General features: G+C 44.3%; 7 protein-coding genes across 12 annotated transcripts in view; 2 read left to right on the plus strand and 5 right to left on the minus strand.

Annotated features, from left to right (window-relative positions):
* Positions 1-39858: 39858 nt before the first annotated feature.
* On the minus strand, positions 39859-45119 carry LOC140349471 (uncharacterized). The gene is made up of 8 exons (XM_072435817.1): positions 44956-45119; positions 44679-44870; positions 44176-44399; positions 44006-44107; positions 43819-43920; positions 43025-43138; positions 42126-42234; positions 39859-41303 (listed from the first exon to the last, which is right to left on the minus strand). Exons 2-8 carry the CDS (start codon positions 44752-44754, stop codon positions 40030-40032), a joined length of 2001 nt encoding a protein of 666 aa, XP_072291918.1. The 5' UTR covers positions 44755-44870; positions 44956-45119; the 3' UTR covers positions 39859-40029.
* A 168-nt stretch (positions 45120-45287) lies between these two features.
* On the plus strand, positions 45288-64283 carry pdf (peptide deformylase, mitochondrial). Its single transcript, XM_072435687.1, has 3 exons — positions 45288-45470; positions 62875-63484; positions 64106-64283. The coding sequence occupies exons 2-3, from the start codon at positions 62917-62919 to the stop codon at positions 64261-64263; spliced, it is 726 nt and encodes a 241-aa protein (XP_072291788.1). The 5' UTR covers positions 45288-45470; positions 62875-62916; the 3' UTR covers positions 64264-64283.
* Positions 64284-64827: 544 nt separating this feature from the next.
* spata2l (spermatogenesis associated 2-like) lies at positions 64828-67605 on the minus strand. Its single transcript, XM_072435384.1, has 4 exons — positions 67484-67605; positions 66386-66727; positions 65850-66143; positions 64828-65767 (listed from the first exon to the last, which is right to left on the minus strand). The coding sequence occupies exons 2-4, from the start codon at positions 66725-66727 to the stop codon at positions 64874-64876; spliced, it is 1530 nt and encodes a 509-aa protein (XP_072291485.1). The 5' UTR covers positions 67484-67605; the 3' UTR covers positions 64828-64873.
* Positions 67606-67890: 285 nt separating this feature from the next.
* LOC140349483 (uncharacterized) lies at positions 67891-72025 on the plus strand. Its single transcript, XM_072435834.1, has 6 exons — positions 67891-68057; positions 68831-68938; positions 69159-69298; positions 69924-70020; positions 71151-71275; positions 71771-72025. Exons 1-6 carry the CDS (start codon positions 67907-67909, stop codon positions 71945-71947), a joined length of 798 nt encoding a protein of 265 aa, XP_072291935.1. The 5' UTR covers positions 67891-67906; the 3' UTR covers positions 71948-72025.
* A 2583-nt stretch (positions 72026-74608) lies between these two features.
* On the minus strand, positions 74609-90038 carry vps9d1 (VPS9 domain containing 1). 3 transcript variants are annotated; one of them, XM_072435009.1, is made up of 17 exons: positions 89898-90038; positions 89454-89526; positions 88830-89021; positions 88526-88688; positions 87755-87866; positions 85847-85909; positions 85672-85724; positions 85495-85582; positions 85323-85408; positions 84413-84561; positions 83975-84319; positions 83485-83614; positions 80729-80934; positions 80573-80657; positions 78147-78251; positions 76535-76647; positions 74609-75977 (listed from the first exon to the last, which is right to left on the minus strand). In XM_072435009.1, exons 1-16 carry the CDS (start codon positions 89988-89990, stop codon positions 76539-76541), a joined length of 2052 nt encoding a protein of 683 aa, XP_072291110.1. In that variant the 5' UTR covers positions 89991-90038; the 3' UTR covers positions 74609-75977; positions 76535-76538. The 3 variants fall into 3 exon arrangements, with proteins under 3 accessions (XP_072291110.1, XP_072291109.1, XP_072291111.1); XM_072435010.1 differs by lacking the exon at positions 74609-75977 and adding an exon at positions 76069-76451; XM_072435008.1 differs by lacking the exon at positions 74609-75977 and having other exon boundaries at positions 76068-76647.
* A 14054-nt stretch (positions 90039-104092) lies between these two features.
* On the minus strand, positions 104093-120849 carry saxo4 (stabilizer of axonemal microtubules 4). Its single transcript, XM_072434427.1, has 11 exons — positions 120506-120849; positions 120338-120437; positions 116504-116666; positions 116386-116431; positions 116204-116313; positions 116061-116126; positions 115126-115212; positions 114992-115057; positions 114827-114921; positions 113774-113842; positions 104093-104906 (listed from the first exon to the last, which is right to left on the minus strand). Exons 1-11 carry the CDS (start codon positions 120744-120746, stop codon positions 104093-104095), a joined length of 1857 nt encoding a protein of 618 aa, XP_072290528.1. The 5' UTR covers positions 120747-120849.
* A 12181-nt stretch (positions 120850-133030) lies between these two features.
* Positions 133031-140961, minus strand: part of syt7a (synaptotagmin VIIa) — a 100762-nt gene continuing 92831 nt past the window's right edge. For all 4 annotated transcript variants that reach the window (XM_072435439.1, XM_072435438.1, XM_072435437.1 and 1 more), the window contains 5 exons: positions 139124-139391; positions 137426-137595; positions 136621-136735; positions 135574-135773; positions 133031-135491 (listed from right to left, as the gene is read on the minus strand). In XM_072435439.1, coding sequence (XP_072291540.1) covers positions 135387-135491; positions 135574-135773; positions 136621-136735; positions 137426-137595; positions 139124-139391 — 858 coding nt within the window. In that variant the 3' untranslated portion in view covers positions 133031-135386. The remainder of the gene's footprint in view (positions 135492-135573; positions 135774-136620; positions 136736-137425; positions 137596-139123; positions 139392-140961) is intronic.

The raw sequence follows: 140961 nt of genomic DNA on the forward strand, positions 1-140961 counted from the left end.
TGAAGAGCAGAGGTGAAGAGCAGAGATGAAGAGCAGAGGTGAAGAGCAGAGGTGAAGAGCAGAGATGAAGAGCAGAGGTGAAGAGCAGAGGTGATGAGCAGAGATGAAGAGCAGAGGTGATGAGCAGAGATGAAGAGCAGAGATGAAGAGCAGAGGTGAAGAGCAGAGATGAACAGCAGAGGTGAAGAGCAGAGGTGATGAGCAGAGATGAAGAGCAGAGGTGATGAGCAGAGATGAAGAGAAGGGGTGAAGAGCAGAGGTGAAGAGAATAGGTGAAGAGCAGAGGTGAAGAGCAGAGGTGAAGAGCAGAGATGAAGAGCAGAGGTGAAGAGCAGAGATGAAGAGCAGAGATGAAGAGCAGAGGTAATGAGCAGAGATGAAGGGCAGAGGTGAAGAGAATAGGTGAAGAGTAGAGGTGAAGAGCAGAGGTGATGAGCAGAGATGAAGAGCAGAGGTGATGAGCAGAGATGAAGAGAAGGGGTGAAGAGCAGAGGTGAAGAGAAGAGGTTAAGAGCAGAGGTGAAGGGCAGAGATGAAGAGCAGAGGTGAAGAGCAGAGGTGATGAGCAGAGATGAATAGAAGGGGTGAAGAGCAGAGGTGAAAAGCAGAGATGAAGAGCAGAGGTGAAGAGCAGAGGTTTAAAGCAGAGATGAAGAGCAGTGGTGAAGAGCAGAGGTGAAGAGCAGATGAAGAGCAGAGGTGAAGAGCAGAGGTGAAAAGCAGAGATGAAGAGCAGAGGTGAAGAGCAGAGATGATGAGCAAAGATGAAGAGCAGTGGTGAAGAGAAGAGGTGAAGAGCAGAGGTGAAGAGCAGAGATGAAGAGCAGAGATGAAGAGCAGAGGTGAAGAGAAGAGGTGAAGAGCAGAGATGAAGAGCAGAGATGAAGAGCAGAGGTGAAGAGAAGAGGTGAATAGCAGAGATGATGAGCAGAGATGAAGAGCAAAGATGAAGAGCAGAGGTGAAGGGCAGAGATGAAGAGCAGAGGTGATGAGCAGAGATGAAGAGAAGGGGTAAAGAGCAGAGGTGAAGAGAAGAGGTGAAGAGCAGAGATAATGAGCAGAGATGCAGAGCAGGGGTGAAGAGAAGGGGTGAAGGGCAGAGGTGAAGAGCAGAGGTGAAGAGCAGAGATGAAGGGCAGAGATGAAGGGCAGAGGTGAAGAGCAGAGATGAAGAGCAGAGATTAAGAGCAGAGATGAAGAGCAGAGATGTTGAACAGAGATGAAGAGCAGAGGTGAAGAGTAGAGGTGAAGAGCAGAGGTGAAGAGAATAGGTGAAGAGCAGAGGTGAAGAGCAGAGGTGAAGAGCAGAGATGAAGAGCAGAGGTGAAGAGCAGAGATGAAGAGCAGAGATGAAGAGCAGAGGTAATGAGCAGAGATGAAGGGCAGAGGTGAAGAGAATAGGTGAAGAGTAGAGGTGAAGAGCAGAGGTGATGAGCAGAGATGAAGAGCAGAGGTGATGAGCAGAGATGAAGAGAAGGGGTGAAGAGCAGAGGTGAAGAGAAGAGGTTAAGAGCAGAGGTGAAGGGCAGAGATGAAGAGCAGAGGTGAAGAGCAGAGGTGATGAGCAGAGATGAATAGAAGGGGTGAAGAGCAGAGGTGAAAAGCAGAGATGAAGAGCAGAGGTGAAGAGCAGAGGTTTAAAGCAGAGATGAAGAGCAGTGGTGAAGAGCAGAGGTGAAGAGCAGATGAAGAGCAGAGGTGAAGAGCAGAGGTGAAAAGCAGAGATGAAGAGCAGAGGTGAAGAGCAGAGATGATGAGCAGAGATGAAGAGCAGTGGTGAAGAGAAGAGGTGAAGAGCAGAGGTGAAGAGCAGAGATGAAGAGCAGAGATGAAGAGCAGAGGTGAAGAGAAGAGGTGAAGAGCAGAGATGAAGAGCAGAGATGAAGAGCAGAGGTGAAGAGAAGAGGTGAATAGCAGAGATGATGAGCAGAGATGAAGAGCAAAGATGAAGAGCAGAGGTGAAGGGCAGAGATGAAGAGCAGAGGTGATGAGCAGAGATGAAGAGAAGGGGTAAAGAGCAGAGGTGAAGAGAAGAGGTGAAGAGCAGAGATAATGAGCAGAGATGCAGAGCAGGGGTGAAGAGAAGGGGTGAAGGGCAGAGGTGAAGAGCAGAGGTGAAGAGCAGAGATGAAGGGCAGAGATGAAGGGCAGAGGTGAAGAGCAGAGATGAAGAGCAGAGATTAAGAGCAGAGATGAAGAGCAGAGATGTTGAACAGAGATGAAGAGCAGAGGTGAAGAGTAGAGGTGAAGAGCAGAGATGAAGAGCAGAGGTGAAGAGCAGAGATTAAGAGAAGAGGTGAAGAGCAGAGATGAAGAGCAGAGATGAAGAGCAGAGGTGAAGAGAAGAAGTGAAGAGCAGAGATGATGAGGAGAGATGAAGAGCAGAGGTGATGAGCAGAGATGAAGAGCAGACGTGAAGAGCAGAGATGAAGAGCAGAGGTGATGAGCAGAGATGAAGGGCAGACATGAAGGGCAGAGATGAAGAACGGAGATGAAGAGCGGAGATGAGGGGCAGAGATGAAGAGCAGAGATGAAGAGCAGAGATAAAGGGCAGAGGTGAAGAGAAGAGGTGAAGAGCAGAGATGAAGAGCAGAGATGAAGAGCAGAGGTGAAGAGAAGAGGTGAATAGCAGAGATGATGAGCAGAGATGAAGAACAAAGGTGAAGAGCAGAGGTGAAGGGCAGAGGTGAAGAGCAGAGATGAAGAGCAGGGGTGAAGAGAAGAGGTGAAGAGCAGAGATGAAGAGCAGAGGTGAAGAGCAGAGGTGAAGAGCAGAGGTGATGAGCAGAGATGAAGAGCAGAGGTGATGGGCAGAGATGAAGAGAAGGGGTGAAGAGCAGAGGTGATGAGCAGAGATGAAGAGCAGAGGTGATGAGCAGAGATGAAGAGAAGGGGTGAAGAGTAGAGGTGAAGAGAATAGGTGAAGAGCAGAGGTGAAGAGCAGAGGTGAAGAGCAGAGATGAAGAGCAGAGGTGAAGAGCAGAGATGAAGAGCAGAGGTGAAGAGCAGAGGTGAAGAGCAGAGATGAAGATCAGAGGTGAAGAGCAAAGGTGATGAGCAGAGATGAAGAGCAGAGGTGATGAGCAGAGATGAAGGGCAGAGGTGAAGAGAATAGGTGAAGAGCAGAGGTGAAGAGCAGAGGTGAAGAGCAGAGATGAAGAGCAGAGGTGATGAGCAGAGATGAAGAGCAGAGGTGATGAGCAGAGATGAAGAGCAGAGGTGATGAGCAGAGATGAAGAGAAGGGGTGAAGAGCAGAGGTGAAGAGAAGAGGTGAGAGCAGAGGTGAAGAGCAGAGATGAAGAGCAGAGGTGAAGAGCAGAGGTGATGAGCAGAGATGAATAGAAGGGGTGAAGAGCAGAGGTGAAAAGCAGAGATGAAGAGCAGAGGTGAAGAGCAGAGGTGAAAAGCAGAGATGAAGAGCAGAGATGAAGAGCAGAGATGAAGAGCAGAGGTGAAGAGAAGAGGTGAAGAGCAGAGATGAAGAGCAGAGATGAAGAGCAGAGGTGAAGAGAAGAGGTGAATAGCAGAGCTGATGAGCAGAGATGAAGAGCAAAGGTGAAGAGCAGAGGTGAAGGGCAGAGATGAAGAACAGAGGTGATGAGCAGAGATGAAGAGAAGGGGTGAAGAGCAGAGGTGAAGAGAAGTGGTGAAGAGTAGAGGTGAAGAGTAGAGGTGATGAGCAGAGATGAAGAGAAGGGGTAAAGAGCAGAGGTGAAGAGAAGAGGTGAAGAGCAGAGATGATGAGCAGAGATGCAGAGCAGAGGTGAAGAGAAGGGGTGAAGGGCAGAGGTGAGGAGCAGAGATGAAGAGCAGAGATGAAGGGCAGAGATGAAGGGCAGAGGTGAAGAGCAGAGATGAAGAGCAGAGATTAAGAGCAGAGATGAAGAGCAGAGATGTTGAACAGAGATGAAGAGCAGAGGTGAAGAGTAGAGGTGAAGAGCAGAGATGAAGAGCAGAGGTGAAGAGCAGAGATGAAGAGAAGAGGTGAAGAGCAGAGATGAAGAGTAGAGATGAAGAGCAGAGATGTTGAGCAGAGATGAAGAGCAGAGGTGAAGAGTAGAGGTGAAGAGCAGAGATGAAGGGCAGAGGTGAAGAGCAGAGATGAAAAGAAGAGGTGAAGAGCAGAGATGAAGAGCAGAGATGAAGAGCAGAGGTGAAGAGAAGAAGTGAAGAGCAGAGATGATGTGGAGAGATGAAGAGCAGAGGTGATGAGCAGAGATGAAGAGCAGAGGTGAAGAGCAGAGATGAAGAGCAGAGGTGATGAGCAGAGATGAAGGGCAGAGATGAAGGGCAGAGATGAAGAACGGAGATGAAGTGCGGAGATTAGGGGCAGAGATGAAGAGCAGAGATGAAGAGCAGAGATGAAGAACAGAGATGAAGAGCAGAGATGAAGGGCAGAGATGAAGGGCAGAGATGAGGGGCAGAGATGAAGAGCAGAGATGAAGAGCAGAGATGAGGGGCAGAGATGAAGAGCAGAGATGAAGAGCAGAGATGAAGAGCGGAGATGAAGAGCAGAGATGAGGGGCAGAGATGAAGAGCAGAGATGAAGAGAAGGGGTGAAGAGCAGAGGTGAAGAGAATAGGTGAAGAGCAGAGATGAAGAGCAGAGGTGAAGAGCAGAGATGAAGAGCAGAGGTGAAGAGCAGAGATGAAGAGCAGAGGTGAAGAGCAGAGGTGAAGAGCAGAGATGAAGAGCAGAGGTGAAGAGCAGAGGTGATGAGGAGAGATGAAGGGCAGAGGTGAAGAGAATAGGTGAAAAGCAGAGGTGAAGAGCAGAGGTGAAGAGCAGAGATGAAGAGCAGAGGTGATGAGCAGAGATGAAGAGCAGAGGTGATGAGCAGAGATGAAGAGAAGGGGTGAAGAGCAGAGGTGAAGAGAAGAGGTGAAGAGCAGAGGTGAAGAGCAGAGATGAAGAGCAGAGGTGAAGAGCAGAGGTGATGAGCAGAGATGAATAGAAGGGGTGAAGAGCAGAGGTGAAAAGCAGAGATGAAGGGCAGAGGTGAAGAGCAGAGGTGAAAAGCAGAGATGAAGCGCAGAGGTGAAGAGCAGAGGTGAAGAGCAGATGAAGGGCAGAGGTGAAGAGAAGGGGTGAAAAGCAGAGATGAAGAGCAGAGGTAAAGAGCAGAGATGATGAGCAGAGATGAAGAGCAGAGGTGAAGAGAAGAGGTGAAGAGCAGAGATGAAGAGCAGAGATGAAGAGAAGAGGTGAAGAGCAGAGATGAAGAGCAGAGGTGAAGAGAAGAGGTGAAGAGCAGAGATAATGAGCAAAGGTGAAGAGCAGAGGTGAAGGGCAGAGATGAAGAGCAGAGGTGATGAGCAGAGATGAAGAGAAGGGGTGAAGAGCAGAGGTGAAAAGGAGAGATTAAGAGCAGAGGTGATGAGCAGAGATGAAGAGAAGGGGTGAAGAGCAGAGGTGAAGAGAAGAGGTGAAGAGTAGAGGTGATGAGCAGAGATGAAGAGAAGGGGTAAAGAGCAGAGGTGAAGAGAAGAGGTGAAGAGCAGAGATGATGAGCAGAGATGAAGGGCAGAGATGAAGTGCAGAGATGAAGAGCAGATATGTTGAGCAGAGATGAAGAGCAGAGGTGAAGAGTAGAGGTGAAGAGCAGAGATGAAGAGCAGAGGTGAAGAGCAGAGATGAAGAGAAGAGGTGAAGAGCAGAGATGAAGAGCAGAGGTGAAGAGCAGGGATGAAGAGCAGAGATGAAGAGCAGAGATGTTGAGCAGAGATGAAGAGCAGAGGTGAAGAGTAGAGGTGAAGAGCAGAGATGAAGAGCAGAGATGAAGAGCAGAGGTGAAGAGCAGAGATGAAGAGAAGAGGTGATGAGCAGAGATGAAGAGAAGGGGTGAAGAGTAGAGGTGAAGAGAATAGGTGAAGAGCAGAGGTGAAGAGCAGAGGTGAAGAGCAGAGATGAAGAGCAGAGGTGAAGAGCAGAGATGAAGAGCAGAGGTGAAGAGCAGAGGTGAAGAGCAGAGATGAAGATCAGAGGTGAAGAGCAAAGGTGATGAGCAGAGATGAAGAGGAGAGGTGATGAGCAGAGATGAAGGGCAGAGGTGAAGAGAATAGGTGAAGAGCAGAGGTGAAGAGCAGAGGTGAAGAGCAGAGATGAAGAGCAGAGGTGATGAGCAGAGATGAAGAGCAGAGGTGATGAGCAGAGATGAAGAGCAGAGGTGATGAGCAGAGATGAAGAGAAGGGGTGAAGAGCAGAGGTGAAGAGAAGAGGTGAGAGCAGAGGTGAAGAGCAGAGATGAAGAGCAGAGGTGAAGAGCAGAGGTGATGAGCAGAGATGAATAGAAGGGGTGAAGAGCAGAGGTGAAAAGCAGAGATGAAGAGCAGAGGTGAAGAGCAGAGGTGAAAAGCAGAGGTGAAGAGAAGAAGTGAAGAGCAGAGATGATGAGGAGAGATGAAGAGCAGAGGTGATGAGCAGAGATGAAGAGCAGAGGTGAAGAGCAGAGATGAAGAGCAGAGGTGATGAGCAGAGATGAAGGGCAGACATGAAGGGCAGAGATGAAGAACGGAGATGAAGAGCGGAGATGAGGGGCAGAGATGAAGAGCAGAGATGAAGAGCAGAGATAAAGGGCAGAGGTGAAGAGAAGAGGTGAAGAGCAGAGATGAAGAGCAGAGATGAAGAGCAGAGGTGAAGAGAAGAGGTGAATAGCAGAGATGATGAGCAGAGATGAAGAACAAAGGTGAAGAGCAGAGGTGAAGGGCAGAGGTGAAGAGCAGAGATGAAGAGCAGGGGTGAAGAGAAGAGGTGAAGAGCAGAGATGAAGAGCAGAGGTGAAGAGCAGAGGTGAAGAGCAGAGGTGAAGAGCAGAGGTGATGAGCAGAGATGAAGAGCAGAGGTGATGGGCAGAGATGAAGAGAAGGGGTGAAGAGCAGAGGTGATGAGCAGAGATGAAGAGCAGAGGTGATGAGCAGAGATGAAGAGAAGGGGTGAAGAGTAGAGGTGAAGAGAATAGGTGAAGAGCAGAGGTGAAGAGCAGAGGTGAAGAGCAGAGATGAAGAGCAGAGGTGAAGAGCAGAGATGAAGAGCAGAGGTGAAGAGCAGAGGTGAAGAGCAGAGATGAAGATCAGAGGTGAAGAGCAAAGGTGATGAGCAGAGATGAAGAGCAGAGGTGATGAGCAGAGATGAAGGGCAGAGGTGAAGAGAATAGGTGAAGAGCAGAGGTGAAGAGCAGAGGTGAAGAGCAGAGATGAAGAGCAGAGGTGATGAGCAGAGATGAAGAGCAGAGGTGATGAGCAGAGATGAAGAGCAGAGGTGATGAGCAGAGATGAAGAGAAGGGGTGAAGAGCAGAGGTGAAGAGAAGAGGTGAGAGCAGAGGTGAAGAGCAGAGATGAAGAGCAGAGGTGAAGAGCAGAGGTGATGAGCAGAGATGAATAGAAGGGGTGAAGAGCAGAGGTGAAAAGCAGAGATGAAGAGCAGAGGTGAAGAGCAGAGGTGAAAAGCAGAGATGAAGAGCAGAGATGAAGAGCAGAGATGAAGAGCAGAGGTGAAGAGAAGAGGTGAAGAGCAGAGATGAAGAGCAGAGATGAAGAGCAGAGGTGAAGAGAAGAGGTGAATAGCAGAGCTGATGAGCAGAGATGAAGAGCAAAGGTGAAGAGCAGAGGTGAAGGGCAGAGATGAAGAACAGAGGTGATGAGCAGAGATGAAGAGAAGGGGTGAAGAGCAGAGGTGAAGAGAAGTGGTGAAGAGTAGAGGTGAAGAGTAGAGGTGATGAGCAGAGATGAAGAGAAGGGGTAAAGAGCAGAGGTGAAGAGAAGAGGTGAAGAGCAGAGATGATGAGCAGAGATGCAGAGCAGAGGTGAAGAGAAGGGGTGAAGGGCAGAGGTGAGGAGCAGAGATGAAGAGCAGAGATGAAGGGCAGAGATGAAGGGCAGAGGTGAAGAGCAGAGATGAAGAGCAGAGATTAAGAGCAGAGATGAAGAGCAGAGATGTTGAACAGAGATGAAGAGCAGAGGTGAAGAGTAGAGGTGAAGAGCAGAGATGAAGAGCAGAGGTGAAGAGCAGAGATGAAGAGAAGAGGTGAAGAGCAGAGATGAAGAGTAGAGATGAAGAGCAGAGATGTTGAGCAGAGATGAAGAGCAGAGGTGAAGAGTAGAGGTGAAGAGCAGAGATGAAGGGCAGAGGTGAAGAGCAGAGATGAAAAGAAGAGGTGAAGAGCAGAGATGAAGAGCAGAGATGAAGAGCAGAGGTGAAGAGAAGAAGTGAAGAGCAGAGATGATGAGGAGAGATGAAGAGCAGAGGTGATGAGCAGAGATGAAGAGCAGAGGTGAAGAGCAGAGATGAAGAGCAGAGGTGATGAGCAGAGATGAAGGGCAGAGATGAAGGGCAGAGATGAAGAACGGAGATGAAGTGCGGAGATTAGGGGCAGAGATGAAGAGCAGAGATGAAGAGCAGAGGTGAAGAGCAGAGGTGAAGAGCAGAGGTGATGAGCAGAGATGAAGAGCAGAGGTGATGGGCAGAGATGAAGAGAAGGGGTGAAGAGCAGAGGTGATGAGCAGAGATGAAGAGCAGAGGTGATGAGCAGAGATGAAGAGAAGGGGTGAAGAGTAGAGGTGAAGAGAATAGGTGAAGAGCAGAGGTGAAGAGCAGAGGTGAAGAGCAGAGATGAAGAGCAGAGGTGAAGAGCAGAGATGAAGAGCAGAGGTGAAGAGCAGAGGTGAAGAGCAGAGATGAAGATCAGAGGTGAAGAGCAAAGGTGATGAGCAGAGATGAAGAGCAGAGGTGATGAGCAGAGATGAAGGGCAGAGGTGAAGAGAATAGGTGAAGAGCAGAGGTGAAGAGCAGAGGTGAAGAGCAGAGATGAAGAGCAGAGGTGATGAGCAGAGATGAAGAGCAGAGGTGATGAGCAGAGATGAAGAGCAGAGGTGATGAGCAGAGATGAAGAGAAGGGGTGAAGAGCAGAGGTGAAGAGCAGAGGTGAAGAGCAGAGGTGAAAAGCAGAGGTGAAGAGAAGAAGTGAAGAGCAGAGATGATGAGGAGAGATGAAGAGCAGAGGTGATGAGCAGAGATGAAGAGCAGAGGTGAAGAGCAGAGATGAAGAGCAGAGGTGATGAGCAGAGATGAAGGGCAGACATGAAGGGCAGAGATGAAGAACGGAGATGAAGAGCGGAGATGAGGGGCAGAGATGAAGAGCAGAGATGAAGAGCAGAGATAAAGGGCAGAGGTGAAGAGAAGAGGTGAAGAGCAGAGATGAAGAGCAGAGATGAAGAGCAGAGGTGAAGAGAAGAGGTGAATAGCAGAGATGATGAGCAGAGATGAAGAACAAAGGTGAAGAGCAGAGGTGAAGGGCAGAGGTGAAGAGCAGAGATGAAGAGCAGGGGTGAAGAGAAGAGGTGAAGAGCAGAGATGAAGAGCAGAGGTGAAGAGCAGAGGTGAAGAGCAGAGGTGAAGAGCAGAGGTGATGAGCAGAGATGAAGAGCAGAGGTGATGGGCAGAGATGAAGAGAAGGGGTGAAGAGCAGAGGTGATGAGCAGAGATGAAGAGCAGAGGTGATGAGCAGAGATGAAGAGAAGGGGTGAAGAGTAGAGGTGAAGAGAATAGGTGAAGAGCAGAGGTGAAGAGCAGAGGTGAAGAGCAGAGATGAAGAGCAGAGGTGAAGAGCAGAGATGAAGAGCAGAGGTGAAGAGCAGAGGTGAAGAGCAGAGATGAAGATCAGAGGTGAAGAGCAAAGGTGATGAGCAGAGATGAAGAGCAGAGGTGATGAGCAGAGATGAAGGGCAGAGGTGAAGAGAATAGGTGAAGAGCAGAGGTGAAGAGCAGAGGTGAAGAGCAGAGATGAAGAGCAGAGGTGATGAGCAGAGATGAAGAGCAGAGGTGATGAGCAGAGATGAAGAGCAGAGGTGATGAGCAGAGATGAAGAGAAGGGGTGAAGAGCAGAGGTGAAGAGAAGAGGTGAGAGCAGAGGTGAAGAGCAGAGATGAAGAGCAGAGGTGAAGAGCAGAGGTGATGAGCAGAGATGAATAGAAGGGGTGAAGAGCAGAGGTGAAAAGCAGAGATGAAGAGCAGAGGTGAAGAGCAGAGGTGAAAAGCAGAGATGAAGAGCAGAGATGAAGAGCAGAGATGAAGAGCAGAGGTGAAGAGAAGAGGTGAAGAGCAGAGATGAAGAGCAGAGATGAAGAGCAGAGGTGAAGAGAAGAGGTGAATAGCAGAGCTGATGAGCAGAGATGAAGAGCAAAGGTGAAGAGCAGAGGTGAAGGGCAGAGATGAAGAACAGAGGTGATGAGCAGAGATGAAGAGAAGGGGTGAAGAGCAGAGGTGAAGAGAAGTGGTGAAGAGTAGAGGTGAAGAGTAGAGGTGATGAGCAGAGATGAAGAGAAGGGGTAAAGAGCAGAGGTGAAGAGAAGAGGTGAAGAGCAGAGATGATGAGCAGAGATGCAGAGCAGAGGTGAAGAGAAGGGGTGAAGGGCAGAGGTGAGGAGCAGAGATGAAGAGCAGAGATGAAGGGCAGAGATGAAGGGCAGAGGTGAAGAGCAGAGATGAAGAGCAGAGATTAAGAGCAGAGATGAAGAGCAGAGATGTTGAACAGAGATGAAGAGCAGAGGTGAAGAGTAGAGGTGAAGAGCAGAGATGAAGAGCAGAGGTGAAGAGCAGAGATGAAGAGAAGAGGTGAAGAGCAGAGATGAAGAGTAGAGATGAAGAGCAGAGATGTTGAGCAGAGATGAAGAGCAGAGGTGAAGAGTAGAGGTGAAGAGCAGAGATGAAGGGCAGAGGTGAAGAGCAGAGATGAAAAGAAGAGGTGAAGAGCAGAGATGAAGAGCAGAGATGAAGAGCAGAGGTGAAGAGAAGAAGTGAAGAGCAGAGATGATGAGGAGAGATGAAGAGCAGAGGTGATGAGCAGAGATGAAGAGCAGAGGTGAAGAGCAGAGATGAAGAGCAGAGGTGATGAGCAGAGATGAAGGGCAGAGATGAAGGGCAGAGATGAAGAACGGAGATGAAGTGCGGAGATTAGGGGCAGAGATGAAGAGCAGAGGTGATGGGCAGAGATGAAGAGAAGGGGTGAAGAGCAGAGGTGATGAGCAGAGATGAAGAGCAGAGGTGATGAGCAGAGATGAAGAGAAGGGGTGAAGAGTAGAGGTGAAGAGAATAGGTGAAGAGCAGAGGTGAAGAGCAGAGGTGAAGAGCAGAGATGAAGAGCAGAGGTGAAGAGCAGAGATGAAGAGCAGAGGTGAAGAGCAGAGGTGAAGAGCAGAGATGAAGATCAGAGGTGAAGAGCAAAGGTGATGAGCAGAGATGAAGAGCAGAGGTGATGAGCAGAGATGAAGGGCAGAGGTGAAGAGAATAGGTGAAGAGCAGAGGTGAAGAGCAGAGGTGAAGAGCAGAGATGAAGAGCAGAGGTGATGAGCAGAGATGAAGAGCAGAGGTGATGAGCAGAGATGAAGAGCAGAGGTGATGAGCAGAGATGAAGAGAAGGGGTGAAGAGCAGAGGTGAAGAGAAGAGGTGAGAGCAGAGGTGAAGAGCAGAGATGAAGAGCAGAGGTGAAGAGCAGAGGTGATGAGCAGAGATGAATAGAAGGGGTGAAGAGCAGAGGTGAAAAGCAGAGATGAAGAGCAGAGGTGAAGAGCAGAGGTGAAAAGCAGAGATGAAGAGCAGAGATGAAGAGCAGAGATGAAGAGCAGAGGTGAAGAGAAGAGGTGAAGAGCAGAGATGAAGAGCAGAGATGAAGAGCAGAGGTGAAGAGAAGAGGTGAATAGCAGAGCTGATGAGCAGAGATGAAGAGCAAAGGTGAAGAGCAGAGGTGAAGGGCAGAGATGAAGAACAGAGGTGATTAGCAGAGATGAAGAGAAGGGGTGAAGAGCAGAGGTGAAGAGAAGTGGTGAAGAGTAGAGGTGAAGAGTAGAGGTGATGAGCAGAGATGAAGAGAAGGGGTAAAGAGCAGAGGTGAAGAGTAGAGGTGAAGAGCAGAGATGATGAGCAGAGATGCAGAGCAGAGGTGAAGAGAAGGGGTGAAGGGCAGAGGTGAGGAGCAGAGATGAAGAGCAGAGATGAAGGGCAGAGATGAAGGGCAGAGGTGAAGAGCAGAGATGAAGAGCAGAGATTAAGAGCAGAGATGAAGAGCAGAGATGTTGAACAGAGATGAAGAGCAGAGGTGAAGAGTAGAGGTGAAGAGCAGAGATGAAGAGCAGAGGTGAAGAGCAGAGATGAAGAGAAGAGGTGAAGAGCAGAGATGAAGAGTAGAGATGAAGAGCAGAGATGTTGAGCAGAGATGAAGAGCAGAGGTGAAGAGTAGAGGTGAAGAGCAGAGATGAAGGGCAGAGGTGAAGAGCAGAGATGAAAAGAAGAGGTGAAGAGCAGAGATGAAGAGCAGAGATGAAGAGCAGAGGTGAAGAGAAGAAGTGAAGAGCAGAGATGATGAGGAGAGATGAAGAGCAGAGGTGATGAGCAGAGATGAAGAGCAGAGGTGAAGAGCAGAGATGAAGAGCAGAGGTGATGAGCAGAGATGAAGGGCAGAGATGAAGGGCAGAGATGAAGAACGGAGATGAAGTGCGGAGATTAGGGGCAGAGATGAAGAGCAGAGATGAAGAGCAGAGATGAAGAACAGAGATGAAGAGCAGAGATGAAGGGCAGAGATGAAGGGCAGAGATGAGGGGCAGAGATGAAGAGCAGAGATGAAGAGCAGAGATGAGGGGCAGAGATGAAGAGCAGAGATGAAGAGCAGAGATGAAGAGCGGAGATGAAGAGCAGAGATGAGGGGCAGAGATGAAGAGCAGAGATGAAGAGAAGGGGTGAAGAGCAGAGGTGAAGAGAATAGGTGAAGAGCAGAGATGAAGAGCAGAGGTGAAGAGCAGAGATGAAGAGCAGAGGTGAGGAGCAGAGATGAAGAGCAGAGGTGAAGAGCAGAGGTGAAGAGCAGAGATGAAGAGCAGAGGTGAAGAGCAGAGGTGATGAGCAGAGATGAAGGGCAGAGGTGAAGAGAATAGGTGAAAAGCAGAGGTGAAGAGCAGAGGTGAAGAGCAGAGATGAAGAGCAGAGGTGATGAGCAGAGATGAAGAGCAGAGGTGATGAGCAGAGATGAAGAGAAGGGGTGAAGAGCAGAGGTGAAGAGAAGAGGTGAAGAGCAGAGGTGAAGAGCAGAGATGAAGAGCAGAGGTGAAGAGCAGAGGTGATGAGCAGAGATGAATAGAAGGGGTGAAGAGCAGAGGTGAAAAGCAGAGATGAAGGGCAGAGGTGAAGAGCAGAGGTGAAAAGCAGAGATGAAGCGCAGAGGTGAAGAGCAGAGGTGAAGAGCAGATGAAGGGCAGAGGTGAAGAGAAGGGGTGAAAAGCAGAGATGAAGAGCAGAGGTAAAGAGCAGAGATGATGAGCAGAGATGAAGAGCAGAGGTGAAGAGAAGAGGTGAAGAGCAGAGATGAAGAGCAGAGATGAAGAGAAGAGGTGAAGAGCAGAGATGAAGAGCAGAGGTGAAGAGAAGAGGTGAAGAGCAGAGATAATGAGCAAAGGTGAAGAGCAGAGGTGAAGGGCAGAGATGAAGAGCAGAGGTGATGAGCAGAGATGAAGAGAAGGGGTGAAGAGCAGAGGTGAAAAGGAGAGATTAAGAGCAGAGGTGATGAGCAGAGATGAAGAGAAGGGGTGAAGAGCAGAGGTGAAGAGAAGAGGTGAAGAGTAGAGGTGATGAGCAGAGATGAAGAGAAGGGGTAAAGAGCAGAGGTGAAGAGAAGAGGTGAAGAGCAGAGATGATGAGCAGAGATGAAGGGCAGAGATGAAGTGCAGAGATGAAGAGCAGATATGTTGAGCAGAGATGAAGGGCAGAGATGTTGAACAGAGATGAAGAGCAGAGGTGAAGAGTAGAGGTGAAGAGCAGAGATGAAGAGCAGAGGTGAAGAGCAGAGATGAAGAGAAGAGGTGAAGAGCAGAGATGAAGAGCAGAGGTGAAGAGCAGGGATGAAGAGCAGAGATGAAGAGCAGAGATGTTGAGCAGAGATGAAGAGCAGAGGTGAAGAGTAGAGGTGAAGAGCAGAGATGAAGAGCAGAGATGAAGAGCAGAGGTGAAGAGCAGAGATGAAGAGAAGAGGTGAAGAGCAGAGATGAAGAGCAGAGGTGAAGTGAAGAAGTGAAGAGCAGAGATGATGAGGAGAGATGAAGAGCAGAGGTGATGAGCAGAGATGAAGAGCAGAGGTGAAGAGCAGAGATGAAGAGCAGAGGTGATGAGCAGAGATGAAGGGCAGAGATGAAGGGCAGAGATGATGAACGGAGATGAAGAGCGGAGATGAGGGGCAGAGATGAAGAGCAGAGATGAAGAGCAGAGATCAAGAGCAGAGGTGAAGAGAAGAGGTGAAGAGCAGAGATGAAGAGCAGAGGTGAAGAGAAGAGGTGAATAGCAGAGATGATGAGCAGAGATGAAGAGCAAAGGTGAGGAGCAGAGGTGAAGATAATAGGTGAAGAGCAGAGGTGAAGAGCAGAGCTGAAGAGCAGAGGTGAAGAGCAGAGATGAAGAGAAGGGGTGAAGAGCAGAGATGAAGAGAATAGGTGAGGAGCAGAGGTGAAGAGCAGAGGTGAAGAGCAGAGGTGAAGAGCAGAGGTGAAGAGCAGAGATGAAGAGCAGAGGTGAAGAGCAGAGATGAAGAGCAGAGATGAAGAGCAGAGGTGAAGAGCAGAGGTGAAGAGCAGAGATGAAGAGCAGAGGTGAAGAGCAGAGATGAAGAGCAGGGGTGAAGAAAAGAGGTGAAGAGCAGAGATGAAGAGCAGAGGTGAAGAGCAGAGGTGAAGAGCAAAGGTGAAGAGAAGAGGTGAAGAGCAGAGATGAAGAGAAGAGGTGAAGAGCAGAGATGAAGAGCAGAGGTGAAGAGCAGAGGTGAAGAGCAGAGATGAAGAGCAGAGGTGAAGAGCAGAGGTGATGAGCAGAGATGAAGAGCAGAGGTGATGAGCAGAGATGAAGAGAAGGGGTGAAGAGCAGAGGTGATGAGCAGAGATGAAGAGCAGAGGTGATGAGCAGAGATGAAGAGAAGGGGTGAAGAGTAGAGGTGAAGAGAATAGGTGAAGAGCAGAGGTGAAGAGCAGAGGTGAAGAGCAGAGATGAAGAGCAGAGGTGAAGAGCAGAGATGAAGAGCAGAGGTGAAGAGCAGAGATGTTGAGCAGAGATGAAGAGCAGAGGTGAAGAGTAGAGGTGTTGAACAGAGATGAAGAGCAGAGGTGATGAGCAGAGATGAAGAGAAGGGGTGAAGAGTAGAGGTGAAGAGAATAGGTGAAGACCAGAGGTGAAGAGCAGAGGTGAAGAGCAGAGATGAAGAGCAGAGGTGAAGAGCAGAGATGAAGAGCAGAGGTGAAGAGCAGAGATGATGAGCAGAGATGAAGAGCAGAGGTGAAGAGCAGAGATGTTGAACAGAGATGAAGAGCAGAGGTGAAGAGTAGAGGTGAAGAGCAGAGATGAAGAGCAGAGGTGAAGAGCAGAGATGAAGAGAAGAGGTGAAGAGCAGAGATGAAGAGCAGAGGTGAAGAGCAGAGATGAAGAGCAGAGATGAAGAGCAGAGATGTTGAGCAGAGATGAAGAGCAGAGGTGAAGAGTAGAGGTGAAGAGCAGAGATGAAGAGCAGAGATGAAGAGCAGAGGTGAAGAGCAGAGATGAAGAGAAGAGGTGAAGAGCAGAGATGAAGAGCAGAGGTGAAGAGAAGAAGTGAAGAGCAGAGATGATGAGGAGAGATGAAGAGCAGAGGTGATGAGCAGAGATGAAGAGTAGGGGTGAAGAGCAGAGATGAAGAGCAGAGGTGATGAGCAGAGATCAAGGGCAGAGATGAAGGGCAGAGATGAAGAACGGAGATGAAGAGCGGAGATGAGGGGCAGAGATGAAGAGCAGAGATGAAGAGCAGAGATAAAGGGCAGAGGTGAAGAGAAGAGGTGAAGAGCAGAGATGAAGAGCAGAGATGAAGAGCAGAGGTGAAGAGAAGAGGTGAATAGCAGAGATGATGAGCAGAGATGAAGAACAAAGGTGAAGAGCAGAGGTGAAGGGCAGAGATGAAGAGTAGAGGTGATGAGCAGAGATGAAGAGAAGGGGTGAAGAGCAGAGGTGAAGATAATAGGTGAAGAGCAGAGGTGAAGAGCAGAGGTGAAGAGCAGAGATGAAGAGAAGGGGTGAAGAGCAGGGTAAAGAGAATAGGTGAAGAGCAGGGGTGAAGAGCAGAGGTGAAGAGCAGAGATGAAGAGCAGAGGTGAAGAGCAGAGGTGAAGAGCAGAGATGAAGAGCAGAGGTGAAGAGCAGAGGTGATGAGCAGAGATGAAGAGCAGAGGTGATGAGCAGAGATGAAGAGCAGAGATGAAGAGCAGAGGTGAAGAGCAGAGATGAACAGCAGAGGTGAAGAGCAGAGGTGATGAGCAGAGATGAAGAGCAGAGGTGATGAGCAGAGATGAAGAGAAGGGGTGAAGAGCAGAGGTGAAGAGAATAGGTGAGGAGCAGAGGTGAAGAGCAGAGGTGAAGAGCAGAGATGAAGAGCAGAGGTGAAGAGCAGAGATGAAGAGCAGAGATGAAGAGCAGAGGTGATGAGCAGAGATGAAGGGCAGAGGTGAAGAGGATAGGTGAAGAGTAGAGGTGAAGAGCAGAGGTGATGAGCAGAGATGAAGAGCAGAGGTGATGAGCAGAGATGAAGAGAAGGGGTGAAGAGCAGAGGTGAAGAGAAGAGGTTAAGAGCAGAGGTGAAGGGCAGAGATGAAGAGCAGAGGTGAAGAGCAGAGGTGATGAGCAGAGATGAATAGAAGGGGTGAAGAGCAGAGGTGAAAAGCAGAGATGAAGAGCAGAGGTGAAGAGCAGAGGTTTAAAGCAGAGATGAAGAGCAGTGGTGAAGAGCAGAGGTGAAGAGCAGATGAAGAGCAGAGGTGAAGAGCAGAGGTGAAAAGCAGAGATGAAGAGCAGAGGTGAAGAGCAGAGATGATGAGCAGAGATGAAGAGCAGTGGTGAAGAGAAGAGGTGAAGAGCAGAGGTGAAGAGCAGAGATGAAGAGCAGAGATGAAGAGCAGAGGTGAAGAGAAGAGGTGAAGAGCAGAGATGAAGAGCAGAGATGAAGAGCAGAGGTGAAGAGAAGAGGTGAATAGCAGAGATGATGAGCAGAGATGAAGAGCAAAGATGAAGAGCAGAGGTGAAGGGCAGAGATGAAGAGCAGAGGTGATGAGCAGAGATGAAGAGAAGGGGTAAAGAGCAGAGGTGAAGAGAAGAGGTGAAGAGCAGAGATAATGAGCAGAGATGCAGAGCAGGGGTGAAGAGAAGGGGTGAAGGGCAGAGGTGAAGAGCAGAGGTGAAGAGCAGAGATGAAGGGCAGAGATGAAGGGCAGAGGTGAAGAGCAGAGATGAAGAGCAGAGATTAAGAGCAGAGATGAAGAGCAGAGATGTTGAACAGAGATGAAGAGCAGAGGTGAAGAGTAGAGGTGAAGAGCAGAGATGAAGAGCAGAGGTGAAGAGCAGAGATGAAGAGAAGAAGTGAAGAGCAGAGATGATGAGGAGAGATGAAGAGCAGAGGTGATGAGCAGAGATGAAGAGCAGAGGTGAAGAGCAGAGATGAAGAGCAGAGGTGATGAGCAGAGATGAAGGGCAGACATGAAGGGCAGAGATGAAGAACGGAGATGAAGAGCGGAGATGAGGGGCAGAGATGAAGAGCAGAGATGAAGAGCAGAGATAAAGGGCAGAGGTGAAGAGAAGAGGTGAAGAGCAGAGATGAAGAGCAGAGATGAAGAGCAGAGGTGAAGAGAAGAGGTGAATAGCAGAGATGATGAGCAGAGATGAAGAACAAAGGTGAAGAGCAGAGGTGAAGGGCAGAGGTGAAGAGCAGAGATGAAGAGCAGGGGTGAAGAGAAGAGGTGAAGAGCAGAGATGAAGAGCAGAGGTGAAGAGCAGAGGTGAAGAGCAGAGGTGAAGAGCAGAGGTGAAGAGCAGAGGTGATGAGCAGAGATGAAGAGCAGAGGTGATGGGCAGAGATGAAGAGAAGGGGTGAAGAGCAGAGGTGATGAGCAGAGATGAAGAGCAGAGGTGATGAGCAGAGATGAAGAGAAGGGGTGAAGAGTAGAGGTGAAGAGAATAGGTGAAGAGCAGAGGTGAAGAGCAGAGGTGAAGAGCAGAGATGAAGAGCAGAGGTGAAGAGCAGAGATGAAGAGCAGAGGTGAAGAGCAGAGGTGAAGAGCAGAGATGAAGATCAGAGGTGAAGAGCAAAGGTGATGAGCAGAGATGAAGAGCAGAGGTGATGAGCAGAGATGAAGGGCAGAGGTGAAGAGAATAGGTGAAGAGCAGAGGTGAAGAGCAGAGGTGAAGAGCAGAGATGAAGAGCAGAGGTGATGAGCAGAGATGAAGAGCAGAGGTGATGAGCAGAGATGAAGAGCAGAGGTGATGAGCAGAGATGAAGAGAAGGGGTGAAGAGCAGAGGTGAAGAGAAGAGGTGAGAGCAGAGGTGAAGAGCAGAGATGAAGAGCAGAGGTGAAGAGCAGGGGTGATGAGCAGAGATGAATAGAAGGGGTGAAGAGCAGAGGTGAAAAGCAGAGATGAAGAGCAGAGGTGAAGAGCAGAGGTGAAAAGCAGAGATGAAGAGCAGAGATGAAGAGCAGAGATGAAGAGCAGAGGTGAAGAGAAGAGGTGAAGAGCAGAGATGAAGAGCAGAGATGAAGAGCAGAGGTGAAGAGAAGAGGTGAATAGCAGAGCTGATGAGCAGAGATGAAGAGCAAAGGTGAAGAGCAGAGGTGAAGGGCAGAGATGAAGAACAGAGGTGATGAGCAGAGATGAAGAGAAGGGGTGAAGAGCAGAGGTGAAGAGAAGTGGTGAAGAGTAGAGGTGAAGAGTAGAGGTGATGAGCAGAGATGAAGAGAAGGGGTAAAGAGCAGAGGTGAAGAGAAGAGGTGAAGAGCAGAGATGATGAGCAGAGATGCAGAGCAGAGGTGAAGAGAAGGGGTGAAGGGCAGAGGTGAGGAGCAGAGATGAAGAGCAGAGATGAAGGGCAGAGATGAAGGGCAGAGGTGAAGAGCAGAGATGAAGAGCAGAGATTAAGAGCAGAGATGAAGAGCAGAGATGTTGAACAGAGATGAAGAGCAGAGGTGAAGAGTAGAGGTGAAGAGCAGAGATGAAGAGCAGAGGTGAAGAGCAGAGATGAAGAGAAGAGGTGAAGAGCAGAGATGTTGAGCAGAGATGAAGAGCAGAGGTGAAGAGTAGAGGTGAAGAGCAGAGATGAAGGGCAGAGGTGAAGAGCAGAGATGAAAAGAAGAGGTGAAGAGCAGAGATGAAGAGCAGAGATGAAGAGCAGAGGTGAAGAGAAGAAGTGAAGAGCAGAGATGATGAGGAGAGATGAAGAGCAGAGGTGATGAGCAGAGATGAAGAGCAGAGGTGAAGAGCAGAGATGAAGAGCAGAGGTGATGAGCAGAGATGAAGGGCAGAGATGAAGGGCAGAGATGAAGAACGGAGATGAAGTGCGGAGATTAGGGGCAGAGATGAAGAGCAGAGATGAAGAGCAGAGATGAAGAACAGAGATGAAGAGCAGAGATGAAGGGCAGAGATGAAGGGCAGAGATGAGGGGCAGAGATGAAGGGCAGAGATGAAGAGCAGAGATGAGGGGCAGAGATGAAGAGCAGAGATGAAGAGCAGAGATGAAGAGCGGAGATGAAGAGCAGAGGTGAAGAGCAGAGGTGAAGAGCAGAGATGAAGAACGGAGATGAAGAGCGGAGATGAGGGGCAGAGATTAAGAGCAGAGATTAAGAGCAGAGATGAAGAGCAGAGGTGAAGAACGTAGATGAAGAGCGGAGATGAGGGGCAGAGATTAAGAGCAGAGATTAAGAGCAGAGATGAAGAGCAGAGGTGAAGAGAAGGGGTGAAGGGCAGAGATGAAGAGCGGAGATGAAGAGCGGAGATGAAGAGCAGAGATGAAGGGCAGAGATGAAGAGCAGAGATGAAGGGCGGAGATGAAGAGCAGAGATGAGGGGCAGAGATGAAGAGCAGAGATGAGGGGCAGAGATGAAGAGCAGAGATGAAGAGCAGAGATGAAGAGCGGAGATGAAGAGCAGAGATGAGGGGCAGAGATGAAGAGCAGAGATGAAGAGCAGAGGTGAAGAGCAGAGGTGATGAGCAGAGATGAAGAGAAGGGGTGAAGAGCAGAGGTGAAGAGCAGAGGTGAAGAGCAGAGATGAAGAGCAGAGGTGAAGAGCAGAGATGAAGAGCAGAGATGAAGAGCAGAGGTGATGAGCAGAGATGAAGAGCAGAGGTGAAGAGCAGAGGTGAAGAGCAGAGATGAAGAGCAGAGGTGATGAGCAGAGATGAAGAGAAGGGGTGAAGAGCAGAGGTGAAGAGAATAGGTGAAGAGCAGAGATGAAGAGCAGAGGTGAAGAGCAGAGATGAAGAGCAGAGGTGAAGAGCAGAGATGAAGAGCAGAGGTGAAGAGCAGAGGTGAAGAGCAGAGATGAAGAGCAGAGGTGAAGAGCAGAGGTGATGAGCAGAGATGAAGGGCAGAGGTGAAGAGAATAGGTGAAAAGCAGAGGTGAAGAGCAGAGGTGAAGAGCAGAGATGAAGAGCAGAGGTGATGAGCAGAGATGAAGAGCAGAGGTGATGAGCAGAGATGAAGAGAAGGGGTGAAGAGCAGAGGTGAAGAGAAGAGGTGAAGAGCAGAGGTGAAGAGCAGAGATGAAGAGCAGAGGTGAAGAGCAGAGGTGATGAGCAGAGATGAATAGAAGGGGTGAAGAGCAGAGGTGAAAAGCAGAGATGAAGGGCAGAGGTGAAGAGCAGAGGTGAAAAGCAGAGATGAAGCGCAGAGGTGAAGAGCAGAGGTGAAGAGCAGATGAAGGGCAGAGGTGAAGAGAAGGGGTGAAAAGCAGAGATGAAGAGCAGAGGTAAAGAGCAGAGATGATGAGCAGAGATGAAGAGCAGAGGTGAAGAGATGAGGTGAAGAGCAGAGATGAAGAGCAGAGATGAAGAGAAGAGGTGAAGAGCAGAGATGAAGAGCAGAGGTGAAGAGAAGAGGTGAAGAGCAGAGATAATGAGCAAAGGTGAAGAGCAGAGGTGAAGGGCAGAGATGAAGAGCAGAGGTGATGAGCAGAGATGAAGAGAAGGGGTGAAGAGCAGAGGTGAAAAGGAGAGATTAAGAGCAGAGGTGATGAGCAGAGATGAAGAGAAGGGGTGAAGAGCAGAGGTGAAGAGAAGAGGTGAAGAGTAGAGGTGATGAGCAGAGATGAAGAGAAGGGGTAAAGAGCAGAGGTGAAGAGAAGAGGTGAAGAGCAGAGATGATGAGCAGAGATGAAGGGCAGAGATGAAGTGCAGAGATGAAGAGCAGATATGTTGAGCAGAGATGAAGGGCAGAGATGTTGAACAGAGATGAAGAGCAGAGGTGAAGAGTGGAGGTGAAGAGCAGAGATGAAGAGCAGAGGTGAAGAGCAGAGATGAAGAGAAGAGGTGAAGAGCAGAGATGAAGAGCAGAGGTGAAGAGCAGGGATGAAGAGCAGAGATGAAGAGCAGAGATGTTGAGCAGAGATGAAGAGCAGAGGTGAAGAGTAGAGGTGAAGAGCAGAGATGAAGAGCAGAGATGAAGAGCAGAGGTGAAGAGCAGAGATGAAGAGAAGAGGTGAAGAGCAGAGATGAAGAGCAGAGGTGAAGTGAAGAAGTGAAGAGCAGAGATGATGAGGAGAGATGAAGAGCAGAGATGAAGAGCAGAGGTGAAGAGCAGAGATGAAGAGCAGAGGTGATGAGCAGAGATGAAGGGCAGAGATGAAGGGCAGAGATGAAGAACGGAGATGAAGAGCGGAGATGAGGGGCAGACATGAAGAGCAGAGATGAAGAGCAGAGATCAAGAGCAGAGGTGAAGAGAAGAGGTGAAGAGCAGAGATGAAGAGCAGAGGTGAAGAGAAGAGGTGAATAGCAGAGATGATGAGCAGAGATGAAGAGCAAAGGTGAGGAGCAGAGGTGAAGATAATAGGTGAAGAGCAGAGGTGAAGAGCAGAGATGAAGAGCAGAGGTGAAGAGCAGAGATGAAGAGAAGGGGTGAAGAGCAGAGATGAAGAGAATAGGTGAGGAGCAGAGGTGAAGAGCAGAGGTGAAGAGCAGAGGTGAAGAGCAGAGGTGAAGAGCAGAGATGAAGAGCAGAGGTGAAGAGCAGAGATGAAGAGCAGAGATGAAGAGCAGAGGTGAAGAGCAGAGGTGAAGAGCAGAGATGAAGAGCAGAGGTGAAGAGCAGAGATGAAGAGCAGGGGTGAAGAGAAGAGGTGAAGAGCAGAGATGAAGAGCAGAGGTGAAGAGCAGAGGTGAAGAGCAAAGATGAAGAGAAGAGGTGAAGAGCAGAGATGAAGAGAAGAGGTGAAGAGCAGAGATGAAGAGCAGAGGTGAAGAGCAGAGGTGAAGAGCAGTGATGAAGAGCAGAGGTGAAGAGCAGAGGTGATGAGCAGAGATGAAGAGCAGAGGTGATGAGCAGAGATGAAGAGAAGGGGTGAAGAGCAGAGGTGATGAGCAGAGATGAAGAGCAGAGGTGATGAGCAGAGATGAAGAGAAGGGGTGAAGAGTAGAGGTGAAGAGAATAGGTGAAGAGCAGAGGTGAAGAGCAGAGGTGAAGAGCAGAGATGAAGAGCAGAGGTGAAGAGCAGAGATGAAGAGCAGAGGTGAAGAGCAGAGGTGAAGAGCAGAGATGAAGAGCAGAGGTGAAGAGCAAAGGTGATGAGCAGAGATGAAGAGCAGAGGTGATGAGCAGAGATGAAGGGCAGAGGTGAAGAGAATAGGTGAAGAGCAGAGGTGAAGAGCAGAGGTGAAGAGCAGAGATGAAGAGCAGAGGTGATGAGCAGAGATGAAGAGCAGAGGTGATGAGCAGAGATGAAGAGAAGGGGTGAAGAGCAGAGATGAAGAGAAGAGGTGAAGAGCAGAGATGAAGAGCAGAGGTGAAGTGAAGAAGTGAAGAGCAGAGATGATGAGGAGAGATGAAGAGCAGAGGTGATGAGCAGAGATGAAGAGCAGAGGTGAAGAGCAGAGATGAAGAGCAGAGGTGATGAGCAGAGATGAAGGGCAGAGATGAAGGGCAGAGATGAAGAACGGAGATGAAGAGCGGAGATGAGGGGCAGAGATGAAGAGCAGAGATGAAGAGCAGAGATCAAGAGCAGAGGTGAAGAGAAGAGGTGAAGAGCAGAGATGAAGAGCAGAGGTGAAGAGAAGAGGTGAATAGCAGAGATGATGAGCAGAGACGAAGAGCAAAGGTGAAGAGCAGAGGTGAAGATAATAGGTGAAGAGCAGAGGTGAAGAGCAGAGATGAAGAGCAGAGGTGAAGAGCAGAGATGAAGAGAAGGGGTGAAGAGCAGAGATGAAGAGAATAGGTGAGGAGCAGAGGTGAAGAGCAGAGGTGAAGAGCAGAGGTGAAGAGCAGAGGTGAAGAGCAGAGATGAAGAGCAGAGGTGAAGAGCAGAGATGAAGAGCAGAGATGAAGAGCAGAGGTGAAGAGCAGAGATGAAGAGCAGAGGTGAAGAGCAGAGATGAAGAGCAGGGGTGAAGAGAAGAGGTGAAGAGCAGAGATGAAGAGCAGAGGTGAAGAGCAGAGGTGAAGAGCAAAGATGAAGAGAAGAGGTGAAGAGCAGAGATGAAGAGAAGAGGTGAAGAGCAGAGATGAAGAGCAGAGGTGAAGAGCAGAGGTGAAGAGCAGAGATGAAGAGCAGAGGTGAAGAGCAGAGGTGATGAGCAGAGATGAAGAGCAGAGGTGATGAGCAGAGATGAAGAGAAGGGGTGAAGAGCAGAGGTGATGAGCAGAGATGAAGAGCAGAGGTGATGAGCAGAGATGAAGAAAAGGGGTGAAGAGTAGAAGTGAAGAGAATAGGTGAAGAGCAGAGGTGAAGAGCAGAGGTGAAGAGCAGAGATGAAGAGCAGAGGTGATGAGCAGAGATGAAGAGCAGAGGTGATGAGCAGAGATGAAGAGAAGGGGTGAAGAGCAGAGGTGAAGAGAAGAGGTGAAGAGCAGAGGTGAAGAGCAGAGGTGATGAGCAGAGATGAATAGAAGGGGTGAAGAGCAGAGGTGAAAAGCAGAGATGAAGAGCAGAGATGAAGAGCAGAGGTGAAGAGCAGAGGTGAAGAGCAGAGATGAAGAACGGAGATGAAGAGCGGAGATGAGGGGCAGAGATTAAGAGCAGAGATTAAGAGCAGAGATGAAGAGCAGAGGTGAAGAACGTAGATGAAGAGCGGAGATGAGGGGCAGAGATTAAGAGCAGAGATTAAGAGCAGAGATGAAGAGCAGAGGTGAAGAGAAGGGGTGAAGGGCAGAGATGAAGAGCGGAGATGAAGAGCGGAGATGAAGAGCAGAGATGAAGGGCAGAGATGAAGAGCAGAGATGAAGGGCGGAGATGAAGAGCAGAGATGAGGGGCAGAGATGAAGAGCAGAGATGAGGGGCAGAGATGAAGAGCAGAGATGAAGAGCAGAGATGAAGAGCGGAGATGAAGAGCAGAGATGAGGGGCAGAGATGAAGAGCAGAGATGAAGAGCAGAGGTGAAGAGCAGAGGTGATGAGCAGAGATGAAGAGAAGGGGTGAAGAGCAGAGGTGAAGAGCAGAGGTGAAGAGCAGAGATGAAGAGCAGAGGTGAAGAGCAGAGATGAAGAGCAGAGATGAAGAGCAGAGGTGATGAGCAGAGATGAAGAGCAGAGGTGAAGAGCAGAGGTGAAGAGCAGAGATGAAGAGCAGAGGTGATGAGCAGAGATGAAGAGAAGGGGTGAAGAGCAGAGGTGAAGAGAATAGGTGAAGAGCAGAGATGAAGAGCAGAGGTGAAGAGCAGAGATGAAGAGCAGAGGTGAAGAGCAGAGATGAAGAGCAGAGGTGAAGAGCAGAGGTGAAGAGCAGAGATGAAGAGCAGAGGTGAAGAGCAGAGGTGATGAGCAGAGATGAAGGGCAGAGGTGAAGAGAATAGGTGAAAAGCAGAGGTGAAGAGCAGAGGTGAAGAGCAGAGATGAAGAGCAGAGGTGATGAGCAGAGATGAAGAGCAGAGGTGATGAGCAGAGATGAAGAGAAGGGGTGAAGAGCAGAGGTGAAGAGAAGAGGTGAAGAGCAGAGGTGAAGAGCAGAGATGAAGAGCAGAGGTGAAGAGCAGAGGTGATGAGCAGAGATGAATAGAAGGGGTGAAGAGCAGAGGTGAAAAGCAGAGATGAAGGGCAGAGGTGAAGAGCAGAGGTGAAAAGCAGAGATGAAGCGCAGAGGTGAAGAGCAGAGGTGAAGAGCAGATGAAGGGCAGAGGTGAAGAGAAGGGGTGAAAAGCAGAGATGAAGAGCAGAGGTAAAGAGCAGAGATGATGAGCAGAGATGAAGAGCAGAGGTGAAGAGAAGAGGTGAAGAGCAGAGATGAAGAGCAGAGATGAAGAGAAGAGGTGAAGAGCAGAGATGAAGAGCAGAGGTGAAGAGAAGAGGTGAAGAGCAGAGATAATGAGCAAAGGTGAAGAGCAGAGGTGAAGGGCAGAGATGAAGAGCAGAGGTGATGAGCAGAGATGAAGAGAAGGGGTGAAGAGCAGAGGTGAAAAGGAGAGATTAAGAGCAGAGGTGATGAGCAGAGATGAAGAGAAGGGGTGAAGAGCAGAGGTGAAGAGAAGAGGTGAAGAGTAGAGGTGATGAGCAGAGATGAAGAGAAGGGGTAAAGAGCAGAGGTGAAGAGAAGAGGTGAAGAGCAGAGATGATGAGCAGAGATGAAGGGCAGAGATGAAGTGCAGAGATGAAGAGCAGATATGTTGAGCAGAGATGAAGGGCAGAGATGTTGAACAGAGATGAAGAGCAGAGGTGAAGAGTGGAGGTGAAGAGCAGAGATGAAGAGCAGAGGTGAAGAGCAGAGATGAAGAGAAGAGGTGAAGAGCAGAGATGAAGAGCAGAGGTGAAGAGCAGGGATGAAGAGCAGAGATGAAGAGCAGAGATGTTGAGCAGAGATGAAGAGCAGAGGTGAAGAGTAGAGGTGAAGAGCAGAGATGAAGAGCAGAGATGAAGAGCAGAGGTGAAGAGCAGAGATGAAGAGAAGAGGTGAAGAGCAGAGATGAAGAGCAGAGGTGAAGTGAAGAAGTGAAGAGCAGAGATGATGAGGAGAGATGAAGAGCAGAGATGAAGAGCAGAGGTGAAGAGCAGAGATGAAGAGCAGAGGTGATGAGCAGAGATGAAGGGCAGAGATGAAGGGCAGAGATGAAGAACGGAGATGAAGAGCGGAGATGAGGGGCAGACATGAAGAGCAGAGATGAAGAGCAGAGATCAAGAGCAGAGGTGAAGAGAAGAGGTGAAGAGCAGAGATGAAGAGCAGAGGTGAAGAGAAGAGGTGAATAGCAGAGATGATGAGCAGAGATGAAGAGCAAAGGTGAGGAGCAGAGGTGAAGATAATAGGTGAAGAGCAGAGGTGAAGAGCAGAGATGAAGAGCAGAGGTGAAGAGCAGAGATGAAGAGAAGGGGTGAAGAGCAGAGATGAAGAGAATAGGTGAGGAGCAGAGGTGAAGAGCAGAGGTGAAGAGCAGAGGTGAAGAGCAGAGGTGAAGAGCAGAGATGAAGAGCAGAGGTGAAGAGCAGAGATGAAGAGCAGAGATGAAGAGCAGAGGTGAAGAGCAGAGGTGAAGAGCAGAGATGAAGAGCAGAGGTGAAGAGCAGAGATGAAGAGCAGGGGTGAAGAGAAGAGGTGAAGAGCAGAGATGAAGAGCAGAGGTGAAGAGCAGAGGTGAAGAGCAAAGATGAAGAGAAGAGGTGAAGAGCAGAGATGAAGAGAAGAGGTGAAGAGCAGAGATGAAGAGCAGAGGTGAAGAGCAGAGGTGAAGAGCAGTGATGAAGAGCAGAGGTGAAGAGCAGAGGTGATGAGCAGAGATGAAGAGCAGAGGTGATGAGCAGAGATGAAGAGAAGGGGTGAAGAGCAGAGGTGATGAGCAGAGATGAAGAGCAGAGGTGATGAGCAGAGATGAAGAGAAGGGGTGAAGAGTAGAGGTGAAGAGAATAGGTGAAGAGCAGAGGTGAAGAGCAGAGGTGAAGAGCAGAGATGAAGAGCAGAGGTGAAGAGCAGAGATGAAGAGCAGAGGTGAAGAGCAGAGGTGAAGAGCAGAGATGAAGAGCAGAGGTGAAGAGCAAAGGTGATGAGCAGAGATGAAGAGCAGAGGTGATGAGCAGAGATGAAGGGCAGAGGTGAAGAGAATAGGTGAAGAGCAGAGGTGAAGAGCAGAGGTGAAGAGCAGAGATGAAGAGCAGAGGTGATGAGCAGAGATGAAGAGCAGAGGTGATGAGCAGAGATGAAGAGAAGGGGTGAAGAGCAGAGATGAAGAGAAGAGGTGAAGAGCAGAGATGAAGAGCAGAGGTGAAGTGAAGAAGTGAAGAGCAGAGATGATGAGGAGAGATGAAGAGCAGAGGTGATGAGCAGAGATGAAGAGCAGAGGTGAAGAGCAGAGATGAAGAGCAGAGGTGATGAGCAGAGATGAAGGGCAGAGATGAAGGGCAGAGATGAAGAACGGAGATGAAGAGCGGAGATGAGGGGCAGAGATGAAGAGCAGAGATGAAGAGCAGAGATCAAGAGCAGAGGTGAAGAGAAGAGGTGAAGAGCAGAGATGAAGAGCAGAGGTGAAGAGAAGAGGTGAATAGCAGAGATGATGAGCAGAGACGAAGAGCAAAGGTGAAGAGCAGAGGTGAAGATAATAGGTGAAGAGCAGAGGTGAAGAGCAGAGATGAAGAGCAGAGGTGAAGAGCAGAGATGAAGAGAAGGGGTGAAGAGCAGAGATGAAGAGAATAGGTGAGGAGCAGAGGTGAAGAGCAGAGGTGAAGAGCAGAGGTGAAGAGCAGAGGTGAAGAGCAGAGATGAAGAGCAGAGGTGAAGAGCAGAGATGAAGAGCAGAGATGAAGAGCAGAGGTGAAGAGCAGAGATGAAGAGCAGAGGTGAAGAGCAGAGATGAAGAGCAGGGGTGAAGAGAAGAGGTGAAGAGCAGAGATGAAGAGCAGAGGTGAAGAGCAGAGGTGAAGAGCAAAGATGAAGAGAAGAGGTGAAGAGCAGAGATGAAGAGAAGAGGTGAAGAGCAGAGATGAAGAGCAGAGGTGAAGAGCAGAGGTGAAGAGCAGAGATGAAGAGCAGAGGTGAAGAGCAGAGGTGATGAGCAGAGATGAAGAGCAGAGGTGATGAGCAGAGATGAAGAGAAGGGGTGAAGAGCAGAGGTGATGAGCAGAGATGAAGAGCAGAGGTGATGAGCAGAGATGAAGAAAAGGGGTGAAGAGTAGAAGTGAAGAGAATAGGTGAAGAGCAGAGGTGAAGAGCAGAGGTGAAGAGCAGAGATGAAGAGCAGAGGTGATGAGCAGAGATGAAGAGCAGAGGTGATGAGCAGAGATGAAGAGAAGGGGTGAAGAGCAGAGGTGAAGAGAAGAGGTGAAGAGCAGAGGTGAAGAGCAGAGGTGATGAGCAGAGATGAATAGAAGGGGTGAAGAGCAGAGGTGAAAAGCAGAGATGAAGAGCAGAGATGAAGAGCAGAGGTGATGAGCAGAGATGAAGAGCAAAGGTGAAGAGCAGAGGTGAAGGGAAGAGATGAAGAACAGAGGTGATGAGCAGAGATGAAGAGAAGGGGTGAAGAGCAGAGGTGAAGAGAAGAGGTGAAGAGTAGAGGTGAAGAGTAGAGGTGATGAGCAGAGATGAAGAGAAGGGGTAAAGAGCAGAGGTGAAGAGAAGAGGTGAAGAGCAGAGATGATGAGCAGAGATGCAGAGCAGAGGTGAAGAGAAGGGGTGAAGGGCAGAGGTGAGGAGCAGAGATGAAGAGCAGAGATGAAGGACAGAGATGAAGGGCAGAGGTGAAGAGCAGAGATGAAGAGCAGAGATTAAGAGCAGAGATGAAGAGCAGAGATGTTGAACAGAGATGAAGAGCAGAGGTGAAGAGTAGAGGTGAAGAGCAGAGATGAAGAGCAGAGGTGAAGAGCAGAGATGAAGAGAAGAGGTGAAGAGCAGAGATGAAGAGTAGAGATGAAGAGCAGAGGTGTTGAGCAGAGATGAAGAGCAGAGGTGAAGAGTAGAGGTGAAGAGCAGAGATGAAGCGCAGAGGTGAAGAGCAGAGGTGAAGAGCAGATGAAGGGCAGAGGTGAAGAGAAGGGGTGAAAAGCAGAGATGAAGAGCAGAGGTGAAGAGAAGAAGTGAAGAGCAGAGATGATGAGGAGAGATGAAGAGCAGAAGTGATGAGCAGAGATGAAGAGCAGAGGTGAAGAGCAGAGATGAAGAGCAGAGGTGATGAGCAGAGATGAAGGGCAGAGATGAAGGGCAGAGATGAAGAACGGAGATGAAGTGCGGAGATTAGGGGCAGAGATGAAGAGCAGAGATGAAGAGCAGAGATGAAGAACAGAGATGAAGAGCAGAGATGAAGGGCAGAGATGAAGGGCAGAGATGAGGGGCAGAGATGAAGAGCAGAGATGAAGAGCAGAGATGAGGGGCAGAGATGAAGAGCAGAGGTGATGAGCAGAGATGAAGAGAAGGGGTGAAGAGTAGAGGTGAAGAGAATAGGTGAAGAGCAGAGGTGAAGAGCAGAGGTGAAGAGCAGAGATGAAGAGCAGAGGTGAAGAGCAGAGATGAAGAGCAGAGGTGAAGAGCAGAGGTGAAGAGCAGAGATGAAGAGCAGAGGTGAAGAGAAAAGGTGATGAGCAGAGATGAAGAGCAGAGGTGATGAGCAGAGATGAAGGGCAGAGGTGAAGAGAATAGGTGAAGAGCAGAGGTGAAGAGCAGAGGTGAAGAGCAGAGATGAAGAGCAGAGGTGATGAGCAGAGATGAAGAGCAGAGGTGATGAGCAGAGATGAAGAGAAGGGGTGAAGAGCAGAGATGAAGAGAAGAGGTGAAGAGCAGAGATGAAGAGCAGAGGTGAAGTGAAGAAGTGAAGAGCAGAGATGATGAGGAGAGATGAAGAGCAGAGGTGATGAGCAGAGATGAAGAGCAGAGGTGAAGAGCAGAGATGAAGAGCAGAGGTGATGAGCAGAGATGAAGGGCAGAGATGAAGGGCAGAGATGAAGAACGGAGATGAAGAGCGGAGATGAGGGGCAGAGATGAAGAGCAGAGATGAAGAGCAGAGATCAAGAGCAGAGGTGAAGAGAAGAGGTGAAGAGCAGAGATGAAGAGCAGAGGTGAAGAGAAGAGGTGAATAGCAGAGATGAAGAGCAAAGGTGAAGAGCAGAGGTGAAGATAATAGGTGAAGAGCAGAGGTGAAGAGCAGAGATGAAGAGCAGAGGTGAAGAGCAGAGATGAAGAGAAGGGGTGAAGAGCAGAGATGAAGAGAATAGGTGAGGAGCAGAGGTGAAGAGCAGAGGTGAAGAGCAGAGGTGAAGAGCAGAGGTGAAGAGCAGAGATGAAGAGCAGAGGTGAAGAGCAGAGATGAAGAGCAGAGATGAAGAGCAGAGGTGAAGAGCAGAGATGAAGAGCAGAGGTGAAGAGCAGAGATGAAGAGCAGGGGTGAAGAGAAGAGGTGAAGAGCAGAGATGAAGAGCAGAGGTGAAGAGCAGAGGTGAAGAGCAAAGATGAAGAGAAGAGGTGAAGAGCAGAGATGAAGAGAAGAGGTGAAGAGCAGAGATGAAGAGCAGAGGTGAAGAGCAGAGGTGAAGAGCAGAGATGAAGAGCAGAGGTGAAGAGCAGAGGTGATGAGCAGAGATGAAGAGCAGAGGTGATGAGCAGAGATGAAGAGAAGGGGTGAAGAGCAGAGGTGATGAGCAGAGATGAAGAGCAGAGGTGATGAGCAGAGATGAAGAAAAGGGGTGAAGAGTAGAAGTGAAGAGAATAGGTGAAGAGCAGAGGTGAAGAGCAGAGGTGAAGAGCAGAGATGAAGAGCAGAGGTGATGAGCAGAGATGAAGAGCAGAGGTGATGAGCAGAGATGAAGAGAAGGGGTGAAGAGCAGAGGTGAAGAGAAGAGGTGAAGAGCAGAGGTGAAGAGCAGAGATGAAGAGCAGAGGTGAAGAGCAGAGGTGATGAGCAGAGATGAATAGAAGGGGTGAAGAGCAGAGGTGAAAAGCAGAGATGAAGAGCAGAGATGAAGAGCAGAGGTGATGAGCAGAGATGAAGAGCAAAGGTGAAGAGCAGAGGTGAAGGGAAGAGATGAAGAACAGAGGTGATGAGCAGAGATGAAGAGAAGGGGTGAAGAGCAGAGGTGAAGAGAAGAGGTGAAGAGTAGAGGTGAAGAGTAGAGGTGATGAGCAGAGATGAAGAGAAGGGGTAAAGAGCAGAGGTGAAGAGAAGAGGTGAAGAGCAGAGATGATGAGCAGATATGCAGAGCAGAGGTGAAGAGAAGGGGTGAAGGGCAGAGGTGAGGAGCAGAGATGAAGAGCAGAGATGAAGGACAGAGATGAAGGGCAGAGGTGAAGAGCAGAGATGAAGAGCAGAGATTAAGAGCAGAGATGAAGAGCAGAGATGTTGAACAGAGATGAAGAGCAGAGGTGAAGAGTAGAGGTGAAGAGCAGAGATGAAGAGCAGAGGTGAAGAGCAGAGATGAAGAGAAGAGGTGAAGAGCAGAGATGAAGAGTAGAGATGAAGAGCAGAGGTGTTGAGCAGAGATGAAGAGCAGAGGTGAAGAGTAGAGGTGAAGAGCAGAGATGAAGCGCAGAGGTGAAGAGCAGAGGTGAAGAGCAGATGAAGGGCAGAGGTGAAGAGAAGGGGTGAAAAGCAGAGATGAAGAGCAGAGGTGAAGAGAAGAAGTGAAGAGCAGAGATGATGAGGAGAGATGAAGAGCAGAGGTGATGAGCAGAGATGAAGAGCAGAGGTGAAGAGCAGAGATGAAGAGCAGAGGTGATGAGCAGAGATGAAGGGCAGAGATGAAGGGCAGAGATGAAGAACGGAGATGAAGTGCGGAGATTAGGGGCAGAGATGAAGAGCAGAGATGAAGAGCAGAGATGAAGAACAGAGATGAAGAGCAGAGATGAAGGGCAGAGATGAAGGGCAGAGATGAGGGGCAGAGATGAAGAGCAGAGATGAAGAGCAGAGATGAGGGGCAGAGATGAAGAGCAGAGATGAAGAGCAGAGATGAAGAGCGGAGATGAAGAGCAGAGATGAGGGGCAGAGATGAAGAGCAGAGATGAAGAACGGAGATGAAGAGCGGAGATGAGGGGCAGAGATTAAGAGCAGAGATTAAGAGCAGAGATGAAGAGCAGAGGTGAAGAACGTAGATGAAGAGCGGGGATGAAGAGCAGAGATGAAGAGCAGAGATGAAGAACAGAGATGAAGAGCAGAGATGACGAACGGAGATGAAGAGCGGAGATGAGGGGCAGAGATTAAGAGCAGAGATTAAGAGCAGAGATGAAGAGCAGAGGTGAAGAGAAGGGGTGAAGGGCAGAGATGAAGAGCGGAGATGATGAGCGGAGATGAAGAGCAGAGATGAAGGGCAGAGATGAAGAGCAGAGATGAAGAGCGGAGATGAAGAGCAGAGATGAGGGGCAGAGATGAAGAGCAGAGTTGAAGAGCAGAGATGAAGAGCAGAGGTGATGAGCAGAGATGAAGAGCAGAGGTGATGAGCAGAGATGAAGGGCAGAGATGAAGAGCAGAGATGAAGAGCGGAGATGAAGAGCGGAGGTGAAGAGCAGAGATGAAGAGCAGAGATGAAGAGCAGAGGTGATGAGCAGAGATGAAGAGCAGAGGTGATGAGCAGAGATGAAGAGAAGGGGTGAAGAGCAGAGGTGAAGAGAAGAGGTGAAGAGCAGAGGTGAAGAGCAGAGATGAAGAGCAGAGGTGAAGAGCAGAGGTGATGAGCAGAGATAAATAGAAGGGGTGAAGAGCAGAGGTGAAAAGCAGAGATGAAGAGCGGAGGTGAAGAGCAGAGGTGGAAAGCAGAGATGAAGCGCAGAGGTGAAGAGCAGAGGTGAAGAGCAGATGAAGGGCAGAGGTGAAGAGAAGGGGTGAAAAGCAGAGATGAAGAGCAGAGGTAAAGAGCAGAGATGATGAGCAGAGATGAAGAGCAGAGGTGAAGAGAAGAGGTGAAGAGCAGAGATGAAGAGCAGAGATGAAGAGAAGAGGTGAAGAGCAGAGATGAAGAGCAGAGATGAAGAGCAGAGGTGAAGAGAAGAGGTGAAGAGCAGAGATAATGAGCAAAGGTGAAGAGCAGAGGTGAAAAGCAGAGATGAAGAGCAGAGGTGAAGAGCAGAGGTGGAAAGCAGAGATGAAGCGCAGAGGTGAATAGCAGAGGTGAAGAGCAGATGAAGGGCAGAGGTGAAGAGAAGGGGTGAAAAGCAGAGATGAAGAGCAGAGGTAAAGAGCAGAGATGATGAGCAGAGATGAAGAGCAGAGGTGAAGAGAAGAGGTGAAGAGCAGAGATGAAGAGCAGAGATGAAGAGAAGAGGTGAAGAGCAGAGATGAAGAGCAGAGATGAAGAGCAGAGGTGAAGAGAAGAGGTGAAGAGCAGAGATAATGAGCAAAGGTGAAGAGCAGAGGTGAAGGGCAGAGATGAAGAGAAGGGGTGAAGAGCAGAGGTGAAAAGGAGAGATTAAGAGCAGAGGTGATGAGTAGAGATGAAGAGAAGGGGTGAAGAGCAAAGGTGAAGAGAAGAGGTGAAGAGTAGAGGTGATGAGCAGAGATGAAGAGAAGGGGTAAAGAGCAGAGGTGAAGAGAAGAGGTGAAGAGCAGAGATGATGAGCAGAGATGAAGGGCAGAGATGAAGGGCAGAGATGAAGAGCAGAGATGAAGAGCAAAGATGAAGAACAGAGATGAAGAGCAGAGATGAAGAACAGAGATGAAGAGCAGAGATGAAGGGCAGAGATGAAGGGCAGAGATGAAGGGCAGAGATGAAGAGCAGAGATGAAGAGCAGAGATGAAGAACAGAGATGAAGAGCGGAGATGAGGGGCAGAGATGAAGAGCAGAGATGAAGAGCAGAGATGAAGAGCAGAGGTGAAGAGAAGGGGTGAAGGGCAGAGGTGAAGAGCAGAGATGAAGAATAGAGATGAAGAGCAGAGATGAAGAACAGAGACGAAGAGCGGAGATGAGGGGCAGAGATGAAGAGCAGAGATGAAGAACAGAGATGAAGGGCAGAGGTGAAGAGAAGGGTGAAGGGCAGAGGTGAAGAGCAGAGATGAAGAGCAGAGATGAAGGGCAGAGATGAAGGGCAGAGATGAAGGGCAGAGATGAAGAGCAGAGATGAAGGGCAGAGATGAAGCGCGGAGGTGAAGAGAAGGGGTGAAGGGCAGAGGTGAAGAGCAGAGATGAAGAGCAGAGATTAAGAGCAGAGACGAAGAGCAGAGATGTTGAGCAGAGATGAAGAGCAGAGGTGAAGAGTAGAGGTGAAGAGCAGAGATGAAGAGCAGAGGTGAAGAGCAGAGATGAAGAGAAGAGGTGAAGAGCAGAGATGAAGAGCAGAGGTGAAGAGCAGAGATGAAGAGCAGAGATGAAGAGCAGAGATGAAGAGCAGAGATGTTGAGCAGAGATGAAGGGCAGAGGTGAAGAACGGAGATGAAGAGCGGAGATGAGGGGCAGAGATGAAGAACAGAGATGAAGAGCAGAGATGAAGAATGGAGATGAAGAGCGGAGATGAGGGGCAGAGATGAAGAGCAGAGATGAAGAGCAGAGATGAAGAGCAGAGGTGAAGAGAAGGGGTGAAGGGCAGAGATGAAGAGCGGAGATGAAGAGCGGAGATTAAGAGCAGAGATGAAGGGCAGAGATGAAGAGCGGAGATGAAGAGCGGAGATGAAGAGCAGAGATGAGGGGCAGAGATGAAGAGCAGAGATGAAGAGCAGAGATGAAGAGCAGAGATGAAGAGCGGAGATGAAGAGCAGAGATGAGGGGCAGAGATGAAGAGCAGAGATGAAGAGCAGAGATGAAGAGCAGAGATGAGGGGCAGAGATGAAGAGCAGAGATGAAGAGCAGAGATGAAGAGCAGAGATGAAGAACAGAGACGAAGAGCAGAGATGAAGAACGGAGATGAAGAGCGGAGATGAAGAGCGGAGATGAGGGGCAGAGATGAAGAGCGGAGATGAAGAGCAGAGATGAAGAACAGAGATGAAGAGCAGAGATGAAGAACAGAGATGAAGAGCGGAGATGAGGGGCAGAGATGAAGAGCAGAGATGAAGAGCAGAGATGAAGAGCAGAGGTGAAGAGAAGGGGTGAAGGGCAGAGGTGAAGAGCAGAGATGAAGAATAGAGATGAAGAGCAGAGATGAAGAACAGAGATGAAGAGCGGAGATGAGGGGCAGAGATGAAGAGCAGAGATGAAGAACAGAGATGAAGAGCAGAGGTGAAGAGAAGGGGTGAAGGGCAGAGGTGAAGAGCAGAGATGAAGAGCAGAGATGAAGGGCAGAGATGAAGAGCAGAGGTGAAGAGAAAGGGTGAAGGGCAGAGGTGAAGAGCAGAGATGAAGAATAGAGATGAAGAGCAGAGATGAAGAACAGAGACGAAGAGCGGAGATGATGGGCAGAGATGAAGAGCAGAGATGAAGAACAGAGATGAAGGGCAGAGGTGAAGAGAAGGGTGAAGGGCAGAGGTGAAGAGCAGAGATGAAGAGCAGAGATGAAGGGCAGAGATGAAGGGCAGAGATGAAGGGCAGAGATGAAGAGCAGAGATGAAGGGCAGAGATGAAGCGCGGAGGTGAAGAGAAGGGGTGAAGGGCAGAGGTGAAGAGCAGAGATGAAGAGCAGAGATTAAGAGCAGAGACGAAGAGCAGAGATGTTGAGCAGAGATGAAGAGCAGAGGTGAAGAGTAGAGGTGAAGAGCAGAGATGAAGAGCAGAGGTGAAGAGCAGAGATGAAGAGAAGAGGTGAAGAGCAGAGATGAAGAGCAGAGGTGAAGAGCAGAGATGAAGAGCAGAGATGAAGAGCAGAGATGAAGAGCAGAGATGTTGAGCAGAGATGAAGGGCAGAGGTGAAGAACGGAGATGAAGAGCGGAGATGAGGGGCAGAGATGAAGAACAGAGATGAAGAGCAGAGATGAAGAATGGAGATGAAGAGCGGAGATGAGGGGCAGAGATGAAGAGCAGAGATGAAGAGCAGAGATGAAGAGCAGAGATGAAGAGCAGAGGTGAAGAGAAGGGGTGAAGGGCAGAGATGAAGAGCGGAGATGAAGAGCGGAGATGAAGAGCGGAGATGAAGAGCAGAGATGAGGGGCAGAGATGAAGAGCAGAGATGAAGAGCAGAGATGAAGAGCAGAGATGAAGAGCGGAGATGAAGAGCAGAGATGAGGGGCAGAGATGAAGAGCAGAGATGAAGAGCAGAGATGAAGAGCAGAGATGAGGGGCAGAGATGAAGAGCAGAGATGAAGAGCAGAGATGAAGAGCAGAGATGAAGAACAGAGACGAAGAGCAGAGATGAAGAACGGAGATGAAGAGCGGAGATGAAGAGCGGAGATGAGGGGCAGAGATGAAGAGCGGAGATGAAGAGCAGAGATGAAGAACAGAGATGAAGAGCAGAGATGAAGAACAGAGATGAAGAGCGGAGATGAGGGGCAGAGATGAAGAGCAGAGATGAAGAGCAGAGATGAAGAGCAGAGGTGAAGAGAAGGGGTGAAGGGCAGAGGTGAAGAGCAGAGATGAAGAATAGAGATGAAGAGCAGAGATGAAGAACAGAGATGAAGAGCGGAGATGAGGGGCAGAGATGAAGAGCAGAGATGAAGAACAGAGATGAAGAGCAGAGGTGAAGAGAAGGGGTGAAGGGCAGAGGTGAAGAGCAGAGATGAAGAGCAGAGATGAAGGGCAGAGATGAAGAGCAGAGGTGAAGAGAAAGGGTGAAGGGCAGAGGTGAAGAGCAGAGATGAAGAGCAGAGATGAAGGGCAGAGATGAAGGGCAGAGATGAAGGGCAGAGATGAAGAGCAGAGATGAAGGGCAGAGATGAAGCGCGGAGGTGAAGAGAAGGGGTGAAGGGCAGAGGTGAAGAGCAGAGATGAAGAGCAGAGATTAAGAGCAGAGGTGAAGAGAAGGGGTGAAGGGCAGAGGTGAAGAGCAGAGATGAAGAATAGAGATGAAGAGCAGAGATGAAGAACAGAGATGAAGAGCAGAGAATAGGGGCAGAGATGAAGAGCAGAGATGAAGAGCAGAGGTTAAGAGCGGAGATGAAGAGCAGAGATGAAGAGCAGAGGTGAAGAGCAGAGATGAAGAGCAGAGATGAAGAGCGGAGATGAAGAGCGGAGGTGAAGAGCAGAGATGAAGAGCAGAGGTGAAGAGCAGAGATGAAGAGCAGAGATGAAGAGCAGAGGTGAAGAGCAGAGATGAAGAGCAGAGGTGAAGAGCAGAGGTGAAGAGCAGAGGTGAAGAGTAGAGGTGAAGAGTAGAGGTGAAGAGCAGAGGTGAAGAGCAGAGGTGAAGAGCAGAGATGAAGAGCAGAGGTGAAGAGCAGAGGTGAAGAGCAGAGGTGAAGAGCAGAGGTGAAGAGCAGAGGTGAAGAGCAGAGGTGAAGAGCAGAGGTGAGGGCACGCTTAGCTCTGTGGTCAACAGCAGAACATCATCAAGCGTTGAAAATATAGCCTGATGTCACTTTTCAAGACATTGCCTACAGTTAAGTTAAGTTTAATTGACATTAACAGGAGAGATATTCCACTCCACGTACTTAAAAGTAAAGTAGAGGAATTAAGCTGAAGTTAAGTTGAATTTTAACTAGATCATCTAGAACTGACTGGCTACAGCACCACCAAAAAACGAAAAGAAAAGAAAGATATTTTGTGTGAAAAAATAGGCTATGTGAGGGAAATGAATGCAGTAAAGCAAAATAATCATATCCATTTTAAACTTGACTGAACCATAGTCAACTGGTTTTAATGAACGTAACTTTTGATGCGTTTCTGTTCATCCTTGCTTTCACTATAGTGACCATGGGCATAAGCTATAAAACTAAACTATTTTAGGATTTCATTCAAAAAAAAAGAATAAGAAAACATTCAAATATCATCTCAAAACAACTTCCTCAATCTAATTTTTCATTGGTGAGAATTTTCTTCTGATAACCGGGATAATAACAGATTACAAAATAACTTTAGAAATGTAGGTTTAATTAGTCCTATGTCGTAGGTAGTAGTGTTATTTGTTGTGGAATCGGCTATAACTCTTTGCAAACATCTGGTCCTGTTATGGACATGTTATGCCACCTTTCGTTCAGTCACTCTCAGGAAAATCAATAGCCCCACACAACAACACGACTGATAACACTGTCATCCTATGTCATAATCTGTTTTCAGCACAATTGGCTCTGTGTTCAGAAAAAACTACCGTTTGAAAAACCTATTTGAAAATGTTTTATGGTCCAGCACTAATGCACATTCCTCTTGAGCCCCACCGCTGATGGAGGAAGTCGTCTTTACAACAGTTAGGCCTTTATTGTACTCCCAAATATAAACAACATGTGGCAATGTTAAAGAAAATATGTTTTTCCTAAATGCAAAGTCATGGTGCTCCATCATGACACAACATAAATCACCTCGATGTCCTGTCCTTATGTTTTGAGTTGAATCTAATCTGCGCTATAACCGAGCAATAAACATTTATTTTAATCCTTGTTTGCTCAAAGAGAGAATGGGAGGAATGCAGGCCCTCGACAATGGAATTTCTACAAAGTAATCTTTTTTTTTATATATATATTTTGTGCCCGTAGGCTTTATCGACCGGAAACCAGTGTGAAATGGGGGATGAGAGAAGGGAGAACATGCAGTAAATAGTCAGTAAAGAGTCAGGTATCCAACTCACGACACTGCGGCCGGCTGCACTTGGAGCCAGGCATACGTGTGCTGTGCCTTTTAGAGGTATAAATATAGTTTAATAGTGCATATTATGAAGTTTATTCATAATATAGTGTTGGGAGATACAATGTCACATGATACACATTTCACTTTTAGACTTCAGGATTCTTTATTAAACAGACAAATATAATAATTTAATAAATCATGTGTGCAATGTGCTAAAGGCAGTTTCTTGAGAATACGGTCCATTCATGTCCGTTCACAATCGATATAGGGCAGTAGTGTCCTCAGTTGCCCTTTACAGAAGACTGGACCCTGGCTCCCGCTTCAGTAGAGCAAACAGGGGCCTCCTAAGCACAGGCATGATTGGTGGACATTTGCGTGTTCATCTGATTTTCTGAGGTCAGACAAAGCTCATTGGCTGGTCCTGGTGATGTCTGAGGGTCATGCACTTTCTAAAGTCATCTTACGTTATTGAAAACATGAAAAAACAGAAAAGGGTCTATGTAAAAGGAGGACATTTATTGTGTTTAAAATGCTTTAAAAGGATACACTGGCAGTATTTATCTTCATGAGCAAAACCAGTATATCAAACCAATTTATTATTATTTACAGCTGCATCTTAGATATTAACTTATTATTAGCCAGAAAAAAAACTCTTTGAAATCAGCTGCTCAAACTGTGATTTGGAACATGGAACAAGCCTTTGTGCTTGTCCCCGGCCTGGATAAATGGAGAGGGTTCTATTAGGATCAAATTGGGTTGTGTTGCTCAAATTGTCCTTTGTCCTTGTTGATCTTAAATGAGTAGTTATTCTTAAATCTTGTACAATTCCTTTTTTTTAACTTGTAATGACTAGCATTGCGACAGCGATTACATAATGGTAGAAAACAAGTGTTCAACACTGTCAATACAAATACCAACCTTGGTTGATAAAATCAAGGAACCCTTACTTAATATTTCTCAAACTGTAAAACAGGATACTATTAACATTCGTAACATTTACTTTTCAACACAATGTGTGCAATAATGTTCACCTTACTTGGAATAGTTGATTTACCTTTACTCACAATGGGTTAGTCACCATAAAGGGGACAATAACTGTTAGCTTTACTTCAGCTTTGTTATTAACACAAATCTTCACTAAGGTTCGTATTTGTATTTACAGTGTATACTTCCATAATGTGGCATGTCCGTCATAAATAATTAGCTGAAAGGTCATGTTGGCAGTATTCAGACTTTTTTTTCAATTTGAATTTTTTGATACCTTAACATGATTCAAATTATCCAACTAAGTTTAAGTGGACACCAAGGGTCACTTTTTAGCATTTTGGAAACAAAACACCTATTTTATTAAAAAGGCTCAAAGACATTCGAATAAAATACTCTCAAATATTAGCGTAAACTGCATTTTACACACTTCTGAGTCCTCAAGAAGGAACACAGCACAGTCATGTGTTTATGCAATTATCACTACAGCATTGCTTTATGGGGTGAAATCTCAGAGCATCTCCCAAACTGCAGCACTTCAATTCAATAATCTTCAATATTCAAAAAGGTAAAAGTCCCCTAGACCATCTTCTCAGTGTTTTTCTGGAAGGCCTGTATTCTGTATCAGAATCCGTTTCCTCCTCTGAAGAACTGTCAGAGTACAAAAAGTTAACGTTGAATGTGACAGGATCTCTGTGCTCCTCCATGACATCACAATGTCTGGACTGCAATCTCCCTTCAGTTACTTGGAGGCACTCTTCTGTACTCATTCTCTTCAGGACCACGTGTGGCTGAAGGTGCTTCTTATTGAATGTCGTTCTATCATGAGAACTTGCCGTGTGATCGATACACCTTGAGTGAGAGTGAGTGTATTCCTGTGTGTTGTTCGAGACGTCAGTCCTTGAAGTGGAATGTGTAGAAAGGCTGCTTGTATTCGCAAAACTCATCTGAGGAGTACTCTGCACTTTTTTGGATCCAATTTCCTCCTTGTTATGAAAATGTTTTTGTGATTGGGAAAGCCTTTGTGAGAGTCTGAACCTTCTGGAGAGTTTTGAAATAAATGGTTTGGAAGATGTGATGGTCGCTTTCATTGAAGTTTCGGCAGAATTGCTCAATATAGAACTTGCTGTTGTTGAATCCTCGTTGTTGCAAACTTGAAGATTATCTAGAGTAGAACTACTTTTAAATGGATAAACAGCGACAGGAGTTACATCACTGCATGGGACGATTACGACTTTAAGAACGCGCCCCCCTGGTATTAAGGACTGAGCTGCAAGTGATGCTGGATGCAATGGAGGTCCCAATTCCACTGGTTCAGAAACATGCTTTTCTACAATCTTTGGATCTGCTTCGGTCTCCTGGAGCTGATTGGAGGTGGGCGAGGGGGATAGGTGGTGCTCGGGGAGAGTGGTGAGGTTGGAGGGGGTGAGGTCTGAGGAGGAGGAGGAGGAAGGAGGTGTGAACAGCGAAGGGGAGATCTCCTGAAGTAGATGCTGCTCGGACGACTCCCCGGGACATTCACGCAGGATGTTCCTGACCCAACGCTGATGTTTGGAGCAGAAGTGAGGCGAGACTTCGATTGAACTGTATTCGCTGTCCGTCTCTGTTGCACTGACGCATGTAGTTTTGTTTCTGTGGCCCGTTTGAAAACCTAAAACTGGCTCTTTTCCATTATTAACCATTATTATAGCAGTGACTGGAGCATCAAGCGATAAGGATTTCTCTGCTGCAGGTTGGAGTTGTTCTTTGGACGTTCCAACATGAGACTCTGGAAACAGGCAGGTGGCAGTTCTTGTCCCCAGGTGTGACTTGCTGAGTGAGAAACATGTTGCATCTGACGGAACAAAAGACAAGTCGAAGTTTAGTTCATAAATAAAACCATAATAAATCATGTGAGACTTTTCATGTACTTAGTTACAAAAAGCTGTGGCATCAGAGAGGTCTCCCTATGCTGCTGTAAACTATAGTATTTTGAATTTTACATGAATGTACATTGTCCTTATTTTTTGTAGCCAATTAATCAAAATGTATAATATAAAAGACTGCAATTTATATTTTGCATTATAGTTTTTGGTAATTTCCGTGAACAGAAAACTACATCCGCATCAAGAGCAGAAACCCACAAACACTGCAATATCCAAACACTCTCGTGTCAGTGCAGCCTTCAGCCCAAAAAGTGTGTTTGCCTGTTTGAAATGGGCAACAGAGCTGGTCAGGAACAAACAGTATGTGAAACACATGAACGGACTGTAGCATGGGCTGGGCGATACAGCGATAAAACATTTAATTGTGTCATCTGATCCTGTGCCAATCTGCTTTTGATGCATCGTAATTCACTGCTTTTCTGTTTTCATTTTTGCTGTAGTTACCTCCTGATGGCAGATAAACAAGAAACTAACTGAATAGTAATAAAGTCAGAATTATGGTCATGGTATTAATTGGTACCCTTAAATATAGCCAGCGGTTGTTCTGCCTTCACACCTTATAAACATACACTTACACATAGGTTTACAGCTTACATAAGCCATGAGGGACGTGTCTTGCCCCAGGACACAACACAGCACACAACAATGAAGCAACCAAACGGCCGTGAACGGTGTTTGAACGCGGTGCCACTGAGTCCTGCTAAAGGGCATTTGGTCCAGAGTGTTCTTACCAGACTGCAGCAGTGTTTTCAGACTTGTTGCTGTGGTGGTGGAGTCGTCAGTGATTAAATCCAGCAGCGCTTTCTCCCATTCTTTTACAGGAGACTTTTCCTTCATGATCTAAGGAATTTAAAATGTTTTAGTTACGGATAATATCAAGTTGTATAGGTGTTTTTTTAGGTTTCATTTGTTATTTTCTCATTAAGTTGACAAAAACAAAATCACACTCAAGACAACATTTTTGGCATGTGCTCCAATCTAATCTAACCTAATTACCTGATTTAAATAGTTTCTGAGACACCAAATAATGGTTACCAGGAATCTATTTACAAACAGATTTAGGAAATTTTGAATTTAGAAGCCATTAAATGTAGCCATTAAAAAGGACAGACCATCTCCTGCTTCCACTACAGTTGACTTTCACAGAAAAGGATAAATATCCGAGTTCCCGGTCTAAATTCACAGATTGACAATGACTCTTGGATGAGAGTCGAAACTTTTTGTTTTTTCTAAAACTGAGTCCAGATGACTACAACTGAACCGTTTTCTACAATTCTACGTTTGTTTTAATGTGTTTTGTGTTTAATGATCATCAGGTCCCTCTTGAAAATGAGACATTATGTATCAAGAGGTTAAGCAGCGTAAATAAAGGATTTTAAAAAGCTGTTTTATGTAAGGCTGAACCAATAACTGTATCGATCTACTAAAAAAAGTTAACTTTTAGCGGAAACACATGCTTTTCAAAATATCTTCAAGCAGCATAGATTCAACTTTATCTTGATACTCTCCAAATCTCCAAATTGTCTTTCATTAACCTTATATTATTAATCAATTGTTCATCCTTTAAAACATGTTTATAAATTTAAAACAATTTGGCGCGACAAGAATCCAGAATCCAGACTGCACTTACCTTGTCAATGTAAGTACATTTTGGCAAAGCTTTGTCCAGTTCACGTAGATAATGAAGAAGTCTCTCCTCAGTCTTTTGAGCATAATGGTCCCCATACTGTTCCTCCACATGATTCTAACAAAAGCACGCATTTAAACATTGACTAAACTGTTATAGTGAATAACATAGAAAACAGAAATGAAATACAACAAACCAGGTCAGCTGTGGCTACAAAAGTAACTTGGGTGAATAATGACTCCAGAGAAACAGTTTGAGAGACTTTGGCAATCATGGTTCAAGTCCAATACAAGTGAAGGAATAATTATCACTGTTTCTTGTGTTTTACATTTGAAATCCCAGGTGCAAACCTTGCGCCTAGGGGACTCAAAAGTTGAGTGATGTTGATTATTTTTCAGAGAGAAGATGACTCTAGTGAACCTGCACCAGGTCTAGGTTTGATAAAGTAACCATTATTTCTGCACCTTTTTGTGTGATACTTAAACCTCAACCAACACATGCATAAAACCAAACAGCTGTATAATAATTATATTCATGTCAATACAGCAACCAATACAGACAGTGTTAAAATTAAGTGTGCCCATCATGGGTCCATTATTGTGTATTTGCAGTGCAAATTGCCTTACAGAAGCAGTGGTCCTGTACAAAGTTTAAATAATCTATATATTCGAATTTCAGTGGCCTTCAATGAAAACGTAGTAACGGGAAAAGTGACTCTATACTGCGCCCTGCTGGCTTGTATCAGCATAGGTCAGCTGCTAGATGCTCAGTTCTAATATTTACTGTAAAGCACTTACCTGGATATAGTCTTCAAGCTTTTCTTTGTCCATGACCAGTGACTGAGCAAAAGTCCTAAAGTCATGCTGATTTCTTCTCATAAGGAACATCTCATATTTTCTCTATGAAAAAATACCCATGATCAGAAGCTGTTAAGGCAATACTCATCATGAGGTTTATAAAGCTCAAATTTATGTAAGGACTTACACAATGTTCTTCATATTGAGGCAGTTTACTGGGAAAGTATTTAATGATTTTCTGTACGACACTGATAGGTCCAATGCCTTCCCTTAGCATCCACATAATTATCTACAGAAAAAAGTACACAATCAAACATTTTGAATATTTGGACATGCACAAGTAAAAGTATATCATACCATGGTTTTGAGGCCAAATACAATCTTCATATGTTTGATGGCAGGCACCAGCGTGGGAAGCAGTGTGTGAGTGTGCTCCAAAAAGGCCAGCACTTTCTCGTAGTGATGGGTTTGTCTGCTCTTGATGATATTGTAGACTTGCGCAGACACAACACGGACGTGCCACGACTCATCCAGGCTCAAAATCCCCCAGTCCCCATCTGGCCAATAGAGAGCCCTGACATCTGTGGAAAAAAAATCATCCCAGGGAATAAATAGAAAATTGAATGTAAATTAGTCAAGTGGTCTGCATCTGTTTTTCTTTTTTTTTTTTTTACTTTAACTTTTACAGATGTTATTACATTCTTGAGTAATTTGTGTTTGCAGATGAAGTACAAATGATTATGATCCAGAGACTTGTGCTTCCTGTTGCTGAATCCTTGGGCATCAAGATTATGAATCCATTATAATATCAAGATCTAATTTGGAAAAATGGCTGACAAATAGTGTTCAGTGTATACTACCTTGGAAAACATCTATCATGTTGTGAGCCCAGGCGTACTCTATGACCCACAGCCTCCACGCGCAGTGTCGCTCCATCAGTCACCGCATCCTCGCCTCCACGCGCATCCTTTAACGTGCCCCATGACCCAAGCCCCGCCTGCACGACCAGAACATGCACAGACAAGTCGGGAATCGACGTAAGCAGTGCGACGCTAAAAAACATATTAGTTATGCCATTACAGTTAGAAATCATAACTTTATTTGGTTCATGTATAATAAAACATGTGACGAACTTACCATTTAAAACCCACATCCCGTCGACTTGTTTCCGTTTGAAGTGAAGTAGATGCTGCACACAGACACAAAAGCTAATTCCTCCATTGCTTGCGTAAATTAAACTCAAATTCTCATTTATTACATGCTGTAATCATCAGCTAACGCTAACACTTTGCTGCATTTCAAACACAACTTTGCGTTTCACTTCTGAAAGTTTCAATGTAAAGCTCAAGAGGAAATATCGTGCTAATAGGTGAAGAACGTTGGACGCTTTTAGTTTGAAATTGGTGGTAGTTTTACCCGGAAGTAGTCCCATGGAGTAGTCCCGTGGCAAAGTCAGGGATGTAACTTTTAATTATGTTTCTTAACCTTTTACTGTATGCAGAGAGAATGCACGTCTGAATTATCTGATGGATTCAATCTATATAGTCTAAATGTGTGTTGGGTTTGTTGTATAGCTTAAGCTTATAGCATGCGTTTGTCCTGAAGGAGGAGCAGGCTAACTTGTGCTACTGAGCTCTCAGCGGGCGTTTCAGGTAAAACATGATTATTTTAATTGCATACTCTGGAAATTGTGAAAATAGCCAGGCATTGACTTGATTTATTTAAATTGTATAAAAATGATTGTCGCCATAAACAACATGGCATATAGGACAGTAGCTGGTGGCATCGCCTTGGCATCAGAGGACAAGAAATTGAGGTTAATTGTACTCTCAATAATAATAATAAATATAGCCGCAAGCGGCAATGATCGGCCCTCGCCACGCCGCCGCCGCCACGCCGCAAGAGGAGGGGGCGCTAACGCGCCCCAATTGTCCTTTCATTACGCCTACTGCTGAATCTGTGACGCTGTCACATCTTCTCCCCTTTGTTTTACCATCAAAAAGCTATTTTATTTTGAATTCTTGGCAAAATGTGCAGCTTTGCCGCACAGACACCGTGACTCTTTGAATGAAAATGTGGATAACTTTTGATGGTCCTGAAGATGAGTCTCACCAAATTTCAGGTTAATAGGGCTGACGCCCTGAGGGGGAGGAGTTTGTGAAAGTCTAAAGTGTAAACATGTTCTGGCGATTTCCCCATTGGAATAACATGAAAGGTTTCGGTCATCGTTATGGCAACGCCATAACAATTATGACATGGGTCTCATTGACTTTTTTGATGGGGATGCTAAAATTGAGTTGTGTGTCAAATTTCATATAATTTCGCAAAACTAAACATTTAACCTCCATATAAAATCTGTAGGGGGCGCTGTGGCGCCAAATGAATTTATTTCACTTCAAGTAGGTTTAGGGCAAAGAGTTTAACAACTGATTCTAATTTGACGCAATTCGGACTTTATCTGCGCAAACGGCAGAAATTTTAAATATGGGAGATTTCTGAAATTCTAGCTACAGTTTGCGGCTTCGCCGCACCGAGACCGTGAGAGGTATCAATGTAATTTGGATAACTTTTGATGTCCCACTCCTCAGTAGCATTTTCACCAAAATTCAGCTTTTTAGGGCCAACGCCCTGGGAGGAGTTCGTAAAAGTACGACGTTTGGAAAAACTCCGAAGTCATGTTTAGCCATTTTTGAAGCAATATGGCCGACATTTGGTTGGGCGGACGGCGTTGCCGTAATAATATTTTTTACTTCTCTTGTCACCATCTACCTCTGCGCCAAATTTCATGATTCTACGATCAGATTTTTTTGGGGTCATTTCCCATCTCTCAATGCATTTTTGGTACATTTGGGGGCGCTGACGCGCCATTTTTTTTTATTTTAGAAAAGGGAAATAGCCAGAATGTAGAGAGGCACGATTTTTAGAGGTGTGCAAATTTTTGTGACTTTTCGTCAATGTTCACTGGGTGAAAAATAGGGGGGTTGGTCCCGAGAAGAAGAAGAAGAAAGAATTAAAGCCGCAAGCGGCATCCAACGGCCCTCGCGGGCCGCCGGCCTTCCGACTCTGCGCTTTCGACTTGATAAAGATGGCATTGGAAAAACTCTATTGTTTATAGGCCACTCTGAAGGCCAAATAGTCAGAATTCTGGGAAACGTTTGCGGCTCCGTCGCACAGAGACCGTAAAAGCTATCCTTAAAATTTGGATAACTTTAGATGCCCCACTTGTTTAGAGGACGTACACCGATTTTGAGGTCGGTGGGCAAAACGCACTAGGAGGAGTTCGTTAAAGTGTGAAACAGAAAAATGTGGATATTCGAGAGATTTAGCGGTTTTCCCATAGGGATAACATGGGAGGTTTATGTCATCGCTACGACTACGCCGTAAAAATTAAGGCATTTGTCTGATTGGCTTTTTTGATCGGGACGCCAAAATAGAATTTTGGGTAAAGTTTAGAAAATTTTGGTAAAACAAATTTTTGACCTTCAATGTTAATTTAAAGGTCACTCTGTAGGGGGCGCTATCGCGCCCATTTCAATTTTGTCATCCTAAACTGGTCCAAACTAGAAAGTTGAACAACTGATTCAAATTTGGTCCTAATCGGACTGGTTTTGATCAAAAGGGAGCAATTTTTAGATCTGCAATATTCCAAAATAAGTTGTCCAACTTTGCGGCCGCGCCGCACACAGACCGTAAAAGGTATCTCAAAAAATTGAATAACTTTAGATGCCCCACTTGTCCAGAGGACGTACGCCGATTTTGAAGTCGGTGGGCAAAACGCCCTAGGAGGAGTTCGTCAAAGTTTGACGTGAACAAAATGGCTAACACAGCTTGTTTTCATTTTCAAAGGAAGATGGCGGGCATAGGGTAAGTCTGGAGGCGTGGCCACAGTAATATTTTTTTTTTGTCCTCACGAGAGGAATGCGTGTCCCGAATTTCGTAGCTCTACGACAAAGTTGACCTCGGGGCGTCTCCCATAGGCGCAATGTATTTTGACTTTTGTCGGTGGCGCTGTCGCGCCATTTTTTAACGAAAAAAAAAAATAGCCCAGAAAAAATCAAATTTTTCGCCGATTCTGAATTTTGGGCAAAGTTTGGTGAGTTTTTGAGCATGTTCAGGGGGTCAAATTAGAGCTCAAAAAGCAGAAGAACAAGAAAAATAATAATAATTAAAGCCGCAAGCGGCATCCAACGGCCCTCGCGAGCCGCCGGCCTTCCGACTCTGCTCTCTGCATTTTACAGAGATGGCGCTAACGCAATTATCTAAGAACTAAGACAGTGACACATTGGACATGTGGACAACCAGTGCAAATGAACACAAATGTCGGTCAAATATGCAGCTCCAGCGCACAGAGACCGTGACACTTGGAATAAAAATATGGATAACTTTTGATGCTCCGCTTGTGTAGATTATTTTCCCCAAATATGAGCTTGATCGAGCTATTGCCCACAGAGGAGTTCATTAAAGTGTGAAGCATAAATGTGAACATTTCAAGGATTTGGCGTTTTTCCCATTTGTGACATATATTTGCGGGTCCGCCACACAGAGACCGTAGCACTTAAAATCAAAATATGGATAACTTTTGATGCCCCATTTGTGTAGATGATTTCCCCAAATATGAGCTTGATCGGGCAATCGCCCTGGGAGGAGTTGGTTAAAGTGTGAAGCGTGAAAACGTGGTCATTTTAGAGATTTCGCTGTTTTCCCATTTGTGACATATATTTGCGGGTCCGCCACACAGAGACCGTAGCACTTAGAATCAAAATATGGGTAACTTTTGATGGCCCGCTTGTGTAGATGATTTTCCCCAAATATGAGCTTGATCGGACAATCGCCCTAGGAGGAGTTTGTTAAAGTGTGAAGTGTAAAAATGTGGTGATTTGAGCGATTCTACGATTTTCCCATAAGGATAACATGGGATGTTTCTGTCAACGCTACGGTTACGCCGTACAAAATATGACTTTGGCTCTCATACTTGTATGATCAGGATGGCAAATTAGAATTTAGTGCAAAATGTCATGTCATTTGGAAAAACTCTATTGTTTATAGGCCACTCTGAAGGCCAAATAGTCAGAATTCTGGGAAACGTTTGCGGCTCCGTCGCACAGAGACCGTAAAAGTTATCCTTAAAATTTGGATAACTTTAGATGCACCACTTGTCTAGAGGACGTACACCGATTTTGAGGTTGGTGGGCAAAACGCACTAGGAGGAGTTCGTTGAAGTGTAAAACATAAAAATGTGGTAATTTGAGAGATTTTGCGGTTTTCCCATAGGGATAACATGGGAGGTTTCTGTCATCGCTACGACTACGCCGTAAAAATTTAGGCATTTTTGTGATTGGCTTTTGTGATCGGGACGGCAAAATAGAATTTTGGGTAAAGTTTAGACAATTTTGGTAAAACTAATTTTTGACCTTCAATGTTAATTTAAAGGTCACTCTGTAGGGGGCGCTATCGCGGCCATTTCAATTTTGTCAGCCTAAACTGGTCCAAACTAGAAAGTTTAACAACTGATTCAAATTTGGTCCTAATCGGACTGGTTTTGATCAAATGGGAGCAATTTTTAGATCTGCAATATTCCAAAATAAGTTGTCCAACCTTGCGGCTGCGCCGCACACAGACCGTTAAAGGTATCTCAAAAAATTGAATAACTTTAGATGCCCCACTTGTCCAGAGGACGTACGCCGATTTTGAAGTCGGTGGGCAAAACGCCCTAGGAGGAGTTCGTCAAAGTTTGACATGAACAAAATGACTAACACAGCGTATTTTCATTTTCAAAGGAAGATGGCGGCCATAGGGTAAGTCTGGGGGCGTGGCCACAATGATTTTTTTTGTTCGTCCTCACGAGAGGAATGCGTGTCCCGAATTTCGTAGCTTTACGCCAAAGTTGACCTCGGGGCGTCTCCCATAGGCGCAATGTATTTTGACTTTTGTCGGTGGCGCTGTCGCGCCATTTTTTAACGAAAAAAAAAATGGCCCAGAAAAAATCAAATTTTTCGCCGATTCTGAATTTTGGGCAAAGTTTGGTGAGTTTTTGAGCATGTTCAGGGGGTCAAATTAGAGATCAAAAAGCAGAAGAACAAGAAAAATTAAAGCCGCAAGCGGCATCCAACGGCCCTCGCGGGCCGCCGGCCTTCCGACTCTGCTCTCTGTTTTTTACAGAGATGGCGCTAACGCAATTGTCTAAGAACTAAGACAGTGACACATTGGACATGTACAATGCTGTGCTCAACCAGTGCAAATGAAGACAAATATCGGTCAAATGTGCAGCTCCAGCGCACAGAGACCGTGACACTTGGAATAAAAATATGGATAACTTTTGATGCCCCGCTTGTGTAGATGATTCTCCCCAAATATGAACTTGATCGGATAATCGCCCTAGGAGGAGTTTGTTAAAGTGTGAAGTGTAAAAATGTGGTCATTTTAGAGATTTTGCGGTTTCCCCATAGGGATAACATGGGATGTTTCTGTCATCGCTACGGCTACGCTTTACCAAATATGACTTTGGCTCCCATACTTTTATTTTGGGGATGGCAAATGAGAATTGTGTGCAAAATGTCATGTCATTTGGAAAAACTCTTGTTTATAGGCCACTCTGAAGGCCAAATAGTCCAAATTCTGCGAAAAGTTTGCGGCTCAGCTGCACAGAGACCGTAAATGTTATCCATAAAATTTGAATAACTTTAGATGCCCCACTTGTCTAGAGGACGTACACCGATTTTGAGATCGGTGGGCCAAACGCACTAGGAGGAGTTGGTTAAAGTGTGAAGCGTAAATGTGAACATTTCAAGGATTTGGCGTTTTTCCCATTTGTGACAGTATATTTGCAGCTCCACGGCACAGAGACCGTACCACTTAAAATCAAAATATGGATAACTTTTGATGCCCCGTTTGTGTAGATGATTTTCCCCAAATATGAGCTTGATCGGGCAATCGCCCTGGGAGGAGTTCGTTAAAGTGTGAAGCGTAAAAATGTGGTCATTTTAGAGATTTCGCTGTTTTCCCATTTCTGACATATATTTGCGGGTCCGCCACACAGAGACCGTAGCACTTAGAATCAAAATATGAATACGTTTTGATGCCCCGCTTGTGTAGATGATATTCTCCAAATATGAACTTGATCGGACAATCACCCTAGGAGGAGTTTGTTAAAGTGTGAAGCGTAAAAATGTGGTGATTTGAGCGATTCTACGATTTTCCCATAAGGATAACATGGGATGTTTCTGTCATCACTACGGTTACGCCGTACAAAATATGACTTTGGCTCTCATACTTTCATGATCAGGATGGCAAATTAGAATTTTGTTCAAAATATCATGTCATTTGGAAAAACTCTATTGCTTATAGGCCACTCTGAAGGCCAAATAGTCAGAATTCTGGGAAACGTTTGCGGCTCCGTCCGCACAGAGACCGTAAAAGTTATCCTTAAAATGTGGATAACTTTAGATGCCCCACTTGTCTAGAGGACGTACACCGATTTTGAGGTTGGTGGGCAAAACGCACTAGGAGGACTTCGTTAAAGTGTGAAACATAAAAATGTTGATATTCGAGAGATTTAGCGGTTTTCCCATAGGGATAACATGGGAAGTTTATGTCATCGCTACGACTACGCCGTAAAAATTAAGGCATTTGTCTGATTGGCTTTTTTGATCGGGACGCCAAAATAGAATTTTGGGTAAAGTTTAGAACATTTTGGTAAAACTAATTTTTGACCTTCAATGTTAATTTAAAGGTCACTCTGTAGGGGGCGCTATCGCGCCCATTTAAATTTTGTCATCATAAACTGGTCCAAACTAGAAAGTTGAACAACTGATTCAAATTTGGTCATAATCGGACTGGTTTTGATCAAATGGGAGCAATTTTTAGACCTGCAATATTCCAAAATAAGTTGTCCAACTTTGCGGCTGCGCCGCACACAGACCGTAAAAGGTATCTCCAAAAATTGGATAACTTTAAATGCCCCACTTGTCCAGAGGACGTACGCCAATTTTGAAGTTGGTGAGCAAAACGCCCTAGGAGGAGTTCGTCAAAGTTTGACGTGAACAAAATGGCTAACACAGCGTGTTTTCATTTTCAAAGGAAGATGGCGGCCATAGGGTAAGTCTGGGGGCGTGGCCACAATGATTTTTTTTCTTTGTCCTCACGAGAGGAATGCGTGTCCCGAATTTCGTAGCTTTACGCCAAAGTTGACCTCGGGGCGTCTCCCATAGGCGCAATGTATTTTGACTTTTGTCGGTCGGTGGCGCTGTCGCGCCATTTTTTAACGGAAAAAAAAATGGCCCAGAAAATTTTTTATTTTTCGCCGATTCTGAATTTTGGGCAAAGTTTGGTGAGTTTTTGAGCATGTTCAGGGGGTCAAATTAGAGTTCAAAGCGCTGAAGAAGAACAAGAAAAATTAAAGCCGCAAGCGGCATCCAACGGCCCTCGCGGGCCGCCGGCCTTCCGACTCTGCGCTTTCGACTTGATAAAGATGACGCCCTTATTGTGTGTTGAATTCAAAAAGAACTTGACAGACGGCGACACATTGGACATGGCCAATCCAGTGCAAATCAACACAAGTGTCAGTCAAATTTGCTGCGCCGCCGCACAGAGACCGTAGCACTTGGAATAAAAGTATGGATAACTTTTGATGCCCCGCTTGTGTAGATGATATTTCCCAAAGTAAAGCTTGATCGGGCTATTGCCCACGGAGGAGTTTGTTAAAGTGTGAAGCGTAAATGTGAACATTTCAAGGATTTGGCGTTTTTCCCATTTGTGACAGTATATTTGCAGCTCCACGGCACAGAGACCGTACCACTTAAAATCAAAATATGGGTAAGTTTTGATGCCCCGCTTGTGTAGATGATATTCTCCAAATATGAACTTGATCGGGCAATCACCCTAGGAGGAGTTTGTTAAAGTGTGAAGCGTAAAAATGTGGTGATTTGAGCGATTCTACGATTTTCCCATAAGGATAACATGGGATGTTTCTGTCAACGCTACGGTTACGCCGTACAAAATATGACTTTGGCTCTCATACTTTTATGATCAGGATGGCAAATTAGAATTTTGTTCAAAATATCATGTCATTTGGAAAAACTCTATTGTTTATAGGCCACTCTGAAGGCCAAATAGTCAGAATTCTGGGAAACGTTTGCGGCTCCGTCGCACAGAGACCGTAAAAGTTATCCTTAAAATTTGGATAACTTTAGATGCCCCACTTGTCTAGAGGACGTACACCGATTTTGAGGTTCGTGGGCAAAACGCACTAGGAGGAGTTCGTTAAAGTGTGAAACATAAAAATGTGGATATTTGAGAGATTTTGCGGTTTTCCCATAGGGATAACATGGGAGGTTTCTGTCATCGCTACGACTACGCCGTAAAAAATAAGGCATTTGTCTGATTGGCTTTTTTGATCGGGACGCCAAAATAGAATTTTGGGTAAAGTTTAGAACATTTTGGTAAAACTAATTTTTGACCTTCAATGTTAATTTAAAGGTCACTCTGTAGGGGGCGCTATCGCGCCCATTTCAATTTTGTCATCATAAACTGGTCCAAACTAGAAAGTTTAACAACTGATTCAAATTTGGTCCTAATCGGACTCGTTTTGATCAAATGGGAGCAATTTTTAGATCTGCAATATTCCAAAATAAGTTGTCCAACTTTGCGGCTGCGCCGCACACAGACCGTAAAAGGTATCTCAAAAAATTGGATAACTTTAGATGCCCCACTTGTCCAGAGGACGTACGCCGATTTTGAAGTCGGTGGGCAAAACGCCCTAGGAGGAGTTTGTCAAAGTTTGACGTGAACAAAATGGCTAACACAGCGTGTTTTCATTTTCAAAGGAAAATGGCGGCCATAGGGTAAGTCTGGGGGCGTGGCCACAATGATTTTTTTTTTTTTTGTCCTCACGAGAGGAATGCGTGTCCCGAATTTCGTAGCTTTACGACAAAGTTGACCTCGGGGCGTCTCCCATAGGCGCAATGTATTTTGACTTTTGTCGGTGGCGCTGTCGCACCATTTTTTAACGAAAAAAAAAAATGGCCCAGAAAAAACAAAATTTTTCGCCGATTCTCAATTTTGGGCAAAGTTTGGTGAGTTTTTGAGCATGTTCAGGGGGTCAAATTAGAGATCAAAAAGCAGAAGAACAAGAAAAATAATAATAATTAAAGCCGCAAGCGGCATCCAACGGCCCTCGCGGGCCGCCGGCCTTCCGACTCTGCGCTTTTGACTTGATAAAGATGGCGCCCTTATTGTGTTGAATAAAAAAAGAACTTGACAGACGGCGACACATTGGACATGGCCAATCCAGTGCAAATGAACACAAGTGTCAGTCAAATTTGCTGCTCCGCCGCACAGAGACCGTAGCACTTGGAATAAAAATATGGATAACTTTTGATGCCGCGCTTGTGTAGATGATTTTTCCCAAAGTAAAGCTTGATCGAGCTATTGCCCACGGAGGAGTTTGTTAAAGTGTGAAGCGTAAATGTGAACATTTCAAGGATTTGGCGTTTTTCCCATTTGTGACAGTATATTTGCAGCTCCACGGCACAGAGACCGTACCACTTAAAATCAAAATATGGATAACTTTTGATGCCCCGTTTGTGTAGATGATTTTCCCCAAATATGAGCTTGATCGGGCAATCGGCCTAGGAGGAGTTTGTTAAAGTGTGAAGCGTAAAAATGTGGTGATTTTAGAGATTTCGCTGTTTTCCCATTTCTGACATATATTTGCGGGTCCGCCACACAGAGACCGTAGCACTTAGAATCAAAATATGGGTAAGTTTTGATGCCCCGCTTGTGTAGATGATATTCTCCAAATATGAACTTGATCGGACAATCGCCCTAGGAGGAGTTTGTTAAAGTGTGAAGCGTAAAAATGTGGTGATTTGAGCGATTCTACGATTTTCCCATAAGGATAACATGGGATGTTTCTGTCAACGCTACAGTTACGCCGTACAAAATATGACTTTGGCTCTCATACTTTTATGATCAGGATGGCAAATTAGAATTTTGTTCAAAATATCATGTCATTTGGAAAAACTCTATTGTTTATAGGCCACTCTGAAGGCCAAATAGTCAGAATTCTGGGAAACGTTTGCGGCTCTGTCGCACAAAGACCGTAAAAGTTATCCTTAAAATTTGGATAACTTTAGATACACCACTTGTCTAGAGGACGTACACCGATTTTGAGGTTGGTGGGCAAAACGCACTAGGAGGACTTTGTTAAAGTGTAAAACATAAAAATGTGGTAATTTGAGAGATTTTGTGGTTTTCCCATAGGGATAACATGGGAGGTTTCTGTCATCGCTACGACTACGGCGTAAAAATGTAGGCATTTTTGTGATTGGCTTTTGTGATCGGGACGGCAAAATAGAATTTTGGGTAAAGTTTAGACAATTTTGGTAAAACTAATTTTTGACCTTCAATGTTAATTTAAAGGTCACTCTGTAGGGGGCGCTATCACTGCCATTTCAATTTTGTCAGCCTAAACTGGTCCAAACTAGAAAGTTTAACAACTGATTCAAATTTGGTCCTAATCGGACTGGTTTTGATCAAATGGGAGCAATTTTTAGACCTGCAATATTCCAAAATAAGTTGTCCAACTTTGCGGCTGCGCCGCACACAGACCGTAGAAGGTATCTCAAAAAATTGAATAACTTTAGATGCCCCACTTGTCCAGAGGACGTACGCCGATTTTGAAGTCGGTGGGCAAAACGCCCTAGGAGGAGTTCGTCAAAGTTTGACGTAAACAAAATGGCTAACTCAGCTTGTTTTCATTTTCAAAGGAAGATGGCGGCCATAGGGTAAGTTTGGGGGCGTGGCCACAATGATTTTTTTTGTTTATCCTCACGAGAGGAATGCGTGTCCCGAATTTCGTAGCTTTACGCCAAAGTTGACCTCGGGGCGTCTCCCATAGGCGCAATGTATTTTGACTTTTGTCGGTGGCGCTGTCGCGCCATTTTTTAACGAAAAAAAAAATGGCCCAGAAAAAATAAAATTTTTCGCCGATTCTGAATTTTGGGCAAAGTTTGGTGAGTTTTTGAGCATGTTCAGGGGGTCAAATTAGAGATCAAAGCGCTGAAGAAGAACAAGAAAAATAATAATAATTAAAGCCGCAAGCGGCATCCAACGGCCCTTGCGGGCCGCCGGCCTTCCGACTCTGCTCTCTGCATTTTACAGAGTTGGCGCTAACGCAATTGTCTAAGAACTAAGACAGTGACACATTGGACATGTACAATGCTGTGCTTAACCAGTGCAAATGAAGACAAATATCGGTCAAATGTGCAGCTCCAGCGCACAGAGACCGTGACACTTGGAATAAAAATATGGATAACTTTTGATGCCCCGCTTGTGTAGATGATTCTCCCCAAATATGAACTTGATCGGATAATCGCCCTAGGAGGAGTTTGTTAAAGTGTGAAGTGTAAAAATGTGGTCATTTTAGAGATTTTGCGGTTTCCCCATAGGGATAACATGGGATGTTTCTGTCATCGCTACGGCTACGCTTTACCAAATATGACTTTGGCTCCCATACTTTTATTTTGGGAATGGCAAATGAGAATTGTGTGCAAAATGTCATGTCATTTGGAAAAACTCTTGTTTATAGGCCACTCTGAAGGCCAAATAGTCCAAATTCTGCGAAAAGTTTGCGGCTCAGCTGCACAGAGACCGTAAATGTTATCCATAAAATTTGAATAACTTTTGATGCCCCACTTGTATAGAGGAGGTACACCGATTTTGAGATCGGTGGGCCAAACGCACTAGGAGGAGTTTGTTAAAGTGTGAAGCGTAAATGTGAACATTTCAAGGATTTGGCGTTTTTCCCATTTGTGACAGTATATTTGCAGCTCCACGGCACAGAGACCGTACCACTTAAAATCAAAATATGGATAACTTTTGATGCCCCTTTTGTGTAGATGATTTTCCCCAAATATGAGCTTGATCGGGCAATCGCCCTGGGAGGAGTTCGTTAAAGTGTGAAGCGTAAAAATGTGGTAATTTTAGAGATTTCGCTGTTTTCCCATTTCTGACATATATTTGCGGGTCCGCCACACAGAGACCGTAGCACTTAGAATCAAAATATGGGTAAGTTTTGATGCCCCGCTTGTGTAGATGATATTCTCCAAATATGAACTTGATCGGACAATCGCCCTAGGAGGAGTTCGTTAAAGTGTGAAGCGTAAAAATGTGGTGATTTGAGCGATTCTACGATTTTCCCATAAGGATAACATGGGATGTTTCTGTCATCGCTACGGTTACGCCGTACAAAATATGACTTTGGCTCTCATACTTTCATGATCAGGATGGCAAATTAGAATTTTGTTCAAAATATCATGTCATTTGGAAAAACTCTATTGCTTATAGGCCACTCTGAAGGCCAAATAGTCAGAATTCTGGGAAACGTTTGCGGCTCCGTCGCACAGAGACCGTAAAAGCTATCCTTAAAATGTGGATAACTTTAGATGCCCCACTTGTCTAGAGGACGTACACCGATTTTGAGGTTGGTGGGCAAAACGCACTAGGAGGAGTTCGTTAAAGTGTGAAACATAAAAATGTGGTAATTTGAGAGATTTTGTGGTTTTCCCATAGGGATAACATGGGATGTTTCTGTCATCGCTACGACTACGCCGTAAAAATTAAGGCATTTGTCTGATTGGCTTTTGTGATCGGGACGGCAAAATAGAATTTTGGGTAAAGTTTAGACAATTTTGGTAAAACTAATTTTAGACCTTCAATGTTAATTTAAAGGTCACTCTGTAGGGGGCGCTATCGCGGCCATTTCAATTTTGTCATCATAAACTGGTCCAAACTAGAAAGTTTAACAACTGATTCAAATTTGGTCCTAATCGGACTTGTTTTGATCAAATGGGAGCAATTTTTAGATCTGCAATATTCCAAAATAAGTTGTCCAACTTTGCGGCTGCGCCTCACACAGACCGTAAAAGGTATCTAAAAAAATTGGATAACTTTAGATGCCCCACTTGTCCAGAGGACGTCCGCCGATTTTGAAGTCGGTGGGCAAAACGCCCTAGGAGGAGTTCGTCAAAGTTTGACGTGAACAAAATGGCTAACACAGCGTGTTTTCATTTTCAAAGGAAGATGGCGGCCATAGGGTAAATCTGGGGGCGTGGCCACAATAATATTTTTTTTTTGTCCTCATGAGAGGAATGTGTGTTCCGAATTTCGTAGCTCTACGACAAAGTTTACCTCGGGGCGTCTCCCATAGGCGCAATGTATTTTGACTTTTGTCGGTGGCGCTGTCGCGCCATTTTTTAACGAAAAAAAAAATGGCCCAGAAAAAACAAAATTTTTCGCCGATTCTGAATTTTGGGCAAAGTTTGGTGAGTTTTTGAGCATGTTCAGGGGGTCAAATTAGAGTTCAAAGCGATGAAGAACAAGAAAAATTAAAGCCGCAAGCGGCATCCAACGGCCCTCGCGGGCCGCCGGCCTTCCGACTCTGCGCTTTCGACTTGATAAAGATGGCGCCCTTATTGTGTGTTGAATAAAAAAAGAACTTGACAGACGGCGACACATTAGACATGGCCAATCCAGTGCAAATCAACACAAGTGTCAGTCAAATTTGCTGCGCCGCCGCACAGAGACCGTAGCACTTGGAATATAAATATGGATAACTTTTGATGCCCCGCTTGATTAGATGATTTTCCCCAAATATGAGCTTGATCGAGCTATTGCCCACGGAGGAGTTTGTTAAAGTGTGAAGTGTAAATGTGAACATTTCAGAGATTTCGCTGTTTTCCCATTTCTGACATATATTTGCGGGTCCGCCACACAGAGACCGTAGCACTTAGAATCAAAATATGGATAAGTTTTGATGCCCCGCTTGTGTAGATGATATTCTCCAAATATGAGCTTGATCGGACAATCGGCCTAGGAGGAGTTTGTTAAAGTGTGAAGCGTAAAAATGTGGTGATTTGAGCGATTCTACGATTTTCCCATAAGGATAACATGGGATGTTTCTGTCAACGCTACGGTTACGCCGTACAAAATATGACTTTGGCTCTCATACTTTTATGATCAGGATGGCAAATTAGAATTTTGTTCAAAATATCATGTCATTTGGAAAAACTCTATTGTTTATAGGCCACTCTGAAGGCCAAATAGTCAGAATTCTGGGAAACGTTTGCGGCTCCGTCGCACAAAGACCGTAAAAGTTATCCTTAAAATTTGGATAACTTTAGATACACCACTTGTCTAGAGGACGTACACCGATTTTGAGGTTGGTGGGCAAAACGCACTAGGAGGACTTCGTTAAAGTGTAAAACATAAAAATGTGGTAATTTGAGAGATTTTGTGGTTTTCCCATAGGGATAACATGGGAGGTTTCTGTCATCGCTACGACTACGGCGTAAAAATTTAGGCATTTTTGTGATTGGCTTTTGTGATCGGGACGGCAAAATAGAATTTTGGGTAAAGTTTAGACAATTTTGGTAAAACTAATTTTTGACCTTCAATGTTAATTTAAAAGTCACTCTGTAGGGGGCGCTATCACTGCCATTTCAATTTTGTCAGCCTAAACTGGTCCAAACTAGAAAGTTTAACAACTGATTCAAATTTGGTCCTAATCGGACTGGTTTTGATCAAATGGGAGCAATTTTTAGACCTGCAATATTCCAAAATAAGTTGTCCAACTTTGCGGCTGCGCCGCACACAGACCGTAAAAGGTATCTCAAAAAATTGAATAACTTTAGATGCCCCACTTGTCCAGAGGACGTACGCCGATTTTGAAGTCGGTGGGCAAAACGCCCTAGGAGGAGTTCGTCAAAGTTTGACGTAAACAAAATGGCTAACTCACCTTGTTTTCATTTTCAAAGGAAGATGGCGGCCATAGGGTAAGTTTGGGGGCGTGGCCACAATGATTTTTTTTGTTTATCCTCACGAGAGGAATGCGTGTCCCGAATTTCGTAGCTTTACGCCAAAGTTGACCTCGGGGCGTCTCCCATAGGCGCAATGTATTTTGACTTTTGTCGGTGGCGCTGTCGCGCCATTTTTTAACGAAAAAAAAAATGGCCCAGAAAAAATAAAATTTTTCGCCGATTCTGAATTTTGGGCAAAGTTTGGTGAGTTTTTGAGCATGTTCAGGGGGTCAAATTAGAGATCAAAGCGCTGAAGAAGAACAAGAAAAAAAAATAATAATAATAATAATAATATTTTTAGCAAAAACAATATAGCCGTTTTTACTATAACAACAAATGATACATCGTTTGAAAGCTCTAAGCCTTCCCGATGCCGCCATAGGGTGGAATCATCATTACGAGCGCTTACGCGCTCGTCAGTCCCTATTCCGTCGGGATGCCCCGCCCTCTCCCCATAGACTTCCATTGATTTGAGCAGATACAAGCATGGCCCATGCCTGCGGCATGGATTCTCGCGTACGGGACGATGCCAGGAGGGTTTTTGGAGGAATGCAGCGCTTCGCGCTGCTGTTGTCAACAATTAGTGAATGGGCTATGCCCATTCACTAATTGTTGACTATTTCTGTCATAGCAGGAGTAAGTATGCATGATCCATGCCTTCGGCATGGGCTAGTTCACTGTACTTGCCAGGGGCGACGGGGCACCAAACATGCGGGCTGCGCCCGCATGTTTGGTAAGACAGTTGCAACGCTGCCTTCGGCAGCGTTGCGGGAGCAATAGGCCCTCCCCCTGCTGGGGCTTGGGCCTAATAATAATATTTTTAGCAAAAACAATATAGCCGTTTTTACTATAACAACAAATGATACATCGTTTGAAAGCTCTAAGCCTTCCCGATGCCGCCATGGGGTGGAATCATCATTACGAGCGCTTACGCGCTCGTCACTCCCTATTCCGTCGGGATGCCCCGCCCACTCCCCATAGACTTCCATTGATTTGAGCAGATACAAGCATGGCCCATGCCTGCGGCATGGATTCTCGCATACGGGACGATGCCAGGAGGGTTTTTGGAGGAATGCAGCGCTTCGCGCTGCTGTTGTCAACAATTAGTGAATGGGCTACGCCCATTCACTAATTGTTGACTATTTCTGTCATAGCAGGAGTAAGTATGCATGATCCATGCCTTCGGCATGGGCTAGTTCACTGTACTTGCCAGGGGCGACGGGGTACCAAACATGCGGGCTGCGCCCGCATGTTTGGTCAGACAGTTGCAACGCTGCCTTCGGCAGCGTTGCGGGAGCAATAGGCCCTCCCCCTGCTGGGGCTCGGGCCTAATAATAATAATAATATTTTTAGCAAAAACAATATAGCCGTTTTCACTATAACAACAAATTATACATCGTTTGAAAGCTCTAAGCCTTCCCGATGCCGCCATGGGGTGGAATCATCATTACGAGCGCTTACGCGCTCGTCAGTCCCTATTCCGTCGAGATGCCCCGCCCACTCCCCATAGACTTCCATTGATTTGAGCAGATACAAGCATGGCCCATGCCTGCGGCATGGATTCTCGCGTACGGGACGATGCCAGGAGGGTTTTTCGGAGGAATGCAGCGCTTCGCGCTGCTGTTGTCAACAATTAGTGAATGGGCTACGCCCATTCACTAATTGTTGACTATTTCTGTCATAGCAGGAGTAAGTATGCATGATCCATGCCTTCGGCATGGGCTAGTTCACTGTACTTGCCAGGGGCGACGGGGTACCAAACATGCGGGCTGCGCCCGCATGTTTGGTCAGACAGTTGCAACGCTGCCTTCGGCAGCGTTGCGGGAGCAATAGGCCCTCCCCCTGCTGGGGCTCGGGCCTAATAATAATATTTTTAGCAAAAACAATATAGCCGTTTCCACTATAACAACAAATTATACATCGTTTGAAAGCTCTAAGCCTTCCCCATGCCGCCATGGGGTGGAATCATCATTACGAGCGCTTACGCGCTCGTCACTCCCTATTCCGTCGGGATGCCCCGCCCACTCCCCATAGACTTCCATTGATTTGAGCAGATACAAGCATGGCCCATGCCTGCGGCATGGATTCTCGCGTACGGGACGATGCCAGGAGGGTTTTTGGAGGAATGCAGCGCTTCGCGCTGCTGTTGTCAACAATTAGTGAATGGGCTACGCCCATTCACTAATTGTTGACTATTTCCGTCATAGCAGGAGTAAGTATGCATGATCCATGCCTTCGGCATGGGCTAGTTCACTGTACTTGCCAGGGGCGACGGGGTACCAAACATGCGGGCTGCGCCCGCATGTTTGGTCGAACAGTTGCAACGCTGCCTTCGGCAGCGTTGCGGGAGCAATAGGCCCTCCGCCCTGCTGGGGCTCGGGCCTAATAATATTCCGATGCGAAAACAATGTTTCCCATTTTTCAAATATCATAAACTATACATTTTCGGAAAGCGCTCGCGCTTTCCTACCTCATGGTGTGGGTCCCTGGTCACTGACGGGTACTTTCGTTAATTTTGAGTGGGCTCCGCCCACTTTGTGTTTTTGGCCCTCTATACAGTAATAATGTTCAATTTTTGCATTACATGCTTATATGCACGGAACATGCAAGAGATGGGGAACGTATTCGTGAGCTACTTAGCGCAAATGAGTGCTTTATATGGGGATGACGACCGCTTCGCGGTCGTCATCTCAATGTAAAGTGCTCGTTTAGTGCGCACTTTTGCACGGGCTTCGCCCGTTTACAACGGTAATGTTCCATTTTCCTACTACTAATTAGTATGCACGGGGCGTGCATGAGTGAAGGAGTGCGTTAGTGAGTGTTTGGAAGTGGGCGAGCGCTTCGCGCTCGATTTCGTGCGCACTACGTGCGCACTTTCGCAGACGTGCTTTGCACGGCCTTACGAGATTAATAGGCCTCTCGCCACCTTGTGGCGCTCGGGCCTAATAATAATAATAATAATAATAATAATAATAATAATAATAATGATGATAATGATGATGACGACGACGACGACGACGACGACGACGACGATGATGATAATAATTATAATATATATATATATCATATAAAATATAAATCCTCAGCTCAATAATATTCAAACAAACATCAAGTCTAGTCTCAGATGCTAAAAAATAAAATGGTCCCTTTGTTTATTAAAAAACATATCATGATTATTATGTGCTTTATTTGTTGTTCACAGGTCCTTCCTGCACCTTGAACGGTTCCTCTGAGAAGTACCAAAATGAACAAATTGGGCATTAGTCTACTTCAGCTCTCCAGAATGGGCTCCAGACTTCATTACAACTCAAAGGGGGCTTTAATGTCACTCAATTCTATTGGAGTCCGCACATACTGTAGTAATGTCAAGGTCCGCTCCTACCTGCAGTACATGAAAAGAAAGATTCGGCCTCCTCCCAGTCCTCCTTATAGCCACGTGTGCCAAGTAGGTGACCCAGTGTTACGAAGTCATGCATCAGTTGTGGACCCTGCTGCTGTGAAGGGCCCGGAGATCCAAGAAGTAATTAATACCATGGTCAAAGTGATGCGGAAACTGGAATGTGTGGGACTGAGTGCACCTCAAATTGGGGTGCCCCTCCGTATATTGGCACTGGAGTACCCACAGAAGATGTTTGATGAAACCCCCCTTGTATTAAGAGAGGCAAGAGGTCTGAGCGTGCTGCCTCTGAGAGTGTTTGTTAACCCACAGCTGAGAGTTCTGGACGGGAGGACAGCAGTTTTTCAGGAGGCATGTGAAAGTATCACAGGATTTTCTGCAGCGGTGCCACGCTACTTATCTGTGGAAGTTTCAGGTATGAAAATAACGGACACAACTGTCATTTAAAGAGGTGGTATTATGCTTTTCATTGCCTTAATAAGTATGAACTCTCAACAAGCAGATGACTTTACTTTACTACATAAAGGCAATATAATGAGACAAAATGTACATAAATTGTGATCTGGCTCCAAAGAAATTGTGATATAATTTTTTTGGCATATTACTCACCGTTAATATCACAATTTTCTTGGAAATGGATCACATAGTCGATTTTATCACAATTTAGAACCTAGTAGGCTGACCAATAGGGAAAATGGGAGGGAGAAATCTGACTGTGTTTGAGCACAGACAGCCACATTAAATGCAGAAATGAATTGTGATTTATTAACAAAAAAGCAGATTGCCACTGGGATTATCACCATCTCGTCCAGCCCTAAAACTGTATATCAAACTACTTAAACAAGCATTATCAAGTGGATCAAAACATGTCAAATCACTTGGTCTTCTATGTAACAAAACCATTTGAGTGTTTTTTTTTTAAATATCTACGACTAGGAACTACTTTTTAATTGGGTATGGCCGTCAATAAAGTCAATTTTGCATAATAACCTTCCTTAAAATAATTCTGTATTGTTGTATTTTTGTTATTGTACAGGTCTCAATGACAAAGCGGAGTCGGTCACGTGGCAAACTAGCGGCTGGGCAGCTCGTATTATTCAGCATGAGATGGACCACTTAGACGGCGTCCTGTACATTGACCGCATGGACAGCAAATCCTTCATAAATATTAACTGGCCGACATACAACGAATAAACTGAATAAGATTGACTTTAGGACAAGATTTAAAACAAATGATCAAAATAAATGATCAAAACATACGATCAAAACATACTGTTTTTTTGAACAGACTCCGCTACAGACTGCGAATACTGGTATTCTACAGAAGGACATCTAGATCCGCATTCTAATGTATCTTTTCCCATTCATCCCAAAATGACTTCATACAACATTGTGTCAAAAATGTTTAATACAAACTAAATATGCAAAAATGGGCTCAAAATGCCATAACAGTATAATAAATTCAGGAAAAGGCAATAAAAATGAATGTTGTGATTCATTTGTCTTACATAAACATACATACATGCATACTATGTGAAACAAGATTGTTTTTACCATTGTCCCTTTTCAAAAATGTAATTAAGGTGCATGATCGGTTGGCACATACAGTAAGCGTCAGACATAATACATACAGCATTAAATCATGGCAGTGTTAAGATGTAGTACAGCATAAACACAGATACATCACATTTAACTACAACAGACATGGAGATTGTCAATTAACAGGAACTTACATATTTGTACTGGTGATAGTCATTGATCTTACTGGTATAACTATTGGTCAAGTATTTACTTAACTGGTCTACTAGACAGAAGATGAAAAGTCAAAACTTTGACCGCATCTACAATTAAGAGGACTTTTATACCAGCAGTCTTTGCAACGTTCATCTCCACAATATTTGCATAGCATATGAGTTTTTTGACTACATTTCCCAACAGAGCACAAACCCAACCTTTTAGCCTCATGGGAATTGAGACAGATCTTTGCTTCATTGCAATAGTCACTGTGAAAGACTTGGCACCTAAAACACAAGCTCTGGGGATCCTGGTTGGGGCCTTCACAACAGCTGTGCAGAGCTAAAGGACTGATAAACGATGTCGTCGATTCAGAGTCATTATGCAAAGACAAGGAGGAAAATGTGTCAGTGCAGTTGGTCAGCGTTGGTGATATGCTTCCTCTACGGTGTGAAGCTGCTGCTCGCATTGGAATGAACTGCTCGGGTATTTCATCAATCAACTCTAATGTGTGATTTTTGTTGCAAGGCTCAAGTTTGGGACAGCTTACGTGATGGTGGGTTTGGCATTCTTTGCATTTATACAGGATCAAACGCTTCACTTCCAGACAATAGCAAGACTCATGATCAGTCTTTTCTTCAAAACTGACAGGTAATGCCACCATTGGTTCCCCAGAGTAGTTATAGAACTGGCTGACGCCTCTGGAGGCGGACAAGAAGTCATTGGCATTTGGGTCAGCAGAGGGCTTCTTCAGATAATTAGAGATATAAACTGGCTCCCTAGACAAGCCATTGGCACTTTTATCAGGCATCCAAGTTAAAGAGCGAGGGGATTCATCTACAGAGGTCTCTCTGAGCCTCTCCCCTTCTAGCTCATCTGTGTACAGATCCATGTCATTTTCTTCAGGCAGCTCTTGTAGGGGCTGCTTAACATCTACCAGCCTCATTGTACTGTCAAGAGCCATCTACACAACAAAGAAACTAAAGGTTTGAACATTTCTTGAACTAATGGCACAACTATTTGCATTCACTTTAGACATTACTTACCTGAAAGCTGTGTCCTCTTTGCCTCTCTCTCACAATATTGAGCTCCCATCGAGGCTGACCAGCATACTTTCCCAGTGCGGCCAGAAGGAGGCGACACTCACAACGGGCCACAAAGAAAGCACAAGAAAGGCGTAGCAGCTCATCCACCCTGGCTGCACTGACTTTCTGAGGCTGAAGGCGGAGCTGTTCCCTCCGTGATGAGCACAGCCTGTAACCCAACAGGCCGAAGAGCAGCTCTATCTGCTGCGTGGAGAACACTGGTTTGATGCAGTGGGTAAATATACCAGAATACATCTAGAGAAAAAAAAAAACAATGTGAAAGGAGAGAAACAATACTCTACAAAGTCATCATAGATAGATAGATGGATAGATAGATGAGGCTTCTGACAAACTAAGGTTACAAGAGGCAGGCAAACAAACTCCTGCCTGAATAAACAAACTCCTGCCTGAATAAACATAACCTACATTAAAAGTTAAACATGTGGGAGGAAAGGGGTACAATTATTATTTGTTATAAAAAAATATTTCAAACCAACTTTTACAACTTTGTACTCCTCCCTCCATGGACCCAGGTGCAGGTTGAGTGCTGCTTGTTCAAGCACCTCAAAGGCTTTGGCCAGGCCATTTAGCCCTGTTTGGACTTTTGCTGGTCGCCTGCAGTCAGTCCCATCTGATTGCAGAGACTCCTCCATGATGTTAAATGTATCCAAACCCAGACAATGTGCATCACTGCCTTCACTCTTCAGCAGCTCATCCACCTCATTGCAGAGCATCTCGTCTCTGCACGGCAAACTGGACCCTCGGTCCACAATTTGTTTTTCCAGAAAATGATTGTAAGCAGCCATAAGATCAATGGTTCTTTGTCCGGTCATGGTCATCTCTGTTCAGATGTCAAAAACAAAACATGTTATGACTTTTGAGTATTCATGGAAGTACAAATACATACATATACACATTTGTTATAATGTATTATCGTCATATACAGATTCCCATCAACATCACTTTGCTGCTTTGGTTCCATAATAACATGATGCCTGTGGGATTGTACCGTCTCCTCTTGATTATGTGATTGTGTTGTCAGCAAAGCAGGATCCTGCATGTACTAAAGTCTTCTATATAAAACATATATCTGAAAAAACAAAAACTAACATAGGCTGTGTGAAGTATGTATTTACCCAGCACAGCGTCCTTGAAAAGATTGTGATGTCGATTAGGTGCATTATTGTATATAGCCTATACTTACAAAATTGTACTTTTATTTTTTTAGGTAAGGCTACAAGAAAATAATCTTTATACAAACATATTTTAACACAAGCAATTTTGATTTTGGCTGACTCAAGAACACTTTAGGAAGTGACATTTCAAAGAGAAAGAAAACTTTGCACTTTGAAGTTCCGAGCAGCAGAAAAGCTTATCTTGTTTAGAATCAATATATTGCGATGATTATGAATATTCGTTGAGGACACAATCCCCACAGCGTCTCTGGTCGTTTTCAGAGAGAAAATGTGATATTTTAACCATCTGAGTCACAAAAGGAAAAAGCTGAGTAGCCTCTGCTAACGTTTAATCGTGATGATAGGCCTCTCATTTATTACAGAATAACAGAAGAGTGATCGACCAAAAGAGAAGCTTACCGTTCAAATGACAGAGTATAAAAGGTGAGTAAATGAGGTTAAAAGTCCACGGGCCGCACCGCGTTGGCTCACGAGCTGCTCGCGCCTTCTTCCGCCCTGCAACCTAAACATTGTCACGTGACGCAGCACGGGCCTATCAGGAGAGTTTGGACTCTGTATCTGGGCAACTTTGGTCTGGAAAAAAAATAAATAAATACATACAGCATACTTGACATATTTTTCCTCAAATAAATACATTTCTGGATGTGAAAAGTGATATAGTTTCAATTTCAAAACATTTTCAGTTTGAGTGCGCAAACGACCATCACGAGTGACCAGGATGCTCTGAGCATGGGGTGCATGAGGTGGGGCCCTGGGGTGGCTCGGTGACAGAGGGAAGAGGGCGGGTCGACGGCCCTGTCCCTCTTATTAAAGCCGTGGGTGATGTCCCGCTCCTCCAGCAGTGACCGTCCTCTGTCCTCTGTCCTCTGTCGGGACCGCGTCAGCAGCATGTCCAGCTCGGATCGGGTGGTGCTTGTGCTGGGAGGAGCAGGTACTGTGGGCTCTGGTGTGGTCAGAGCGCTGCTGGACAAAGGTAAGCATCTGGACAACCTGTTGTCACTCTAATTTTGTCATTGTTTGATTATTAGTGAAATTGAAGTCTATCATCATCTTTGGCTGATCAATTTCATCTGTATCACTTTGTTCTGCATTCCGTTAAGTAAACTTAACCAACTTCTGAAAAATAAAAGTTTAAAAAAATCACAGTGTAAACTGTTTTTGCAAAGCCCCATTGTAAAACAGAATTCATGTGTAATTCCAATTTTTGGGTTTAATAAATTCTTCCTCCTTATCCTGATTGTGCATCAGTACATTCAGTCTATGCTCTGTCAATATACTTCTCTTGAACTGTCTTGTGTTGCCATCTGCTGTTGTGTCACGCTTCTTCCTCTTATGACCTTAATAAACAGATTAAATGTAAGTCTGTTGTTTTACATGTCAGAGGGATCAGCGTGGACCTGTCATATTCATGTGCAATTACTGTCCTACTCGCAAGCAATTAAGGCCATATTCATGTGCATACAACTGATGTAAATAAGAGTGTTTTATTTTGTTTACTTACTTACTATTAGTATTATTTAATCTTATGCTAGCTATTTTTACTTTATTTTATTTTATTTATCTATTTTATCTTATTTTCTTCTCCCTCCATTCCCTATTAACATATGAATTAATATGAGTGTTTTTTTTTCAAACTTCCTATAATCTGTCCTTTTCCTTCTGTATCTACTGCATTGTAACAACGAAATTTGTGTGGACAATAAAGGATTATCTTATTTTATCTTATCTTCTTCTTTCTGTGTGCAGGTTTTAAAGTCGCAGTGATTTCCAGAGACAGCAGTCGTCTTGACAGACTGTGCTCATTTGTCTCTCCCAGTACAAAGGATAATCTCACCACTATAGTCGGCAATGTGGGTAAGTCTGGTTTTCATAGACATCTGCCAATTCATCTGTGAGCAGAACAGAACCAACAGTGTCAGGTGTAGTAATATGTGCAAAATGCATTCAACTCAGATTATGTTGAATTATTACTGAAATAATTAATTTCATCTCTCGCTATATATTTCTATTTAGTAATTGTAATTGTATAAAACTTGTATTGTGTGTAAATCCTCTAATGGTGGGATTCTTCCAGGGTCTGAGGATGGGGCAGAACAGGCGAAGCAGGAGCTTTTAATGGCAGTGGGGAAGGTGACGGATGTGGTGTCGTCTCTGGGCTTCAGCTGGTGGCAGGGAGGACCTCCTCACACACAGGCTCTCAAAGACCTGCACTGGGTGAGTGCTTTAGCAAAGGGGACTAAAATGGTGTAATGGATAGAATTAACATACATTTTCAAATGCGTTCAATCTGGATGTGCAAAGGTTTATCCGTGAGCGTAAAAATGTCTCACGGATTGTAACTTTGCACTTCTTGGGTACATTTACAATAGTCTATTTCTGTGAAACTACTTTCATCTGCTTATTTTTGGCACGCTGACAGCCCAACGTCTCTCTAAATTAATTGTTTGAATAATCGTAATTTCAATTAAGACTTAAATAATTGTGATTATTATTTTCTATATTTGAAGAGCTTCACTCTACACTATACATTTTTCACTATATGCATATTTGCAAATGTTTTATTCTGGAAAGTAAAACGGAGAGCTCTGAATTGTATTTTTATTTACCATGAGCTGTAATCTTGACCGTTTTCTCCTACTGTGCACACATATGCACGACTGCTAAATTGAGTAATAGAAAGGTAATGAATAAATGTCAATGTACTGAATGTCTCTTCATATGGCATGGGGACCATATAGGCTCAACCTATACCCAAAAAATCTAACAGGAGAATATAATTGATATTACATTGTATACTCTTTCACTTAGAGAATGGATGCATTTGACTTCTATGTTACAGGTTATTGACTGCTTACTCTACAGCACATTTGTCTCATGGAAGACTTTCTTTCCACTGGTGAGGGATGATCCCAACTGCACCTACACCTTTATTACAGGTGAGCCATGCAGCATCCTTCATCCAGACGTGAGTGTGTTCTGTATAATCAAAACAGAGGATATTGTGCCTGTCTCAATAAACATAATAGTTATTTATTTATATTATAACAGACACTTCAACTCAGGGAGTTTCCAAACCTTTGAGGTTGGAACCCTCAAAATAACCATGGAACCGACCGGAGGAAGATTCATAGTTTACTTGACAAATGATTAATCTGTAGACGGTTGTAGGACAGTTATAAGTGTGAATGGGGTGAAGAGTGTGAAGGGACATTCAGCTAACTGTCAGAGCATGGAATTGACTTCACAGTGTTAAGGCCAGTGCAAAGCCCCCATCTTTAGTGCTGCAGGCCAGACCCATAGACGTGGAGCATTAAAGAAAAGTGATATGTTTTAAAGCACCACCAGACTCCACAGTGATACAGTAAGAATCCAGAAAAGAGGAAACCACCAACATTTGTCACTTAAAATTGACAAGCTGGATTGTTGTTGTTGTTGTTGTTGTTGTTTTATGGCGGTTGGCATCCGAGTGTTGCATTACCGCCAGACTTTATTCCTCAGACGTTTCGTAGTCCTCAGACTCTGTCGCAGTCCGTAAAAGTACTCCTCCCATTGCTTTGGCGTTACAAAGCCCATGAGGTCATGATGTGTTTTTGTGACTAGAATAGTTGTTGTGTTGTTGTTGTTGTTGTTGTTGTTTTATGGCGGTTGGCATCCGAGTGTTGCATTACCGCCAGACTTTATTCCTCAGACGTTTCGTAGTCCTCAGACTCTGTCGTAGTCCGTAAAAGTACTCCTCCCATCGCTTTGGCGTTACAAAGCCCATGAGGTCATGATGTGTTTTTGTGACTAGAATAGTTGTTGTGTCAGAGACCAACCGGCTTTATTCCAGGGAGACTCTTCTTCACCTTCCTCGCCTCACAAGGTTTATAAGCATGCAAATCGGCTGCTGTGATTGGCTAAAACTCTTTTTACTGAGCTTGTTCAATGAGGGGAATTCCAGACATGTAGTACAGAGCGAACCCAACCCTTTTAGTGCTGTAATATCAATCTGACTTTTGCCAGGTTAAAGTTACAGGCATAATTAACCTATGACCAAATGTTGTTTTCTTTAATTATTTTGGCTCAGGTGGGGCTGGAGAGAAGCTGCTGATGCCTGGCACTGGCTTTCTGACAGTGGGGGCAGCGAGCACTCTTGCCTTCTGCCAAGTGCTCAGAGAGGAGTACCCCGATGTGGCCTGCAAACTCAATCAGGTGGGCCAATCAGTGCATTATTAAGATTGTAGCCTCGTACAAAAGTATTCTTTTGTGTGACCACTTTTTTGTAGAAGAGGTTGATTCACTCACCATACAGTACAAGTACCTCTTTGACTTTTGGTGCATGTGACCATAAATACTGCTGGCTCAATCGACCTTTGTCATCTCTTATTTCTCAGGTGAGGATCACATTCAGGCCAATAATATTTAATAGAGATGGGGTCAGTAAATTAATATAGTGGAAATGCTGTAGTTTATTATAAGCCATTGAGGTTTTCTTGTGGAATTAAATCAACATCACTTTATTTAGGAAGTTTGTTTGAACACATACATCCATAAAAAGCACATTTATCTAATACATAATAAATAGAACAATAAAAATTCACAAAACAAGCATTATGAAATACCATGGGAAACCAGGCCCGTGTCTCCCATCTGGTAGTATGACGTCACGATCTCGAATCGGAAAACCCACCACTGTGCTTGTTGCAGGTGAGGATTGATACCGGCGTGGCGACCGCGGAGCGTTTAGCCCCTGGGTTCCTGAACCACCTGGAGCTGGGGCAGGCAGTGGCTGCTCTATTGGGACGACGCAGCACTTCTCACTCTGTCTTCAACATCAGCTGCCCCAGTGACTTAAAAACTGTGCTCTTGGACCAACATGTTTAGACATATAGTATTTAACCCTGCACTCTGCTTCACACAGACCTATTCACTGTGAACTTTGAACCCTGTCTTTGCACTATTATGTCAACTGCCTAATGTTTTAGCCATTTTATAAATTCTGCAACTTGTATTTGTGTCACCAATTTGTATCCTTGTATTTTGAATTTGATGTGTTTAAACTGAAATGCTCACATTTTGTGGAGTCAATTTATTTTCCTGTGCCAAGCCAAATAAATGAAATTTGTAACTTTTGAATTGATGACGGCATAGAAAAGCTGATCTTAGATTTTTGCAATTTGTGGATAATCTGCATTAAATATGTACATAACTCGACAACTATTAATACACATTATATATTTTAGTTATATAGAGCTAAGTTACAGGTTAGATATAGTTGCACGTTTCAGTTCATTGGCCTAAATATTGTAGGAAAAGATTCAGTTGTAGTCCTAGATGAATGAGACATTGAATAAACTTGAGCCTAAATATTGTTTTATTTAGATGCAGTTGTGAAAGAAACAAAAAACAAACCTGAAGTGGAAATTGCAAAACAATTTGAGGCTTCATTAAATTAAGAGCAAACTGCTAGCATAATAATAGCATAAGATAAGATAAGCCTTTATTTGTCCACACAATGGGGAAATTTTGGTGTTGCACGCAAGTAGATAAGTAGATACAGAAGTAAAAGTAGATACAGAAGTAAAAGAACAGATACTGCTCTTCCAATGATTTTGACTGTGTTGGTATTGTTAAAAGCACAGGATCAAAACCCCTTTACCACAAGCCCCCACAGTCCTAAACTCGTTATATGGGGGTAACTGTCCCCCTTAAATAAACTCAACACTGATTTGGGGCCTGGCACATTGGCCCATCAGAGGGTGCATTGTTTCCTTATCCATGTGAAAGGACTTCATCACGGTTTGGTGTGGAGAACGGAAGGGCGATAATCATTAACGGGCCGGTTAGGGGCTTGTTTTTTGTTTGTCCAATGGCTCAATTAGAACAAATTAGAATTGACCCAACTTTCTTTTACAGATTAAAAAAAAAAAAAAAGAGACCAAACAACCAGCTGGCATAATCAGACCGTGAGTGCCTCAGAAGATGACACTCATCTCAGTCTAATTGGAATAGAGACTGGCTTTTGTTTGGTTGGGAGCGAGGGCCCACACATGGGGCCCACCGAAAAATAGTTCTATCTGGCTTTCTAAAATATTCATCACTTGCTGTCTCTTCAAAATATTGATATTTTACAATGGAGTTTATTACTGCCAAATATTGTAGTAGGTAAAAAGAATATTGGATACATACACAATAACTTGGCCTGCTTGGCTCAACGGATATAGATAGAGTTCCCAGCGAATGGAAAAACAAGATACAGTTTTGGCAGTTGCACTTTAATGACGTTCAGTCCATCTGTTAGTACTAAAGTCTGAAGCTTGGCAAATTTTATACAAAACTTTGATCCATGGCTCTAAGCAGAGGCCGTTTGAGGGATGAATCAGAATTCAGAGGGACACTGTATACACATTCCACCAAAGACTAACACGAACACAATTTTACACCTCAATTAGAAGATGGACAGCTTTAAAAGTTTTTATATTAATGTAAAATACTGCCTTTGTTCACATGTTTGTTCTATTCTGTCCTATAGCAGAGCTGAGTACATGCTGGCTGTTAATGAGCATCACAATGAGCTGCACAATTTGAAAGTCTTCAAAATTGACAAAGAAAACATCGACCCTGTGACCACGGACCCAAGGAACATTGTGGGCATCGTTCAGTGAACTGGAAAGCAACCTTTGAACAGACAGTTCAGCCCAGAGTAGAGCGTTTGGTTCCAGGAGAGAGTGACGTGCTGCACAGGGTGATGCTGGTATCTTCACTGATTCATGACGATGTGTTCTCATCAGACTTCCACTAACATTGAGCTATGTGCCCATCATAATGTCCAACTTCTCTCAAACACCGTGACAAAATTCTCACGGTCTGCTCAAAGACTGACAACATTACTTTAGATTTAGTTTTTATGTCCAGTACTAGACCAAAAAAACACATTGGGTTCTAAAATTTGGCCGAGGGGCCGGGCCAGGAAAATATGGTGATGTGACCTGTAACGTGTAACAAAGGAACAAATGCAAGACTCAATGTACAAATTGTTTTCCAAATGCATTAGATAATGATTAATTATGTACTGTCTTCTACAGTCCACAAGTCTTCTTCAGTGTGTCAAACACTTGCGCTTCCTGCTTCCTGTGCGCGCACTAAGTGCGAGCAGTGCACTAAGTGGGGAAATGTAGACATTACAGGCAAAAGGTAAAATGAACGGCCAGCCACAGTATCATGAGTTTGAATTTGAATTCATTTCTTTCTCATTCCATCTACTGTCTAATAAAGCCTACGGCAAGAAAAAAAGTTTAAAAAAAAGTATATATATATATATACTTTTTTTTTTTTTAATATAACTTGGACAAGCTTGGTGAGCTGGATTGAAAGGCCCAACGGGCCGGATGTGGCCCGCGGGCCGTAATTTGGGGACCACTGCTTTAAGTGAATGAATTATCTGTCCCGAGCAGTCTACTCCACCTCAAGAGCAGCGTGAAAAAATGATTGAAACATCAACAGACGGCACAATGACAAAGTTAGAAGTTGTTTTATTGACCTGATCCTCCAAACGATTTGCCAAAGTTGGCATACATTCATAGTTTAATAAACATCACATTTATGTATTTTACAAATTGTCGCCAAATCCTGTTGCAGTTTCTTGCTGATTTTACAAGTAGCAATGTCCAGATATTTTAAACAAAACAAGGCAAATTAAATATTTATGATAAAAGAAACATCTAAAAAGGTGTGTAAATAAACATTTCAAATACATAGTATTTTATATAGAGTCAGAGTAAGTTATTCATATCAGAAGCGTCCCTCTCATTCAGATAAATACAAGTATATTTTGTCACAAAATTCTTGTATTTTTCTGAATGACAAACATTTAAAATAGACAGTATTTGAGGCTCTACATTTGTCCCTTTATGCGACATGAAAAATGCAATTGACTCAAGATTGCATTTAGCAATACATTGTAAAATATCTCAAGTCTCCTACAGTAATGCAGAGACTTAAGTATTTCAAATGTTGTACTGCAAGAAATTGTGAACATAAAATAAAATACCAGTAATGAAAAATAATCAAGAGTCAAAATGTACAATTTAGTCAACATTTCCCATTACAATAATAGCAAATAAAAAAATACCCAACGTAAACAAAGAAGCTGCTTGACTTCTATATAGTGGTTAAAACTTACAAAAGTAACTACGGTTCTAAGATTCCCGGATGACCGCCAGACGCCAAGCGAATCATTCAGTGCTTAAAGCACCGGTTCTGGCCGTCAGTAGGGACGAAATAAGACCATGTTGAAGTCAAGGACACTGGCACATTAAAAACACTCAACTCAAATGTAAATGAAAGAGGCTGCACAAATATAGTCAATACTTTTGGCGTCATATCTTTAAATATTGTTGTGGTTTCCCAAACATGTGGTATTGTATTTGAAAAGCTGCTATTGGTGTGAAAACAACTGAAAGGGCAAGAATTCATAACTAAAATATCCACATAATGTGCATCATCAACAAACCAAATAAATGTAACTAATGTGCAACCGTACAAAACCCACAGATAATTTTCCCATTGCTCAGTCACCAAACACGTCCAGCTAATACTAATAATATCATCAAGTTAAAACAAGCCCTATTCACGATGCTTGTGCTGTGAGATAAGTCACCTGGTGCATAATGGTGCATAATGTGCAACATGTCCACCTAGAAACAGCTTAACAACTACAATAATGACATCAGTCCCTTTGCAAAACAAAGCAACAACATCATAGACAAAAATAAAGGAAATGTTACTGCCACAATTTAATTGAAAACACAACTGTTCTTCATCCTTAAGGCTCAGCCCTGAAGAGTTTCAGGCTTTTGTGTCAGCACATCATGCAGGCTCCACTTCATCCACAGAGATTCTTCAGGCTGGTGCCCTAAACATACATTCAATGCGGGTTTTAAACAATGATTGTCATTGTAAACTTGATTGCATGTTTGCAAAATTGCAACAACAAAAATCAGGAAATCAATATTGTACTGTATGTGGCTCTAAATGTACAGGGCAAGTAGTACACGATCACTTTGACATCCTAAATTGAACTAAATGGATGTTATGTTCCTTTTCACCTAAATAGCTTTCCATTGCAGCCAGATATTTACAATTGTTGATGGTTCCTGCCTTGTGTGCGACAGAACAGTGATTCAGACTGAGCAGGAGGAGGACCACTCCAAACATTGTGTCACTGGAGTTTGGGGCAGCGTCGTTTCGTCCTGTCACATGTTATAAAGTGCAGTGTCATCATGTCCCGTCTTGGTGAAGGGCTCATCAGTCTCAGTCTACTTCCCCGCCTCATCGCTCCAGTCCACATGACTTCAGTCTGCTGTACAGATTGGGGTCAAGTGCTTCACTGTGTTTCGAAAGAATATTTGCTCAGTAAAACTTACAAACCAGGCCCAGTGATGCCACCATGGGTGTCTTTTCTGTGTTTACCTGTTTATGTGAGCTGGGTGTGGAGGTGAGGCTTTCCAGTGTGTAGTGACTCCACATAAGCCAGGGCACTCTGCAAGGACGTCAGACAATAGCCCTCCTCTCCTATCAGGTATCTGAAAGAAATTATCACAGAATGTTTGGATTTTCCTTTATAAAAATACTATTTAAAAAAAAAACACTTTTGAACACTGAAGCACCACTATACTCCACATCCACCCTTAAGGACCTCTATGTGCAAAAGTAAAACAGGTATTCAATCTGTGTTTTACATTGATTTAAAGTGTATAATAGTATTCACTTAAGGATACAAGTCTCCTCTGTAACCTGTCACCACACAAGCGTTTGAAGATGGGTTAAAACTAGGGCTGGGCAAGTTAACGCGTTATTATCGCGTTAACTCATCACTTATATAACGCGATCAATTATTTTAACGCACATTAAAGCAGGTCGGATTCCCCTTGTTCGCACCAGTTCTAAAGCCTCGTACAAACCACTGCGGACAAATCGCGCCCGACGCAGAATTTGAGCGCGTGTACATTAGAAAGACAAACGCACCGGACGCGCGTTCTCGACGCGCCGGACTCATGTCCGTAGAATACACTTGGCAGGAGACGTGCGTCCGAGTCGTCCTGCACATGCTCAGTGAAGTCGAGTCGTCCTGCACATGCTCAGTGAAGTCGAGTCGTCCTGCACATGCGCAGTGGAGTCGAGTCGTCCTGCGCACATGCGCAGTGGAGGAGTTGTTGGACCATGGCTTTGGTTTATTAACTTTACAAAGTCAGCTGCTAGGCGCCAGCCGAGGCAACCCGCCGGGGGCCCGCGTGAGCAGGTCCCGACAGGCACAGTAGCTGAGGAGATCCGCGAGAAGGGCCCGGCACGCGTCTTTATCAGCTAAAAACATGAATAATCTGGTGCCTTAGCAACTGGCTTAGTGCAGAGGAGTAAAAAAACACCCAGTTTTAGGAATCTACAAACTTTCCTGGTTCTTTTCAATGCCCTGGCAGTGGCAATAAGCTTTAGTTTTGTGTTTGATAACATTGTTTAAGTTAAAATGTAAACAATATATTTATTTTTATTTAACTGGTTAAGTGTTTGTTTGCACAACTAATGTTATGGCACTTATGTGTCAAGTTCTAAGAATGTACAAACTGTACTGAAGTGTTTTCTGGTTTAGGGACATTTGGTACTTGACTGGTTATGCTGCTCCTAAAATGTGTTTTGAGTGTCTAAAGTTTAATGAGATTACAATGTTTCTGAAGTTACCTCTGAAGTGGCCTGTTCATCTTTAATGATTGTGGCTCAGGATTTTGTGGCAAGTGAATACTTAATATTTTATTTAACTGCTACTGAATAAAAATGCTGATGCACTTTACACTTCTTTTGAATTCATTTTGAATTTTGCACGTAAAAATGCGATTAATCGTGATTAATCAGGGAAATAATGCGATTAATCACATTATTTAATTAATCGGAATTAAAAATTTTAATCGTTAACCAGCCCTAGTTAAAACCTGTTGGTTACAAGTTATGGTATGGTCATTTTTTATTTTTATTTAAAAAGGAATCCAGAGGAAAACACTTGTTGGCATGTCGGACATGTAGGCGGACTCACCCTTCATGAATGAACTCTTCGAGAGCAGCACATTCAGAGACCAGCTGAGGACACTGAGAGCGCAGAGCCACGTAAGAAAGGATCGGCAACAAGTCATCTGCACCACTAAAACAAAAGAGGATGTAATCAAAGATGTGAGACAGGCCTTCTTCTCTGACAATGTTCAAATCTAAGTTTTGTTTAGCTGTGCATATGACCTGTCTTAAACTGTTTTGTTTGAATTGCCCTGTGTACGACTTGTGCTCTACAAATAAACATGCCTTGCCTACTAAAGTAGTTCCAAAAGTGGGGGTCACAAAACATGCTGGTTTTAAGATTTAATGTTAAAATTCTGACACTGTTTAATCTGTTTCCATTGAAAAAACTGGATCAAATACCACAATAAATCTAGCAAAATGTATACAATCAAATACAATTTTAAATGGTTTGAAACTTGAAATTATTACAGACATCCGTTTCATTTTGCTGTGGGCTTCCCAAGTTGGTTTCATGATTATTTTGGGGGTCTCAGCCCGAGTTTGGGAACCCCTGTTCTAGAAAAATGCATTCCAAAAAATCTGTTTAAATATTACATTGCAGACATGCCGTTTTATTTTTTTTACGTTGGCACTAGAAAACTACAGTGGAATGAGTCTAAAGGGAACAAATAGGCAAAATAGGGCCAATATCAAACCTGACAGATTTATGTGGCTTAATGACTAACAGCCATGGGACAGCAGCAGTTTAATGACAAGTATGTTTGGGGATATGAATGATTAGGTTGTTGTCTATGTAGCCATGGTCTGTGGGGAGGACAAATTGCAGCTTGACCTGATGAAAACAGATAGCATTCTCCTGGTGTGCAGACAGGGAGCGTTTGTTTATGAGCCCTTACACGCAGGCCTGGCTGCACTGGATAGTTTGCATGAGAATAAGGGGCCCTGGTCCTCAGACAAGCCTCATACGCGTCACATGATACACACCTCTGGCTGGTTCTACAAGGTGTGGATGGCTCTGGTAACCACTGAACATTAAAACTTGGATTTTCACATTCCAATCAATCCTACATGGGTTTACCTATTAACTGTACTACACAGACAGCAACATACACAAAATAACCTTTTATTTTTGGCAGTGGCATTATAAAATCAAAATGTTAAAAATAAGTTTTTAAAAATCTGATTTATATCAATAATACACTTTATTTTGTAAAAAAAAAAAAAAATCATGTTGCGCTGAATCACCAAAGTAAGTTCCTAATCCTTTGTTTGTGAATTCTGTTTATTGACAATGGCAATAAACCTTTTCTGATTCTTTGAATGTTTATTTGGTTTAAAATACAATTTAAAATGTTCAATGTACAATAAAAAATAAGAGTTTGAAAAATCAACTAATCAAAAATAATAATAGTGGACTGAAATTATAGTTAGTTCAAGCCACAGTTAGGGACATAGAGTAAGAATGATCACAATTCTAATGGTGTATTTAGTGACAGTAGTTTCTCAGTCTTATGTCATTTTGCCCTTTTGGGTAGCTTTTTGAAACAGAAACACCCTCCATCATAATTGTCAAAAGGTCTTAGACATAGAAGTTAACATAAACGTGATAGTTCCCTCTTCCATGGGTTGCAGAGACAATAAGTGATCATGCTAGGATTAGAAGAACTTCACTTAGTCATCACCAAAACTATTTAATCTGCAAAACAAAGAAACATTTCTTAACTTGAGGCGGTCAATGTCCACATGTCACCCACTCTATCAGTAAATTATAGTCTCTCTCAGAGCAGACTGTTTATGAACCTCTCACGCAGACCAGTCTGATGCTTGATAGCGTGAGAAAGGGGGATTTTGGATTCCAAACTGAGCCTGATACATGTAACAGTATCCTCTCCTCTCCTGTGGGTTTTACAAGGAGTGAAATTAACTCCTGAAATTCAACATTATATTGATAGTATTTAGTTTTGTTGGTTTCAAAGTGGATAAGCAGGAATATAAAGTTGTGCCGAAGTTATTATTCTACTCTATTTTGTTGCAATGCAATATCTAATGTCAAATGTAAACTTTTACTGTGGTCAGGTGACTATAACTGAAATATTTGACATGCATTTGTGTGCTTCTTACTTGTTCCTCATCCTCAAGTGTGCACTGTTCAGGCCCATACAGAGCTTTTTTCCTCGCTCTTTAACTCCTCACTAATTACACAGACCTCCTCGCCCCTTGATGCGTACTGGATCCACTCCAAAACTTGACACGACGACCCACTTTCAATCCGGGCAGGAAGCGTCACTATGGGGGGCCAATAAAGCTACAACAGTCCCCGCTGTGGCAAGCCTGACTGTGGACTGATGAGAAGTGACAGAGCGGCTACCCACGCAGAGCCCCTCATCGTCTTAGAGTACTTTGGCCAAATACTGTCCACATGTTTTAGGCAGTGGGGCATGTACTTACATGGCTGCAGTTTTGGGAGTCGAATCCATTTCGTGGAGACATCTATAATCTTCAGCACAGGCACAGATAAGCCGCAATGTCCTCACTGTAGTATGACATACACTAGATTACCTTCATGCAGAAGATGATAACTTAGAGTGAAGTTTAAGGACGCACCAATACAGTCCAGTTTCCTCTGAGGACAGCAGTCTTTGGTGAGTAGTTTGAGTTCCTGGACCGCAGACTCATACGGGAAGGAACCCTCCAGGGTGCTCCCCTTAGGAGGGAACAGTTTCAGTGAGACCCCAACATCTTCAGGTGAAGTATCTCCATACAGCCGCACACTGTCTTCAAACACCAGCTCTGTCTCCCTGTTCACCTTCCTAGGAAAACATTTTAACTTGTGTTTACAAAAACAATTCCAAAACTTACTTAAAATAATATGAAACACCCAAAGCAGTAACTGAGATATCCCTATAACTTGTTCAACAATTTGGCATACCAATACACAGAACAACAATCCATAACAAAGTAAGATTTGAGTTGCAGATTATACCCCGTCAGTCATATGCACAGCCAAACAGAACAGTTTGAGCCAAGATAGGAACATTGTTTGAGAAAGTAGTGGCGTGTAACATTGTTAGAGGCTCTCAAAGGCCTAGACTGTTCCAATGTTAGCGGCATTAAACTGAAATCTTGATTCACCACGTTTAATTCCAACTTTGACACCAGCAGGAGGCCGGTCCCTGAGGTCCTCAAGAGTCCGAGATGGTGAAAGTTCACTTTCTACATGAACTAGTTCAGTTCATAGTTCACAAATTTTAAAATGAACTAGTTCCGTTCATTTTGCACACTGGTGGCAGAAGACCAGTGTGGCCACATGATTCAAACTTTTGCTCACAAGTTCACAACTCCAAAAAATGAACTAGTTCAGTTATTTTTTTCAATATTATGCTATGTTTCTAAATTGTTTCCACAGCCCAAATACAACCAGAGGCAGCAATTATTTTATTAGTTTAATGCTGAAACTATGTGTCAGATTTCATCTTCATATCCAATTTTGAATCCTTACACAACCAGGATTTACATTCACATTGAAGGGACAGACTTCCCCAGAGGCAAAGTTTGCACAGAAATGTTAGATTGTTCCCATCCTCACCGACCTCATCATAAAATTCACGTAAATGGTCGTAGGGTGACTCCTACTCTGTTGCTGTCGCGTCCATGCTGCTTTTTGTTTTGATGCGCATGCGCAGTGCAGTGCGACACGCGAAATCTCTGTCTGCGCTATCGGCCTCTACAACTTCGGAGCTCTCACACTTGCCAGGCATAGGCTCTGGTTGAGCAACATAACTGTTTTTAACATGCAAAATCGACTTTTCATAGCTTTTAACCTTCTTACATTGCTATTTGTGCTTCATATATGTACCCAGAGTGTTTTTTGATTGATTCCCGCAGTTTTTAGCTATATTACAGACTATCTCCTTTCCTCGAATCTCCAAACTGACGGGGGGTGGGTGCAAGATCCCCCCTCACCCCCCCTCACCCCTCTCCACCCCCCTCCCGCCTGCCGCCTCCCACCCCCTTCCCCCCGGCGCCGCGCAGCTTCAGGTGTCTCCCTACAAGCCCATTCCGGAGTTTTTCAGCTTCGATTTACGACGAAACACGGCTCAAAGAGGCCCAAAACGTCATTAATGATATCGCACTCTTTACTATTATCACAATGGTGAAGGTTTATGAGGCAATTGATGCAGCAACCGGGAAAATAGAAAGAGAAGTTCTATCCGATACCGAAAAACCAGGAAATAAGAGCGCGATGGACAGAAGACTTTATATATATAGATATATACATCTATACCTATCTCTCTATATATAGATATATCTGTTCTGCGCACACTGTAGAATTAACACCAGTTTTATTTAGTCTCAAAGTAAACTCTTTCTCACTCACTCGCGCAGAGCGGCGCACCGCGGAGCTTACAGCACACAGCTGTGGGGCACACACGCTCTGAGACTACATCACGGGTGGGCGGGGCACACACGCGCTCTGAGACTACGTCACGGGTTGGGCGGGGGAGCCAGATCGCTCTTCGCAAGGGTGGGGGCGAATATCAAACCAAGCCGTCTGCATTTCCGGGTTGGTGAGGGGGTCCAAGGTCTGAGTGATATTTCTTAACTATTATGTTAAGGGTGTTGCACAACCCTTATTATTACCAATTATACACTTAGGATAGACTACGAAACGTGAAAAAAGCATGTTATGGCACCTTTAAAGTCTCTTCTCTGAGCCACAGGGAGCCAGTGCAGAGACCTGAGAACAGGACTAATGTGATGGTACTTCATGGTTCTAGTCAGGACTAATGTGATTGTACTTCCTGGTTCTAGTCAGGACCCGAGCAGCAGCGTTCTGGATGTACTGCAGCTGTTTTACAGCTCGTTTGGAGAGGCCAGTGAGCAGGCCGTTACAGTAGTCTAATCTACTGGAGACAAACGCATGGATAAGTCTCTCAAAGTCTGGTTTAAACACTATACTTTTGATTTGGACAATGATATTTAGATGGGTAGGTAAAAAGCTGCTGATGTTATTGATTTGATGGAGCTGTCAATGTACAAGTCTGAGTCCATTATTACCCTCAGATTTCTAACTTGAGCTGTAGTTTTAGAGTGAGAGATTTAAGGTGAGTGTTAACACTTTCTCTTTGTTTCCAAAGATGATGACTTCAGTTCAGCTGGAGAAATATTTTTTCATCCACACACAAACTGTTAGACAGAGTGACAGAGTGAATCTAATTAAACAGTAAAGTCTCAAAAACCACATTCAAGAATAGTTACAGTGGCAGCCTTGACGTTACCACAAGAAACACTGCCACATTGTGGCCACAAAGAATAGCATATATACTACCAATATTATGACATACTTGGGGGCATGTTACCTGAACAGCACCATCAGGGCACTCCACAGCGGAGTAAAGAAGGCCTCCTCAATGCTGGCCAGACAGAGATCCTTTGAGGTGGCTGTGTTCAAACACTCAAAGGAGAGTAGACACAAGGACATGAGCTGGTCTGAAAAATACAAGCACCAAGCATTTACTTCCTACAATGGGTGTTTATAAAAAGGCTTAACACCATCTTTCAGATAACTTATGAAGGTTTTCACACTACCACTCGTAAAAAACCTTTTATGAACAGTGAACAAAACAGCCACTCACGGACCGTTCCAAAACATGCACACATCGGGTCAAGTATGGTGTGAAAACGGCCAAACTAGTTTCACCACACTCCTGAAGATATATATAGATCAATATATAAGATATAATGAACAATGCGTGTAAACCAGAACTTAAACAGTAAAAAGAACTGTATCTAGTGCACACTGGTGGCAGAAGACCAGTGGATTTGGGTCACAACATGTGTATAACTTACCAGTGGCTACGTGGATATCTTTGACAGTGGCCTTGAGATGATCTTTGAGAGCCCTCATCTCCATCTCCTGGGTGTGTACATCAGACGGCTCTAACTGAGCAGAGAGTCGTTCTGGGTTAAATCTGTAGTCATCTGTACAGTCCTGAGGAGGCACCCAGTCAAGCTGGGTCAGGAACTGCTCCAGATCCTCAAAGGAGTTCTCACGATCTATGCTAGTCTCCACCTCCTCGTGGTCCGAGTGGAGGTTGTGATCTTGAAAGTGTGAAGGTGAAAGTGAGGTCTCTGTGCTAAAACTGTGGCTGCAAACGCTGTTGCTCATTCTCCTCTCTGGTCTCCTTGGGGTATCTGCTGGAGCATTACAAAAACATTAATGTTATATTTATTTCTGGGGACCTTTGTTATAGACATCTAACATTTAATTAAATGAAATGAGCCTACCAGGCTGTAGGAGGTTTTGAGAGCTGAGTGATGGTCTGAGCTCCTTTCCAGGACTCTGGACCACACCTTTACTGACGATAGGGTAGAGTTTGTTGTAGATGCGATACTGTTGTTTCCTCAGCAGCTTTACAACAGGGTGGTCCAACTGACTGAAGGGACATAAATATATTTAGTGTGTAGGAGCTAGACTGCACTCGGTGTAGTCCTGCTCTAAGGGAAGAGTTACCCTGGTCCCTGCTGCTCTGCCTTTGTTTAACGGCTAGCCTCGTTACGTGCTATAACAACTATCTATTAAAATATGGTTCTTTCTTTTAACACTGAAGGAACCCTTTTCAGTTCCTGCATTTTTTTTAATTCAGTCCCCATTTATTTTTTTTAATATTTTGTTGCCAACAGGCTTTATTGGACAGGAGAGGAGTCACCATTTAATACGAGTTCACTCAGAGTATGAAGTAGGGACTTTTTGAGCTCCTGCTCAGTGGCAGGTACTTTCCAGTCATACCAGATACCTTTTGGTAACACAAGTACATGCACAACACTGCCTTGTGTACAAAAGGAGTAGGAGGACTTTTGTTTTGCAATCTCCACTTAATATTTATATGTTCCACTTATGCAGAAGGAATGTTAAAGCCAGTGAGACCAACTTTCAAGAACTTGAGCAAGGGGGACCGGGGGTGGTTTTAATAGTGGTTTTAAATAGGGACTGGGGGACTTGGTAGTGTCATGGGTGAAACAGCCCACTGTTCTCTGACAGTCTCTACTGCACAGCTGCCAAGTATCAATTAACATTTGACTGGCTTGATTTCTCCTATGACTCTAATTTGAAGAGACTGTTGTAAACAAAAAAGGTAAATAGTATCTTAGCCCTGATCAAAGATGAAGTCAAATGTTGATGAGGCAGTGACCTTACCTGAGCAGATAGGATACTAGCTCACTCACTAAATTGATATTGTCAGGATTTGTTTTAATCCGGGCTTTCCACAATTTTGGCCATTCCTAAAAGAAAAGAGAAACACTTGTGTTTGGCAATACTTGGGTTAAAGTACATTTTACATTCATTATACACACATCATACTGCTTACATGGTCTTGTTCATATTCAAGTACGTTTGTGTAAAGAATCCTCTGCTCCTTTTCTTCTTCAGTCATGGCCCCGGATGCAGCAAATCTCCTAAAGATAATATTATTCTTGACATCAGAGGCATGTTTCAAAGCACAATTAAAATTATTATTAAGTTATTCAAGATATTCGTGTTGTACCTGTTGGCTTCTTCTTGCAGCCGTAGCCGTCTTTCTTCCATTTTTCTTTGAAGCTATTGGTATATTATTAAGGAAAACTCACATAAAATGTATACAAAATGATCCACTACACATCGATTTGAGTCCATTACAGAGACTTGGTGGTCATGAGGTTGCACACCACAGTTCAGGATACGGCATCCTGTCTGGCCCTGGCAATGATGAGGTTCTCCATCATCTGCCTTTGGAGCGACAGCGTCTGCAACAACAAACATTGTTTGTGTCACTAAAGTACACATCAACTCATATTTACACATGACATAATTTACACAGAACATTAGCCTTTACCCAATCTCAGATCCCAATCCACCCACACTATATAAAACTACAATTGAAAAGGTGCACTTTTCAACTTTTCTAGTGGTCTTCAGATACACTTAATGCTCTACGTGGGACATTTCAGGCAATGAAATGACATCTCCATGGAGACAAGAAGTAAGAACCCTCCTAAAGAACAGTTACAAGAACTAGTGGTCAAAATGTTATGTCTATTGTTGTTTTCTTAACAAAATACCATATGATACAAAGAGTTTCAAAAAAAACAAAAAAAAAACACATTTAACACATTTTAATGAACACAATCATCTAGTTTATTCCTGAAACGCAGACATATGTATCGGATTGAATTTTCTTCTTGGTACAGCACAGAAGTTGATCACCATTCTCGTTTCGTCTTGCCACTCGTTGAATTTACCTTGAGGAAAGTCTTGAGCTTTCTCCAATAATTACGCAGCTCCACTGGGCTGCTTTGACGCCGAAACATTGCTCCGGTGTGCGTCAAGATTTGCCGTTAAAACAATAAATAAAAGGTTATATCGCCCGTGGACAGCGCGCGCGGCAGAAGCTCGTCATTGGATTTAAATGTCCAGTTGGAACCGTCTCGTCATTTTTTTTTTTAGCCCTGACGCAAATCCAGTAGAAAATTAAAACGTGACAAAGTTCAGCTCTTTGGATTAAAAACGAGGCTCTGGTGTCGGCTACAACTTCAGAACTAATATATTCTCTTCAGCTCCAGACATACAAGCGCTACAATGGTTTGACCCTTGACCTCATCATTACCAGTCATCAACACCGCACGGAGACTTCAAAATAAAAGATCACGCCTTCACGTTCAACAGTGTCATTGCATATTGTTCCCTCAAACGGAATATTTGATTAAGTAATCTTGGTAGAATTTGATGTAATATGGATGCCACGTAATGGACACATAACAATTTAGCAAGCAACATTGTGAAGAAACAACCGACTTCTCGCAATTTAATCAGATGCTGGAGGAGCTTGAGTATGAGGAGTGAAATGACTTGCATTACTTTGAAATAAAATTATATAAGATTTAGATTTTTTATTTCATAAACACTATTTATCTGTAGCACAACCAATACGAGGTAAACATGTCCAAATCAAATATTACTTTGACTTATTCTTAATTACAAAAACATTGGCCATGATTTGCTACTTGATTATCTTATTATTTGTGTGTTGTGTTTTGGTTCTCAATTATCCAATCAGAAAGCAGAATGAGCTTCACCCAAGCGCCTCATTTGGGTTGCCAGTTCTAAATACAGTACTAAATATACTTGGAAAGAAACCTTAAATTCCTCTGTCAGATCTGAATAATCGCTACCTGCAGCCCAGCAGATGCAGACAATCCTGAATCAGTCAGCCTGAAATTCATGAGACATGGCCTGTCACATGCATACAGTTCCTTTAAACCACAGTTTGTGCTGTGTTACAAACTGATCATTACTGTCCCACAGGATTCCATTGTTATTCAAGGCTGCAGGCAAGAAGGAACTGAATGAACAGAGATTGGTCAAAATCACCAAGAAAAACAAGGTGAAGTTATGGTCCCCCGCGAAACCTGCAAATCTTCCCTGTTCTGCGATCAAGAAGAACATATTAAAGTTAAGCATGTCACCAGATAACTGGAAAGTTGCGCTTTGATTCCCATATTTAAACAATTTAACTGATTTGCTCTAAATCAGAGCATACCGACAGTGGCCCTGGTTTATTCTGTATCAATCTCTCTTGCTATACCTCTTACCAAAGAAGTCTTCTGATATGCCAGACCAGGGGGGAGTCGAGCCAAACGGGCCTCATAATTAGCTTTTAGCTTCTGGTTTAAACGAGATGCCTCTTCAATGGGCGTCAGTTCTCTACAACACAAAACAAAGGGAATTTGGCAACACTGAGGATGTGCAAATGTGTATCAATTTTACTACCATATAAACAACACAAAAATACACATCAGCAGCACATTATCACTGTTATAAGATAGGCAAAGTGGCTTGACGTTTGCATAAGAGAAAGGGTTTTCTATTATATTTACTTTTAGTGTAGTTCTTATGTAATATGAGAGACAGTGCACTGTTTTGCTCCAAAGTGTTTAGGAAGGAATCCTATTATACCTTGTGCACCAGGGGTAAACAACACACAATGTACTATGTTTTGTCATATGCAGAATGTCAATATTTCCCTGAAACTTGTCAGTCATTGGCCTGGGTCGGCCGGAGGGGGAATTCTTGGAAGCTCTGTTATGATGTGCTGGTGACAGTAATTCAATAATACATTAAAGATAAAAACAGAGCGCTAAACTCATCATACACACAGAATGAAGATTTTTTTTCATTTAACTAAATCGTACAATACAATCGTTGCCATAGCTATGAATAATTTAAAACAAATATCCTATCTCTTCAACTCACAGAATATGAAGTATTTGTTTGATAATATACATTTTATACAAACATAACCTCTAAGTTTGAAACATTGAAAGAAAAAGGTCTTAACTATTTTTTTTACTGTCATATCTTACTTTTTGCTTGAATCCTGAAACTCCATTATCTGCAGTTTTTGGAAAGCCTCAGGCGGCATGAAGGGTGAGGGCAGACCCCCGCCATCAGACAAGACCCTTCGATGTGTCTTTGTTGGACTACTGGACTTGGGCCTTTTGTCAACAGAAGCATCAGAGGGGGACACTGTGAAAAGAGGATTAAACACAAAGAAAAAGTGATTGGTTTTACAGATATGTCATGTGGCGCTAGATTGGCCAATTTGGATTTGTGGCTCCGGTTTTGATAGTGATTGAGTCTTATGAAGATTAAAGGGGCAGGACAGACCTGTGTTATAAGCATTGGTCACAGGGGTTATGGACGGCTGTGTGCTTTCTGATTCACCCTCGGAGGAAGCAGAGGGGGTGGGAGTTTGTGCAGGGGGGTCTGTGGTCTTCTCTATAAAGGACTTGGCTCTCTCCAAACACTGCTCGACCAGCCTCAACATCCGCTCCACTTCCTGCTTCTCATCCTCCCCCTCTGAAGGAAGCAGAGAGATTCCGATGACACAGATTCTTTAAATGTATCAGGTGAGGTTTAACTATGAGGACAGTTTAAAAAGGACTGTAACACTTACCCTCATTTGAATTGTACAACACAAGTTTTTTCCATTTGAATTCTTAATCATGTCTTTTTTTTGCAGCATTTTGAGTTATGTCATTAGGTTTTTTCAATAAAAAACAACGTAAAATAACGTGGTTTGTGCTGAATGGACGGGAAAGAAAATTCCTTGTAAATGCCAGAGCCAATACGGGCTGCCAGAATAATGTGTTCAGTGTCAGTAGAGCTAGACAGTCCTGAAATCAAGTTAAACTTTAACTTGATTTCAGGACTGGCTTAGTGCTGAATGTTGTATTGACATGTGACTACTTAAATAACAGTCATACAGTTTGGTTGAGTCACTTTTCTTACTTTTGGACGTAGCTTCTTCTAACAGTGCATAGGACAGGAAGTGAATAATACGAAGATATTCACAGTAGGCTTCCTGCAATGAGTCAAAGACATATATTAAGGACTTAAACAACAGGAAATGGTACTTTAATGTAGCAGCAGAGTTCAAAATGTCTAGTCTAGTACAAACAATTTCAAGAGACAGACCAGGAATGAAACAGGACTGGACTGAAATAAACGAGTATGAGTTGATTATTAATTAAAGGTAAATGAAAGCCGGGGTGACTGGGCAGTCTCATATGTTTGTGGTGTTTTCCACTTTTACAGCGCTTTTCCCTGAGCACACGCCTGAGAAATATCAACAGAGCCACTCATGATCCTAATCCTGAAGCGGTCCACTGTCTTCAGCTGTAACAGGATCTGTTACACTAAAGTGTCATCATTGTGAGACATACACGTCCTTACCTGGTGTTTGTTCCCCGCGTCCAGTTGAATCGCGGATTTGGCCATTTTCATGGCATATTGCAGCGGCTTCACGCCGCTGTCAGCTGTCGCCATCAGGGTTGTTTACCTCTGACTTGAGAGTCACTCAGCGCTGTCAGTGCCACTGAAGTGCAGAGTTTACTGCCCTCTGCTGTTTCGGAGGATAGATGCACACATGCATTTTCATGACCCCTCACAATATGTAGTAACAAACAGCCTAAACCCATTTACCGGGAAAGTCCAGAATGAATTGCCTCTTCTGTCACATCTGAGGTCTGATCTTCTTCTTTGGTGCTGAAGTCTGATCAAACCAGGATAGATGACACTCAGCTCCTGATCAAAGGACAGAAGCTCAGGGCATCAGTCTCTGTGAGAAGTGCTTTGAAGCCTCCACTGGCGCACTGTGTCTGGGGCAGCCCTCACTGACTTGGATCACAGAGGAGGTTTTCAGCACAGGACTTTCTCCATGCATCTCTCCAAATTCCCCAATCAAGCATAAGCAGCAGGACTGAGAGGACATAGCAGTAGAGGAGATTTTAGCCTTATTATGCTGGTGTTTCCTTATAATAAGTGTCCTGAAGTTGTATGTATATTGTTTCATACAGACAGTATTTGAGTAACCCTGCATTGTCTTGCATGTGGGGCTTCTGCTCAGAAAGTGTCTGTTTTTACCAACCCACTTCCCTATAGGCTACTGAAGTTGTGTTTATTCAAAAATCTTAGACTCTTGGTCAAACATAAGGTTCAGAAATGTTGTTTAGCCATTTTTCAACACAATAATACCCATCCATCCATCCATCCATCTTCTGCCGCTTTATCCGGGGCCGGGTCGCGGGGGCAGCAGTCTGAGCAGGGACTCCCAGACTTCCTTCTCCCCAGACACTTCCTCTAACTCCTCCGGGGGGATCCCGAGGCGTTCCCAGGCCAGCCGAGAGACATAGTCTCTCCAGCGTGTCCTGGGTCTTCCCCGGGGCCTCTTCCCGGTGGGACATGCCTGAAACACCTCCCGAGGGAGGCGCCCAGGAGGCATCCGAAACAGATGCCCGAGCCACCTCAGCTGGCTCCTCTCGACGTGGAGGAGCAGCGGCTCTACTCAGAGCTCCCCCCGTGTGGCCGAGCTCCTCACCTTATCTCTAAGGGAGCGCCCAGCCACCCGGCGGAGGAAACTCATTTCGACCGCTTGTATCCGCGATCTTGTTCTTTCGGTCACTACCCAAAGCTCATGACCATAGGTGAGGTCAGAACGTAGACCGACCGGTAAATAGAGAGCTTTGCCTTTCGGCTCAGCTCCCTCTTCACCACAACGGTCCGATGCAGCGACTGCATCACTGCAGCCGCTGCACCGATCCGCCTGTCGATCTCACGCTCCATCCTTCCCTCACTCGTGAACAAGACCCCGAGATACTTGAACTCCTCCACTTGGGGCAAGGACACCCCACCCACCTGGAGAGGGCAAGCCACCTTTTTCCGGTCGAGAACCATGGCCTCGGATTTGGAGGTGCTGATTCTCATCCCAGCCGCTTCACACTCGGCTGCAAACCGTCCCAGTGCATGTTGCAGGTCCGGGTTTGATGGAGCCATCAGGACAACATCGTCTGCAAACAGCAGAGATGAGATCCTGTGGTCCCCAAACCGGACACCCTCCGACCCCTGACTGCGCCTAGAAATTCTGTCCATAAAAATTATGAACAGAACCGGTGACAAAGGGCAGCCCTGGCGGAGTCCAACATGCACTGGGAACAGGTCTGACTTACTGCCGGCAATGCGAACACAGCTCCTGCTCCGGTCATACAGGGACCGGACAGCCCTGAGCAAAGGGCCCCGGACCCCGTACTCCCGGAGCACCCCCCAAAGGACACCCCGAGGGACACGGTCGAAAGCCTTCTCCAGATCCACAAAGCACATGTGGACTGGTTGGGCAAACTCCCATGAGCCCTCGAGCACCCGATGGAGGGTATAGAGCTGGTCCAGTGTTCCACGACCGGGACGAAAACCCCTCTGCTCCTCCTGAATCCGAGGTTCGACTATCGGTCGGATTCTCCTCTCCAGTACCTTGGAATAGACCTTACCCGGGAGGCTGAGGAGTGTGATCCCTCTGTAGTTGGAACACACCCTCCGGTCCCCCTTCTTGAACAGAGTGACCACCACCCCGGTCTGCCAGTCCAGAGGCACGGTCCCCGACCGCCACGCGATGTTGCAGAGACGTGTCAACCAAGACAGTCCTACAACATCCAGATACTTTAGGTACTCAGGGCGGATCTCATCCACCCCCGGAGCCCTGCCACCGAGGAGTTCGCGAACAACCTCAGTGACTTCAGCTTGGGTGATGGATGAGCCAGCCTCCGAGTCCCCGGTCTCTACTTCCTCTTCAGAAGACGTGACTGAGGGATTAAGGAGATCCTCAAAGTATTCCTTCCACCGTCCGACGACATCCCCAGTCGAGGTCAGCAGGCCTCCACCCGCACCGTAAACGGTGTTGGTGAGACACTGCTTCCCCCTCCTGAGGCGCCGGACGGTTTGCCAGAATTTCTTTGGTGCCGACCGATAGTCCTCCTCCATGGCCTCCCCGAACTCCTCCCAGGCCCGGGTTTTTGCCTCTGCGACAGCACGAGCCGCGGCTCGCTTGGCCTGCCGATACCCGTCGATGACCTCCGGAGACCTACAAGCCAGAGTGGCCTGATAGGCCTCCTTCTTCAGTCTGACGGCATCCCTTACTTCCGGTGTCCACCACCAGGTTCGGGGGTTGCCGCCACGACAGGCACCGGAGACCTTGCGACCACAACTCCGAGCAGCCGCATCAACAATGGAGGCGGAGAACATGGTCCACTCGGACTCAATGTCCCCAACCTCCCCCGGGACATGGGAGAAGCTCTCCCGGAGGTGCGAGTTGAATACCCTACTGACAGAGGGCTCCACTAGACGTTCCCAACAGACCCTCACAATGCGCTTGGGTCTGCCAAGTCTGTCCGGCTTCCTCCTCCGCCAGCGGATCCAACTCACCACCAGGTGGTGATCGGTTGACAACTCTGCCCCTCTCTTAATACTCTAAATGAATATATGTTGCTTGCCAAGGTGGAATGTATTGTAATGTAAAGGTGGGGTTTATCAATTTGATATTTATTATCAATAAGGATTTATTACGTAAGTACGACGGCGTATAAGGGCCAACTAAGGGGAAAAAAATGCGCTGCACTACGAGAATAAAGTCATTAATTAATGAGAAAAAAGACGTTAATTAATGAGAAAAAAGTCGAAGTCAGAAAAAAGTCGTAAATTAACGACATCAAACTCATTAAATAACGAGAAAAAAGTAATTAAATAACGAGAAAAAAGTAATTAATTAATGAGAAAAAAGTCGTAGTTTAGGCGCCGATTCAAAGTGACGTGAGCAGTTCACTTTCAGCCCCAGGTCAGGACGCACAAGAACGGGCTTGGATGAGTTGACAGTTTAGAACTACATAAAAGCCTGAAATAGATGTTAAAGTGTTTCCTGACCTTTAAAACGATGTCTTACGTGTGTTTATTACAAGACAAGACACTGCGTTTAGCAGCACCTTTCCTGTTCCGCATCATTCACAAACTGTTGGATAAAGGCTTTACTTTCTCCATGATGGACCCGTAATGCACCAGGGCTCAAACAGCAGCCGTGCTCCGCGCCATAGCCGCCCGCAGACAGGAGGAGCAGCCTCGCTGTTATATTCACACGTTCTCTGGGTTCTCTGCTCCTCTAAGTTGATTGTCTACGTGGGCACTTTGCTTAGTCACTATTCACACGTGCTCATTGTGTGCACTTAAGTTTTATGACCGCGGTGAAGTTAGTTTCACGTTGGACGTTGGATATTCGCCTCCGCAACTAGAGCGGGAGCTTCCTCTGAGTGTGCCCCGCCTGCAGTAGCTCGACGCGGGGAGCTGCGCGCTGAAGTGCCGCTTAGTGCGCCAGTTAGGGACCGTCTCTAAAGTACCGTTTGTTATCTTAAAAAATATAAACATATTTATAAAAAAAAACAAGAACTTTGAGCATGAATCCAAGTTGCTAATCCTAGATGTCATAGTCCTTTTGGGGTAAAAAATTAACCCTTTGTAGATTTTTAAATAATATTTTTCATCAAAAAACAAGGATTATTTTCAATAGCTCCTAAATGAGCGAACCTAGATAGTAAACGCTAAGTGATTATAGTAGTTTGAGTCTCCAGGTACAACGCACACCTTTTACTTTTTCAAATTAACCCTTTGTAGATTTTTAAGGAATATTTTTCGTCAAAAAACAAGGATTCTTTTCAATAGCTCCTAAGTTAGCAAACCTAGATAGTAAATGCTAAGTGATTATAGTAGTTGTAGTCTCCAGGTATCACGCACACCTTTAACCTTTTCTATTTAACCCTTTATAGATTTTTAAGGAATATTTTTCGTCAAAAATCAAGGATTCTCTTCAATAGCTCCTAAGTCAGCTGACCTAGAAAGTCAAACCCAAGTGATTATAGTAGTTGTAGTCTCCAGGTATCACGCACACCTTTTACTTTTTCAAATTAATAACCCTTTGTAGATTTTTAAGGAATATTTTTCGTCAAAAAACAAGGATTCTTTTCAATAGTTCCTAAGTTAGCAAACCTAGATAGTAAATGCTAAGTGATTATAGTAGTTGTGGTCTCCAGGTATAAAGCACACCTTTTACTTTTTCAATTTAACTCTTTGTAGATTTTTAAGGAATATTTTTCGTCAAAAATCAAGGATTGTTTTCAATAGCTCCTAAATCGGGTAACCTAGAAAGTCAACCCCAAGTTATTATAGTAGATTGAGTGTCCAGGTATCACGCACACCTTTTACTTTTTCAAATTGATCCTTTGTTGATTTTTAAGGAATATTTTTCGTCAAAAAACAAGGATTCTTTTCAATAGCTCCTAAATCAGCTAGCCTTGATAGTAAACGCTAAGTGATTATAGTAGTTGTGGTCTCCAGGTATCACGCACACCTTTAACCTTTTCTATTTAACCCTTTGTAGATTTTTAAGGAATATTTTTCGTCAAAAAACAAGGATTCTTTTCAATAGCTCCTAAGTTAGCAAACCTAGATAGTAAAAGCTAAGTGATTATAGTAGTTTGAGTCGCCAGGTATCACGCACACCTTTTACTTTTTCAATTTACCCTTTATAGATTTTTAAGGAATATTTTTCGTCAAAAATCAAGGATTCTTTTCAATAGCTCCTAAATCGGGTAACCTAGAAAGTCAACGCTAAGTGATTATAGTAGTTTGAGTGTCCAGGTATCACGCACACCTTTTACTTTTTCAATTAACCCTTTATAGATTTTTAAGGAATATTTTTCGTCAAAAATCAAGGATTCTCTTCAATAGCTCCTAAATCAGCTAGCCTAGATAGTAAACGCTAAGTGATTATAGTAGTTTGAGTCTCCAGGTATCACGCACACCTTTTACTTTTTCAAATTAACCCTTTGTAGATTTTTCAAATCAAATCAAATCAATTTATTTTTGTAAGGCCCAGAATCACAACAACAGTTCCCTCTGAGGGCCACAGGGAGAAATGAATCAACAATGTCTGTGGTGGCGAGTGAGTCAGACAATGTCTGTGGTGGCGAGGGACGATGTCCCAGGGTCCTCTGTCCTTAGACTCTCCTTCTCGGCCAGGAAAAACTACAAAAAAAACCTCTTTGGGAAAAAAGCGTAGAAACCTGGAGGAGTTCCAGTGAAGGAGAGATCCGACTCTCACAGACGGACAGACGGACACGAGGAGACTGGAGCTGGACCCACTCTTCAGGCAGATGAGGGACCGTCTGAGTCGAGCTGGACCCACTCTTCAGGCAGATGAGGGACCGTCTGAGGCGAGCTGGACCCACTCTTCAGGCAGATGAGGGACCGTCGGGGGCGGGCTGGACCCACTCTTCAGGCAGATGAGGGACCGTCTGGGGCGGGCTGGAACCGTCCACACAGGGCAGGGACCACTTCACCAGGAGAGGGGCATCTGGGTCCACAGGTCCTCAGGAGTGAGAGAAAGAAAAGAAGGCGGTGAACAGTTTGCAAGTGGAATCAAAAAATAAATATTGTTTGATAGCATAAGTAGTCAGAAGAAGAAGAGGATAGTGCTCAAGCTGTCATACTTCCCCCAGCATAGTTACTCCTAGGGCAGCGTTGCTAAAGCTGTGGGTTTATGTTTCTGTTCCTAACTAGTTTGACCATAAGCGATTTCGAAGAGGAACGTTTTAAGCCTGGACTTAAATGAAGAGACTGTGTCAGCATATTTAACATGGGTCGGGAGCTGATTCCATAACACAGGAGCTTGGTAGCTAAACGCTCTACCTCCTACAGTACTTTTAGAGACTCTTGGCACCACCAGAAGGCCGGCATTCTGAGAGCGAAGAGCTCTGTTTGGATGATATGGTTCTATAGCATCTTTGAGGTAGGATGGGGCCATGTCATTTATGGCTTTGTAGGTCAAGAGTAGAATTTTGAATTTGATTCTAGACTCGACGGGGAGCCAGTGAAGAGACTTCAGCACTGGCGTAATGTGCTCTCTTCTTTTTGTTCCTGTTAGTAATCTTGCTGCTGCATTTTGAACCAGTTGAAAGCTTTTTATGGAGCTTTTAGGACACGCTGCAAGCAGGGGGTTACAGTAGTCTAATCTAGTCGTTACAAATGCATGGATAAGTTTTTCGGCATCACTTTTAGGCAGGATTCTTCTGATTTTGGCTATGTTGCGCAAATGGAAATAGGCTGTTTTACAAGCTTGATTTATATGAGCTTTAAATGAGAGCTCCTGGTCAAATAAGACTCCAAGGTTTCTTACAGTAGAACTGGAGGCTACACTGACATTGTCCAGTGTGACTATCTGCTCAGATAGAGAGTCTCGTAGATGCTTAGGGCCAAGCACAATGACCTCGGTTTTTTCAGGGTTAAGAAGCAGGTAGTTTAGTGTCATCCAGGTTTTTATCTCCTTCACACAAGTACTAAGTCTGTCTACTTGATCGCTCTGATCAGGTTTCATTGATAAATACAGCTGAGTGTCGTCTGCATAGCAGTGGAAGTTAATGTCATGCTTTCTGATAATGTTGCCTAATGGCAGCATATAAAGAGTAAACAGAATTGGACCGAGTACCGAACCCTGTGGCACACCGTAAATTACTTTAGAGCAAGGTGAGGAGCTCTGGTTTACATTAACAAATTGGTACCTATCAGATAAATAGGATTTAAACCAGCTGAGGGCTGTTCCTCCAACACCTACATCACATTCTAACCTCTGCAGTAGAATGTTGTGGTCAATGGTGTCAAACGCTGCGCTGAGGTCCAACAGAACCAGGATTGAGACCAGTCCATCGTCAGCGGCTAATAACAAATCATTTGTGACTTTAACTAGTGCAGTTTCAGTGCTGTGGTGGGCTCTGAACCCTGACTGGAAAACTTCAAATAAGTTATTGTCCTGCAGGTGGCGACAAAGCTGTTTTACTACAACTTTTTCAAGGATTTTAGAGACGAAGGGAAGATTTGAAATAGGTCTGTAGTTTACCAATAGGTCGGGATCTAGATTAGGCTTTTTCAGAAGAGGTTTAATGACTGCATGTTTGAAGGACTGTGGAACATAGCCACTTTCGAGTGAAGTATTTATTATATTAAGAATAGGGTCTATAATTAGGGGAAGAATGTCTTTGAGGAGTCTGCTTGGAATGGGGTCTAGGACACAAGTTGAGCTTTTAGAGGACATAATGGCTGAAGTTATCTCTGCTTGATCAACAGCTGTGAACCTTTCTAAGTTTACAGGTGGATTTATATGGGACGTTAGATTTACAGCTTGGGCTAGTTCAGGGCTAATAGCGGGGGTAATTTCATCTAATTTATCTCTGATTGTTTTTATTTTATTGTTAAAAAATAGGAGGAAATCATCAGAGCTAAGTGTAGCTGGGATTGAGGGCTCTACTGCGCTGTGACAGTTTGTTAGCCTAGCTACAGTGCTGAAAAGGAATTTAGTGTTACTTTTGTTGACTTCTATTAGATTTGAATAATATCTGGTTTGGGCCTTACGCAGAGCCTGCTTATAGGACAGCAGGCAACTTTTCCATGCTTTTAGGGATTCTTCGGTGTGAGAGCGACGAAATAATCCCTCTAACTTTCTAACTCTTTGTTTATGTGAACGCAGTTCTTGGTTGTACCATGGGGAGGCGCGCTTTGGCCTAATGACCTTCTGTTTTAACGGCGCGACAACGTCAAGAGCAGACTTCAGAGAATTCATGGTCAAGTCGACACATTGATCACTTAAACTGGGACTAAAGCTGTTCTCAGCAGGATCACATGACATGTCACTGAATATTGGCTCTATTATTTCTTTGAATTTTGAGATAGATTTTTCAGATATTGTCCTTTTCATTATAACTTTATTTTGTGGGACTGGATGATCTTTAAGAATAAACTGAAAGGTAATTAGGAAATGATCTGACCATATAGGGTTTTGAGGGAGGACGATGAGGTCACTAATCTCTGTTCCATACGTTAGGACAAGATCCAGAGTGTTCTTGTGAGTGTGAGGAATATTTTTTGTCAAAAAACAAGGATTCTTTTCAATAGCTCCTAAATCAGCTGACCTAGAAAGTCAAACCCAAGTTATTATAATAGTAGGCGAAATAAGAACAAAATAGGGACAAAACAGGAACAAAACAGGACGGCAAAATAGGCACAATACAGGATCAGAACAGAGCAGGAACAAAACAAAAAGAAGCCAAGAAGGAACTAAACAGCAGAGGGGGGCGTGCCCAAGCCGCTGCGGACCACCACAGGAGACCTGCAATATTACCAGTGGAATTACTACATTCAATCGAAACTGATCTTAATAAATTCTCGGCACATACCGGGCATGGTTGACGGAGTAGCACACAATACTTCCTTAGCTGCTCAATGGGATCGCTCCACACCACAGGCTGCATCCAAACTGAGTGGACCAGCGCACGCAACGTTGGCCAGCTATTGCCGCTCACAACAGCGCCTTCGCCGCAATCTGGACAAGGCGTTAAAAGCCAAACGGGTGTACTTGACCGGTGTATCTGGGGCAAACCGGGATTTAGGAGCATTGAAACTGAATGACTGAGGAGAATTGGGAGTTCAGTACCTGCTAGGTGATTTGCCAGAGCCCCGGACTGGATTATGGGTGCCTGTGGCACTGCAGCAGCACTACCGGAAGAATTTAATTCATGAATTTGTGAAATGAATGAATCGAAGCCGCGGGATTGTCATTACCTGGAATGGAGGACGGAGTGGCCAACAACCAAGGCCCGGAAGAGCGTGTGGGCGAAACGAGAGGCGGATGAGGAGGGCGCGCTTAAATAGTCTGCCAGCTGAGCGCCACGGAGCAGCAGGTAAGTGTACCCTCAGCACAGGCCTCTACAGCCCATATTGCCACATTCCACCCCCCCGAAATGCATCGTCGCCCCGACGATGAAACACAACTTAACACCAAGGCCTAAAAACTGCTTGTGTCAGCCTGGAGGGTGACACAGGAGCACCTTGTCTGGATGGTTGTTCAACTAGGGACCTTGGAATACGGTGGGGATTTAGGTATTGGCCAGCAGTCGTGCGAGTGGACCGGCGTACAGATGCCTCCCTGAAGCCAGGATTGGCCACAGGGTCAATTGCTGGCGGAGCCTGGTCAGTGACCACGGTGGGGAGAGCAACTAATGGTTCTTGAGCACTCGGCACGTGTAATGGGACGTGGGATGAGTTTTGGGGCACAACTGTTGGCTGCCGCACCGGCGGCTGTAAAAACAAATCATCCTCAAATGACTGTTCATCTTCTACGATTGGTGCTACAGGTGCATCCGGAGGATTCACACCAGGGACAGTGGCAGGGGAGTCACTGCAAAGCAGGACCTTCAACAGGGATCGGTGGACCCTTTTTACCTTGGTTTGTTGATCCACAGGAGCCACCGTGTACCACCGTGTACCACCGTGTACCACACCATCTTCCCTTGGGGCTTGCAGGACAACATAGGTTGAGGACCCGACAGGTCTTGGGTCTTCCGACAACCCCTAGCACTGTAATCGCGAAGTAGCACCAGCTGGCCTTCCTTAAATGGCACATCTCTGACCCGTTGGTCATGATTTGCCTTTCTGCGTGAGGCCGCCAGACGCAATCTTTCTCTTGGCCCGTTGAAAGCCACCTGAAGACGCGTCTGGTGCTCTTTTCACCCACTGTTACGAACCTAGGGATTCTGTAGGGGTGTCAGCTCCCTGGGCAGTGGGAGTCAGCACCCTCTCCTGGTTGCCAGGTGATTCTCTCCACTGCAGGTCCCTCCTAACACACCTTAGGATCGTTTGGCTTGAGTGGAGCCAGCCTGGATATAAGGGAGGCTGGTGGGAGCAGTCTCTCTCTCTCTCGCCGCGCCCCAAGACTGGTTGCTGTACTGTGTGGCAGCACAGTTTTATTTCTGTTTATTTTTGCACATTTTCATTGCAACGATACATATCACACTACACTTAGCTAGTTGCCATCTACACAGATACATTAGTTTCTTTTGTCAGGGCCTGATTATTTATAATAGAAATATACTATTAATTATTGTGAATGCTGTGTGGACTCCCCTCTTTGTTTGGCTGCCGTTGAGCCAGGTGGTCATGCACACTTCCCCCCCCACGGGGTCTTGCACCCTACCCAACAAGAAATCAATAGGCAGACGTGGTTCTTGCCCAAACATCAGGAAGAATGGAGACTCACCAGTGGACTGGTGGGGAGTGGTGTTATATGCGTAGAGCACCTGGGGTAAGCAACCACTCCAGTCCCTCTTACGGGATGCAGGAAGAGTACGCAACATATTGTGAAGTGTTCGATTGAACCGCTCACACTGCCCATTTCCTGCTGGGTGGTACGGAGTAAGATAAGACAAGATAATATATTCCTTTATTGTCCCACATGGGGAAATTTCATTGATGCAACGCAGGTAGATACAGAGGTAGATACAGAAGAAAAGAACAGATCACTTATAGGAAGTTTGAAAAACACTTTCAGTAGAAGATCTCTTATAAACAAAAACTCCCATTACCCAACAAGGGATGGAGGGGAAAAATAATAAAGATAAAAATAAATAAATACATAAATACATAAATACCATTGCATGTGATCACGACAGTAATTGCACATGAATATGTGTCACGACGGCACACATTGCACATATGACGGAATTGCACATTGTTAAGTCAGTATTGCGAGTGTTCAGGACTAACAGTGTTACTTATTGTCATGGAATTAGACAAACACCGATGCTATTCCGTAACACATCAAGAACACAATTCAACTTAGAACATGAAACGACACAGAAATATCAGACATTTGTATGGCAAGCTTGGGAGAAAACGCCGGGACTGATCACGCAGGCTGTGGTACGCAGCCTGCGTGATCCTCTTGCGTCTCACCCCGTTTTTTCCCATGCTGGTTGGTTTTATTAGATATTCTGGAATAGGCGGGTCACATTTCTCATTGGTCAGCCTCACATCAAGGCACTTGTTTTACAGCTGGTATTTTTCCTAGAGATCAAGCCTTGGGTAAACATTACCCAAACTCCTCTGGGCTGTCACACCCCCTAGGGTAAACATCCTTTGGCCCATCTTTACGACCCCTTCACAAATGCAGTTTGTCACACACCCGTTCTACTCTTAGACTAATGATGCAGATAAAATATCACTATTATGCAGATAAAATATATCACAGAAATATAATCATATATTCACATTTTATCACAGTTATAAAGTCTGATAGCAGCAGGAAGGAAAGACCTGCGAAACCTTTCCTTCACACAGCGAGGGTGGATCAGTCTGAAGCTGCTCTCCAGAGCGGACTGCAGGGGGTGGCACTCATGATCAAGCATAGATGTGAATCCAGCCAGGACCCTTCTGTCCCCCACCTCCTGCACCGAGTCCAGAGCGCAGCCCAGGACGGAGCTGGACTTCTTGATGACTTTGTCCAGCCTCCTCCTCACCCTCTCTGCGATGCTGCTGCTCCAGCAGGCCACACCGTACAGGAGGGCTGATGCCACCACAGAGTCATAGAAGGTCTTCAGGAGTGGCCCTGTCACTCCAAAAGACCTGAGTCTCCTCAGGAGGTAGAGCAGACTCTGGCTCTTTCTGTACAGTGCGTCTGTGTTATGAGTCCAGTCCAGTTTGTGGTTCAGATGAACACCCAGGTACTTGTATGAGTCCACTCTCTCAATGTCCCTTCCATGGATGTTCACTGGTAAGGGGGCAGTGGGGTGGCGTCTGCGGAAATCCACCACCATCTCCTTGGTCTTCCCCGCGTTGATGAGGAGGTGGTTCCGCTGACACCAGTCCACAAAGTACTGTGCCAGTCCCCTGTACTCTGCATCATCGTCGTCCGTGATGAGTCAGATGATCGCAGAGTCATCAGAGAACTTCTGCAGTGTCGTGTCTGAAGTCTGCAGTGTAAAGGGTGAAGAGAAAGGGCGCAAGGACAGTGCCCTGGGGCGCCCCCACACTGCAGGTCCGAGTGTCAGACACACAGTCCCGTGCTCTCACAAACTGGGGTTGGTCCGTGAGGTAGTCCAGGATCCACTCTGCCAGGTCATACTCCACACCAGCAGTCTCCAGCTTGTCCCTCAGGAGCTGATGGTGTTGAAGGGGCTGGAAAAATCGAAGAACAGGATCCTCACAGAGCTGCCAGGCTTTTCCAGGTGAGAGAGAGAGCGGTGCAGCAGGGAGATGATGGCGTCCTCCACTCCAATGCCAGGCCGGTATGCAAACTGCAGCGGGTCCATGACTGAGCTCACGGTGGAGCGGAGGTGGTCCAGGACCAGCCGCTCCAGTGTCTTCATCAGATGGGACGTGAGAGCCACCGGCCTGAAGCTGTCGAGGTCTTTGGCGCGCGGTGTCTTGGGCACAGGTACCAGACAGGAGGTCTTCCAGACCTGTGTTACCACCCTCAGCTTCAGGCTCATGTTGAAGACATGCTCCATAACTCCACACAGTTCATCTGCGCAGGACTTAAGGAGCCTGGGGCTGATGCCGTCAGGTCCTGCTGCCTTCCTCACTTTAATCCTCTTCAGCTCACTCCTCACCTGTGCTGCTGTGACAGTCAGTGGTTGGCAGGGGGACTGTGTGCTGGGGGGATGGGTGAGTCCAGGAGAAGTGGGGAGCTGATGGTCCGGGGCGGAGAAATGAAGAGGAACGGATGCAGGACATTGTCCAGCTGTGGAAGAGGGAGCATGCAGCTGTGCAGGGGGAGGGGCGGGTGACCAATCAAATCTCAAGAAGTGAGCATTTAAATCATTCACCCACTGTAGACCCCCCTCTGTCTGGGCAGGGGGGATTTTGAAGCCCGAGATGGTTTTCAGGCTTCTCCACACTCCCTGAATGTTCTTCTGCTGCAGCTGCTCCTCCATCCTCCTCTTGTAGCCGGCTTCAGCCTGCCTGATCTTCCTCCTCAGCTTTTTCTGCACAGTCCTCAGCTCCTCCTTGTTCCCTGACCTGAAGGCTCTCTTCTTCTCCTTCAGCAGAGCCTTCAGTTCACGGGTAATCCATGGCTTGTTGTTTGGAAAACACTGCACCGTCCGGGAGGGAACAATGTTCTCAAAACAGAAGTTGATGTAGTCCGTGATGCACTCTCTGATGGTGTTGATGTCCTCCCCATGGCCGTAAAGCTCAGTCCAGACAGTGGTGCTGAAGCAGTCCCTCAGAGCCTCCTCACTCTCAGCAGACCACATCCTCACCACACGGGACACCACAGGCTGCCTGCGCATGATAGGTTCATGCACAGGCCTCAGATGTACAAGGTTGTGGTCCGAGCTGCCCAGGGGAGGGAGGGGGGGAAGAAGAATAAGACTCTTTGGTGTTGGCAAAAAACAAGTCCAATGTTCTATTGTTTCTGGTGGGGCAGGTGACATACTGGGTGTATGTTGGTAGAACAGAAGAGGGAGAAGCGTGGTTAAAGTCACCAGAGATGAGGAAGAGAGCCTGTGGATGCTGTGTTTGCAGCCTACAAGTGCAGGAGAGCAGTGCTTCACAAGCATATTCAGCATTGGCAGACGGGGCCACATAGACTACGATCAAAATCACATGCGAGAACTCCCGGGGCAGATAATATGGCCTCATGCCAATAGCCAATAGTTCAATATCCGAGACTTTGTAATCTCATACAGCTTACACACCTGCTGGATGAGAGTGCTCTCAAAGTTTCGTCCCTAGTCCGAGTGTATGCGTGCCGGCACACCAAACTTTGCAAACCACTCTGTGACCAGGACTTGCGCCACAGTGGAAGCGTGCTTGTTGCGGGTTGGAACTACAAGTGTGTATTTGCTAAAAACGTCAGTCATGACCAGAACGTTTTCCAGACCAGTGGAGGTCTGCTCTAACAGGGTAAAGTCGATAGCAAGGATCTCGTTTGGCTGTGAAGCCAGTAAGTGGCCCATAAAGGCGTGAGGAACCGATTGGTTGTCCTTTGCATGCTGACATCTCTCGCAAGCCTGGCAACATTGGGCTACCTCCCGTGACATACCTGGCCAATAGCACCGGGAACACAGCAAGGCCAGAGTCCTCTCTATTCCTTGGTGTCCATGCTCCTGATGGACCTGGGTGAGGACATTCTGGACCAAGGCTTTAGGCAGAAGGAGTTGATACACAGCCCCACCACCGTCAGGACGAAACACCTGCCGATACAGCAGCCCCTCTAACTCTACCAGGCGGTCCCACTGGGCCAGCACTAAGAGGGCAGTCGAAGAGAGGGCTCGTCGCTCTTCACGAGTGGGCTGTCGATTTTGTTGCCAAAAGGTCAGGATCTCCTGTATGGCGGGGTCAGACTGCTGAAGCTCGCGGAGGTCAGCAGGGGCAACTTGCGGTAGAAAAGTCTCAAGGGACTGTGTTGCCTGTGTAACCATTCCTTGTAGGGCTTGTTTTAACTGCCCAGGCAGACATGTGCCCCAAGTTCCCGTTGCCACTTCCTGTAAGGAAGTGCCAGGCTGGCGAGACAAAGTGTCGGCATTTTGGTTACACTTACACCTGAACGATATTTTGATTCAAAATCAAAAGAGGCCAACTGGGCGGCCCAGCGCTGCTCAACAGCTCCCAGTGTGTCTGAGGAGGGATGACTCAGGGGATTGTTGTCCATATAGATCACGCATTTGTGTCCTAGCAGTTACTCCCTGAATTTCTCAGTCAGGGCCCACTTAAGGGCCAACAACTCTAGCTTCATGGAGCTGTAGTTGGACATGTTGCGCTCAATTGGGCGCAGGCCTCGACTGGCGTACGCAAGAGGTCGCACCTTCCCTTCCTGGTCCTAGGAGAGCACTGCCTCCAATCCAGCATGACTTGCACCAACCTCCAGAATGAATGGGAGGGAGAAGTCAGAGTAGGCAAAGTACCGGGGCCGTGGTGAGCTTGACTTTTAAGGCCTTAAAGCTCTGCTGACATTCTGTGGTCCAGGGTCCAGTAGCACAGGCCGTTTCCTTGACCGTTTATCAGTCAGTTCAGCAACTCTACGGTGTTTGCTAACTGCTAAAATAATCCTTGATTTTTGGCGAAAAATATTCCTTAAAATTCAAAAAGGGTTAAATTGAAAAAGTAAAACGTGTGCGTGTTACCTGGAGACTCAATCTACTATAATAACTTGGGTTTGACTTTCTAGGTCAGCTGACTTAGGAACTATTGAAAAGAATCCTTTTTGTTGACAAAAAATATTCCTTAAAAATCTATAAAGGGTTAATTTGAAAAAGTAAAAGGTGTGCGTGATACCTGGAGACCACAACTACTATAATCACTTGGGTTTGACTTTCTAGGTCAGCTGACTTAGAAGCTATTGAAAAGAATCCTTGTTTTTTGACGAAAAATATTCCTTAAAAATCTACAAAGGGTTAATTTGAAAAAGTAAAAGGTGTGCGTGATACCTGGAGACCACAACTACTATAATCACTTAGCATTTACTATCTAGGTTTGCCAACTTAGGAGCTATTGAAAAGAATCCTTGTTTTTTGATGAAAAATATTCCTTAAAAATCTATAAAGGGTTAATTTGAAAAAAGTAAAAGGTGTGCGTGATACCTGGAGACCACAACTACTATAATAACTTGGGTTTGACTTTCTAGGTCAGCTGACTTAGGAGCTATTGAAAAGAATCCTTGATTTTTGACGAAAAAAAAATTCTTTCAAAAATCTATAAAGGGTTAATTTGAAAAAAGTAAAAGGTGTGTGTGATACCTGGAGACTCAAACTACCATAATCACTTAGCGTTTACTATCTAGGCTAGCTGATTTAGGAGCCTATTGAAAATAATCTTCAGCTGAAAATTTTCAGCCCAAAAGGACTAATGCATCTAATATTAGCAACTTGGATTCATGCTCAATATTGTTTTTTTTTTAATATAAATACGTTTGATATTTTTTAAGATAACATTTTTAAACAAACGGTACTTTAGAGTTGGTCCCTAACTGGCGTACCAAGCGGCACTTCAGCGCGCAGCTCCCCGCGTCGAGCTACTGCAGGCGGGGCACACTCAGAGGAAGCTCCCGCTCTAGTTGCGGAGGCGAATGTCCAACGTCCAACGTGAAACTAACTTCACCGCGGTAGTTTTATGCCCGGATTCTAACCTTTTGTGATCCCTTGGACAAACTCAGTAAAACACACAGAACGTCTGCGCTTCCTCTCAGCTCCTCCTGACGCCCGGATCGTGTTTGGCACAGCCTAAAAGCGATATGTTTTACACACACGCATCATCCATACATCATCCATACATCATCCAGATGCATCATCCATACATCATCCATACATCATCCAGATGCATCATCCATACATCGTCCATACATCGTCCATACATCATGGCATGAGCTCCAACACACGCGAGCACCAACACCGGAGTACGTCATGTTACAGGTCCAGGACCTGACATGTGACACTGCACCGGGGAAATGATTGTTTGTAATGTCTAAAAGACCCACATTATAAAGATCGACATCTATTGTGGGCTTTTGTATTCACTTTTAACCAAGCGCCATTTGCGTCCTGGTGGCAGGGCCGGCCCAAGCCTTCAGGGGGCCCTAAGCGAAAAAAAATTTGGGGGCCCCTCACCACGTCATCAGAATCAGTTTTATTGCCATTGTCAGTAAACAATTCACATATGGGAACTTTTTTCAACGCAAACAAAGCGCACCAAAACTCCAGGGCATCCAGTTAGTTTATTCTCAACACCTCACAAGCTCAAATATTGATAACTTAAATCCCACAATGTTTTTGGGCGTATTTGTGGGCGTTAAGGGTCTACAGCCACATTAGCACATTAGTTTAAATTAATGTAAGAGTAAAATGTTGAGGTTGTAATGCTATAAAATGATGATGTGATGAAACTGTGCCAGGAGAAAATGACTAAAGCCAGTTATTAATACATTAGTGTACTTAATTACTCAATACAATATTGGCTATGAAAAATAATTATGGTCAAATTGATTCATTTTAACTGAAAATGTAAAAGTAATAGTTATCCTTACTAATTTATCTTTTACAGCTCCCAATTGTTCCTTCTTGCCAAAGTGACAAAACAAGTTATATTAAATTAAACAAATGGCATAAGCATTGCTTGATTAACAATTAACACTGATAAAACAGTGCAAACATGTTATTCCCAGAGAATGAACAGAACGAGAAGTGAAGGTCCAAACCTAGCTTTAGTGAAGAGACTGCGTTTCTGCAACTTTGCCACTTTTGTATAAAAATATATAGTATTATTCTATAACAGACGTAATCATAATATGTCTGCTGTCTTTAGAGATGAAATAATTACCCGCAGGTTGTCTTTTGGGGTGTTTTCATCATTTGAGTATGTATCCTTTAAAATGGAGCTAAAACGGTCTCCATCCATTCTCTTCATTGTTTTATACAAGCCTCCCCAGCACTGCCAAAGTTTTATTGATGATTTTACTGAGATGCTTTCAGTCATATGCACAGACTTTGATGGTTTGGTCATTACAGGTGATTTCAATGTGCATGTTGATAATATTTGTGACAGAAACGCTAAAGAGCTTGATGCTGTCCTTGAAACCTTCAGTCTTACTCAGCATGTGAGAGGCCCCACCCACAGCAAAGGACACACTCTAGATCTCATAATTACAAAGGGGGTAAATATTTCAAATGTTAATGTGATCGATGTTGCTCTGTCTGATCATTTCTGTGTCTTCTTTGACCTGTCTGTTTCTCCCAAACCTCCGGTTGGTCCTGCAGTTGTTCAGAGGAGACACATAAGTGATGCCACAGGTGCACTGTTTATGGAAATGATAAACTTCGAAAATGTCTCATGTTCTAATGTAAATGATTTGTTGAACTCTGTTACATCTAGTGTTTTGAATGTTCTGGACACCATCGCCCCTATAAAGGCTAAAATGGTTAAAAATAAGCAGAAGGCGCCGTGGAGAAATGATGATTCGGTCAGGGCACAGAAAAGGGAGTGCCGCAGGGCCGAACGGAAATGGCGTAAGTCAAAGCTCCAGGTTCAAAAAGAGATTTACAAAGAAAAGCTGAATATGTACAACCTAATCTTATGTAGAACTAGGGAAAGATATTTTTCTGAAATAATTGGAAGCTGCAGTAACAACTCGCGTGTCCTGTTTGCCACAGTAAACAGATTAACAAACCCTCCAGCTCAGCTGCCGTTAGAACTCATTTCCACATCCAAGTGTAATGAGTTTGCATTATTCTTTAATGACAAAGTTCAGGGCATTAAAAATGCTATAAATCCCACAATGCAAAAAATTACCCTAAAACCACCAAGACACTTAGAGCTGACTCACTTTGCACCAGTAACTGACAAAACTGTCCATGAGATCATCACCAGTCTGAGTTCATCTACATGCTGCCTTGATGTGTTACCCACCAAATTTCTAAAGTCTGTGCTGAACAGTTTGTTAGCACCACTCACTCACATAGTTAACATGTCGCTTCAATCTGGAACATTCCCAATGTCTTTGAAAACTGCGGTCATAAAGCCTCTCCTAAAGAAGAGCAGTCTTGATGCCGCAGTACTGAGTCATTACCGGCCCATCTCTAATCTGCCATTTTGGGGCAAAGTCCTTGAAAAGGTTGTTTACCAGCAGCTCACAGATTTCCTCTTAATAAACAACTCATTTGATGTTTTTCAGTCAGGTTTTAGACCTCATCACAGCACTGAGACTGCTCTTGTCAAGGTGACAAATGACATCCGCCTGAACACTGACACGGGCAAAGCCTCAGTCTTAATTCTGTTAGATCTGAGTGCTGCTTTTGACACTGTCGATCATGGGATCCTCTTACAGAGACTAGAGGACTGGGTGGGCATCACTGGCACTGCCCTAAACTGGTTAAGGTCCTATCTGGAAGACAGGAAGTACTTTGTTGAAATTGGTAGCTGTGTCTCAGACCACATGACCCTGACCTGTGGAGTGCCCCAAGGGTCAGTCCTGGGTCCCCTTCTGTTCAACCTCTACATGCTGCCGTTGGGTCAGTTGATACGCAGTGAAAATGTGTCCTATCACAATTATGCAGACGACACTCAGATCTATGTTTCACTATCGGCAGGTGACTATGGACCAGTAGATTCACTCTGTCACTGCATCCAACAGATCAGTTTGTGGATGCAAAACAACTTTCTCCAGCTGAACTCAGACAAGACTGAAATAATCGTTTTTGGCCCACAGAAACAAAGAGAAAGTGTTAGCGGTCACCTCCAGAGTCTCGCTCTAAAACCTACAAACCAAATTAGAAATCTGGGGGTAATAATGGACTCAGACTTGAACTTTAATAGCCACGTCAAATCAATAACATCAGCAGCTTTTTACCATCTAAAAAACATTGCCAAAATCAAAAATATACTGTCAAAACCAGATTTAGAGAGACTTATCCACGCGTTTGTCTCCAGTAGATTAGACTACTGTAACGGCCTGCTCACTGGTCTCTCCAAACGAGCTGTAAAACAGCTGCAGTACATCCAGAACGCTGCTGCTCGGGTCCTGACTAGAACCAGGAAGTATGATCACATTAGTCCTGTTCTCAGGTCTCTGCACTGGCTCCCTGTGGCTCAGAGAATAGACTTTAAAGCAGCTCTGCTTGTGTACAAGTCTCTCCATGGCCTAGCACCAAAGTACATCTTGGATATGTTAGTGCCATATGAACCATCTCGGACTCTGAGGACCTCAGGGACCGGCCTCCTGCTGGTGCCCAGAGTCAGGACAAAACATGGGGAATCTGCGTTTCAGTTTTATGCAGCTAAAATCTGGAACAGTCTTCCTGAAGATGTGAGACAGGCTTCTACTCTGACAATGTTCAAATCTAAGCTAAAAACTGTTTTGTTTAGCTGCGCATATGACTAAAAGGATTTTTTCTTTGCACTCTTCTCTTTTGTTTGTGATTTTATTAGTTTAGAAAATCAGTTGGATTGATAATTTTTAATTTAGTTAATTTTATTGTATTTCTGTAATTTCTTTGTGATTTGAATGCATTTTTCCTGCTGTGAAGCACTTTGAATTGCCTTGTGTATGAAATGTGCTCTACAAATAAACTTGCCTTGCCTTGCCTTGCCTTGCCTTATTTTTCACTATCAATTTATTATAATTTATAACAAATAGTCTAATGATGCTTTTTAAATAAATTGAAATGTTTTATTGCTCTATTAAAAGTGAATTACAATATAAATGTTTGTTCTGATCAGAACATCACACACTGGACTCTGTGTGAAACAATGCTGCGATGTGATTGGCTGATGGACCTTACGTGCATAAACCTTTACGTTCCTCTTATTGCACTTTAAGAAGTCAAAGTCAAACAGACATCACGAGTCACGATTGATCTCACACATGGAGATGTGAGAGAGAGGGACGCAAACTCAAACCCGCTCATCTCTGACTGAGGCTGCACAGGGGCCCTGCTCAGGGGCCCGGGACAGGGGGCCCGGGACAGGGCCGCACACTGTTCACTCCAAAGTCTCACGTCAGAGGTTCTGGATGAGACGGCGCTCGTCTGGACCGGATCTCCGCCTCTTAGTGACCCGGGGCATAGAGGCCCCTCACCGGCCTCACCTGCAGCTGACACTACGGGGCTGGTGTAAATGTGAAGCTTATTATCTTTCATTCACACATATTATTGTGCGCGGTGCAGAGCTCTCGTCGCCTCCAGCCTGAGCGAACTAACGTGACAGAATCGTGTTGTTTCAAACAGCAGCATTAACCGTCTCTTTGTAAGAGAAGTTCAATAAGTGGAGAGTGTTGTTGAGTTTGCAGTTTCTTTACATCGTCAAGAAGTTTCTTCTTTCGTGTTTCGGCACCAGGAAATATATTCTTCTGGACATGAGGACCACGCAGGGACCACGTTGTGTTGTGTTTATGTTTTGCTCTCGTTCTGCTCGCGCACAATGAAGTTGCCCAATCAGCGCAGGTCTGGTGTCTCGGTTGCCAGATTGTCATTACAAATAAATGCGGTTTGTGCGTTATGTTACCGCTGTGTGCGCTGCCGTGCCAGCAGCGCTACGACGGGTTGCCAGATTAGGGGCCCTATTAACGCCTCGGGGCCCTACGCGGCTGCTTAGTTCGCTTATAGGCTGGGCCGGCCCTGCCTGGTGGTGGTGTGTTTGTGTCATGAAGACTCCACAGATGGATTGGACTCAGAGCAGATCAGCTTCAGAGCTTTAAACATACAAAACACAGCGCTGTTACTGGACTGTACCATTATGTAACACTGAGGGGGGAGCACGTAACATGGTGCTGAAAGTGAACCGCGTATCTGCCTTTATAGTCTTTGAATTATGAGATTTTTCTCGTTATTTAATGAGAAAAAAGGCATTATTAATGACTTTTTTCTCGTTAATTAACAAGAAAAATCTCGTTAAGTGTCCTGGCTAGATTCACATCTATGCTGGACCATGAGTGTCACCCCCTGCAGGACACTCTCTCCGCTCTGGAGAGCAGCTTCAGTGAGAGACTGATCCACCCTCGATGTGCGAAGGAAAGGTTCCGTAGGTCTTTCCTTCCTGCTGCTGTCAGACTTTATAACAAAAACTGTTAGTACTGAACACTCGCAATACTGACCTAACCATGTGCAATTCTGTCATATGTGCAATTGCTGTTGGAATTCATGTGCAATTCATGTGCAACCTATGTGCTGTCGTGACACATATTCATGTGCAATTACTGTCGTGATCACATGCAATGGTATTTATGTATTTATTTATTTATTTGTCTATGGGAGTTTTTATTTATTTATAGGAGATCTTCTACTGAAAGTGTTTTTCAGACTTCCTATAAGTGATCTGTTCTTCTGTATCTACCTCTGTATCTACCTGCGTTGCACCAATGAAATTTCCCCATGTGGGACAATAAAGGAATATCTTATCTTATCTTATCTTATCTTATCTTAATTAACGAGAAAAAAGTCATTAATTAATGACTTTATTCTCGTAGTGCCCCGCATTTTTATTTTTTTGGTTGGCCCTTATACTCCGTCGTACTAAAGAGCTGGAGGCAGCACTCTGATTGGCTGCACTGTGGAGTGGCTGGTGAAAAAAACAGTGAAAATCAGGTACCACAGCTTAAACAGGAATGAATCAATATATTGGGGATGGTCCCATTTATGTTACTAACCCAAAGTGAATTAGAATTATAGAAGCATATTATAATCACACCAAAATAATTCCCTCACTCTTATGTAGCTCAACAGAACTTAGATTTAAACATTATCAGCGTAAGGGCCTGTCTCACAACCTCGGACAAACTGTTCCAGGTTTTAGTTCCATAAAACTGAAATGCTGATTCCCCATGTTTGGTCTTGATTCTAAGCACCAGCAGGAGCATCGGAAAAAGAAATAAATAAAGTTGACAGAGTGATTCGGCTGGATATTCACCTGCTGTCAGCGAGATGTAGTGTCGTCTGTGTTGTTATGGTATGACACTCCACTGAACAAAATGGACCAAAATGGAAAAAATTATGTTTTTGTTTTGTCTGTTTCATTTTGTTTAGTTATCTAGTTGATTACTAGCAGAATAAAGCATCATATGTCTAAAAATGAGCTGGGGGGCAGTTTTGTAGCAGTCAGAAGCTTTGAAAGCGTATTTTGAATGACACGTTTTAGCCCTGCTTCAAACCTACAGCAGGGCGTGTGCTCCTCATCTCTGCTCTTATTATTCACATGAGGCTCCTGTGTAACCCAATACCCTCTGTCTTCACAGGCCATTGTCTTTCTCAAAACTCATTAGATAACTGAAATATTTATGCCAGCATTTAAATATTTATCACTGTGATCATGTAACCCTGTGTCTAAACCCCGCACGAAACTGATACATTATGAAATATGATAATCATTACTTAACCATATGCAAGAAATCTACTGCGTCGCAAAGGCTGTTCATGTCGGCAGTGGTAATAACAGCTGTATGGATGTTGCTTAGTAGAAGGGGTAAAAGTAGGGCTGCCCGGTGGTGGAGTGGTTAAGGCACAGCACATGTATGTCTCCATTTCACACTGTGATTTCCTGTCAATAAAGCCTACATGACACGTAATCTTAAAAAAAAGAAGGTGTAAGAGTGCGCGCACGCACGCACACACACACACACACACACACACACACAAAAGGGACTTTGTAAAGACCAGCAAATGATCAGCTTTGACACAGGCTCTTTGTGCAGTGTCCAGTGATTTGTTTTTTTCATAGTGAAGTACATGTAATAATAAGGTTTCATAAAAACTACTTAAAGTACAAGACCAGAGGGATATGGTGACAAACTTTATTGACGCTCTGGACCACATTCAACACATTATACTGCTTTTATGAACAGGTTTAATCCCTGAACAATACCCTGGGAAAGAAACACAGATGAGTGAATTCAGTGCGATGTGTACGATATTTACTGTATAAAGGAATACCTGTTTGTGTCGCGACAATTATAGCCACTTTTCATCCAGTTGGGTCTCAGACCAGAATCTGCACCAAACCTTAATACAACAGTCAGATAAAAGGTCTGTTCTCAGTATAAATATAAATGTTTTTCATCTGAGCAAATTAAATTCTCAATTTCTAGTAGGGATGGGCCAATATGGAATTTTTATAAGCCAATATTTGGCTTGCGGCTGTTGCCGATGACGATATTTGCTGATGCTGATATTTATAAAGGCCCATAAATCTATTTTAAGTTAAAGCAAAGTTCACAAATTAATGTTACACTTTTAAATAAATGATATACAGAATGTATTTATCTGGAATATAAAATTAATTGCATGATTTGGTAATCATTTTTTTTAGCTTAATGCTAAATGCAGGACCTGAGCCACTCCCTGAACGCTCTGTTTCAACACCTGCCATCGGGGCTAAGACTGGTTGTGCCAAAATGCAGGACCAAAAGATATAGAGAGAGTTTCATCCCAGCAGCTATTGTCCTCTTAAACGAGCTCACTTGGCACAATTTTAAAATGTTAAAATGTTATTAATCCATTATGTCCATTATGTTTATAACGTGTGCATGTATGTTTGATGTCTATTAATCATTGCAAACCAATTTACCCAAGGGTACGAATGAAGACACCTAGCCTAACCTACCCAGACCCGAAGATATACTATATGCATGTTAATTTCTCCTCCATTCCAATTTTACTCATTAGTCTGTTTGGCCAATACAAATAATGCCGAAAATAACTTGATATTGGCAAGTGCTTCCACTAACTGTCATTTTATTTTATTATGACTTAATTATGACTTCCACTAACACTACTCTCATGAACCAGTTAGAGTTATTTTCTGTCAGTCTGCTTTGTCACTTTGTCACTGTCGCTTCTTAAACGTTCTTTTGTTCCCTATTTGGAGCTGGATGTCTATTGGATGTGTGATGGCTATTCACCGTGCACTCCTCGCCAACAGCCTCACATATATGTGTAATAAAAAGAATAACAGAAGAGTTCTCATGCGACACTAAAAGCACTTACACATTGCCATAATGTGTGAGAAAATGGGAGCTGTGCAGTGGGGTCAGAGGAAATGTCCTGTGGTTCGGGGCATTGTGGAGAAACCCTGATGGCTCCTACAAAAGAATTTCTCTCAGATCAAAAGGGCACAATGACAGAAGAATCCAATGGTAAACTGGACCTGACCTTTTTCCCTGTGGTCTTCAGAAGACTGGGAGCTTGAGTCCTCCATGGAGAAGGCAGGAGGGAGCTCTGATCGAGAAGATGACATAATTAAATCTATGAAAGTGAGAACGTAAAAACAGATACGTGTGACTCACTGGACTGCCCAGAGGAGCGCTGGTGCCTCGACTGTAGCCAGTTTCTCGATATGAATGGCTGCTCAGTTTGGGGGTGACCTTTGACCCCTGAAACACATATACAATTTTGAAGCCTTACGTTATGGCCCACTCTTTATAATCAGTGATGGAAGAAGCACTCCTTGTTGTTATTTAAAGTGCATGTGACAGGTTTTCATGTTTAGTTTTTAGCATTTGTGTGGTGGGATAGAACCTCTGGTAAATCGTTTTATATTAGTCAAGTTGCAGTTTGTAGAAAAGAAGAAAAATGACAAAATAAAAGTACAGGAAAGATGTCATAAATAAGTGACATTCAAACCAAAATGCTGGAAAAATGTACACAGGACACATTATCTGACAGTTTAAACAACCATTTAACAAAATAAAGGTGTTATCAGGTATTAATATTTGTCAAGTCCTAAGAATTGTGTAACTTACATGTATTTTGACCCTTGATTACAATATGGTTGATAACCTTTGTGGAATTACCTTATTCTTTGCATCTGCTGCTGATGTCCAACCAGGAAGTAACATTATGTCATAACTGAGGAAAATTTGGCAACATTTTCTGTAAAATCTTAAACATGATAATGAGCACAAAAATGGTGCTCAAATAAAAATAAAAATCTACTCCAGTATTGAAGTATGTTGAAAAAACACAGATATATGATAATTATTTTAAGTGTCAAATATTTTTGCTCAAAACCAGGACTCAAAACCTTTGATGCAAGATAAAGATAAACAGTCTCAAAAAACTAAATATTTTGTCCTTTCAGTCATGTTAAAATGTAGTGAAGAAGAAAAGTACAAATAACTGCTCTTAAATGTAGTGCAGTAAAAGTATCCACGGTGAAATACTTTCCACTACTGCCCTTTTGTTGCATATTCTTTGGTGCTTCGGAACGGCTGACGTTTACCTGTGAATGAGAGGGAGCCGGAAAGTCCATCTTCATTACAGAGGTGTGGGGGAATCGCGGCTCAAGCTTCAATGAAAACATATGAATTTGATTTTAAACTTAAATGAAGGCCAATTGCATCAAAATATAGAGAAAATACAAACCAGGGAACAGGTTTTGCTTGTAAACGTGTTGATCTGCAGGTCCTCTCCTTTTGTGAAGCCAGAATCTTGTTTTTGACCCACATTTATGATTGTCTCTGGAAGCACGAAAACAATATATATATTAAAAATTTAAAATTGTACTGAAAAAATAAATAAATAAATATATATATGTATAATCATACGTCTTGGTACTAGAGGATGTGGCGTATAAAGGCTTTGGTATTCTGACTGAAAAAAACTGCTGTAAAACCTTCACATGTCATAGTTTTGCAGACAATCAGAACACAGAACATTGATTACCTTCTCATCCTGGCACAGTGGCTTAGGAGGACAATTCAACTGATAGAATCCACTTTCTCTGAATTTGTTATAGAGACTTGGTATAGACCCAGAGCCATCATTATGAACATAAGGCTGGTAATGGCGTTTGGTCTGCGTGATGTAATTGTCAAATAGAAGTAACCTAGAAAAAAAAAGCACAACAATGAATGGCCGAAGTGATATGATATATCCATCCATCCATCCATCTTCTGCCGCTTTATCCGGGGCCGGGTCGCGGGGGCAGCAGTCTGAGCAGGGACTCCCAGACTTCCTTCTCCCCAGACACTTCCTCTAACTCCTCCGGGGGGATCCCGAGGCGTTCCCAGGCCAGCCGAGAGACATAGTCTCTCCAGCGTGTCCTGGGTCTTCCCCGGGGCCTCTTCCCGGTGGGACATGCCTGAAACACCTCCCGAGGGAGGCGCCCAGGAGGCATCCGGAACAGATGCCCGAGCCACCTCAGCTGGCTCCTCTCGACGTGGAGGAGCAGCGGCTCTACTCCGAGCTCCCCCCGTGTGGCCGAGCTCCTCACCTTATCTCTAAGGGAGCGCCCAGCCACCCGGCGGAGGAAACTCATTTCGACCGCTTGTATCCGCGATCTTGTTCTTTCGGTCACTACCCAAAGCTCATGACCATAGGTGAGGGTAGGAACGTAGACCGACCGGTAAATAGAGAGCTTTGCCTTTCGGCTCAGCTCCCTCTTTACCACAACGGTCCGATGCAGCGACTGCATCACTGCAGCCGCTGCACCGATCCGCCTGTCGATCTCACGCTCCATCCTTCCCTCACTCGTGAACAAGACCCCGAGATACTTGAACTCCTCCACTTGGGGCAAGGACACCCCACCCACCTGGAGAGGGCAAGCCACCTTTTTCCGGTCGAGAACCATGGCCTCGGATTTGGAGGTGCTGATTCTCATCCCAGCCGCTTCACACTCGGCTGCAAACCGTCCCAGTGCATGTTGCAGGTCCAGGTTTGATGGAGCCATCAGGACAACATCGTCTGCAAACAGCAGAGATGAGATCCTGTGGTCCCCAAACCGGACCCCCTCCGACCCCTGACTGCGCCTAGAAATTCTGTCCATAAAAATTATGAACAGAACCGGTGACACAGGGCAGCCCTGGCGGAGTCCAACATGCACTGGGAACAGGTCTGACTTACTGCCGGCAATGCGAACACAGCTCCTGCTCCGGTCATACAGGGACCGGACAGCCCTGAGCAAAGGGCCCCGGACCCCGTACTCCCGGAGCACCCCCCAAAGGACACCCCGAGGGACACGGTCGAAAGCCTTCTCCAGATCCACAAAGCACATGTGGACTGGTTGGGCAAACTCCCATGAACCCTCGAGCACCCAATGGAGGGTATAGAGCTGGTCCAGTGTTCCACGACCGGGACGAAAACCACTCTGCTCCTCCTGAATCCGAGGTTCGACTATCGGTCGGATTCTCCTCTCCAGTACCTTGGAATAGACCTTACCCGGGAGGCTGAGGAGTGTGATCCCTCTGTAGTTGGAACACACCCTCCGGTCCCCCTTCTTGAACAGAGGGACCACCACCCCGGTCTGCCAGTCCAGAGGCACGGTCCCCGAACGCCACGCGATGTTGCAGAGACGTGTCAACCAAGACAGTCCTACAACATCCAGATACTTTAGGTACTCAGGGCGGATCTCATCCACCCCCGGAGCCCTGCCACCGAGGAGTTTGCGGACAACCTCAGTGACTTCAGCTTGGGTGATGGATGAGCCAGCCTCCGAGTCCCCGGTCTCTACTTCCTCTTCAGAAGACGTGACTGAGGGATTAAGGAGATCCTCAAAGTATTCCTTCCACCGTCCGACGACATCCCCAGTCGAGGTCAGCAGGCCTCCACCCGCACCGTAAACGGTGTTTGTGAGACACTGCTTCCCCTTCCTGAGGCGCCGGACGGTTTGCCAGAATTTCTTTGGTGCCGACCGATAGTCCTCCTCCATGGCCTCCCCGAACTCCTCCCAGGCCCGGGTTTTTGCCTCTGCGACAGCACGAGCCGCGGCTCGCTTGGCCTGCCGATACCCGTCGATGACCTCCGGAGACCTACAAGCCAGAGTGGCCTGATAGGCCTCCTTCTTTAGTCTGACGGCATCCCTTACTTCCGGTGTCCACCACCGGGTTCGGGGGTTGCCGCCACGACAGGCACCGGAGACCTTGCGACCACAGCTCCGAGCAGCCGCATCAACAATGAAGGCGGAGAACATGGTCCACTCGGACTCAATGTCCCCAGCCTCCCCCGGGACATGGGAGAAGCTCTCCCGGAGGTGCGAGTTGAATACCCTACTGACAGAGGGCTCCACTAGACGTTCCCAACAGACCCTCACAATGCGCTTGGGTCTGCCAAGTCTGTCCGGCTTCCTCCTCCGCCAGCGGATCCAACTCACCACCAGGTGGTGATCGGTTGACAACTCTGCCCCTCTCTTCACCCGAGTGTCCAAGACACGCGGCCGGAGGTCTGATGACACGACAACTAAGTCGATCATTGACCTCCGGCCTAGGGTGTCCTGGTGCCACGTGCACTGATGGACACCCTTGTGCTTGAACATGGTGTTCGTTATGGACAATCCGTGGCTAGCACAGAAGTCCAATAACTGAACACCGCTCGGGTTCAGATCGGGGAAGCCGTTCTTCCCGATCACCCCTCTCCAGGTGTCACTGTCATTGCCCACGTGGGCGTTGAAGTCCCCCAGTAGAACAACGGAGTCCCCGGTCGGTGCACTGTCCAATACCCCTCCCAAGGACTCCAAGAAGGCCGGGTACTCTGCACTGCTGTTCGGCCCGTAGGCCGCCACAACAGTGAGAGACCTGTCCCCCACCCGAAGGCGGAGGGACGCGACCCTCTCGTTCACCGGGGTAAACTCCAACACGTGGCGGCTGAGCTGAGGGGCTATCAGCAAGCCCACACCAGCCCGCCGCCTCTCCCCGCGGGCAACACCAGAGAAGTGGAGCGTCCAGCCCCTCTCGAGGAGATGGGTTCCAGAGCCCAAACTGTGCGTGGAGGTGAGGCCGACTATATCTAGTCGGTATCGCTCAACCTCCCGCACAAGCTCAGGCTCTTTCCCCCCCAGCGAGGTGACATTCCATGTCCCCAGAGTTAGTCTCTGTGTCTGGAGATCTGGTCGCCGAGGCCCCTGCCGTCGACTGCCGCCCAGATCTCTCTGCACCGGCCCCTTATGGATCCTCCTGCGGGTGGTGGGCCCACGGGAGGGCGGCCCCACGTCGCTCTTTCGGGCTGTGCCCGGCCGGGCCCCGTGGGGTAAGACCCGGCCACCAGGCGCTCGCCATGGAGCACCCATCCCAGGCCTGGCTCCAGGATGGGGCCCCGGTGACGCCGATCCGGGCGACGTGAACTGCCTTGATTGTGTCGTCGTCATAAGAGGCTTCTGAACCGATCTTTGTCTGACCCGTCACCTAGGACCTGTTTGCCTTGGGAGACCCTACCAGGGGCATGAAGCCCCCGACAACATAGCTCCCGGGATCATTCGGGCACTCAAACCCCTCCACCACGTTAAGGTGTCGGTTCAATCCCAAAGGATTTATATATATATATATATATATATATATATATATATATATATATATATATATATATATATATATATATATACATATTTTTTTCAGTGAAAACTAAATAGTATAAATTGGTCTGGCACATGTTGATAACTAGAATATACTGTTTTAAATTATAATTACTGTTTGCTCCTGTGAGATGATGATGATGATGATAATGGAGCCGCATAACATTTAACTTGACTAAGTTAATGATACAGATTAACATCAGCCTGGGACCTACCCATATTGAGGGTTGTCAATGAGGTCCAAAGTGGGATGGTATCCTAGAGCGAGCCGCTGGTTGGATGTGAAGCCCGATTCACCTGGATGGTACCTCTTTACTGACAGTCAAAAGGTGTCATCATCCACGTGCCTATAAGAACTGTGAACTGTGTGTATTTGTTCTTACCATTCAAAGTCTGATTGGGGGAGTGCATGGTGCTGCTGGTGATTCGGCTTCTGTTGCCTGTTGCTCCAACATTGCTCGTCGTCCTCTGCTCTGCCATCTGTGACTGCTGTAATGAAACCCTGCACAACAGAGTGACTCCAGGCCATGTGTGCCATGACCACAAGAGCACAACAAATAGTTTCAGATTTATAGACTTCAACTTTGTGTACACCTGCTTTAAGTGAAATATATAATGTTTCATATATTATTATTATTATTATTTATGATAATGTGTATCTGTATCAGTAGAAATTAGAAATGGATATGGATTCTGCCATATATTCAAAGGTAAACAGGTAACTGTTGCTAGGAGAGCCATAACAATGAACAATGGATATGCAATGTTTTTCCAGTTTGGTCATTCAGAGGTTTAAAATCGATTTAGAGCACATACTATACAAAGGCTGAATCAATAACCTTTTATATGCCTAATTCATGTACACCACTTAGGCTATTATAAACTGAATCAGAATACTGAAAAAATATTATTTCAACACCTGTTTTCTTTGTCTAATGTGATTCGTGTAGGGGTCAGACTGGGGCCAATCAAAACAATGGCACACATATTAGCCTATACATCACTAACATGGGGCCGGACAGTGTTTCTCTGTAAAGTGCACACAGCCACAGGATGGCAGTGTGGTGATGTGGCTCTTGCCGTCCCAGAACGGCTCGGATAAAGATATTAAGGTTATATAAAATGATGGATGGCTCAAAATGTGATAATGTTGATAAAAATGTCCAGCTGAGTGAGAGTTAGCAGGGCCGTTAGCAGGAGAGAAACATGTGCCACCTACCTTATTAGGCCGCATGAGCATACCAGCAGTGTCATCTAAAAACATCGTAAATGATGACTGCACTCTTTTTTTTTAAACACAACGTTGTACATGGGGTGATACATGACATGGATTCCCACTTGAATAGCTCATTGCAATGGCAGTGGCCACAGAAGTAGATATAGTATATTATAGCTGTACACAGTATTACACTTTCTCTCCACAACCATCAAACATTTTGCATGAGTGCGTTAGGATCAGGCCATAGATAGTAAGTTGTTCAATGTGTCTAACTTAATTCCCACATTTCACGTGTGTCTTTTATGCAATGTTCTTGGACACACGCTGCATCTTCACCTCCGTCACATCCCTGCACGCTCTTCCCTCTCTCCTCCATCTGTCCCACGCTGCCACTCATTGGTTCGTACCAAGCTGTTGCCCAGAGTTTCTGTTCATGCGTCTCTGTTGCTTGACGTGCTGTCGCGCCCAAGTCTGGAACTGTTCATTATCTCCACGAAAAAAATAACTGTGAGCACCGCCCGTCCCATTGAAAGTGACAGTCTCATTTCCTGCTCCTTTTCTCTTAAGCACAATACGCACATTATTGGCATTTCTAATTATAAATGCACATACAGACGGAGCAGACGCTGGTCCAAAATTATCCCATTTGATTCAAGGCTTTATATAGGTTTGCCCAAACAGCATCGCATTATGGTGTGACAGAATGTTAAAGGACCTCTGTAATTATCAAAGATGGAAGTCACTTTTCTGGTTGGGGGTCCACTACCCGCTTGTCTCTATTGAGATTGCTTTGCCTGGAATGTTCCACAGTTTGTCTTATATAGTTGCAATTATTGATCTTTGATGCTAAAGAAAAAAAAAACATGCATTCTTATCATGAGTGGCCCGCGCCTCTCCGCAGATCTGACCTGTAACTAAATATATGCAAATTTAGAAAATATCATGAATATTGTTTTGAAGGTATGCAACATTTGAATATCATGTTTGTTGTTTATTACTCAAACCTCGACATTTTTTTTAATTAAAACGTTATGCTGTAAACTTTCAAATAAGTTATATATTTCTGCACTTTTTTGATGAGTTTTTTCACACTTGTCTGATAACTAAACCTCAATTCATACCTCTAAAGACATGTTTTAGCACATTTCTGTTGAATTGTTATATTATTGTTATTGAGATTTAAAAAAAATATGTTCAATGTCATGATGTGAAACATTCCAGGCAAGGCAATAACATCTCCTCGGAATATATATAAGTATATAAAAACCCTCTACCAGAAAAGCAGTTTGTGCACCTTTAATGGGAATATAGTCAATAATGTTACCTGAAGTTTTCTACTGAGCACATCATAACTGGCATGTGATTGAAGTGTTTTTTATTCCTTGTGACACAATAAAAATGCACTGTCCAGTAAAAAACACAAAATCCCAAACTCTTCATTTATGAACCATCCACTCTGCCCACAAGTGTCACCATTTTACAACTTTATAGATGAATGAAAGTAATTGCTTTATAATCACTAAATCTTTATCATATTTTGTCTAAATTGCAACACTTTTGTCTCTTTCCAAATTCATCTAATCCATCTACAATCCCTCAAAAAAGCCACTATGCCCCTTTTCCAACAGTTTGCTCTTGAGATGCCAGTTTGTGGGGGAGCTTATTAGACAAAAGGTGGGTGCAGCGCTGCTAAAAATAGACTCAGGTGATGCAAGCGAGGATCTCCCGTTGAGCTAATGCCCGCAGCCGTCTGTCGCGGTTCAGGGAGTGATAAATCCTCAACCCTGTGCGAGTGAGCCCGGCGAGTCCAGTGTGTCCGAGTCTGGATAAACGCAGATTCACTGTCTGCCTTTGAAAAGAATGGAATTAATATTTAGCCCAGGACAGGAGCCTAAGACCCTTTTTTGTATCCGGTTCTCATGGGTGCTCTCCTCCTCCACTGCGCCACTATGCTCCAGCTTATCTGTCCCTTTCCCTTTTTTACTTCTGTACTTAATAGGCAAATCTGGTATGCATGATTTAGGCCAAATTGGGTTGTCATCTTTTTTTTCTTTTAGGTCCAAGCAGGCAGCAGAAGTGAAGGAGGGAGAACATAGCCATGCATAAAGTAGAGACATTTAAAATCAAAAGTCTTCTTGACACCTCTCAGACTCTTTGCACTGCTCAGTGGGAGATTAAATATATAAAAAAAAACAATGTGTTAGGTGATGTTGCGAGAAGCAGAATAGTGTAATGATTTCCTGATTTAGTCTGAAGTGTGAAATGTCAGAGGTGAAGCGACATGGGAGTGCAGCGGTTAATTAAGAACTACACAAGAAGCTGTTTCCAAACTCAAGACAGAACAAACGGCTGGTTCACTGCATAAGACATGTGGAGATGGGATTAATTTAGCTTCGCCTGACTAATGTGGCTCACACACCATACATTTTTAATTGTTCTCAAAGGCAAAACAACATCCGCAAGTCACTGGTTATCTGTAAACCATGGCATTTACAACAACAAGGGGGGACTATGTCTACGAAGTTATGTCTATGAAGTTATGTCTATGAAGTGATACACTATTAGATATTAAGATATGCTAGGAAAGCATACTAAACATGCTCACACTTTCCCCATGGAGCTCTGCAGTTATATTTATATAAGGAGGCTTTAGGCTAAACGGGAACTGCACTGGGTAAAGAGGAGTCTGTCAATGCACATAATTTAAAGGTGATAGATTGTGTGGTTTTTTAGGTGTTTAATAATAAACTACAACATAATTTGATCATTATTTTACATTTAGGTTAAATTTAAAAACATAATATGATCTAAAACAGCTTGAATTGGAAACTTTGTTTTGACATCCTGTTAAAAACTGCAGAACTGATAAGCCCCGCCTCCTCATAGTGGCATTTCACTGTAACAAGAAAGATTAGAGAGAGATTTGTTTTTAATATTGCATTTTTTTCATGTGACATTCTTAACACTGTTTAACCCAGAGTGTGAATTTGTACAGAAATGTGGGTGGGGATAGGGGGTAAGTGGAAACAGAAATGTTTTAAGCACTCGAGCCTCAAATTTAAGACAATACAGAACTGCACATGCATGAATCAATCTATATAGAAATTATGTCATAACATGGCTGAAATTACGTTTTAAATTATAGGCTATATGTCAAGTAATAATTTCAAAAACATGCAACATATGTCAACTGCATATGTTGCATGTTTTTGAAATTATTACTTTGTTTGTGGGGATAGAAGTAGTAGTAGTTTAGTTTAATAACATTTAAGAGGCAGTTTGTGAAAAAAGAAAAAGAAAAAAGGAAATCTGAACATTTACACTTCATTGCAATTGCTTAAATCCACCTGTCACTCTATTATATTGCAGATGCTGACCAATAGGAGGAATGGATGGGAACAAGTAGTGTTTAGCTGTGGCTCATCTGGATGATCGATGAAAATTGAAGTATCCAATCAGAGCGTCGACAAAACGCCCAGAAGCCTCAACCGGAAATTGCAACGTTGGTCGACACCAATTGGATTTGCGCAGTTTTGGCTTATCCCGAACCCGTCTATTTTTTTTATTGGATCTGTATCCAAGTGAACATTTTTGAATTAAAATATGTTGATTTTACACAATTGGACTTTTATCACCATATTGCCCAGCTCAACATATAGATCAAGTGTCACATTAGCCTAAATGTTACAGAATATTTCCTGGAAAAATGTTTGTGAAGCCCATTTTCACAAAAACCTTTACATGATAAATTAAATGAGGGGAGAACATCAGACTCTTGTTGTAAAAATTATTCTTTAATATGGAACAAAATCAGAGCTCAGCTCCAAGACTCCGCCCACCCAACACACTCAGTAACACTGATGGGTGGAGGAGAACAAGAAAATCAACCGATAAGATCACAGTCTGCTCGGCCCAAAATCAGGAGAGGCACAAAAACATGGAACGCAAAACCCAAGCGCTACTGGTCAATGTCTCCAAGACATCCTCCATCTTTAGACCCATGCCACAGGGACAAGTCTGTCTGCTGCCTCCCAGGGCTAGCACCTCACACTAACGCACCTGCCATTTTATCAGTCCCACAAGTAACACAGACAACTAGAGGCAGGAGAAATTAGCACGAGGTCTGGAGGAGCAGCTTGACTTGTATGTGGCGCATAGAGGGACTTAAGCACAGAGTAAAATGGTTAGTGTCATGGCTCCAGGTAAAGACATCTGCGCTCTGGCCCCTCTCCTGTTTAGCTTATGTTACCTCTAATCTGTTTAGTTACATGGTTTGTATATAGTGGAATGTCTGAAGTTTTGGAAATGCATTGGCCTTTTTGGGTGGAGGACGTCAATGGAGGAGAGCCCAGTATGAACCCACTACTATCCTAACACGGGACATCAACAGAAGTGCTACACAGATATGTACAGAGCAACCAAGCAACACATCGGAATACTGAGTAATAAACTTGGTGTGGGAGATAGGGAAGGTAAGAATAGTCCACTACAAGTGCACAAACCCCACACCTCCGTTTTGTAGTTGGTCCTATCATTAAGGCTTGTCCCTTGCTCATGCTACATAGAGTAAGTCACACAATGTGCTTGTCAAATATGGCTGCTTTATGTTTCTGTGTTCTGTATGCTGGCAGCTGCTCTTCTCTGTGTTGGTTTGGAAATGACAAAGGAGATAAGAGAATACACCAATCAGGCATAAGTTTACTATGAGTATCATCCATCCATCCATCCATCTTCTGCCGCTTTATCCGGGGCCGGGTCGCGGGGGCAGCAGTCTGAGCAGGGACTCCCAGACTTCCTTCTCCCCAGACACTTCCTCTAACTCCTCCGGGGGGATCCCGAGGCGTTCCCAGGCCAGCCGAGAGACATAGTCTCTCCAGCGTGTCCTGGGTCTTCCCCGGGGCCTCTTCCCGGTGGGACATGCCTGAAACACCTCCCGAGGGAGGCGCCCAGGAGGCATCCGAAACAGATGCCCGAGCCACCTCAGCTGGCTCCTCTCGACGTGGAGGAGCAGCGGCTCTACTCCGAGCTCCCCCCGTGTGGCCGAGCTCCTCACCTTATCTCTAAGGGAGCGCCCAGCCACACGGCGGAGGAAACTCATTTCGACCGCTTGTATCCGCGATCTTGTTCTTTCGGTCACTACCCAAAGCTCATGACCATAGGTGAGGGTAGGAACGTAGACCGACCGGTAAATAGAGAGCTTTGCCTTTCGGCTCAGCTCCCTCTTCACCACAACAGTCCGATGCAGCGACTGCATCACTGCAGCCGCTGCACCGATCCGCCTGTCGATCTCACGCTCCATCCTTCCCTCACTCGTGAACAAGACCCCGAGATACTTGAACTCCTCCACTTGGGGCAAGGACACCCCACCCACCTGGAGAGGGCAAGCCACCTTTTTCCGGTCGAGAACCATGGCCTCGGATTTGGAGGTGCTGATTCTCATCCCAGCCGCTTCACACTCGGCTGCAAACCGTCCCAGTGCATGTTGCAGGTCCGGGTTTGATGGAGCCATCAGGACAACATCGTCTGCAAACAGCAGAGATGAGATCCTGTGGTCCCCAAACCGGACCCCCTCCGACCCCTGACTGCGCCTAGAAATTCTGTCCATAAAAATTATGAACAGAACCGGTGACAAAGGACAGCCCTGGCGGAGTCCAACATGCACTGGGAACAGGTCTGACTTACTGCCGGCAATGCGAACACAGCTCCTGCTCCGGTCATACAGGGACCGGACAGCCCTGAGCAAAGGGCCCCGGACCCCGTACTCCCGGAGCACCCCCCAAAGGACACCCCGAGGGACACGGTCGAAAGCCTTCTCCAGATCCACAAAACACATATGGACTGGTTGGGCAAACTCCCATGAACCCTCGAGCACCCGATGGAGGGTATAGAGCTGGTCCAGTGTTCCACGACCGGGACGAAAACCACTCTGCTCCTCCTGAATCCGAGGTTCGACTATCGGTCGGATTCTCCTCTCCAGTGATGAGTATCATTATTTCATTTATTGACACACAATTTAAAATCAGCAAAATAATGACCCACGTGAAGACCCATTTTGATTTTTGTCATAAAGTTATGGCTGATTGGTGAAATTGTGAGGCAAAGGAGGTCTCTGCTTTTGTCTATTTGATATCTGACTTTCGTGAAAAAACAGAAAGGGCTTTTATTGTAATGTGACTGCTAATGGATCAAGAATTGGAGATAGATGAGAAAAGCATGGATTACAGGGAAATTAGACTCTGGTTGTGAGGTATTAGTTGCTGAATGGGAGAGTAAATTAACAATTGAGTAGAGGAATTGGAAATCTATACTTGGTGGAGGATTAAAATTAAGCGCTGTAATGAAGCGGTGTGGTAGGCCCATAAGGAAAAAGAAGGCCATTGCCAGCTTGCGCTAACACAAAAATCCTGCTGTCTTTTTAGCACGTACCTCGTCACATGACACACTACACCAGAGAAGAGGGAGGGAATAGAAAGAGGGAGGAAAAGGGTAAAGGGACTAGGCACTGCACAGAGATCACTATGACTGCCATAGACAGACACATACCTAACGGTTACTACGGTTTTACAGGGTCCTCGGTCTGCGTTCCCATGCACTCTCCTGCAGAACCTCGCTGTGTCTCGGGTCAAGATCAGAAGAACAGCAAATAAACCAGTCAACAAACGAACAGACGGGAAAAGTAACACACTTTGGATTTCCACTGACCTATAAAAAATAAATAAATAACTGAAAATACTTAGAATATAAAATTTAAGCCAGTGGTACCAAGTTTTACAGAAATAAATTTGTCAATAACTGGCTTTTGAACAGCTCTACGCTTTTTCTTTTAGTCTACCAAGTATATACTATTAACCTTACCAGGCAGCTAAAATCTATACAGTACTGTCTTTTCATATATTTATAGATATTTATACACTATACAAAGTTGGCAAAAAATACATAAATAAATACAATAAATTAGATTGTATACATCACAATTGTGTGTTTTTTTTAAGTTAGGGCACTCTTTGTTGAAGAGGCTGGTCATGGCAAGTCGAAAAAGGAAGGAGGAAAACATGAGTGATACCCTCAACAACCCCGGAGCGCGGACGACTCAGTGATAGTTAGTTAGTTAGTATGGCGTTGGATCAGTACTTTGTATTGCTTCTTACCTACCTGATCAAGAAATGTTATGGCAGAGAGTTAGAGGATGCTCCAACTGATGTCTATTTACAAGCAGCAACAGTGAAACAAAAGCTAAGGTGTAGGTTTCAGTGCACCATGTATTTCACTATGCCAGGTGGATTCAAGCCAGAGCACTATGTTCTATCTGCGGATCCATGACAAAATATCACAACTATGCCCCAGTCCAGTGCAGCGTCTGCAGACAGCAGTACAAGTATTATCGCACTGATAAGCCCGCAGTGTACACAGGCCTGAGCAGATACATAAGGCTGAAGCGGAGCATATGGATAAGGGCGAAGTAGGCGCAGCGACACCTGCTGTGAGAATAAACTGGACTTCAGCCCTGCAAAGCAGCTCCCAGGCAGAACATGTTGAAAAGGCACAGGGCAGGTTATTGGATATACTATAGATTTGAACAAACCCAATGTTCCAAAAATGTTGGGACAAAAAGTAAATAAGCAGAATGCGTAGGTATGGGCATTATGATTATATTTACAATATAGAAAGTATTTAAATATAAGGCATAAGGTAATCATTATATAGGTCAGTTTAGTGTTGACCTTTTGTTGGGTCCTATGTTTGTGTTGAGGGCAATTCAGGTCCAAAATACAGCAAAACTTTTAAATGTTTTTGGATTTAAAAATTTTTTAATAATATAAATGAAAGGTACTTATTTCCACAAAATTGCATCCTGTACTTATTTACACATTGTTCCAACTTTACTGAATTGGAAAGTATGCATTTTTCGGATTAAATATTTTTCTCCAAAACCCTGACACTTTGAATTTGGCTTCAGCAGTAATCCTCGGATTGCTATCAAGTTTTAACAGAGCATATCCTACATCAGGTCACTTGTGCTTAATAGAAGGATTCTATAAAAACTAGGTTTCCGCAGCTAAAAGCATGGCTTCCAGCAGAGCAGTAATGACTCTGAAACTAACCAACCACTAAATTCAATGAGGAAGGCTGCATCAGTGTCAGGACAGGGCCAATCCCATCTAACACAATGGCATTACAGTAAATCCCCAAGCCTTTGAGCAAACAGGCTGAAAGAGAGCACAGCCAACCGACCGTCTCACTGTGGTGGTGAAGGATTCAGAAAATATACTACAGCGATGATCTGATTCTTTCATGTTGATGACATTCCAGGAACATTGGTCTAGTTTTCAAAGAACTTCATGGTGAGTTATTTTTGTTGTAAGTCATTAGGCAAAAGGCTACTATATAATTCAAGCTAAGTGTTATGATAATTTGTGAAGTGGTGAACATTTAATATGAATATTTGGAGACAAAATACACAACTATAAATTGTATAGATTAGATCAGCCCAGAGAAATTTGTCCTGTGCTCTTGACCCAACCTAAACGCTGCTGGAGCATTTAACCTATGGTGCATGTTTTGGATTGATGGGGAGGAAACCCACCCAGACACGGGGCGAAACACGCAAACTCCACAAACACGTGACCATCTTGCTGTGAGGCGAGAGTGCTAGCCAAAATAATCAGAATGAAGGATGTTTTTTTTCATCACATGTATTACATCATCATATGGAGGCTGGTTCTTTACTGGGATGGTCCACTAAATCCACTAGAGGAGTGTTCCTGGAATTTTATCAACTTCAGAAGTCCCATAAACAGGCTGCAGTAAGGTCTTCACATGGTTAAGAGACCCGCACTCAGTCGTGTGGGGCAAAGGGCAAATGGGGCAGTGATGCTACAGTGGGACAGGGCTGTGGCGGGTAGCACTCCTTCCTTTTTTAGGATCACTTAGCCCGACCTCACCACACCTTCAACAAATATTACAGCAGACATCAAAAGCCCTTATTCAAGAAGGGCAGGTATAATCAGCATCAACATCACCACTTTAGATCATGAAATAACATTTGTTTTCTTCACCGTTTTAAGTGACAAATGAAAACTCTGCTTACAACAAATATTTCCAACAACAATATTATATAAAGTTCTCAAAAACAGAAGATTTCTTATAGCACATTTTAGTAAATAAAGAAACACAAAAGCATACACAAACACACTGACCAACAATCAAAAGTAAACTCAAAAAAAAATTATTGTTATCATATTTATTCTGTTACCATTCACATAACCCTGATTGGGAGAAGTAGCATTGGTTTCACACCTGATGCATTCAAAAATGGAAAGAGTGAGTTGAGGAAAGGCTTGGTCTGATCTGCCACTGCACACACTGACCATTAAGTGATCCAGTGGCAAACACGATTTGGTAATCAGATAATTAGATAAAGTCTATATACACCACAATCACAAACTAATTTCAGAGTTATGATAATTTAATATTGCACTGCTTTAAACTGAACAGGCACCCATACAGCTGAGTGACTGAGGGCGTCCTATATCGGACAAATATAGCAGAAGTAGTTATATTTCCTGCTAAAATAAGTGACCTCTTCAGCATACAAAGCTTTAGTTTATGTACAACACAAACTCAGAAGACACTGCAGTCACATGGAATATCATCCTCTCCAAAATTACTCTCAATATCTGAACCTGCAAGGCTAAAAGTAGGTTATCAAGGTCCAGAGGAGGTTCAGAGGAGGTCCAGAGGAGGTCATCAGGGATTTTAAGAGTCTAACAGAGATTGATGGTAATATACTTGTAGTAACCAATTTTGAATGGAAAATCAAGTCATTTTAGAATGAATCTAATAATGCAAATCTACTTTAAAATATATGCAGTAATTTTAATTACGCTATAAGATTATGGTAACTTTTCTTCCCAATCATAACTGCATAAGATATCATATTAATAGAAAAACAAATCTGTATAATTTTATTATTTGAAAATTATGGGTCAAAGCCTGTGATAGTTATTAAAAATATGATAATTAAAATTAAGTACATATATTTCCTTTATTTCTAAAGAAGTTGGGAATGTTTTTGTTTAGCAAATAAGTTAGTCCAATATCAGTTGATTTTTTCACCTGAGTAACATATGTTGAAGGCCTTTCATATATTATGAACATTGACAAAAAGTATGTGTAATCTGATCCTGGCACTGCTGTTTGATTGTTGTCAATAACAGAAGATCATATTTGAGATTTCAAATATAATAATTTTATGGAGAGAAACTTTATGAACACTGGTGATAAATGTCATGACTTGCTCGATTATTGTTGTTTTGACTTTAAAAAAGACATTTGTAAGGGCAGAGTTTTCTGCATTCATGTATATATTCATGTATAACTACTGACAGATTTAGACCCAAAATGAAATTAAATATGTAGGCTGTCTAAATCTATCTCAAGAAAGATATTTGTACCAGTTGGTTATTGTTATTCTATTTAATGTACCTCCACCCTAAACTTTATATCTGAATCTATGCATTATGCTTACAAACACAAACAAGAGACTAGGGCAAGAGAGACTTTTGTTGGCACAAGCTTTGCCAAGGAGACATAATCGTGCAGGTCTAAGCAGGAAGAAATTGCTCCTTTCTGACCATCTAATGGGAGCGTAATGTGCTGTGACACTCCAAGCAGTGGCCGTCAAAACAGTGGGCTCTGTTCCATGACTGGCCGATTGTTCTGAAGGGTGCTGGACTGGATCAGTGCATCAAAGCGTCCAACACCGTCCTCACATGAGCTAACAGGGTCCAGATGCACCGCCAGGACCGAGCTTTCAGAGGACTAACCTGCCTCAGGTTAGGAGAGACAACACAAAGCACAATATGTTTCTGTCCCAAACAGAAAAGAAAAGCATGAAAAAGAATATCTGTAGGTGCCATAATGTAATGTGTTAAAAAGGGTATTACAGCATTACAGGTAGCTACAACAAAACACATTATTCAGGTTGGGCCAATGAGCTGAAACCTTTTACCAAGTACAAGTTCAGAAAAGTATTTAATTAATTATTAATGAAACATTTGATTCATAGCACCAAAAGCACAAAAATGGTGGTATGCTCCTACTGTGGCCATAGCTGCCCTGGGGCAGATTGGCAGAAGCAAGGCATCCAATCTGTGCCAGCAGCCAATCCAACTACCAGCAATCAATCACACACCACCTGGTGTTCTAGCGTCCCATCCAAGGACTAACCACGCGCTGAGATCTGAAGAAATCAAGCATTTACAAGCAGGTACAGTTTGGCCACAAGTCTTGATTATCTCAGGTCAGAAGGGACACAACAAGAAGGGCTTTATCAGGGCTAAACCAGGATAAGGTCTAAAGCGAGACACAAATGAGACGGACAAACATCAGCACAATAATCACATTAATATACCACTGCTGACAAATCAAGCTTTAAACAGAATGTAGGACAAAACCAAATATGTGCCTGAAGGGTTCAAAATGTGACTATACAAGGACTAAATAAAAGCTCAAATTAACAAGAGGACAAATAAAGAAGTAGAAAATTCCACTGCACAATCTTTCCATTGTAAAGAACAAGCTGACAGACAGTCACTTGTTGGCTGATTCTCCATGGAGCATGGAGCAGGACACACAGGGCCTGCTCACACGGCGCTCAGTATCACACGTCACATTATTGAAATCAGTGTTAACCTTTTGAATGTGAAACAAAAGTACTGCACCTCACCCAAAGATAATGAGTGGTTTGTTCTTAATGTTCTGATTTTGAAGAAGGGTTTGTTTCCATTGGCTCGATTCATTATGACAGATGTCTCTGTTTAAAAATATGACTTCTTCTACTTGGAAATCTATTGTTGATCTATTGATTGTTAAACCATTTTATGTTTGAAACAGATATAGCCTATTTCTTATACTCTTTATTCATCATTTTACACAATTTTCTTCCTCTCTTGTCTCTATTTGTAAAGTCTATCTTATTCAATAGCCATGTCCCTTCAGTGCATCTGCTCTGCTGAAGGTCGGCTGCCCTTTAGTCACAACTTCATTTACATCTGAGACACTTTAGACATTAGTTGGTGCCAGTTCACATTTCAAACCTTTCCCTAACCATCGTCATCAAAACTACCACAACAAGCCCTGCAAGTTTAAAATAGCCTTGGAAGTGACAAATCGAGAACATTTTATTTCAGAATCTATGAGCATGTGACATAAGTCATTTTCTCCCATAATCATTCCTTAGTCACTGATTTATTGACTGATTAATAAAGGAAATGAACTTCGGTACAAAGACATTCTGAGCTCAAACTAGTGTTCCAGCCTCCTCAGATGAATGTTAAACGAAAGACATCATATCAATAATTGAAACCCTGTGAAGGACCTCCAGAGAAATACACCGACTCCCAAGCAAGTGTAACAATCACATTGAGACAAATATATTCTTTTCTACCGTTATGGTTAAGGTAACAAGGCCCATTGTGTTCACCGACTGTTGCAGACCTCCATGTGGCAAACGCACAAGCATAATCTCCACTTCCCAGTCTCAGCAGCTTGCCCTCTATCAATGTGTTTTCTAACATACAGTGGCAAATACAGTTCAGAGGATGGAAGCCCTGTCAACATCCTCCAATGCATGAAAAGCTCAGACCAGACCATAGCTTCCCTCTCTCTCACCCCTTCACTCACTTCTCCCTTTAAAATCCTCTACACAACATCAGAATTATTATTATTACATTTGTCAAAAAAGTGCAGATAGATCTTCCCCCGCAGTGCCATCATTTCGAAGGCCGGGCAGTAAAAGGAGGATGAGGGAAACGATGGCAGTAAGAAGAGCTCAAGATGAGAAAGAGAAAAGAGAAGATTTCTGCCTAGGTTGCATTGCCCAAACAAACGCACCCTCACACATAGCCACGCACACTCAACACAGGGGGGCACTACAGAGCAGAATTCATTTAGCATCGTTGGAAAACACACTTTGAAATGCTCAAAAATGGCACCGGTTTTCATGTTGATATTTTTGGAAGATTTGGTTGCTTCGGTTGGAGTCCTGCGGCAAATGACATCATCGTATCATGGTTTATTCATGTGGCGTTTTGTCAAATCATCTTCTTTTTTCTCTCTCCGCGTCAAGGCTTTTTTGTTGGGAAAAGAATCAGGATAAAATCTGTAAAAGTCTTTCCCAGTGTTGGAAATTTCAGTTCAGTTGTATATTTTTTATTTGGAAATAATCTCTATTTTTGTTTGGAGCAACAGCACAGCACCCACAGTACACAGACGACGGGCAGGGGCTCAGAAAAAAGAGCGCGACGGGCGTCAGTAATATTGTGCCAGAGGAAGAGAAAAAGGGAACAATAAAAGGAGAGAAAAGAGAGAAAAATAGAGAGCGAGGAGAGACGGTTTGGATGACTTCATTTGAGTTCAGCTGGTTTTGACACAAACTGAGTATTGATTGTTTTGGACAACTTCAGCCGAACAGTTAAGTGGAATGGTCACAGTACACTTGAGATGAATGACAAGCACTAAAGTGAGACTTGAAGATGGGACACAGCAGGTAAAAGCCATAGATTGCATTAGAATGAGGGTGTTTGGGCAATTCATATTAATGATATGGCAGAGGCAAGTAATGCAGAAAGTTCCCATACGTCTAATGTAGGGGAAATTCTCAATTGACACAATGTATAGTTTGAGTTTAAAGTTTTTAAGTTTTAAACGATCAATAAAATAAATTAGGTTTGCCTCTGGTCTATCACAGGAGGTACTGCATAAAAAGAACAATTTGCCACGTGCAGAGAAAAGACAGACATACAGACAGTGTGAAACAGGGGGACCGTTGGCGAATGGATGACATGGCAGTATGAGGGGGGGAGAAGGAGAAGAGAGGAATAACCCAAACTAAAAGAGAGTTTAAAGGTTTAAGAGAGCAGATGGCTAATTGTACCCGTGTTTCGCAGCCTGGCAGCAAGTCAGTCTTGTGCATAAGGAAGGGAGCGAGAGTTTGGGGGGGCGGAGGAGGGAGAGGGCATCTAGGGTAAGCTGGGGCAGTGCGATCAGGCCTTGAGAGCGTGCCATTGGGCTACGTTAGTGCGCGGCCGAGCGAGCATGTCCTTCCAATGCTTCACCTCCCCTGGTCCACTCTTCCATGATAGGTAGATCTGCCACAGAAAACAGTGCAGAGCAAATGAGCGGGAGAGCAAACTGCACCTCACCGGTTCAAGCATATGGTTTTGGCGTTACCTTGCCGATGACGTCATTGCGGCTGAGCCTGTCCTTGTCCATGACGGTGATGATGATGGTGGTCTCCCGGAGCACATGGGCGGGGACGTCAAACGGAAATGACTCGTTAAAGATGGGATTCAGACAGCGTTTCATCGTCACTGTCTTCTTCTTCTCTATCCGCTTATCCTTGTGCATGAGCCACACTTTCACATAGGGATCTAGACACCACAGACGAACAGGAGTTACACGCTTTATACTCTGGTGATAATACTGGATTTAGTCATTCTATTGACACTAAAATCTATTTTCTTTATTCTGTTAGTGTTTCACTCAGAAACCACATTACTGGGGTGATTCGTCTGTAGCCTAAACTGCCCTACACTGACCAACTGCCCAGTTAGAGACAACTGTCTGAGTTTCTGCTGCCCATCATACAGTCATACAGCTTCAGATTCAGAAGTTATGGGGGAGAAGGATCTTTTCTATTTATAGGGCCAAACAGATCTGGTTTACACCGCAGCTGAATGACGAACCCCTTGAAAGGTCAGTCCGGGGGTCAGGTTTGTAATTATCCTCCTAATTGTGAAATTCACTGAAGGCAGCAGGAGGCAGGTACCTACTCTCAACTCAAGGTCAAGATCTCCCAGGGCTGGGCAAAATACGGATGCGCAGATATTTATGGAAATAAGGCCTGGGATTTGTTCTGACGCATTATCATATTTTGTAATGCTAACAGACACTTTCTTCTCTCCTCACTAAAGCTTTTCACTGCGAGACCTGTTACTTTCTCACAAGTAGCGCCAGACTGAGCTGACAGCGCTTTGGCTTTGGAGAGGCTGCAGATCCTCATAGATATACAAAAAGGCAAAACGAGGTCAGGCGGGGAGGGTGCACTGATGTAATGTCACCTCCACTCTCGACTTAGCCTGGGAGCCAGACAAAGTTGTCCTTTTCACAGACGAGGCAACAATGTTTTGAACACATATTTATGTCAAGTGTGAAGCCGCAAGGACTCTGTGTCAGACGACAGTTAGCCAGAGAAAGGCTAAATGAGCTTGAGTATACCTGAGGTGCCCCCGATGTCCATGGCTTTGAGATTACGTGCTTTGATGATGTTCACAGTGATGGTGTTGGCAGTGGGGTTATAGCACAGCGACAGCAGCAGGTCTCCTCGTCTGCCCTGAGCGACACACACAGACACAATGCACAGTGATTCATGCAGTCACATTCATCATCAGGGAATATAAAAGTCACTGTTAGTCATGAGCCTGTCTTCTCCACTCTTAAGCCAAATGCAGATGGCCACACTGAGCTCATTGCACACAAGAGCCGCTAAAACAATTGCATTCTACCCTTATACTTTTTGTTTAGGCAAGGGCCCATAATGGATGAAATTTGCTTGAAAGTTTACCTAAACGTGAAGTTTTGGCTTCCAAGTTTTTTATTTGGCTATCTTGTATCCTCATTCCTTTTGATAATAAAATGGTACAGCATTGACTTGGGAAGACACTGTAAGTTTAATCAGAAACACATTTCCTCTAGTTCCCAAACTCATATTATTATATGTCAATATAGTTAGTATTTCCTAAAAAGAAGCTTAAAGGTCAGGTGATTATAATGTTGATAATGTACATTAGTAGGGAGGGACCAATATGGATTTTGTTCAGCAAATACCAATAACTGTCTTGCTGGCTATTAACCGTTATTTGCCGATTTTAATGGCAATTACACATTGAAGTAAAGTTCAGAAATGAACTTTCTCCTCATTAACACCTTTTCACTGCATTATACCCAGATCCTTCACGCGCATTACTAAGAAGAAGAGTGTGAAAAGAAAACTGTAGCAGATGCCAGTGGTGTGTGCTCTTACGCTGCCATCACTGCAGGGCTTGAGCTCCTTCCAGAAGGTCTTCATCTGGCCCAGCTCCACCTTGTTCAGGGGGATGGACACCTCTCCAATGGGGTCATTCCGACTGAAGCGGTCATAGTCCAACACCTGCAGGTACAGAGTCCGCTCCCTGACCTTCTCATAAGGGAAGCCTACAAAACACAGAAACAGAAGTAACACCACATCATTGTTGAAATGTTTAGTCTTTAGTCTATAATACTAAACTGCCCATCTTCACCTCGATAGAAGCTATATATATATATATATATATATATATATATATATATATATATATATATATATATATATATATATATATATATATATATATATATATATATATATATATATATATATATATATATATATATATATATATATATATATATATATATATATATATATATATAGCTTCTATCGAGGTGAAGATGGGCAGATAATAGTTTGGAGGGAGCCTAGATGAAATGATATTAGCAACATTAGACAGTCTTCTGCTTTATGCTTTTGCTGCATTTCTCCATAAGCTGTGGCTTGTTTCTATCATTTTAACAACTTTTGAAAGACTAAAAGTTGAGAGCCAGTACTTTGATAAATAAAGCCAATTTCAATGGTCAGGAAAAAAAGTTAAAAGTCATTTTCTCAAACTTTGTGCTTGTGTCACAAAACCAATGCTGTTCATTCATCAAGCGCACGGTCTATTGTTCTAATTCTGGCAGCCGTTCGAGCCATTTTGGAAACTGTTTGGACTTTGTTCCTGTAGCGCTGTCACTGGTGCACAATGGTCATATTGGACCACATTGAGATCACACCAGGCTCTGACACTTGGTTACTTGTGTGTGGAGCAGCTGCAGTTTGAGGACTCCACGATTATCACAATAATAATATATTAATGTGGCTTAGTAATATTACTACATAAAACATTGGTTGCTTCCCTTTGCTCCAACCAGAGCTTAAGAATTTGCTTATTGAGCTTTTACTTATTTCAATAATTGATCCAAGAGTTTGTCTGCAAAACATTAGATTAGAAGATCAATACCTTTTAAAATGTCCATTAGGTAAATATACATAATGAAGCGTGAAACGTTTCAGTGTAATTCAACTTAATCTTAATCGAAACTAGAATCGAAACTTCTCGTGTCGAACGATGTTTCTGTAGCCGAGAGAAGCAGTGACTATGCAGTTCTATTGATCTCCTCATCTCGACGAAAATATTTAGCGAAATGTCAAGTGCTATTATAATTGTGTATTGTTAAACACAACAATCACAAAGTGTGATAAATGCAAATGTGAGGCGAGAGTTGGGATGCTATGTGAAAATGTGAACCAAAGCAAAAATGTCACTTCAAAAATGATGTAATATATTCCTTAAAAAATAAGATGTTAACATTTAAGAGGAAATGTATGTCATAAAAAATAAGATTTTTAATCTTAATTTTAAATGATGGTAGCAGCACGTCTCCACCATTTCTATATCTTAATTTTTAGACTGTAAAGACTTTGGGCCAGGACTATAAGAAGCATCAAATGGGGGTGAGAAGCAGAGAAAGACATTCACATTTTGGAGCATACTTAATTACAATATACTTTTTTAACATATTTGATTTAGTAGTTTTAATGGTTTATTGTGAAATATGTTTCACAATAACATAAGCCTGTGATTAAATGTTGGGCAGCACAAACCTTCAAAGAGGAAAGTTTCATTCCAGTGTGGGTTGAGGTTCTTCCTCTTGACCTTGGTCTCCAGCTTATGCTTTTTGTCTGGTAGTAGGTAGATTTTGACAAAGGGATCAGAGGTGCCTGAGAAGTCCTTGGCTGGGAGGTCCTGTCCTTTGAGCACTTTGACAGTGAGGGTGGTGTTCTGGAAACTGTAGCCTATACTGAACTGGATCCGCCCAAGCTTCTCACTGATTGGCCCCTCTCCGTCATCATCCTCCGAACCTGGGGACAACTGCAGACGCATTCAAATGAATAAGAAGTGTTTTTTTACTCACAAGAATAGAAGAGGTTCAAACCAAGGGCAAGGCATGCGGCTGGTCCTTGACAGGGGGATTTTTGGCATTTTTGTCACGCCGTACACAAGCTCGTTGCTTAAAGCGATTGGTATGACATTAAGAAGACTGAAAGAGTTTAATTTCCTTACTAATGTCCTAAAGAGGTAGGAGCTCGCAGATTAGCGATCGGAAAGCTTTAGAGTCTCCCTCACAAGCACTTTATCACTGCTGGCACTAAAGGCCACAATCTGATGGGCAGAGGAGACGAAGGGGGGGGGGCATTACACTCACAACTGCTTAAGGATGACATTTAGTTGTCTCAAAAACGTCTTAATTTACACCAGCAATTCAGTAGGTGCAGTTTTGAAGGGAAAGTCAGCAATAAAGTAGCAGGTTGTGCCAGTTTTGTACTACGATAAGTTGTAGTTAATAAATTTGGGAGGGCATCTGACATGTAACTTCTGTGTGTTAAATATTTAATTTATGATTACACTCTGTTCAGCAGTTCTGTCTGTACCACTTGATTCATTGATCTCATTTTTGCATAATGCCCAATGCATAAATGCAGAAGTTACAAAAGTAGCGCTAGAGGTTTCACCAGTCGTAGTATTTGGGTGAGCAACATATCACAATTTGCATAATATTGTGCTGTTTTGATGATATGCAAAATTTGAATATTGAGTATATTGTTTAAAGTTTTGCAACATGCTACGAAAGGAATGGAAATTAGTTATGTTGTAGACTTTCAAATAAAGGGTATTTGGTGATTTTCTGATAATTAAACCTAATTATCTAATACATTATAAAGACATCTTGTAACACTTTAAAACTTTACATAGAATTGTCCGTCAATCATTATCGGGATAGTCCCAAAAAATAACGCCCTGCCCTAGTTTTAACACATAGTACTTTCCGCAATACTTATACTTACTTAAATACTTACAAAAAATATGCTGCAAGTAATTTCAAACAGACGTTTTCAGCCCCATTCTTCACTTCAGAGAAAAAGTGATTTTGAAGAGTATCAGAGTGCCTCGGCATTATAGTCAAAACCATGAAGAAAAAATAAGAGGGCCCTGACATCTGTAATCATTTTGGCCCATTTCAGTGACAAAGTGAAATAGACTCACTCGCTCAAGCACGTGCCAATATGGTCTCTAAATCAGACAGAGCGAAATAAAAATTTTCAACACACCGAATCACCTTGCAGGCTGGTCTTGCTTGATTGCTTGGTCAGAGCAGCCTGAAGTCTTTTTTCGATTATGGCTAAGGTGTAACCAATGCACAGCTGTAAATCACTTCTGACATTTGTATAACACATGACTCAGCATCTGTAGTGCTATATTTAGACTGAAGTATAGTTTGACCAAAAGTACACCTAAATTGAACATATAATCTGTTCTACCCCCAAAGCTTTTAAATCACAGGTTTGGATGTGCTTACACAACATATTACAGGTCTTAAACAAGAAAAGAGTCTTATTTTCCATTGTATATACTAGTCTCATGACCCTAATACTTCCATTAC

Source organism: Eucyclogobius newberryi, unplaced genomic scaffold (assembly GCF_026437365.1).
Source record: "Eucyclogobius newberryi isolate DKJ021-1_F unplaced genomic scaffold, fEucNew1.0.hap1 SCAF_7, whole genome shotgun sequence".
In the NCBI taxonomy this organism is placed as follows: Eukaryota; Metazoa; Chordata; class Actinopteri; order Gobiiformes; family Gobiidae; genus Eucyclogobius; species Eucyclogobius newberryi.

Bases quoted from the DNA above. Each gene is read 5' to 3' on its own strand.
- LOC140349471 (XM_072435817.1), bottom strand. From the start codon at position 44,754: ATGGAGCGACACTGCGCGTGGAGGCTGTGGGTCATAGAGTACGCCTGG. The intron at 44,400-44,678 runs GTAGTATACACT...TTTTTTCCACAG, and splicing joins CATGATAGATGTTTTCCAAG to ATGTCAGGGCTCTCTATTGG. The intron at 41,304-42,125 runs GTAAGAACACTC...TTGTTCCGTCAG, and splicing joins GAAAACACTGCTGCAGTCTG to ATGCAACATGTTTCTCACTC.
- pdf (XM_072435687.1), top strand. From the start codon at position 62,917: ATGAACAAATTGGGCATTAGTCTACTTCAGCTCTCCAGAATGGGCTCC. The intron at 63,485-64,105 runs GTATGAAAATAA...GTTATTGTACAG, and splicing joins CTTATCTGTGGAAGTTTCAG to GTCTCAATGACAAAGCGGAG.
- spata2l (XM_072435384.1), bottom strand. From the start codon at position 66,727: ATGACCATGACCGGACAAAGAACCATTGATCTTATGGCTGCTTACAAT. The intron at 66,144-66,385 runs GTTGGTTTGAAA...TTTTTTCTCTAG, and splicing joins AGGAGTACAAAGTTGTAAAA to ATGTATTCTGGTATATTTAC. The intron at 65,768-65,849 runs GTAAGTAATGTC...TTTGTTGTGTAG, and splicing joins AAAGAGGACACAGCTTTCAG to ATGGCTCTTGACAGTACAAT.
- LOC140349483 (XM_072435834.1), top strand. From the start codon at position 67,907: ATGTCCCGCTCCTCCAGCAGTGACCGTCCTCTGTCCTCTGTCCTCTGT. The intron at 68,058-68,830 runs GTAAGCATCTGG...TTCTGTGTGCAG, and splicing joins CAGAGCGCTGCTGGACAAAG to GTTTTAAAGTCGCAGTGATT. The intron at 70,021-71,150 runs GTGAGCCATGCA...ATTTTGGCTCAG, and splicing joins CACCTACACCTTTATTACAG to GTGGGGCTGGAGAGAAGCTG.
- vps9d1 (XM_072435009.1), bottom strand. From the start codon at position 89,990: ATGGCGACAGCTGACAGCGGCGTGAAGCCGCTGCAATATGCCATGAAA. The intron at 85,910-87,754 runs GTAAGAGGTATA...TTGTTGTTGCAG, and splicing joins CATATCAGAAGACTTCTTTG to ACGCTGTCGCTCCAAAGGCA. The intron at 80,935-83,484 runs GTAACATGCCCC...ATGTTTTCCTAG, and splicing joins GCCCTGATGGTGCTGTTCAG to GAAGGTGAACAGGGAGACAG.
- saxo4 (XM_072434427.1), bottom strand. From the start codon at position 120,746: ATGAAACATTATATATTTCACTTAAAGCAGGTGTACACAAAGTTGAAG. The intron at 116,127-116,203 runs GTTTGTATTTTC...TTTTCATTGAAG, and splicing joins CAAGCAAAACCTGTTCCCTG to CTTGAGCCGCGATTCCCCCA. The intron at 104,907-113,773 runs GTATTCCTTTAT...AATATCGTTCAG, and splicing joins AATTGTCGCGACACAAACAG to GTGTAAGTGTAACCAAAATG.